Source organism: Chamaea fasciata, unplaced genomic scaffold (genome assembly GCF_029207755.1).
Source record: "Chamaea fasciata isolate MVZ Bird 193981 ecotype frontalis unplaced genomic scaffold, bChaFas1.0.hap1 SCAF_7, whole genome shotgun sequence".
NCBI lineage: Eukaryota > Metazoa > Chordata > Aves > Passeriformes > Sylviidae > Chamaea > Chamaea fasciata.
The window spans coordinates 3,464,656-3,607,952 of NW_027094092.1; the positions used below are offsets into that span (position 1 = coordinate 3,464,656).

The 143,297-nt window shown below is 42.1% G+C and overlaps 4 protein-coding genes across 8 annotated transcripts; 1 reads left to right on the forward strand and 3 right to left on the reverse strand.

Moving 5' to 3' along the window:
* The first annotated feature begins 14,745 nt into the window (after positions 1-14,745).
* CSTF3 (cleavage stimulation factor subunit 3) lies at positions 14,746-62,270 on the forward strand. Its single transcript, XM_066187235.1, has 21 exons — positions 14,746-14,925; positions 23,492-23,593; positions 23,723-23,818; positions 46,441-46,473; positions 46,856-46,953; positions 48,329-48,395; positions 48,492-48,526; positions 48,625-48,751; positions 51,291-51,368; positions 51,567-51,729; positions 52,244-52,353; positions 52,750-52,866; positions 54,013-54,087; positions 55,270-55,413; positions 55,511-55,613; positions 57,096-57,165; positions 58,349-58,544; positions 60,045-60,198; positions 60,578-60,672; positions 60,800-60,860; positions 61,782-62,270. Exons 1-21 carry the CDS (start codon positions 14,896-14,898, stop codon positions 61,982-61,984), a joined length of 2,157 nt encoding a protein of 718 aa, XP_066043332.1. The 5' UTR covers positions 14,746-14,895; the 3' UTR covers positions 61,985-62,270.
* A 233-nt stretch (positions 62,271-62,503) lies between these two features.
* TCP11L1 (t-complex 11 like 1) lies at positions 62,504-77,198 on the reverse strand. 3 transcript variants are annotated; one of them, XM_066187237.1, is made up of 10 exons: positions 77,126-77,198; positions 73,846-74,011; positions 71,538-71,670; positions 70,188-70,308; positions 69,271-69,491; positions 68,092-68,228; positions 67,470-67,663; positions 66,984-67,165; positions 66,171-66,343; positions 62,504-65,943 (listed from the first exon to the last, which is right to left on the reverse strand). In XM_066187237.1, exons 2-10 carry the CDS (start codon positions 73,997-73,999, stop codon positions 65,708-65,710), a joined length of 1,551 nt encoding a protein of 516 aa, XP_066043334.1. In that variant the 5' UTR covers positions 74,000-74,011; positions 77,126-77,198; the 3' UTR covers positions 62,504-65,707. The 3 variants fall into 3 exon arrangements, with proteins under 3 accessions (XP_066043334.1, XP_066043335.1, XP_066043333.1); XM_066187238.1 differs by lacking the exon at positions 77,126-77,198 and adding an exon at positions 76,903-76,971; XM_066187236.1 differs by lacking the exon at positions 77,126-77,198 and adding an exon at positions 76,312-76,682.
* Positions 77,199-79,164: 1,966 nt separating this feature from the next.
* DEPDC7 (DEP domain containing 7) lies at positions 79,165-87,847 on the reverse strand. The gene is made up of 9 exons (XM_066187239.1): positions 87,767-87,847; positions 85,129-85,516; positions 83,446-83,576; positions 82,369-82,558; positions 81,387-81,601; positions 80,147-80,289; positions 79,829-79,954; positions 79,661-79,739; positions 79,165-79,484 (listed from the first exon to the last, which is right to left on the reverse strand). Exons 1-9 carry the CDS (start codon positions 87,837-87,839, stop codon positions 79,270-79,272), a joined length of 1,560 nt encoding a protein of 519 aa, XP_066043336.1. The 5' UTR covers positions 87,840-87,847; the 3' UTR covers positions 79,165-79,269.
* Positions 87,848-99,229: 11,382 nt separating this feature from the next.
* QSER1 (glutamine and serine rich 1) lies at positions 99,230-140,780 on the reverse strand. 3 transcript variants are annotated; one of them, XM_066187240.1, is made up of 13 exons: positions 140,608-140,779; positions 124,200-124,309; positions 122,824-122,988; positions 115,826-119,524; positions 112,710-113,005; positions 111,510-111,626; positions 110,753-110,886; positions 109,261-109,472; positions 107,565-107,702; positions 106,116-106,213; positions 102,214-102,366; positions 101,000-101,095; positions 99,230-100,407 (listed from the first exon to the last, which is right to left on the reverse strand). In XM_066187240.1, exons 1-13 carry the CDS (start codon positions 140,721-140,723, stop codon positions 100,267-100,269), a joined length of 5,475 nt encoding a protein of 1,824 aa, XP_066043337.1. In that variant the 5' UTR covers positions 140,724-140,779; the 3' UTR covers positions 99,230-100,266. The 3 variants fall into 3 exon arrangements, with proteins under 3 accessions (XP_066043337.1, XP_066043340.1, XP_066043338.1); XM_066187243.1 differs by lacking the exons at positions 99,230-100,407; positions 101,000-101,095; positions 102,214-102,366 and adding an exon at positions 102,916-103,589; XM_066187241.1 differs by lacking the exons at positions 99,230-100,407; positions 101,000-101,095; positions 102,214-102,366 and adding an exon at positions 103,607-105,643 and having other exon boundaries at positions 140,608-140,780.
* Positions 140,781-143,297: the final 2,517 nt, after the last annotated feature.

The window sequence follows — 143,297 nt, forward strand, 5'->3', positions numbered from 1 at the left end:
TGTGTTAGCGCAAGGAAACATGTCACACCAAATCTTAACCTAAACTGTGCAACTCTGCATGTTCACTCTGTGCCTCTGGGGCTCTGACTCCTCTTCCCACCCACAGAGGCACGATGCAGTACAGCCAGGGCGGGCACTTCATCGCCGGACTTTCCTTGGGAACGGCAACGAACAGCGGCTATATGAGCTCACCCTCCCCACAAAACCCTTGCAGTGTCCTCTCACCATGGCGAGCTCACCAGAGATTACTGCACACACCATTTTCAGCAGCTGACTCGTGCAACACCCACTCCTGTGGACATGTGTGACCGCTGAGATCCACTGTACACAGTGTCGGTGAGAGCAAAGTGTGGCAGAGCAAGGAAAACTCCAAGTACCGAACATGTCAATTCCTAAGTATCCTGACTATTCTTAGTATTTAGGACTCATATCCCCACCACCACCATCCTTTTCCCTCAAGCTCATTTTCTAATTTCTCTTCACCATTTGTACTCATTTCTATTTCAAGTTGTGTGTGTAGGGTTTTAATTATCTTCTATTTTGGGGCATTAAAAGAGCCTGAATCATCCCACCTTCTGGGAGATTAGTAAATCCAGTGATTACCAACAAAAACGCTGTTGAATGCCTATTATCCATGCTAATTATTCAATTAAAAAATATGCTGGAGCCATCAGCAGGACACTTCCATTTCATGGTTGAATAAAAGAAAAAAACATCTTTCAAAATTGCTCTAAAGCAATTATTTTAAAACCTGCTTTCAGAGCTAATCTTTCCCCGGTACCTCCATGCTGGTACAATAAAACCTGTGCATAGAGATCAGTGGATGTGGCAACCCAGGTGGAAAAAATTCAGGAGATGCAGAGACTTGTCTTGGACAACCCACTAAGACAAGGCCCTAATTTGTACTCTTTTTCCCCCGAGTAGAGTACATTTTGTTTCTGCCTAACCTTTTCAAACACATGGATGCTGCCAACACGTGTCAGTACCCTGACACTCTTCTGGTCTCGGTATTTTAAGCATACCTTTAGGATCATGAAAGTAATTTTCAGCCAAATCAATCTTAGGACCATCAGTAGTTCAGAGTCTTTAGAGTGATTTGTCCTCTTTCTAGCACTTTCTAGCACTTCATCCCCTTTTCTAAAAAAAAGCTTAATCATGATTTTGCTATCACAGTGCCTATATGCCATCTTATCATCTGGCTACGGTCTGAGATGAATGGCCTGACTAAACTGGCAAGGAAACCCAGCAGCAGGTGGAAGAGTAGCCTGGGATGGACCCTTCCCAACAGGTATTTACACCTGTCAAAGCACTCACTAAAATATGCTTCCTTACTGGTCTGTCAAGCCAGTCTTAAATTCAGAGATGTCCTTATACTTCATCACCACGGCAAACTGAGCTACTCCAAAACTCCTCTAAACCCTCCCAACAAAACCCTGAGTGCATTTCAAAGGAGTCTTTAATTTCTGGGATCTGTTTGTGGCACCTGTGGAACAAGAGTTAGGCAACATAGAGCAGCTTGCCAAAACAAGCAATTTTGAAATTAGCTAACCCAACAAGAACCACTACATGAAGATCTCACATTACCTGTCTGAGATCCCCTTATCAGGACGTTTAGCTATTACAAATCAAGATGCCCTAGAATGCAGGATTTGAGCAGAAAACACATCTGCAGATACACCTGTATTAGGGAACAACTTGCAAGGCTTGCTTGCCTTTTACACTTTGACAAAGATTTGTGGGAGGACTTTCAAAGGGCCACCATAGAACAGTTTCTACCCATATTCTGCTTCAGGGGAGGATGGGAATAAATAGGGGGTTTATTCTAAGAGAAGGCATATGCAGGAAGCCTGTGAGTGCCTTGTAATTCCACTAACAGTCTGTGCTCACCCTAGCAGCAAAAGCAGCGTGGATGTTACCGTGCAGAATGGGCTCTGGAGAACAGAGCAGATACGTGGGAGTCAGCTGTGCATGGTGCAAAGGAGCAGGTCAGGGATCACCATGAAAGGCTCCTGTCAGACATATTTGTACACATATTTTTATACATGCGTCTACAAATATACACACCAGCTTTAAAATATGGAACAAGGATGAATAAATACAGCTCAGACTTGCTATTTTCAGGTGCATTAACATCTGCTCTACAGACACAAAAGGCCAAAAAGATTAGACAAATGACTATATGCAATTTGTGACTTAATATGAGAGAACTGTGTCTGCTGCCTGGCTCTGCTGTCTGTTTTTCCATAAGGAGCTAAGTGGACATGTTCCTGCTTCCCTTCTATTTCCAGCCAAATGGAAAAGCTGTGACTCCAGCACAGCACTCCAACCACCACAACCACGCTTGTTTAGAACAACACAGTCGTTTCCTTCACTGGGTCACTCTGCACCTTTGTATGGCTACAATGGACAAAACGCTGGTGGCTCCATGGAGAAAGTTCTCCATGTCAAATGGAGAAATTACTCTTCCCAGTCCAACCTGCAGTGATTCTGCTCAACCTTCAGTACCAGCCTCGACAGAGAAGACGACTGTCATTTGGTAGAGCCACCCACCCATCTGTCTCATGAAGACTGAGGTCAGCTAACAAGCAGCATTTCTCTTCTCTCCTACCTAAAGCCGAACAAAGAAAAGCAACATAAAATCAAGATATTGAAAAATTCTTCAAGTATTCTGTTTAAATTACTATTTCCATCCACACTGGCTTTTCTCAGTTGCTTAACTTCGAAAAAAAACCAAAAGGAGGCCAATGTTAATGCAGAGCCCTGTGTATGTACATGTAGACGCCTGACACGCCCCAGTGACTTGTTTTTATGGGAGTTGCACAGTAGTCCCTGTGTTGCCTCAGTAACAACTCCTACACTGTAACTCCCCTACACTGGGACACTTGAGGAAACCAGGGCACAACTTAATGAGTACCATGGCATGTACTCTGCATCCTACAGCTACTTCAGCAATGTCTGGGAGGAACCTGTTTACTCCTTACCTTCCCATTTTCAAAGAGAATACGGAGTGTGTCACCCATGACACATGCACAAATCCCAGTGCAGTGCAGAATGATGTGACACAGTTACTGGCACAAATTATCCCAGAAAAATGACCAAAACATTGGGTTTGAAGTCTTTTCTTAAATGTCTTCTGCCTTTTTCTTTTTTCAATCCTGTCTGAATACAATTTATTAAATCAAATATTCTCTAAGAAAGAAGAGACAAAAAATTAAACGAAAGGAAACAAAAAATAGTGTTAGCCTTGAGATGGAATAAGGAAGATCCTGGATCCTGTAAGGAAAACATTCCAGCTCAGTACCCACTAGATTAGTGATGTTTTACAGTACCCAAACCCTTTCTGGATTTCGCATGCTGCCTTTGTAGGAGAGCTAGCCTATAGCAAAGGAGAATTGATGAGCTGCGAGCACACCATTGGTAGCACAAGCAGCAATGAAAAAAGCAGGACAGATGCTTTATGAATAGCAGAGCTGGATGTGACAGGATTCTCAAAAGCCGGTAAGGAAATTTAAGATGTGAGCAAATAAACAAGCTAACATGTCTTCTTCTGGGTTTACCTCTTTACTCTTTGCAATTGTAATCTTTCTTATAAAAGCTGTTTACTTTTCCCCTACTCAAACAGCCTAGACCTGCCAGGCCAGTCTGGACTGAACACCCCTCTTTTAAATGCCTTTTTTAATACCTTTTTTTCTTTTATGGTAAGGAAAATGGCAGAGAAGAAAGATGGAGGCCAGAGAGAAAATTCGATGAAGATTTTGTGATTTTTTTTTTCAAAGATAGCCAGTTCCTAAAAGGATTTGAAGGGTCCATAGGTGTCAAGGAAACAATGTGCTCTGGAACTACAGCACCTCTTCACATTTTTATAGTAATTGTCAGGGACAAGACATTATTCTTGCAGTTAGGGAATAAATGCAACAGTCTACAGGATCTGACACAGCTGATGTGCAGAAAACAGCATTGCACTTGGAAACGAGATGGTCACCTCAAAAATACTGTAACCCCATTTTAAGCTGAAGCTTTACAAGTTCCAGCAAGTGATGATTCTTTAGAGTAAGACAGTAAGATCTTTGTGAGCTTTACAACTAACTTCTTTAGGATCAGAATTTAATCCAAAGACAAGGACAATCTAAAGAGAAGAAATAAAGGATCCAAGGTAGCCACATGGAAAGTACAAACTCTTCAGAGGGCATGTTTGGACTTATTCTTCCGTTAGTAATAGTGAAGCTAGGTCTCTTTTTTGTTTACTTTTACAGTATTTTTCAAAATGCACTCCAACATTAAGCATTCATTACTCCTTGGAGACGAACTTGACAGTAAATTTCAGTGCTGATTCAAGGGTGCCTAGGATTTGAAGGAGACAAATCCAAAGGCTTTGGCACACTGAAGATTTTAGCTTTGTATCTTACTTTTTTTTTTATTATTTTATTTACAAAATCATCTGAAGAGAAAGCAAAGGGCTACTACACTTCTCTTACTTTCTCTTCCCCCTGAAGCTCTGGCTATCTGTTTTAGTCTGTGGCGGGTTTCATTCTTGTACATTCTGACACCGCGTTCTAAATATTGTTTCAAACATGATCACGAAATAGGAACATAAATGTTTCTCTGAATTTTGTCATTTTACAAGTGCCTAAAGTATTCACTTGCCTTTTTATTCTCAGCTCACAATGGGAAACTGTATTTATTCAAAATCTTTCTAAAATATGAAACAAATTAATTGAATTGAATCCTATATATTCAGATAATCATTAGGAATAATTTTCTTCCTGAATTCACAAAAATAAAAGATAAAATAGTTTCTCTCAAGATACTTGCTTGGTTTTCATTCCTCTTTCTTATGTTGCTGGATTTTCTCAGTCATGTGTTGTTCTGTGTCCCCGGGATGTTTTACTGAAATAGATGGCAATGCTACCAGAAAGCTCTGTCAGATGGCCCTCAGACAACACACTCTCTCACCCAAAATGTAGCTTTTGGCCCACATTTGGTAACAACTCAGTTTGTGTTCTAGAATCCTATGTCAAGCACACGAGATACGAGAAAAATGTATAAGCAATGCCCTGAGTATACAGAAGCAAGAGCGCTGAAAAAATAGCTCCTAGGGCCAGTCTTAGCTGAAATGTATTTTAATGATATGAAATACTTTAAATTGATATAGAAGAAAAAAAAAATTGGAACTTCCAGATGCAGGACTGAAATTGCCTTTTCACCCAGACACCTTATGTCTGGGGTTTATAAATGCCTTTGTCTATGTTATTATCATTGTGTGCTGGGTGTCCTCCTTTTTAAGACGAGTTAAAGGCAAAACTCAGAACAAATAAAATTCAGCTGGGAAAGAGAAACTGTTTACTCAATTAAATTTTTGCAGGAAGACAGAGGCGTTTTAAAAAGCTGTACAGACACTTTAAATGTATTTAATCTAAGCAGTTAATTCTTTCAGACAGCAGTGGTTCTGTGTGAGTGCTGGTGACAGCTGCTCCTTCTTTTAAGTACAGAAGAGAGGGATAAAGCAGTCATTAACAGTTTTTAATCCACAGTATTCTTCTGAAGCCTTTGAAAATGTGAGCAGATACGGGTTTGCATTTTATCATAGTTTTAAGGGTCATTTCCCATTGTATTTAAAACAGCGGCATTTTTCTTCATTATTGCTTGGCACTAACATTTCTCACAGTGTTCCCCCTTTTCTGGTGCATAGAGCAGTGCTTTTCCTTACAGCCTTGAATTCGTTCAGAAAATAAAAGATATGTCATGATTTAGCGCATAGTTTAGGCGTGGTTCTTTAACGCTGGTGACTAGTACTTTCTGTGAAAAAAAAAACGGGGAAAAAAACAAAAACAAACACACACACACCAAAAAAAAAAAAAAAAAAAAAAAACACAACAAAAAAATCCTCGTGAATTATCAACATGAATTCTCAAAGCAAGCCTGAAAAGAAGAGCGGCAAAAGGAAGGAGTGGGATTCATTACGAAACGCAGCAGATAATTGTAGCAAATGCGTATTATAAAGATGAGTCACACAGCAAAGGCTGAAACAAAAGGCAGTGTGAGGACAGAGACAGGGCTGGAGGAAAGCACATCGAGCTAGATAACACACACAATGCACTCAGCCCTTCAAGTACCGCACGCAACCAGCCAAACCTGCTGCCTTTCAGTTTCTAAACACAACGACATCCCTTGATGAGCAAATAACTCACGGGACGCTGTCGCAGTGCCATCCTTCAGTCTATCACACGCGCACGGTCATCACTTCACCTCTCACACTGCCTTAACATTGTCTCCATTATCTGACCCGAGGAGTAAATTGCCACTCGTTTTTCACCACCACTCGGCCATCCCTCGACAACACCACACCACTGGCGCTGGTTTGCACGCTCCAAGAATTCCTGCCCACACAGGACGGTTATTTCTTGACCGCCCCCTCAAGAAATTAAGGAATAACTTCTTTATTTATCACGGGGATCACGAAATAAAGGAGCCTCGCGAAAAGAATTTCTTCATAGTAGCAAAGTTATGGCGTAGCAATTGCTAATTGTTCCCACTAATTAGAGGCCTGTCGCGCTTTAGACCCGCGGCGTTTCTGCGAGGAGACAGCAACGGGACTTGGAGACGCTGCACAAAAGCATCAGCGGCAACTTTGTCAGACTGCGCTGACACAGCCCGTGGACCGCCCCGGTTCTGTCCTGCCATGGCAGCGATTCTTCCCTGGGCTCTTTCTCGCCCAGGAACGGGAGCGCACCCTGCAGAAAGGGCCTTTGGAAGCCGCAGTGGGGTCCGGAGCTTTCCATGCTGCATACGGCTCTGTGAGAAAGTGCCCTGGTCCTTCCAGCATCCAAACTACAGCCCAGAGGCTTGTTTCTCCCGTTCTGTGAGAACAATTACCGCTTAATTGTTCCAAATCTCCTGGCAGTATGTTTGTAACCGGGAAAGCTGCAGCTCTTGCAATGGGCGCCTGGATTTACAAGGCGATTAGTGTTGACAATGTTCCCAAACCTACTGTCATGTCTGAGCGGATGGCACTTCCAAACTGTGCTGAGATATGCACGCATCCTTCTGTGCTCATGATTTCTAACGAATTACAGGGGGGCGAAAAAAGTAAAAAGAAGAGGAACGTTGTGGGATTCATTCATTTTCGACCAAATTTGCACTGAAAATCTGTTTTTCATAGGATGAATGCATACTTCTGATACACAGCAGCTCTAGTTCTTTGCTCCAAGGAACAAAACCAAGACAAACGACTGCAACGAGAGTGACAACGGAAAGCCTGAACGATGACAAACAAAGACATATCATTTCTGGTCAAGGAACAAACAAATATAATAAAAATCCAAGGCATCTCATTTTTTCATGTTAAATCACTGCAGGATCATTACATTTTGAGTAATTTCGCCAGGAATTGTCCCGAATCTTTGCAAAGATGCTACTCGGAACAAGTACTAACTAATATATAAGCATGACATTCCCTTTTCTGCCTCATTGCCCTCTGTATGCTAAGAAAATGAAATGGCTGTTCCAGAGTAAACACTCGCCCATGTATTATTATTTAAAAACTGTCAAAACAACACAAGGAAAAGAAAAACAAATGCACGAATGTAACATGAAATGAACTGTAATGCAAGATTTAAGTACAATCAATACATAATTAGAGCTGCCTGGAAGACACAATACTTTTCAGACTGTTGACCTGAATGGTGCTTTTTCTTCTACTTAGGCTGAGACATTTCTCTTAAATGAGATTTCAAAGTGCAGTGTTATACTATTTCAGAAACACAACAACAAAGTAAATTCTACTGCAGCATGTGGTGATTAGGCTGAGGTATCATTCCAGGTTCAAATGCAGTATAAGCTTAGCTAATAAAGAGAACATAAAAGCACCTCCTTAGCTTTGTGTCCATATTAATTTACTAAAAAATGGCACACAAGAAAACTTGGAATCACTGGTTTAACTGCAGAAAACCACTCTGTTAACATGAATCCCAGCTTCTTACAGAAAAAGACCCCAGCATTGCAGTTACCATTAAGCACAAGTGTATCTGTCTGCTTGTCTGGTATAATCACCATGGTTCTCAGATGCTTTAGAGATAAATATGAAAACACGGTCCTTAATTCAAAGCGCATGCAATCTGTCAAAGTAAATTTACACAGGGGTAAAAACTCGTAGGGGGCTGGGATTTCACGTGCAGCATGCAGGCCTGGACGAGGCGATATCAGCAGTACAGGAGATTCACACAGAGGTCAGGAACATCAGTCATTTCTACAAAATTAGCCTTGATAACAACACTGGCCTCATTAGAGACAGAAATGTAGCTTAAGGCGGGACACCCAGCACAGTCACCACGGGTTTTGAAGGTGAAATGAAGCAAGGGGTATTTTGTGCATCAAGCTGTACACAGGGAATGCAGGAGGAGGGGGTGGTTGCTATTCCATTATACTGGCATTTCCAGGATTTGTAAATCAAGTTTGCCTAAAATAACGAGCTTGAAACAATCTCAAACTTTGGTTTCTTTCACATTGCATCTAGGTTTCTGGGAGCTTGTGATGCACTTGAATCACACAAACAAGCTTTGTTTCATAATAGAAGGAAACAAACTTAGAGGAAAGAAAGATGGATTGATTCTTATGTAAACCCTTGTTTCCTGGAGCTGAGCTTTCAAGCAAAACATCAAATACTAAAGTTGCATAGCAACCTCCCCACCCCCATTACAGGTGGACCGGGTGGCCAGTTCCACCTTTCCTGTTTCCCCAGGCTGCACAAACACAGCGCTTCCATAGGTAGGATTTATGTCGGCAGCGGGAGCTTCCTAGCTGTGGACACCTTGTGTTTAAGCAAACAAGAGTTCTGCCCAAAACACCCTGAGGTGGAAATCTGTGATGTTCTGTGTCCATGTTCCCCAGTACATTATGAAAATGAACAGCTTGTAATGTCTTATAAACTCACTCTTACACATCATCTTATGATGATTGGATTATTCAGCTAAGTAGAAGGCATTTGAGTGTAAGCAACATTATGCTTTGTCAATTATTTATTGTTTATCACTAGCATTTTTTTGGAAGCACTACAGTATTATATCCACTAATCACAACGAACACTAAATTTTGTATCACTGGCTTTAAGTGCGAAATACCTGCAATCACCACTATGTTTTTTACGAGGCTTTTTCTGTGTATTTGCAACCAGAGTGAGCAAGCATACACTAGAAAACACCTGAGGCATACTGGTATGCAAAAGCATAAAACAAATTACAAGTAAGCATGTTCTGCCCCACCTCATTTTGTTCTCCCTTTTATTTGTCGGATGATCTCTATGCTGCCTACTGGCGAGTTCCCTCTTTGATTTCCAGTTATCCTTTGATGACTCTCTTTTCCTTCCACAGGCTCCTACTTTCTGCCCTTATTAACTGTTACAACCCTTACACCCAGAAATGTGGGTGACTTTTTTTCCTAAAATAAGGTAAAGTTAAAATACTTTAAAAATGATTCATCGTTGCAAGCCGTGACTCAACATCAGGATTCACAGAGAGACGATGTTGTGATGTTCAACAGCAATGTGGCAGGAAGAAAAGTCCCGTAATCCAGCCATAAAACCCCCCGAGCTGGTGCCGTGCCATTTTCCCTGCTGGGCGGCTGCCAGGTACGTGCAGCTCGTCCCCTCGCTCCGCTCCCAGCCGAGCCGCACGGTGTTTGTGTGCCACCTCCCGGGAGAGTCACAGAGCGGGGACACCGAGCGGGCACCGGCCGACAGCGACAAGCCGCGAGAACACGTGCGGCATGCTAGCGGTCATTAGGCGCATTGGAACGACTTCAAAAATACCTAGGTTACAAACAGCCCGAAAATTTGAGGACATGGCAATCAGTGAACTGTGCTGCTATTTATACACGTTACCTCATCTTTCTCCCTCCAGCTGCAAGGCTTCATTTGGACTTCAATCCAGAACTGCGTTTTTCAGCTGGTTTTCTGTTGCTGTTGTTGCTATTGGTTTGGTGTTTCCTTGTTTTGGTATGGGGTTTTTAGTGTGCTGTGTGTTTGTGTGTTGTTCCGGTTTTTATTTTTTTTTAACTTGTTAACTTGAGGTTTTCTAGACTTCCACTCTTCTTCTGCCGACAAATTTTGCCCAGGCAGGGCTGGTGGTTATCAGTCTCTCTGTGATTTTCAGAGCCTTGGACACTGTTGCAGCCTGGCAGTGGACAGGCAGGAATGCCAGAGAAATTGCAGCCAGAGAAATGGCTGCTGGACATGTAGGACTGACTGTGCTCACACTGGGGGACTGATCTCCACACAGAATATACACCCAAGGCATTCAGGACATGTTAGACCCACTGTATGTACACTATAAATGGTACATCCAGAAATATCTGACCACAGATCTCAAGGGAAAAAACCAGTGTAACCCTGCCTCTGAGGATACCCAGTTGTTGGCTTACACAATTCACTGCACTGTGTTCACTGCTTAGTGTTTCATCCTTAAAATACAGCTCTGACCAAAGAGAGAGAGATCCAGCTTCAGATTTCATTTCATGATGGTAAATTTTCCAAAGAATCCACAAGGCAATATAAATAAACATTGATGAATACTAATAATGATCTGAAACAGCAAGAAGTGTTATAGAAAGGCAACAACTACTTGCACTGGGAAAGAATTCTGCATTGAAAACAGAACGAGATTTGGAAAAAGCTTGTTTAGACGACATGAGGATTATTTATATTTTTCTTAGAAAACTGAAGAGCTGCTTACAAAAAATAAATTATGCAATACTGTAATAAATAGCATTAAATTATAGGCAATTCAAGTAAATGAATTGATGTTGAGGAGCCTAGAATTCAATCCAGACTTTTAACATCTTATTACACTATTAAAATACATTCCTGCAACTATGTAGTCTGCTGTAATTATTTTCTACTCATCACCCTAGCTATTCAGTGGCCCATTCACCTTTGTTTTCTGCTTATACTCTAAATTTCTAAGCCCATTTCAATCCCACTACTGCCTTTTCCTCCTCACCACCCAAAGCCCCCCAGGTGCTTCCTTCCCTCTTGACTACAAACCCCAGCAGTAGCAGTGCAGAGGCCAAGAAAACAAACTCAGCAAAGCCTGTTTGGGTTTGGGTTCCTCCCTCATGTTTGACATTGATGCACCTGATTAGTGAGACACAGCTCACTGCATGTCAAATGCGGAGCAACACCAGTTTGGTTGCAGGATGAGTTTCATTCTTAATTACGACCTATGGGAATATAAATGTAGATGGAAACACAGAGTGACTAGGTTAAAAGACACTTTCAAGATCATCGAGTCCAACCCAGCCCTAACACCTCAACTGGACCATGGCACCAAATGCCACATCTGGTCTTTCCTTAAACACATCCAGGGATGGTGACTCCACCACCTCCCCAGGCAGGCCATTCCAGTACTTTATTACTCCTTCTGTAAAAAACCTTTTCCGAATATCCAGCCTATATTTCCCTTGGTGCAGCTTAAGACTGTGTCCTCTCGTTCTCCAGTGCTGCCTGGAGAAAGAGCCCAACCCCCACCTGATACAACCACCTTCCAGGGAGTTGTAGAGAGTGATAACGTCACCTCTGAGTCTCCTTTTCTCCAGGATAAACAACCCCAGCTCCCTCAGCCGTTCCTCACAGGGTTTGTGTTCCAAACATCAGCCTCATTGCCTCCTCTGGATGCGCTCAAGCGTCTCAACATCCTTCCTAAACTGAGGGGCCAGAACTGGACACAGCACTCAAGGTGTGGCCTCAGCAGTGCCAAGTACATGGGAAGATTAACTTCCCTGCTCCTGCTGGTCACACCATTCCTGATCCAGGCCAGGAGCCATTGGCCCTCTTGGCCACCAGGGCACACTGCTGGCTCATGTCCAACCTGCTGTCCATCAGTGCCCCAGATCCCTTTCTGCCTGGCCGCTGTCCAGCCACACTGTCCCCAGCCTGTAGTGCTGCAGGGGGGTTATTGTGACCAAAATGCAGGACTTGGCACTTGGACTTATTGAACTTCATCCTATTGGACTCTGTCCATCCATCCAACCGTTCCAGGTCTCTTTGCAGAGCCATCCTATCTTCCAACAGATCGACACACGCTCCCAGCTTAGTGTCATCTGTAAATTTACTAATGAAAGATTCAATACCCTCATCCATGTCATCAATGAAGATATTGAACAAAACTGGCCCCAGCAGAGACCTCTGAGGAACAGCACTGACTGTCCCCAGCTGAATGCAGCAGCATTCCCCACCACTCTCTGGGCCTGGCCATCCAGCCAGTTCCTAATCCAGCAAAGAGTGCTCCTGTCCAAGCCCCGGGCTGCCAGCTTTTCCAGGAGTGTGCTGTGGGAGACAGTGTCAAAGGCTTTGCTGAAGGCCAAACAGACAACATCCACAGCCTTTCCTGCATCCACCAGGTGGGTCACCTGGTCATAAAAGAAGACCAGGTCGGTCAAACATGACCTACCCCTCCTAAACCCATGCTGGCTGGGTCTGAGACCCTGCCCATGCTGCAGGTGCTGCGTGATGACACTCAGTATAAACTGCTCCATAACCTTTACCGGATACTGAGGTCAGACTGACTGGTCTGTAATTACCAGGATCCTCCTTCCCACCCTTCTTGGGAATGGGCGTCACACTGGCCAGCTTTCAGTCACCTGGAACCTCACCAGTGAGCCTGGGCTGCTGGTAAATGATGGAGACTGGCTTTGCAAGCTCATCTGCCAGCTCCCTCACCACCCCAGGATGGATCCCATCTGGGCACACAGACTGATGAACATCCAAGCAGCTCAGCAGTTCTCTGACTGCCTCCTCTTTTCTAGCTCACACAATCCCCACGGTGTTGTCAATCCAGAAATACAAAAGGGGTGATTATGGATTCTGTAGGAGACCAAGGCACTGCACAAGTCTCAGCTGAGGAAACATCAGGGCCCACCAGGCCCCTGGCCAAGAGCAAGATGAGCTCTCTCAGTTTTCCGGTCCTTGCCTTTACCTTGTGTTTGAAATCCATCTCAGAGGAGGGGTGACAGCCCACAGCCTCCAAGTGTGGTGGCACTGGTGACACGTTGGGGAGGACAATCTTCAGCATCCTCTGCACTCTGGCAGCTGGAGGTTCAGCACCGACGCAGAAATTAACGGGGCAGTTCAAATCTAAGGGCCTTAAACTTTCTCTCCAGCACTGAGCAGACATAATTAACATAATCATATCTGTGATCGAATCCTTTTAAAAATAAGGTGGCAAACAATGTTTTCAGTGGTTATAGTTGCACAAACCCCGTGATTTCATAACTAAAATTAAAAATAAGCTGCTAAAATACCTTGGGAGACAGGTATGTCAGGTCTGTTTGATAACCACTGCCCCACCTCCGTGAAAGCAGCTTCCTTTCAGATTTGCTTTGCTTACGGTTTGCCAAGATCTTGCTCTCCTGTCACAAACCAGCCAAAAAATTGAAGCGCAGCCCTTCCAAAGCAGCACCTTCCGGGCCTGTAATCATGTCCTTGCTGTCCCAGTTACCTCGGGCTGGGAGCCCTGACGCTCACACCAAATGTAAACCTGAAGAACTAGGGGAAAAAAAAAATCAGCTGATACTCTGCAGCCCTGGAATAAGACAAGTATTGTCTAATTAGAGGTTTCACCAGCATTGCTTCAAGCAGTTACTTTGAAGGAATTAGTTCCTGTATAGGAAATGGAAAAAAGTTACAAGAACTAATTGGAAAACTGCGGGGTTTTTGAAAAGAAGTTGTATTTATTTCTCAAGTATTTTCAACAAGATAGGCTCACGTCACAAAGTTCTTGTTCTCCAAGGACAGCATAGCTTATCTGCCATGACACGTTTGTATTTCACTTTTGAAAAACCAAAATTCTGAGATGCGTCACTGTACATTTAGCCAAGCAACTCTTCACTCTCTGCCCCGTTTATTTTTCCCAGGTGAAGCTTCAGAAGGTTGCACGTTGTGTTTTCCTCGTGTCCTCTTTCCACACGTTTCTGTGGTTTAAGACAGTGACTTCTGGATGATGAGGCAGAAAGGAAAGCCCAGTGCCAACACCGAGTTACTTAATGTATTTCTGTGTTACGCAGTTTTAAGAACACTCACGCTGCTGTTGTGAAGGCAGCTAAACCTCCTTGCTGTCTGCCAAGCCTCCTCTAGTTTTGTTTTTTTCTTTTTTCATACAGCACAGTTTCCCTGCAGTAGCTGATTCAAGGCCCTTTTCTCACGAACAGGCTGGTGGGTATTTTGTAAACAAAATTAAATAGCTTTAGGGGGAGCTGCCTCCTGTGCCCTTGAGGTCTTACGCGTCCGCGATCTCAGCGTGTGTTTTGAACTCGGCTCGATTAGCGAGATCTCTTGTGAGGCGGAAAGGACGAGTCCGCGGCTGGCAGCCAGCGCTGGCGCTACCTCAGCAAAGGCAAAGCGCCGGCGAGGAGCCGCTGGAAGTCACCGAACTCCGCCAGTTCCCTCCGTCCCTCTCGCCAGCGCCATGAGCGCGGCTACAGCGGCTCCCGCGGCCACCCTCAGGACCGGGCCGGGCATCGCGGCTTCATCCTGCCCGTATGAGGCGGGAATGGCTCGAGGAAGCCAGCTCTGCCCCCTCAGCGTGGAAAGGGAAGGAAGGGACAGCAAAAAGGGCGGAAAAAGGGGAAAAGACGAGCGGGAAGAAGAGCGGGAAGAGGAAGCGCTTCCAGAGCGCGCCCTCCCGCCCTCAGCGCGCCGCCCCGCCCACTTCCGGCCGCCCCCGCGCGCCTCGATGACGCACTTCCTCCCGCCAGCCCCGCTCCCCCGCCCCCGGGCCGGAGGCGCCGCCGCCATTTTGCCGCTCGCTCGCTGCCGCTCTCCCGGCGCGGCGGCCGCGGCCGGAGCAGCGATTTTAAGGGCCTTTAACCCGCTCGGGGCCCCGCGCCCCAGCCCGCTTTGAACGCGCCATGTCCGGAGAGGGAAGCGCCGGCGACCAGGTGAGCGGGGGCCGGGTGGGCGCAGGCCGCGCCCTGAGGGAGCGGTGCGGCGCGGGCTCGGCGGGGGCGGGCGTGCGGCGGGCCCTGAGCCCGGCCGGGGCTCTCCCCTGCCCTCCCGCCCAGCGGGAGCAGCTCCGTGTGCCCCCTGGGCCAGCGGGGGAAGCGGGAGCGGAGCCGGCCCAGGCGGTGAGGCGCCCGGAGCTCCGGCTCGGGGCGGCGTGGACAATGGAGGCCCCGGCCAGCTCCGTCACGGCCTCGCTCGGTCGCGGCCGCTGAACGCGGCGCGCTCGGGGACAAAACCGCAAGCCGGCCAGGCTGCTTCCAGCGGCGGTTTGCGGCGTTATGTAAAGCGAGCGTTGTCTGAACTGAGGCGTCTCATGGGGAAGGCCTCTCCAACGACGCCAGCTGCCTCCGGAATAAAGCGTCGTTCGAACACACTCAGTCTTTGAGCCAGGAACAATAAACATGTGTTCCTTTGATAAAAGAGTCTTCTTTGCGGAACATTCCTGTGTAACCTGCTCCAGCAGGTGACCTTGCCTTCCCAGGAGGACTAGGGAATCTCCAGAGGTTCCTTCCAAACCTCACAGTTCTAGGGTTCTGTGAAACAGCCGCAGTTTCAGGGGAGTTTGGCTTGGGGTTTCTTTGTATTTTTTTTTTTATAGACTAAAGTGTGTATTTACCCTGTATTTATCCATCTTAATTTCTGGGGAGGTACCACCAGAGTGTTGTATGTCACTTTTTTAAATCTGGTGCTGTTGTGAATGATTTCCAACTTTCTGGCAGAGTTTCTCTTAAATGACTTTTTTTTTTTTTTTTTAGTAAGTGGGATTATATTTGAAATCGGTATTAATTGGAGAGCTGGAGATGAAGGTTCCTGAATCAGGGAAGAATTTTTGATAGTCCCACGTGTCTTAGTGGCCAGTGCAGCCTTTAGAAATACTTAAAATCAAGCTGACTCCTTACTGCTTCTTGAAGTGGCTTTTTCTTTGTAGAATGTCACTTTCTTCCAAAACGGGTGAATTTCTGTGTGTCTGGGCCCGTACCCCTAAAGGGTGACGTGTAAATTTCATCAGGTCACTGTTTTGGTGGGTGGGACAGGTGTAGGAAATGTAAGATAGTTTCTCCCTCATCAGTTTAATTTCCCGAATTTCCCTGTGTGTTCCAAGTGGATCAGGCTGGGGAGTGTACTGGGAATTTGTTTGAGCAGGAGATAGATGGCTGCAAAGAAGTAAGAACGTGCCACAGCAAGGTTTTGTTACTGCTGGTGTGTAGCACATTCCAGATTTCCTCTCCCCGCTCCTAATATGTTTTCAAGAATGCCTTAATGTTTCATAGCTTAATTAATCTGTTTGTTAAAGTAGCACGGGTGTTTCTGTAGCTTGTAAAGTGTTACTGCTTAACTTCAGCCCTGCCCACTTTGGACTTTATTTTCCTTTGCCAGGGAGAATTTGATAAGCAGAAGGTTGAGTTAGTGTGTGTGTGCTGCATAGAAGTGGCCAGTGAAATGATGGTGTGCCATCTCTCAGAGGGGTTTGGCATTCCCAAAGCTGGAAATTGTTTTGTTTCTTCCAAAAATTGTTTTTTGCAGCTTGTGTAAAGCACACAGCCTGACCTGTGGCTTGGCCTTTGGGCCATACCGAGCTTCCCTGGTGTCCATGTTGGATACACTTGGCATTCAAAAAAAAACAGCTCTCAGAGGTTGGGTTAAGTGTTACTTGTTTATTTATACTGCTCCGTTTTCCTGATGAAGGGCTCTGGGTTCTGATTTCCTGCAAGTCTCTGATTTTGTTACGGTCCATTACCTTCCTGCCCTCGGTTTTCTTTACCTTCAATAACAGCTTTTCTCACCTGGCAGACTCGTGTTTCTGCCTCCCGTTGCCACATCCAGCTCCCAGGGTGTTCAGCAGCCCTGCCGGGGAGTTCTCAGCACAGGGGCTCCCACTGGGTGCCTCCAGTGAGCCTGGCTGTGCTCTGGCACGGCTGGGGGGTCCCAAATCCTCCCTGGAGGGAGGAGCAGCACACGGGGCACCCACGCTGCACCTGAAAGGCCTGAACTCAGCATGAAAGCACTCTGCTCTGAGGCTTCTCAGTGTGCCTCGCTGCAGGAAACTGAAGCTGGCCAGAGGTGGGATTGCAGCTGCATTTGCTGTTTCAGGTTTCATCTGCTGCTCCCAGCTCTGAGGTTTTGGGTGCTGTTTTCATTGGCAGTCACAGGGGTCAGCGCAGTTAATTTGCATCTGTGCTGTGCATTCGGTGTAAATGTGAGAGTGTGTGATGGCAGGTGAGAAATCTTGGACAAGGCAGTGCTCTTAGCTTTGACCCACTCTCAGCCGGGGGGTTCTGCATCTTACATCCCACATCCCGGCTTTTGGGAGGCACTGCCAAAAAGCAGCCAGGTGAATAATGAACTGCCATGCTGTCTGCAGCAAGTGCAGAGCTGTGGTGGTGGAAAAAGGAAGGACAGGATGGAATGGTGATTGTAGGAAGAGAGGGAGGGTGAAGGGAATGGAAGGTTTAAGGCGTGGGCTTTAAGAGGCTTTACTGTACCAGGTGCAGTGCAGTTGGAACGTGTCTTTACTGCCTTTAGGGCAAGCTTAGCTCCAGGAATTTTTGGGCTGCTTTACTGTGTTGATCAGGAGCCTGATCTATGTTATGTAGGTTGTCTCCTCATTGTGTTATTGTGGAACAAACTGGAGCAGGAGGATGAAGAAATACTATGCAGCCACAACTCTTGGAGTTTATTTTAAATTCTTGCTCCTTGTTAACTGTGCTGGGCCCGAATTATTCCTGGAAAACCAGTTGAATCATGTGAGGATTTAAAACCTGTCAGAGCCCTGCCTGACTTCCGGCAAGGCCTCCACGATGTGGAGGTAGCATTTCCAGGGTCAGTTTCTGGAATACTAAACGCTTGGCCCTGTCTGTATCATAGAAATAGAAATGCACTTTTGCAGGCTGAAAGGCTGCACTTGCTCCTGTTTGCCAGGAAATTCCCTGACAGGCTCTTGGCAGCCACACGTGTCAGGGTTACAGAGAGCCCAGGCTTGCACCTAGGGATGTCTGGACGTTTTTGTGGTCCTTGATGTACACATCTAGTTTAATTTCACTTGTGGTGGTTGTTTCATGTGCTTGCTAACAAAACCCAAATTCCCCACCTTTCCCCCCCCCCAGTTTATAAATACTTGCCAGGCATCACCTTTGTCTGAAGACCCTATAGCATTTGCTTTGCCCCTGCTTTAGTTGTCTTCTGATCTTTTAGGTTAGAACATGCGTTTCACACTTCCAGTTAGTGTTTCTAAGATACACACCCCAGTCTGTGATGCATTTTTATGTGCCATGAATATGGATCTGGTCTAAGGTGGGAAAAAAAGATGTCTGTATTGTCTCTGTGACTATAGAAAATACCTCAAAAACAGTTTGTTCTGGTTTCTTGATGGTATTTCTGTCCCTTTTGGTTTCTTCCTCTCCTTGTCTTGTGTCTCTTTGATGTGGTACATCATGAAAGTTTCTGCATGCTGAAGACAACTGTAAATGCTGTTGTTAACTTTAGTTTAGTATTTTAAAAATAAATGTCACTGAATGCAGCAAGGAAAGATTTTTCTTGCATGATCTTGTGGGTTTAAGATCACAGGAGGAGCCATTTCAGAGGAATTTCTTTAAGAGTAGACAGAACAAGTAGGAGTATTGGTGAAGGAAAGCTTCTGAATTTGTAACTCAGTGGTTTAATGACAGTTTTTACACAGCTGTAAATAAATTATAATTTCGGTTCATTTCCAGAGTCAGGAAGTTCCAGGTATACCAGTAAGAAGTTCAAGTGAGAAATGTGTCAGTCCAACATTTGGGAAATAGTCCTGTGAGGAAAGAACGATAATCATTACTAATCTAAAACTTTTAATTTATCTGGAGCTTTGAGCCCAGATTATGTTAGGATGGGGCAGTACTTACAAAAGTACCCATTTTTGGTCAAGATGAATGTGCTGGTCTGTGTCTGCTCATAGTGATCCAGTCTTAAGGGACACAATTTTTTCAAGGCTGTTCACAGTTCGAGTGGTTTAGTGTAGAATAGAAGAAGGCATTAAAAACATTTAAGAAAGTGCAAGGATTGATGAGCTGAAACTCCAGTTCCCCCAGGGATGTGTTACTGAGGAAAGGGTTTTAAAACTTGCTCTCTGCACATGCAGCTATAAATAAACTTTAAGGGAAAAAAGCCTTAGACTAAATCAAGCTGTAAATTTAGCAAACCGAACAACTAACAATGCTTGTTAAGTTGTATGTTAATTGAAGTTTTTTTCACTGGATCTGTTACAGGCCAGGCTGTGCCAAAGTGTGCAACAGCCAGACAAAACCACCCAACAGTGGCTTCTTTCTTAATGTCCAGAAACCTCTCTTTGGATATTGAAGCAATTTGACTAAACTAGCCATTAAAACTCCTCTGTCTTTTTGTATACAGCAGCCTACCTGTCTGGTTTGTAGAAGTTCTTATTTCCTAATTAGTGGTAGTTTTTAAAGCATCTTGAGCTGGCCACTTCATGGATATAAGTTGTTTTAAACACATTTCCTTTTCACTGCAGAGGATGCCTTAAACAATTGTATGTATTTAGTCTTGCAAAGATTTTGAAGGTGTTTAGGTATCTTCTTAGACACTTGGGAGTCATGAAGATTCATTCAAGAGGCCTGAGGAAACTGTTGATTTTAGGAATGTGGGATAAACCAAGAATACTCCCTTGGTGGAAACAAGTACTAAAAGTGAACTTTATCTCCTCTGGTTTTGTTCCCTCAGACATTCTTTATGAATTCAAAATTGGATTTTGTGCAGTTGATGTATTTTGCAGGAAGGAGCTCCTAGATTTCTCTTTTTATACTTCCAGTATCTGTGAAACTTCAAATCCATTGCTGTTTGTCAGTGTATAAATAATTAAAGGGTAGTTGTGATCTGGACTAGGTAGTAATAATTTGTAGAAACCCCAAGTGCTGAAATAATTCCATTACCTTCAAAGAGTTGTTTATGAGATAGGATCCTGGTGATGTAGAGGTCTCCTGAACACAGTTAACAGGAGCAGAGGAAAAAAGTGTTTTTACAGTCTATGTGCAATATTTCTTTCTGGTAGTAAAGAGAAGTTAAAAGCCAGTATCTGATCAGGTTCAGTTTGATGGTATTTAAGCTGGCTAGAGTCCTGATGGTTTTGCATCCTTTTTTCTGCATCTGATTCTGAAACCAGGAGGTTGAACCATTAGAAAGTTAATCACCTTTTCTAACAGGATTATTTTTCTGCTGATTGAACTCCCTGAACTGGCTTGTTACAGGATGAGCGTATCTGAAAATGCTTATGTAGGGGCAGGATAATGGCCGTGAACACCCAGGAATTGTATGTTCACAGTTGTGGATATCGGCTGTTGTGCAAGTAGTACAATGAGAAATGCATAAACAAAAGCTACATGCCCTTGAACTGTGCTAACAGCAGCTGTGAGCACAAAACATAAAGTTCACAGAGCTAGGATCACACGTCTTCCTGGTTGTAGTTGAGTTAGGTTAAAAGTCAAGCTCTTGGGTCCATTTTGCTGTGTGCTTGCAGTAGCTGTTAGTCCTCACAGTGCGTGTTTGCTCACACACTCAGCTCTGGCCAAACGGCCCAGAAAATCCCAAGTGCTGGTTCCTCCAGGAGATCAGGAGTGATTATTTGTGAAGATGCAATGAGGCCTTGTTTTTGCTCAGGTAGAAGCTGGACACTGATTTGCCTGCAGTGCAGTGTGTCCTGAGGTGTGGATGGCTTTTACCTGTGCTGGAGGTGGAAAGGGACAGGAGAGGGACTTCTCACTGCCTCTGAGAAAGTGTTTTCTTCTTCTATGTGACCTAAGGCACAGGCAAGTCCAGGCAGTCCACCTTAAAACTGTGACCATTGTAGAATTGTTTTCAGTTCTGTAGGGTGCCTATAATTTGTCTTGAATAACTGAATGGAGAACTTCTATCTGCTGCTGCTAAACAATTATTTGCCAACTTAAAAAATCAGTCCTTTTTATTTTCCAGTAAAATAAGTGTGCTTCTTGCGCACATCGATTCTAGAATTAATTTAGGATTGTTATGGTTGTGCATCTTATCCCCATTTGTTTTTTCCTGAGCTGTTTCTGCCTTTCTGAGTTTGAGTTTGACCCTGTATCTGCATAGGTGAAATCAAATTCCTGCAAGTCTTAACTCAGTGGCCACTGCAGTGAAATGCCTGTTGTTTTGGAGAGTGGCAAAATGGAAAGATGGGAGGAAATACAACTAAACTGCTGCTATAATAGTTGAAAGGCGCCCATTCTACTTTATCTTGTTTAAAAGTCAGTACTTTAGAGTGCTGGACGTTGTGTTTTTGTAGGGTGGGCTTCTTTTATTGCAGCACACATTAATGGTACATCTGCCAGGCATTTCTGTCTAAATGTATCCCGAATAATTTATTTGAGACAAGTAGATTTCACTGGGATGGTTGTAGTGAGAAGCAGTGCTTCCCACTGATGTGGATGTATTTGAGTTAGCACTTTATTGGATAAGCGGCATTCCAGCTTTGGGTCACCTGTAGGGGTAGCTTACAGAATTTGTTTCAAACTTCAGAAATTTCAGCTTCATTTTTTGAATGAACAACGTTCAGCTGTTTCTGGAAGCTGAATTATGTTTATGTATGTCGTTTGGGAAGAAATTAAACCACTGGTTCATGTTATACTGTTTTACATCTTAAGTCTGTATCAGTTGAACTTCAGCCTGGTACTGCAGAATCAAAATTTTGATGGACCTAGGGATGTAAAACTATTCATATGGCTTTATAAATTTATAAAGTTTAGAAGCTTTATGGGTTTATAAATTTACTACTTTAGAGCTGACAGCTTTGAGCTACTTTTATTTTTTTAATCAAATTAATTTAATACTTACCTTCCAAGCTACACTGCTTTGCATTAGTTAGTGTTAAGAGTGGCTTAAAAAGTTAATCAAAGGAATAATGGTTGCTAAACTCCTATAAAGCCCAGCCTAGTGATTTTTTTCTTTTCCCTTTATTGCATATCTGCTACTACATATCCATTTAACATAACATTCTGCAACATTTTGATCCTTTTTCCATTTTATAAGTAGTTTTATTTAAAAATATCATTAAAGGGAGATGCTTTGAATTAAATACCACTGACACAAGAACTGATAAGGCTGAAAAATATTCAGAACTAGTGCAGTTACCACCTTCTCATTCTAAAGAGTGATGACCCCTTTGAGAGAGAGGAGTGTTGGTTCCATCTGTGCTGTTTGTGTTTTTCAGCTTCAGAAGGACGTATTGACCCGTGCAGTGTGCTCTGGGATGGCCCTGCTGGGGCAGGGAGGCTGGACCAGGTGATCCCTTCCAGCCTGCCCTATCCTGGCATTCTGGCACCTACACCCAATATTAAGAATTAAAATCAATTCCTTGAAATAATCTTTTAGCAAGTGACAGGGTTTGTTTTGTTTTTAGATTTTTCTGCATGGTAAATCGGTCCCACTGCACTGTACATTAAAGATTAATATTCTGACAGTAGTTATGTAGTGGAATTGTAAAATTTCACCAGCAAGGTCTTGTAGTAATGATTTAAGGGTTATATTGTTACATCTCACAAAGGCAAGAATTTAGTTGGCTTGCTTTTTGTATCGCTATGATCTACCTAAAAATGGGCCAGGTTTGGAAAGTTAGTAAATAAGTTGCTTCCAGTACAGGTCAGAACAATATTTCAGGCTTAGTAATAAGCTTTGGGTCATTTAGGGTTGTAACAAGCATGTATTTTGAGGGTGTCTGTGTGTGATCTTCACACTGTAATTTTTTATTCTACTTTGCATTGACAGTGTTAGATCTAAAAAACCAAAAAATCCCTGAAAATCATGAAGCAAGTTATTTCCAAAAGTGTTTGAAAGAACACTTAAATCTATACTATACTGGTAACAAGTTTGCATTCAATTCGGTAAACCTTTTAGCCTCAAAAAAAGCTTTTAAAAATGAATGGGAATGTCTGAGTGTTAAAAAAGAGTGATTTTAGTGCCAAAAGTACGGGAAGGCATCTGTAAGATTGAGAGATGAGAAAGTGAACAAAGAAAGTGTGCTTGGATAGTGTGTGTCTGTTTCTGCTAAACCATCATCTCCTTAAACAGGTGATAGCAAATGCCTGCTGTTCTCCATGTGCAGTAACCTGGATTTGTTTGCCTGAGCTCTCTAATAGAAATACTGGGCTGAATTTGCTTTTTGCATCTTAAAAATGCCATGGTGGTAAAAATGTTTCAGGTTCATTGTGCAGTAAATATTCTGGCAAAGTCAAATTTGTTTTCATGTTTTGGAGACATTGAATTGGTTTAGTCTAACATCTTGGTTGATGTCCATAACATGTAGAACTTGTGCTAAGTGTGCGTTGTCTTTGTGGGACAACTTGTGTTTGAGCTGAATTCCAGTTTGGAAACTGCATCTTAAAATCTGAGCTCTGGAATGTTACACTCTTGGAATGTTATCTTTAGCTTGACTGTGCAGGTGGGACAGAACTTTTCAAACACTGCTTGTGATCTCTTATGTCTTCTTTTTAATTTTTCTAGACTGCTGAATATGTCCCAGAAAAAGTGAAGAAAGCTGAAAAGAAACTAGAAGAAAATCCCTATGACCTTGACGCTTGGAGCATTCTCATTCGAGAGGCACAGGTTTAGTGATATAGGATTACATTTCCTTATCTATGGTCCACTCACACTATTTGGTTCTGGAGTAAAATCAGCATATTCATTTACATAAATCATAATATTGTAAATGCTGTTTTGATTTTCAATTTTTAGAATCAGCCTATAGACAAAGCACGGAAGACCTATGAACGCCTTGTTGCCCAGTTCCCCAGTTCTGGCAGATTCTGGAAACTGTACATTGAAGCAGAGGTTAATATTTTTATATTTTTTTTCTTATATAACATTTCATAGGATTTTAAGTTTCTATTTTTATAAGTATGAATAAGATAGGCACATAATATCTAGGGGAAAGGGGATTTTAATTATGCCTTGCCTTTATTTTGTAAAATAGGTACAAAGGAATGATTAAAATGAATTCTAAAGTATTGGGTCTTTTATGAGTTGATGATTGTTGCATTATGGAATTGCAACAACATTAAAACTGTTTCAATGGTATTGGAGTGCTTTAGCCTTTTATTTGCTTGTCGTGTCAATTTATTGCCTCCCGTGTCATTTACTTAGAGGACTTTGTTTTTTATTTACACATACAAACTTATTTGAGTGACTTTCTCTGAATATTTGGTTCTTTTGGTTTTTTTCTTTTTTTGCTTTCTTAGGAAATTGAGTGTTTCTGTGAACAGTGTTTGCAGGGAGGGTGTGGGGGATGGAAGCTAATTTCTGGAATGAAAATGCATTAACCCAGCTCATTAGCTTTTAAAAATCCCAACAAATTGTGATTGTTTCCATAACTGGGTAAGACATCACTAAGTGCATTGGTCAGTTGAACTGTCTTTAATGACATGCCATGAAATTCCCTGTATAATCATGGGGTGGTGGGGGTGTTCATTTTGGTTTGATTCCTTCCTGCAGCTGTTATTTAATACTAGTACACATGGTTTCTGTGGGCGTCTTCCAGCTGCACATTTTCCTTGAGATAGATTTTCTATATGCCAAACTTCAGGGGTGGGGACCTGTATTCTGTAGATGAAAAATGAGCTCTCTTTTTCTTCCATTTGATGTGAAATTTCATTGCATAGTTACCATATCTTACTTTACATTTAATTATGTATCCAGAAATGTCTGGCAGTAAATTTTGAAGGTAAGGAAAATTGGGATCCTGGGAATCTAGCAGAAATTTTTATATTGCAGTTTACAGTAAGATGCTACGGTGCAAAATAATGCCATCTAAATGGAATGCTACCAAATTAAATATATAGAGTTTTCACTGTCTTGTTTCCAGCAGTTTGTAGCAGTGGTTAGGATGTTGGTGGTTATTCACATTTGGGAGTTTGCAAATGGACTAACATACAAATACATGTTTTTCCTTTTTGACCCTGCAGCCAAATCCATTAGCCTCTTGTACCCTGAAATGTTTGCTACAGGTTCTAGTTTTCAGAATCCAATCTAATTTCATAATTGCATTAAATTACCTGATTTCTGTGCTTTTTAAAAACCTTTATCTTTCCCATGCCTGAAATTTCGGGGTTGAGTAAGGCCATCTCAGAAAGCCAGTACTATACTGTACATCCTTCAGCAGAAAGTCCTGTTACCAGTGCAAAGCTTCCTGTCTTAAACCATGTTCAGAGATGAACTGACAGACATCACCTCCCCTAATTTATAATCTCAGAGTATTTAGAAACCTCAACAGTGGCAAAGCTTGTAGCAGTCTAGGGTAGAATTTTGTACCTGTTCCTTCCAGGAGGGCAGATCAGCACCTCAGCAGTTACAGGTACCAGGGAACACAAGGTAGAACTGAGAGGGAAAGAACTGTCATAACCATCACTGGTTCTTGTGTGTCTGCTTAGTAATACACTTTAAATAATAGAGAAATGGAATACACAGTTCTGTTGTTCAAAACAATGGAAAAAGAGGAACTGTAGGTTTCTGGTAGGGGTTACACCTGAAGAGGGTTATATCTGAAAGAAGTGTAAGAGGGTGTAGATTTTCAGAAATCTATCTTTTATTGTAACAACCAGTTTTCTTAAAATCGCAGTTATTACTTCATTTTCTGGTTACAGTAACATATATTACAGCTGATAAAGTGGCCAATTTACAAGCAAAGCAATATGCTTTTCTCTGGTTTTTTTAGGCATATGTGAGCATATATAGCTGTACCTTGAAATAACTTACTTCCAAATTCCTCTCTAAAAAAAAAAAAAAACACGCTCACACAATTGGACACTGTTGTCAGTGTTGGTTTTGGTTGCATATTATTTGTACAGTCCATCTGGGTGAGTTCAAATCAAAATGCTTTATCAAATGTTCTTTTAACACTGTGGTTAAATTAAGACTTCAGTTAATTTTTGGAGGCTATCTGAGTAGAGGAGTTCTGTTCAGGCTTCTTTTATTGCAGCCTTAAAATGTACAAAGAGTATAAGGAAAGTATTTTCCAAAAGCTTTTTGCCTTGACAACTTTAGTCTCCTCGTGCTAGAAAGCTTTTCTTGGGCTGTTCAGAAGTATAGAACTTTCTAGCCATGTCATAGTAAAATAAACCTGTGGTAGATCTCCAGCACTGCGTTCTATTTACTTTTGCTGCCTCGTTATTGAAATCTGAAAATTGCAAAATCTTCAGTCATCTGTTACCTGCATTTCCTCTGATGTCTAAACAAGTATTTTACTCTTTAACTTGAACACATTTCCTCTCTGCATCCCAGAAAGACAGAGGAGGAGGGAAGTGGGGGTTCTTTTCTGGCAGATTTGTCTTTCACTAGAGAATTTTGCCCTCTGAAAGACATAAATCAGAGCTGAATAATGTTACCTAGTTGTGGTGTATTGGAAGATGAGCCAGGTTGAGGATTATGAAAATGGCCTTATGAAAAAGAAATTAGCCCTTTAACAGCTGTACTCTGGAAGTTGTTAGAAGTCTTTAAATTCCCCTTTGTCTGACTTAATGTGTTCTTTAGTCACTTCCAGTCTTCAGTAGAAATTGTTGATAACCTATTGGAACAAAAACTGCATGTGCCACTCCCTTTTGTAATGTGTAAGTTCTAAGTGCAGGCCTTACTGCTGTGATTACATCTTGGTTTTACGACTGTGTTAGTTCAGCTCACTGACTGTTCTGCTTTTTGTGTATGACTGTGTTCCCTAGTGGAATACAGTGGAGAGCAATGCTCAGCACTTAGTGCATCATCCAGCTCACCACAGCTGATACACAGAGCGTGCTGATGTAACCAGATACTTTACATTTGACATTCTGTGTGCCAAGCACTGATTTATATGCTCTGCTCTCTGTGTTGTGACTGGTTAGGTAGTCAGTAGAACGTGGAGATTAATTAGGAAGAGCATGGTTTGACAGTTTGTTAATGGGAATTACACTATTAAAGTTGAAATTGATGAAAAAGTTTGGATTCTTGCGCTGGTTCTTATTTCTCCTGACCTTCAAAGAAGAATTACAGGACTTAGAAATAATATAAGTGGATGAAACAACTCCCTGTTCACAACTGGGTTTGGGTCATACTATTTGAACATCTAAGTAGAGTTTTGGGTTTGATAAGTATTGAAGCAAGTAAAATAGTTGACTTGCTACTCTGCATCTCTTAAAATTCAGGAAGTGGAACAGTAGTGCTACTCTTCCCAGAGTCTTGTTCTCTCTAGTTACTTAAAGTACATTTTTCTCTTGATACCTTTCTCGTAAAAACCTCCTCTCAGAAAACTTGACTCAATTCACATGGCAGTGCCTCTTTCACAGTTGTATTAAGGAGTGTCTAAGTCTTAGCCCCACATGTGCCATAATGTTAAATTCATAGATCACACCTTCTGGACTCTAGCCTGCTCTGCTGATGTGCTGTGTCTCCTTGGGTAAGTTATTTAACCTGTTTGCCATTATGAAACAGATACCTACCTACCTACCTCACAGGGTTGTTGTGAGGCTGCTTTAGTGATTAAAGTGCTTTTGGCACCTGGCTAAAAGGTGCTACAGAAATGTGAAAATAAATCCAGTTTAATACCCTATGATCCCGTAGGCCTAGCTGTCTGTTACTACTTCCTCTGTCACTTTGACTGTTTGAACCATCTTTTAGATGCAGAAAGACCTAATAATGCTTTTCATGCTCATGAAAGCACATTTTCTTTACCAATGCCATAAATGCTTCAGTAGTTTTGGAGCAAGCATTTGGAGTTGTTGGTTTTTTTCTCTGCTAGTTTCCTTTGAGAAATCACCGGGTTGAAAATGCTCTTAGGCATATTTATTAAACTGTATTCACATATTTGCAACATTTTTTTAATGACCTAAGGAATTTTTAGTTCCAGTTACTGGGAATGGAAATTTTCCTCTGTAATTGCCCTGAGTGCTTCAGGCCAGTTCACACCACACCTTTTATCTTCTTTATTGGGCATACAGCATTATATCCTGGTCACTTTGAACCGTTGTTAGTAGGGGTTAAAAGGTTGCCATAATTAAAGACATAAAAATCATGTCCAGAAGACAGTTGTGACAAGTAGCCCAAGTCTAGAAACAATAAATACAAAGCTGGTAACATGCATGTAAAAGGTTTGGCTGTTAATATGTATTTTTTTGTCTTGCGAGTTTTGCAAGTCAGACTCCTGTGTTATTGCTTGTCCTAAAGAAACACAACCAAATACATTTGTTTAGGTAAACTTCTGTTTCATATGGACACTTTGAATTTTAAATGTCTTGGTAACAAACCAGATGCTGTATGAGGATTCAGGGGGTGGGACCACAGCCTAGGGTTGATTGTTTTGCATTTCATCATATGCAATACATCAGTATCTTTAATCCATGTAATTCACACTAGTGTGGATACTAGTCAGAATGTATCATTTAACGTACTTGTATATGAAAAATGTAAATAAAACCGTTTAGAAAAATGATTGTTTTTGTTTAAAATGTCTGTGTTTCTTCAAAGCATTTTCTTCCCCTGTTTTACTTTAGTCTGGTTACGAATTCAGAAAAGAGAATGTTGTACATATCACCAAAATTACTCTGCTTGGGGAAAAATGGGAGCTGACTTCTGTCAGGGTGAAGTTGAAGTGATCAGAAGTCAAAGTAGAATAGACTTCTTGGCTGTGATTCTGTGTAGTGGTACTTCCAACTGAAAATATTGTCTGTATCACCAGCTGATCTTAGTGAATTTCTTAACGGAAGGCATCCCCATGGTAATCCATGCCCCCCCCCCCACTAGCCAGCCACATTTCTCATGGTAAGCTTCTGCTTTGAGAAACTGCTGTACAGGTGCTCTGTACAAATACCCATATTGCACAGTCTTGACTACCTCAGTCTGAGATTTTCAATCTTTTTTGCAACTGTATTATTTATGATCTTTCCTTACTCATGTGTGGACTTGTTCCATTCCTGTTAATAAATGTTGTTCTGTCTGTGTGATTATTGTAGACTTGCACTAGAAAGTGAATGCACCTTCTTTCCTGTCTCTTCTGCTCAAAATGTCAATACAGGTGTGTACATCTTGCATAGTTCCCCTGGTCCTACAAGCTGTGTAATATCAGAAAGTTGCCCACATACCAACATCTGTAGTCTGAGAAGAAGCGCGCGGTACAACGCTAGTGGGTTTCTTCAGAATTCTGCTTTCTGTATTTGATCATTAAAAATACTATGGGGAAGTTTTAGGACATTTTTGAAGTGGAAGCTGTGCCTAATGAAGAGATTACTCTGAACCCTCTTCTCTAGTGTGTTGCTGTTTACACTTGAATAAACACAAACTCCTTCCTGTTCTGTTGTATTCTTTCCATGTGGGGTGACAGAAATATATCCCTGTTAGACATGTTAGCTGTGTACTCTTGTTCACAACACTTCTGAAGTCTCAAATGTAACAAGGACAGTGAAAACGTATTCTCATTGTGTGCTTTCTTTTGTTGAAGTCCTTTGTTGATTCTTCGTTGGTATTTTGAGGGGGGAATCTGTGTGTCAGGTCAGGCACAAGCTTGGGCTTCTTACATTTCAACCTGAAAGAACCAGAAGTAAAAACAGAGGTTTCTTGTGTACCCTGTATTTGCTTATGCATTGGTTCTCCATCTGCTTGGGAGAGGGAAACTACAATTGTAATTTCTGATTCTTTTCTATATCTCTTCTAGCTGCCAGCTGTTTTGAGTTTCCTGATATTCTTTCATTTTGAAAAGCATGATGGTTGAGAGAACACTTTCTGTTAAACCTTCTCTGCTAGTGCTACTACATAAAATAACATGTGACTGTTTGCTGCAGAATGTCTTCACAGACTCTGGGAAGGTTTTGAGTCAGGGCTGGGATGAAATCCAGTGGCTTTTCTTAGCTGGAAGGTCTGTGAAGCAAGCCATTCCCCATGGCATTCCTGTGTTCTGTTAGTACCAGTGGTCTTCATTTACAGGTGTGCATTGGGTTTCCCCCTCGTTTTTCTCATGATTTTTCTCACCAGTGTCTTCAGTGTGATCGGTGCTGGTGCTCCATATCCAGTGACAGTTTTGGACTTCTGCAGTGACATGTTGTGTACCTAGTATCCTTTGACCTTTTTTTGTTTCTTACATAAAACAATTCAAAAGTGAGAAGAAAGAATATGCATTGGTCCATAACTGTATAACATGCACAGGTAGCATTTGCTTTGTGCACATTATATACGTGTAGTTAATTACACTTGAGGAAATCTTACAGTAATTTGAATCTGATCTGTATTAGGGTTTTAGCTGGTTTGCTTATGGCAAATATCCATAGTACAAAAGCACGGGAGCATTCCCAGGGTTCAATGGAACATTGTCAGTGTTCCATTTTGAGGCTAGGCAGATAAGTAGAAAGGTGTTCTTTTTTAATTGGGTTTGCACACAGTTTTCAGTAATGACTTCTCTAGAGTGGAGTCCTGTTACATCTTGAGACAAGACTGTTCATTAGACCTCACTGTGAGCCTGAAGGGTAAACAGCTGGGCTGTCTCTGTTCCCTTAAAAGCAGATTGGACAAGCCCTGTGCCTTAGTCTTACTTTGCACCAGTTGCAGTGAGCACACGCTGCTGCTCTGTTGGCAGGTGCTGTGACCAGTGCTCCTGTAGATTGCTGGGCTCAAGGCTTTCAGAGCTTTAACGTCTCTGAGGTACTCCAAAAGGAGGAGAGTCAGTGTGCTGAGGATGTGTGGTGGTTTTACTCGTGCTTTCACCCTGGCTCTGAGGTTCACCAAAACAGCTTGTACGTATGTTTAAATTACATCGTTTTTATCCTTAATTCAAACTGTTCCTCTAAATCAGCTAGTTTGAAAAGTTTAATATTGTAATGGAAGATCAAGTGTCTTACCTCCAGTTCCTGTAAATGTGTCTGGATGAAACTTAGAGATTCTAATGAAGACAAGATACTCTGTCCAGTTGACTGTGGTTTGCATTAGTGCTTGAAATAGACAGTCAGAAATAACCAGTGTGTGACACTAGAACAAGAAACTACTGTACATTCTTGCTGTAAACAATCCAATACTTCTGTATTGGTTTTTGTGAGAATGAATACATTGTTTAAAATACATTCCAGCTCTTGCATTTGGACTAAAATAATGCCTAGTTGTTCAATTGATAGTATTTTCTACGTCCAGACCGCGACAAAGTCAACTTCCTTCAGCTGTTGTTCACCCTCGAAGTATAGGTTTTCAAGCACAGTTTTTACTGTTTAAACAAAATTAAAATGAACTCTCAATTTGAAATTTATATTTTCAAAAATGGAGTGGCAGATGTGTAGTTGTATATGTGCTGTCCTGCAGATAAAACAGATAACGAAGTTCGCACGTGAGCTAACTCCACTGTGTTCAGTGGAACTGCATTTAAACATCAAACTGTTTAAAACGTTCTCTTAATTTAGGATTTTGATTATTTTAATTTTTGTGGTTAAGTGAAGACTTACTGTAGGTTCTATGCCTGTGGATTCCTGAGGAATCTCTCAGACTGTATATGTGCATCTGTGTTCATCTGTGTATATTTATTTTTAGATAATAAGGTCACACAGCATAAATAATGGGGGTTTTTTTAATTATAGAGTAGAAATAGGAGTGAGTGAGCTTATCAGTGCGAACTGTCTACAGGTAATTTACTCAGGCTACCTAATAGCTTACAGATACTTAGAAAAATAATATATGTAGAATATATTCAGAATTTCAATGAAAAGGATATTATGTGCAGCTTCACTCTGAGCGCAAAAACATGGCTTGGTGCGGTATGTAGAGGAGTGGGAAGATAGAGCTGGATTTCCTCTTGATTTTTGTTGTCTGGAACCCAGTATTAGGCTGCCTTTTCTCCATTCCTACCTACCCATGACAGTACTGTTTTGGTGTTTTTATGGGCAGATGCAGGAGGATACTCACAGTAGGAATTGTCAGCTCTCAGGTATTGCTGGGGGCCCTATCTTTCACCATGGGCTTGCAGTTCATCTTTCAGATGACGAGGAGGTCCCAGGAGGCCTTGGCAAGAAGCTGTCATTGCACAGCCCAGACCTGTTCTTTCAGTGCCATAATTGCACTGACCGTTTCAGATGGGGCAGCAAGGGCACTGGGGGGGGGGGGAGATTCTCTGGTAATGAAGTGGAACTGCTGATTTGAAAATCTCAATCCCATGACAAACTTTTTAACATTGTAATTACTGCAGAAGAAATCTGGTACTCTTGCTATCTCTAAATTATGCTCATGCAGTTGGATAGCTGCTGGTTAGTAAAGGTATTGCATTTGTAAAGTGTGCAACCACATTTAACAGCGTGTGATGGGCACTATGTTGTAGAAACAGTTCTGGAATAATTTCTTTTAAACTTTCCCTGAAATATGGTTTGGTTAGTCTCTATAGGTTACTCTTTCATATTGTATCAGATACTTAGAAGATTGCATTGCTGCATGCAGGAGCTTGAGGTACAAGCAGCCTTGCTATTGATGTTAATGCAGCAGAGGCTAATTATGGTAATCTCATATATGTGGGCTTGCAGCTACTTAAAGGTGTTAAGCATTTCCAGTATACAATTAATACAACCTGAAGATAAGTGACAGTAAATAAGTTTACAAAAAATTGCTTTTGTAACACATCTGCTTTTGGAAGCTTAGCTTGCAGTTTTCCTCCACCAGCTATGTCAGTTGACCCCTTCCCAAGATCTTCCATGGTATTGCCGTAATTAATATTGTTTTAGTTACAAACAGCATGCTTTGGAAGTGTCCCTGCACAACCCGACAGTGCTGACAGGTTCATCCATGAAGAAACACTTCCTTCATCCTGGATCAGAACAACAGGCTCCACACTGAGAGCCTTAGTCTAGCAGGTTTCATTTCACTGGGGGAATTTTGTCATTCTGGTCCTGACTGACTGTGTCTTTGGGAATTTTAAATTCTGCCGAACTGCAGAATTGTGCTGCATACTCGTACTCTATGTAATGACAGGCAATAGTTGGATAAAAAGTGACTAGGAGAAAGTACAGTTCACTTATAATAAAGAATGTAAAGTTGAAATGGACTGGTTGTAAATAGTCAGGGATAAATGTTTAAAAGCACACATAGGAGTCCTGGAAAACCCTACTAGCTATTTAAGGTTTTCTTTGTAAAAATGCACTTTTGTAGTAGTCCCAGATGCGTGACTTGTTGGTCCAAGTAACCCACAGAAGTGCAGTGGGTGCAAGCTAAATGCAGAGCAGGGTCTCCATCCCTACTCCACCCCTAAGAAAGAAATTGCTGCCCTGGTGCCTTACTTGCCCAAGGCTGCTGTCCACCAGTTACCATTCCCTAGGGAAATGGTAGCAATAAATCGAACTCGACTGAAATTCTGCACAGAAGTACTTGAGCAGGATGGGCAAGCACCTCAGAATATTCCGCAGTATTTGCTCTTGATAAAATATCAGTGCTTGTAAGCCTGAGCAGGAAACAGACTGTATGATTTATTGTTAAAGGATAAACTTCTATGTTCTCCCACGTAAGATGTGACTAAACTTAATTCAGGCCTCATTTTTTCTGGGGGGGAGTTCAATTGCAGATTGCTACACAAAAGCACATGCTTTTTTTTGTGTGTACAGGATGGGTATTTAAAGGGAAGCACTGTGGAACTTTAAAATTAGCTGACAAACTTGAATTCAGGGATATTTTTTTGGCACTAAGCAAATGGAGGTAAGTTCTGTGCTAGTAGTCTTAGCTGTTAAAAAAATTACTGTTGCATTATCAGGTATTTACAAAAAAAGAAAGGCACAAAGTTAGATGTAACGTATTTATTTGTCATTTTCCCCAATTTCCAAAATTTTGGTTTACACATAGAAAATTTGTGAATAAGGTCAGCTGTGGGTTTTTAATTTGCCAGTGAGAAAAGTACTGGTGTTTGTAAATAATTAAGTTTGATAATCCTTTTGGTCTTTTGTCTGAGTCGAATGAAGACCCTGCACTGAGGAAGTGTCATTAGACTTTGAGCAGTCTATTATTTCTGCACAAGCTTCACAGTCAAACATTTTTCACTGCTGTTGGAGTGCACCTTTGTGCCTCTAATGCATAGAAATGTTGAGCAACTGCTGAGTTGCTGCAGCTGTTTGAACCCTGTGGTGGTGCCCGTGTTTGCCCACCTGGCTGGCCGAGTTGCTGTAACTGTCCAGAAAATGCTGGTTTTCACATGTGAGCAGAGATTTCTGCAGTCAGGACTGGAAGTCAGTTCTCTTCTCAAGTGCTGGCTGACCCAGTCAATCACAGAGGTTTTGTAGTGATGCTTCACCGTGTTGCTGAGCCTTCAGAGGGGATTTTTTAAGCCTGCTGTGTCACCGTGACGACATGCGCCCAAACCAAGCCGAGCACCTTTGCCAAGCACCGTTCTCTTCCGAAGCTGGGCTAAAGTTTGGACATGGGGAGATCCACACCTTTCCTTGAGAGCCTTGGCTGCCTTGCTGGGAGCTGCGCCTTCTCAGTTTAGAGGGCTTACGTTATGTTTTGGTAGCAGGTCTCTGTTTTGGACTTAGCAAAATATTTTCTGCCAGTGCTGGAGGTTATCAGTGAGGCCGCCTTGTTAGTTACATGTCACTTTTACAGAGTGCTTTGGTATTGTCGTGTGCTTGGTGGTTTAATATCAAACCTGCTCTTAGCATCCTAACTTAAAGCAGCAATATAGAAGAAAAAAGAGCTAACTTAGGGTTTCTGAGATCCATCATGTGCTTCTATGCAAATTAAATTAGCTGGGAGCCTACATACAGTTTTTAACACTATGATTTAACTTTCTTTTTGTAGGCATTTGCAGCATTCTGTAATGCAAGTGCTGTCTGAATAGATTCTGTATTTACATAATAATGCACCTAGCCTAGGAGTCAAAGTCAAGTCCTGACTGTCCGAATCAAGTAATTGCCTGCTGTCCCGTCTATTGAAGAGGCTCTTTTCTGCAGAAAGTTTTAGAACACTGCCATGGGCTTCTGAATGATCAGTTATAGCAGAAAAGACCCAAAATGCTTGGTTAGAGGGGTAGGGGAGAGAAGTGTCAAAGTGAACAGATGTCTACTGTCTCAAAACAGCGGATTCCTATGATGTGTCTCGTTTCACATGGCCAGCACTCGCTGGTGATGGGGTGCAGAAGAAAACACACTTTTCCCTGTGAAAAGCATCAAAGAAATGAGATTATTAGTACCAAACGAGGCTTTGCTGCAAAGAAGCTGTAATTGTTGAGAATGTTCTCTAGCAGGGTGGCAGAACTGCCAGCAGCATTTATTTGTTGTGTACAGGTGTCTGTAAAAGTAGCACATTTCTGGTCAGTAAGCAGGTGTTCTTTCTAGCATATGGGTCAAGGCTGACCTTTCTCTGGCAAGGCTCGGGGTTTACCTGTGCCAGTTTCATGACTCCAAAATCAGAATTTTTGGCTTAAATATGTCACCCTGACTCCTGGTATTTCTTCTCAATATACTGAGAGGGGGATAGGTGGGAGGAAACTGGGAGTCAGTTGTGTTCTATTCTCTGTTGTTTGGGCTACAAGGGCTGTGACTTTCTGTACTGCTTTTTTTCATCTTCCTGCTAAGAGGTGAAATGAGCTGCAAATGCACCTAAGCTGCATGGGAGATGAATGTTAGCACATGACTGTTAACACTGAAATCTGACATCAAGGCAGCTCTTCTCTCTGCTAACCCAACTGCAGTGAATTTCAGATGGGGACAACGTAATGAATTGTCTTTACAACTTTCATCTTAGAACTTAAGCAGCTGACTTAAATGGGTTTTAATCCTATAATTCTGATAGCACAGAGTGTATAGAAAAAAGCCCACAAACAAACAGGAACCAACCTCACATAAAGTGTCAGTCATTTTGAGTTGACCTGTAAAATGAAAAGACCTCAGTGTAGAGCTAACCCCTCTCACTTTTCAGTGGCAATGTCACCTACGTTTCATTTCTAAAGCATGGAAATGCGTGATCTGTGGTTTTATTTTCCAACGTCAGTGCATATCTGTGTAGCCAATTATTCAAGTGTGAAGTCACTTCTTATCTGTGCACTAACATGAACTCATGGATTTAAAAGTAGCTATACAAATATACAGATATTTTTGTCTTGATCCTGTTTTTTGAATAAAGGGACTATTCCTATGGATGGAAGCTGAGCAGGCTTAGCTTCAACCTTTGAGAACATGAAGCTGAAATTTCAGGAAGGAGAAGAGGAACCCACTTTAAAGACTCCTTGTACAGTGTTTAAGGGGAAAAGCAGTATAGCATTTAAATGTTCTAGAAACCTGAGGGGTTTGTAATACAAGCAGTCTCATTAGCTAGGATAGTAATTACACTCATATTCAACAATTCTGGAAAGAGCATCCGGAGCAGTTATGCAGAACCTATCCATAAAAGGTTTTTGGATCAAGTTTTTACTAAAAAGATTTGCATTGTAGATGCGGTTTCAGATTAGGTTGTTGGTGATCAGTCCAGATGTGGTAACTAGATATTGAGGAGACCCTGCAGTAAAATTACTATCCTGAAGGAAACTATTTTACCACTGAATGCTAGTTTTACAGTGAATTCTGTTTTCTCTTCATGGCCAAAGGACAGAAATCTGAGTGTTTCATTCTGTGATTGACTCTTCAGATACAGGCTTTCCTTTTCTAATATTAATTTAATTTTATAGATGAGATTTCTTGGTAACTATGATTAAGAATATGCATTCTCAAAAAAGACACGGGGGAATTTCCTTAATTTCTGATAGACCTGTGGAAGATTTTTGATGAGGGCAGTTGCCTATATTAGAAAAATAATTTCCCTGAACATCAGCTGGAATACTTCATTAATGTAAACCAAAAGCAGCTCAGACCTCATCTGAGGCAGATTATTATCCTAGCTGGGTAAATGATTGACATAATCATGTTTTTTAATGATTTCATAGGAAATCCATGGCAAAGCCAGGAACCACATCCCTCCCTTTAAAAATTCTTTTCATGGCAGTGCAGTTGAAGTGTGCTTGGTTTCGGTTTAATGGGTTACCTTTGGTAGGGTTGATTTTGTAATGCAGTATACAATATACAGCATCTTGTCAGCTGCAAATCGATGTTGGGATGCAGTTACAGAGAGTTACTTGCACCTGAGCATTATTCTGCACTATTAACTTTGAGATTTCTGATTTATGGTTTCCTGTGATGAGACAGCTGGCTTGTGTGGTCAGACATGAGAGCCCTTAGGCACTTTTGGAGGCTAAGAATCAGTCTAATGGGTTTGAGAGCCATTCCCTGAGCCATTTCTGCTACAAATTATTGGAAAATTGCTCTTTATGTTCTAAGAACAGAGGCAAAATATTAAGAACAATTTGTTCTCTGCTAACGGGCCAAGCTGGTCTTGTGCTATTACAAGAGTAAGAAGATTCTGCTGTATGATACAATTACATCTTCTAGTACCATTCTTTACTCTTTGAATAACCTGTATTCCTTTTCCTCAGGAGAATTGACTGGCTTTACTGGGGAGAGCCTTTATGAGACCAGTTCCATGCTAGAAAATGTGACCCACTAATGCATGGCCACTGAATGAATTTGACCACTCAAAAGGGCAGCAGTTCTTTCTGGTCTTAAGATACCTTCATTTGGGGTATCAGCCCTTTTGGTAAGTCACTGTGGAGGCTGCCTTGCAGATGTGGAGCTTTTTCAAATTTTGATGTTCGAGGATCTCTTTAAGAAGCAAGATCTCTCTGAAATTGTAAATTGCTCAGGTGTGCTTTTAACATATGCTTGGTGAATGAACAGAGATTTCTTCCATTAAAATGATTATTATTTGATGGCCATATTTTACTAAAACAAATTCTCTGAAATACTATGATTGACAGTTTGGAAAAAATATGCTTGTCAGACATAGTCTTTTCTGCCCTTTGATGCAAACCCTTTTCTTCTGAAAAGAATGTGTCAAAACCGTAGGTACGTGATGAATATAGTGAGAAATCATGAAACTATAAACCTAATGGGCAACTCGGTGCCCCCTCAAACATCCCATTTTCCCCAGCTGTAACCTCAAATGACATCGTAAACTGCCACTTTCTTAAGGAATTTGAGGATGGCAAAATGAAAGCAGGAATGATTTTTTTTTAAAATAGCTGTACATTACTATAATGGACACTGATTTCTGATAGACATGAAAAAAACACGATGATTTCAAATTAAGAGTCTCAGTAAATTAAATTTTAGGTCAGAGCCTTGTAAGGTGTGAGATCTGTGTAGTGGAACACTTGGCTTTTTTCCCCCCTAGGTGGTGATGCCTCACATACCCTTTATTCCATGCAGTCTGTTGCAGTGGTCTGATCCCTGCCTTGTTTTTAGGTCTGAGTGTTGCAAGGAATTTCCAGCTTGGATGATGGGGTAGAGCCTGTGGCACTGGCAGACTGCAGTGGATCTGTGCTCCTCAGATAATGATCACTGGTGCCTATTATCTTATTAAATCAGCTGAAAAAAGCATTAGAGGAGTGCCTGTGTCCAATTCCATTGGCCCTGCTGAGAGACTGTTCTCTTCTGAAAGGCAGTTGAAGTAGACAAATGATGTAATTGGTCTGATTTTACAAATTAGGGATCTCTAGCCCAATGAGATGGGGCCAAATACCTTGGCTTTAACTTCCCTCTTAATTTAACTTTTTTACTTCAGTGATATGGCCAACAGACAAGACTGCAGATCTTTAATTTGTCTCATTGCATTTTGTCATGTTAGAGATTATTTTGCAATCCATGGGTGCTATATGTGCTTTTGAGTCCTGTAATTTGAGAGTTAAATGATAAAAAAATAATTCTGTGAGGAAAATCACTGCTGCTTTGCATACTTCCTAAGAGCTGCAAAGGATCCCAGTAGATCTGTGACTGTTAGCTATCCAAAAACACATCCTAGAACATCCCACTGCTTCTATAAATTACAGAAGACATTGAGAAAGGAAGGAGAGGCAGAAGTGAGCTAAAGCACTAGGAAAAACCAAAATGCCTAAGCTGGGAAGAAAGCAAGTTTGCAGGATTGTGAACGTGGTGGGGTGGTGTTTTCTGCTGTGGCTTAAAGGGAGTGTGAAATTGAAGAGGAAATTACAAGCCACGAGGCATGTTGACAATTGACTTTTCATTAAAATGAGGGTGAGAATCGGTTATGAAGTAGAATCTGGCTAGAACGTGGATGGTGCTTAGCATTTGTAAATTACTTCATACAGCTAATATTACATTCCATTTCATAATGGGCAAATTGCCTAAATAAAAAAGGCAATGGTTTTCCTGAGTTGGAGAACATATTAAAGAATTGGTAGGAGCAGAGCAAGGAAAAAAAGCTTGTGGTGCTTATGTGAGCTGTATATCTGGGAGCTTCATCAAAGAACAGCCAGTTCAGTCGACTCACAGAACAGAAAACTTAGACATGGAGCAGTTCTCTTCTTCACCCCCAGTTTCTGGGCAATTTTTAAATGTCAGAGCTGTAGGGTGGTAAAGTAACAGAGAAGTGACACTGTCTTTTTGTTTTGAAGAGCATAGAATGTGCTTTTCATCATGACTTAAAAGGGCTGCTTTTGCGGCTTCACTTCACTGCTAATCCGTGAGAGATGTTTGCAATAATGGGGCTCAGTTAGTCAGGAAGAATAGCAGTGCAAGTAATAACTGCTGGGTTTGGTGTTTAAACATAACTGCAAATTGGGGTGGGGGGTGTGTTGGGTTTTTTTTTTTTTTTTTTTTTTTATGAGAGTGTGTTCTGGAAAGAAAGTAAAACTCCAAAGTAAAATGAAAAGAGATAACTTCAGTAGGATGCTGTAGATAGGAAGAAAGAGAGAAGACACATGAGAAATTGCTTCTTTTTTATAATCAGATTAAAAAGAAAAAAGATGTATTTGATGTCCAGAAGAAATGAAGTAGGGAGTGAATCAGTGATTGTAATTCAGAATCATTCTCCAATCAGAAACATCACTGAAGAGTTTTGTCACCGCAGGTTTTTCTTTAAGGCTGCCTATAAATAAATATATATTTCTCGGTACACCCTCTGTCTAGTCTCTTGAGAGTGGTGCCTGAAAACTATGCATTCTTTTCAAAACCCAGCAGGACCAAGAGGCCACCATCTTTTGTAAGGGGGTACAGGCAGATGCTACTCCTGCAGATTTGTCTATTTGTGACAATTAATCAAATTGCACTAAGGTGTAAATGGAAGCACAGTTGCTATTTTTAGTAGCTCTGTCTCTGAATTCTTACCTGTTAGTGAAGTGTTTGTTCTTTACACTAGAGTAGGTATTTAGGAAGTAGATGGGGTAGGTAGTTCTTTTATATTCCAAACTAGATTATTAGTAGCAAAGTTTATTTACTGCAATGCACTAATCTTTCATCACTTCTAGATCTGTGTTTACTGTAAGTAACAGAAAGGTTGTCCATATTCTCAGGCCTTGTATTACTGCACTTTTGGAATGCAGTTTGCTCACACCTAAACATTTTCTATTCAAGTATTTGTGTGGATTGATTATTTTCCTGATGCATCTGAAAATTAAAGGTATTGGGTTTTTCAGTCTGATAGATTAAACAAAAAGACATCTTCCAGTTGCAGGTTTTTTAAATTTGTAATTACTTGTTTACATAGTTTTTCTAATTAAGGAGAACTCTTGACACTGTTTAACTGGGGAATGTTACTCTTTCTGCAGAGGGGCATTTCACAAGTTCTTCTCTTGCACCCTTTTCTGAAGCCTTCTGCTCTGAGCTGCTCCCTCACCACCCTCAGGCTGCTGCAGCTGGGTTCCTTTCTTTCCCAGACTTCCAGATAAATCTAGTTTTATGTTTGCAGTTTCAGAAATAGTCTTTTCAAGCCTTCAGTCTAATTTTTGCAGGTAGTCAGTGAGGGAGATGTTCAGGCAGAGATTCTCCAGGCTGCTGCCTCTGAGGGAAGTTTGGTAGAGTGTGTTAACTTGATATGCTTTCATTGTTTCTGAAGGCTGCTGCAGGTTTTGTTAAAGGCTTGGGGTGATGAGGTTCTAATGACAATTTTCAAGAAGTTAAGAGAGTGAGGAGCAGTCTTGCGTATTACTGCCCATTCATGCCAGTCTCTGCCACGGGCCTGTCTCCATTTCCTGCTGCCACTTACCTCCTTATGAAAATTGCTGCCCTTCATTTCCTAATTATCATTTTTCCTGTAGACATGACCACCTTTTGCTGTTGAAAATGGGAATGTGGCTCAGAATTTTGCTATTAAAAGTCAGCTTTCTCGCTATCTGTTCAGTAGGTGCCTGTTCAGTTATTTTGTAGTGCAGGACATTACCTGGTAATTGGATTTACAGAACTGCAGCTTTGCTTCATTAGCAGGGCCAGTATTCTCAGTTACTGTAGTGTTTTTTATTCTTCAATACTGTTAGCAAATTGAAAGTGTATGTAACTGTGCATACAGTTTATGTGACACCTCAGAGACGGTGGGGATCAGGAAGCTGGTGGAACACTGGGACAGGCGTCCCAGAGAGGTGGTCAATGCTCAAAGCCTGGTGGGGTTTAAGTGTGGTTTGGACAGAGCCCTTCAGAACATACTTGAGCCTTTTGTCAGCCCTGAAGGGTGAGCAGGGTAGGTTCCTTCCAACTGAAATATTCTATTCTTAGGTTTCCTCAGAAGCAGATTGCAAAATAGTGGGGGTTTTCCCCCCTCTGCATTACAGCTGGTTTTTGGCAGTCGTGAGTGAATCCTGTTTTTTCACGTGATATATCTAAGTGGAAACACATGACTTTTAAATTTTGGTGCCATGGTTCTGGAAGCTCTGGAAATAGTCCTTGTAAATAGTAGTTAGAGGCATTTAATTTAGAATAATTTTAAGGAACTTTTCAACTCCCATTTTATGGCAAACTTTGAAAATTAAACATATCACCAGGCGAATGTGAAAAATGACGGTTCTGAATGAAAATATGTAGAATCTCATCTTACTGCCTTTTGAGAAAATGAGTTTTCCCGTGGTCTGTGTACTCTATCTCTTCCTTGCAGACTGTACTAATAGCAAGATAAAAGCTGTATTTTCACAAGGAATATTAAAACTCTGAGTGAAGACAGCAGAAATACCTAATAATTCAAGCCTTATCTGGTCCAAATTGTAGCAAAACAATATATTACAGAAATTGCATCTGCAATCGCATGCTGATGTTTTTAAATAAAGGATTTGGAATATCTGGCGCAAATGAAATACAGGCTTTGTCCAGCATACATAAAATAAGTTTTGCATCCAATTATTTAGATGGTGATAGTTCAGCCTCCTTGGGTTAATGATCACGGGGAGGTGCAGTGCTAGCCCTGCCTTTTCCAGCATTCCAAGTGCTTGAGCAGAGCTCAGGTCGCTGTTTGCAAAGGCCATTGCTGTTCCCTGTTCTGTAGGGAAACGAGTTTGTCACGTGCAGTGCTCACACAATTAGTCACTGTTTGGGAGCCTCAGCAAACAGCACAAGCCTGAATGTGCTGGCGGTAGAACAGAGAACGAGCATCTCCATCCTTTCAGAGATGCCATTCCTTTGAGGGGGTCTGAACAGTTTGAACTGCTGTGGTCCCTAGCCCGTACTTAGGAAACAGAGAAATGTGAATGTGTTTTGTTACACCCACAGTTCCATACTGCTAGAGACTCAAATTGCACCCTGCTGTCCCTGGCAGTGGGGAGTTGATTATTTCACCCTAACAGTCAAGATGTTTTAAAAAAAAAAAAAAAAAAAAGAAAAGCAAATGGTTAACACAAATGGATTCAGTGATGATAAATTTTGTGTGGTCTGATTTTAGTTTTAAAATGTTAATTTTATTTATCTAATACCCAGTCATGTAACTGTCAATAAACACAGGTGTTTCACGATGAGTTCCCTTCAGTTAACAAACAAAAGCAATATTTCCAAATGCATGTGTTTAGACCCTGGGTGTAATTTTGTACTGTGAAACAGATGTTGTGTATCCATTAAAAAAAAAACAAACCCAAACCCAAACATTAAGGATGGTGCATGCCTTTTAGTGTTTGTAACAAAACCAGATTTTAGGAAAATCCTCAAAAAGGTAACACCCATGTAGCTCTGATGTCTCCTTCTCTCCCAGTTTGTCCCTCATCAGCTGCTGCAGTCTCAGGGGTGCAGAGTGTTTCTCTTCAGGTCCAAAAAAGTCTAAAAATCCTTGAAGAGTAGTGCAAGGGCATTTGGGGCGGTAAAGAGAGCAAGGAGATCTACCTCATCAAGGGGAGAGATGGAGGCAGTGAACAAGGGAACATCAGATTTTCTGCTGGAGAAGATATTTTTTTCCCCTGAAAAATAACAGTTGATGGAAAGAAAATTGAGTTGGGATATAGAAATAAACCATGCTAGTCCTTAATTATCACATACTAACTGTGCTTCCTTAGGAGCTTGATGAAATGCTGAAAAGGTTGAAATAAAACAGGGATGCATTTAGGTTTGTGTTGCATGGGGGTTGCCAGATGAACTAGAACTAGTATTAAGTCTCTAGATTAGTAAAATCATTTGCCTTGCATAATCATAAATGATTCATGTGTCTTGTAAAAGTCTGTTTAAAAGGGTGAAAGTGCTGTGTAATTTATGGATTAAGTTTTGCCCTTCAGTGTTTGTGAAGCTCATTATAGGGAATTACATTGTGTATTCTGGGAAGAAATTTGACTCGTATTACGAATTCATCCTCTACAAAGATAATACAGTACTGACTTAAATTTCTTACTGGAGCATCAAATCTGAAGTTACTCTTCCAGCAAAACAGGTGGAATTTCTCCTTGTCACGGGCAGAGGAAGGCAGGTTCAGGTGTTCTTTGCTACAGGAATGTCCAAGCATAGCTGGTCAGACTGGGTGGTCTTTGTGTTGTCTTCAGGGGTGGAGGGGAGACACTCGCTACATGGATTTTACCTTGGAATGAGGGTATCCCTCAGCTCATTGAGTAGGAGGTGGATTTGTGGTGGAGCCACTCCTGTGAGAGTTAGACCTGCCCCTTGAATTAAAGCAGTCAGAATAGGAATCCTGGCAGCCTTAGGAATTGGAGGATAAGCTACTGTAAATATCTTTATAGTTGACTTTATATTTGTCTTTTAAGGACAAAATTACAGTATTAATGTCAGTTCTTTAATGCTCTCCCACATCTCATCACTGCCTGTTGCAGTGTCTGTCGTAGGAAAACCAAGAAATGTGTGATGGTGGGTCCTGGAGGCAGCACCTGCCCTCGCTGGGCTGGACTTTCCCTGAGCCAAGGCTGCCCGGGGATGTTTTCTTGGGGGTGGTGAGCCAAGAAATGCAAACAGATTCCTGCAGGAGAGATGCTTTTCCATTGAGAGACCCAGTAAGCCTTGGCCAATATTGCTTTGCTTTTCTTTCTAAACAACTCCTTCTGCTTGCCAACCTCCTAAGTTCACTATTACCAAGATTTCTGACCTTTTAGATACCAAACCGTTTGCATGGATTTAACAAATAAGGAACGCTGGCTTGTAGTCCAGATGTGGTCAGCAGCTTTTCATAACTATGATAATCACATAGAAAATATTTTGCTTTGAGTCAGAACATATGCAAATAAGGAATATACCTTCTTTTCTTAGCAAAGTAGTTCTCTTTTCAAGGTCTTTGCTTCTGGGAGGTGCAGGCAGTCTAATTGATACGTATTCCTTGTGCTCCAGCCTTTGATGTTGCCTGGTGACAGTGCTGCCAGGAGCTACTAAACTTGCTGACACTGTTTACCTGGCTGCACCTGGGAGGCAAACTCATTTTTTGCCCTGTCTGCTTACAGCTTTTTGTTCTGAGCTCTTAAATTTTTTTTTTCATCTTGTTACTAAATAATTAGAGGGTGATGCCTTTTGTCAGTGGCAAAGCCATGAAGTAGTTATTTGATTTTAATAAAATAATTTATACTATCTCCTATCTCACTCTGTTTAAAAAAGGAAAATTAATCCTGCATATCTTGTTGGATGTTTTTACTTAAGTACAGGGGAAAGAAGGTGCAGGCAGCTATCCTGTGTGCTAAGACATAGAAACCAAGATTCATTTGTTATTTTTCACTCAGCCAAGGATAGCAGGAGATTTCAGGGAGTGGGAGGCATAGACCGAGAACTCTGTCTCTTCAGCGAATCCTTTTCATATTATAAGAGGTGCTGGGGGACCTGAAAAATTACTGTCAAAAAAGGATGAAGTAAAAATGTCTGGGTTTTGGTTTTAGGGGTTTTTTTGTTTTGGGGTGGTTTTTTTTTTTGACCCTTGGCAAGACACAATTAGATTCACCTTCCTGCCATCCTGGATTGTGTGGAATTCTTTCAACGTGGGTAGGATACTGCTCCAGTTCAAGTATGGTACAGACTCAAGAGTCCAGTCTGCCTTGTGTGCCAATAAAGGGGGTTTTTTTCAATATTGTTTCAATTCTCTCATTTTTAGCTGATCTTTTTTGGGAGTGAGAGAAATGGGGATGGCTCTTCTAAGCCTCTCAGGCCCGGGGTGTTGCAGAAGTAGAGACGCTCAGGAAACAAGGAGGCGGGGTGAGCTTATTTTAGATCTCCTGCACTCCATGTCTCCTGATCCATTAAAAACTCTGCTGTGCTTTAGAGTGGGAGCGATCTAAAATGAAATAACGAATCCCTGGTGCAAAGGGTGCTGTTTGCTGCCTACACCGTGCCCCTCGGGGATATGGAGAGGTGCTTGTGTTTCACACCACAATAAAGGCTGGGAATCCTCTAGGTAAACAAAGAGCAGTGGGATTTAAAAGGGGAGTTTGATGCTTCACAAAACTGCAACGCAGCATAACAAATCCTTATTTCATTCAAGGTGCTTTATGTCTGGGCGTCTCTTAAGGGCACTGTTGATTTTCCTTGTGTCATCAGGGTGTGTCTGTAGAGATTGCCTAGCATGCTACCATAGCTGGAGCTAACAAATACACGCAGGATGCCTCCTCGTCAGTCTCGTGCTTTCCTTTGTCCTGTCTGAAAGGCAGCCTGTTAGCTGGGGTCTGAGTTTCAGCCCCTGCCCGTGTGGTGTGTGGGAATGAATGAAACTGCTGCTGACCTGTGTGTGTGCTTTGGGCCCTCCTCCGTGGGAGCACCAGCTGGGGCAGCTGTGGAAAAGCAGATTCTCCGCGGTTGTTATTCCCTTCTTCAGCTTCAGCAGATTGCAGCAAAGTGCACTTTGAGAAATGACTGTTCAAGTGTAATACTTTTATTAGCCTCGTAGTTTTGTAAATACAGTATTTTACCCTTAATTTACTAAGTCTTGGTGTAGAAGCCTAAGTCTGGGTGTCCAAACCAGAAAGCAAATTTGCCTACTGGTGCCTGCATTTTGGAATTGTAGAATTAAAAAGAAAAATAAAAAGCCTGCTAATTTTGCAACAAAGTACATGACTTTTGTGTGTTAAAAATTACATTTTCACAACGTTATGTGGTGTTTCGGTGTAATTTGTTTAGGCAGACAGAGTACAAGTGCTGTAGTACTGTATGAAGAATATATTCCTACTATTCTAAAATAGTTTCTTAAGTTATTTGTTGTTTTTTTTTTTCTCTGCTTCCCTGTAGATTAAAGCAAAAAATTATGACAAAGTGGAAAAGGTGAGTCATATTAATATATGTAATATATCTCTATAGCAAGAATGAGTACCTTGGGATTGGGCTAAATCAGATTGAAAAAAACGCTGTAGCTGTCGTTGAATGGGAAACACAGACAAAAAGTATCACTAAAATTTACTCCTTGTTGCTACCAAGCTCTGATCAGTGAAGTGTGCAGGGGGATTTCTCTGCTTAATTCTCTCCAGTTCCCTTGCGTAGCATGGAGATGCTTTAAACAAAAGAATGACTAGTTTAATTTATTCTTTCTTACAAATTTCAATCATAATTACCAGGGTTATTGAAATTCATTTTGTATAGCTTTAAAAGTAGAAACCTAATTTCTGTATCTGGAATCCTGATCACGTCTTCTTGATGTATTAAACAGTTATTTCAGCGCTGCCTTATGAAGGTTTTACACATTGATTTATGGAAATGTTACCTTTCCTATGTACGGGAAACCAAGGGGAAGCTACCTAGTTACAAGTAAGTTCCCAGAGTTGCTCTGAATTATTCTAGTTTTATGGTGAATCTCTTCTTGATTTTTGACCAGGGGATGGGGAGGAACCTGGGTGACAAATCTGGCTGGGGGTTTTCTCTCGGAGTGTTGGGGGGTTAATATATAATCTGCATTTAGAAAACATTAAAGTCTCTTTAATTGAGCTTGCTGGGTAAAATTGGTTCCTTAGTCGGGATTCCTCTAACAGCATGGATGAGAGCAGTGGAGGAGCTGCTGTATCAATGCCAGTTCACTGCAGATGGGATTGCTGCTTGAGCCAACGTGAAACACATTTCTTCCTCTTTGTCCTTGCCCTCAGTGTCCTGTTTAGAGTCTCCACAAAATTTAGCACTGGTTCCAGCTGAGACCAGCAGCAGTAAAGAGTTCAGGAACTGGAGGAAGTTTTGGAATGTATAAAAAAGTCATAAAATTTAGGGTTTCAGAATTTTGGGATACATTAAGCTTCATCCCTTTTCGATTATTACATTTTGCTTGTTTATTTTCCTGTGGGTTGAGTTTCAAAAAATGCCAGTCACTTCCAGCATCTACAAACTATTTCTTCCCCAGCCCACCATAATTTCTTTGCACTATAATTGGCAAAATGAGTAATGCATTAACAGAGAAAATAGGCAAGGGGTTTTCATTTATTTTTACAAGACTGTTTTGAAACCATTTTAGAAGTGTCAGTTTATTCAGCTTGCCTTTCCTGTGTTTCTCCTGTTAATGTGGTCAAGGAGGTAACAAGGTACTGAAGTGTGTTTGAGTAAAGGAAACTAGGAAAAAAGTTGGGGAGAGAAAAAACAGCTTTCACTGAAACTTAACCAAGGAAATTCTGTAAACATTTTAAATTTGAGGGGTAATACTTTGAATTTGGGGGAAATAAGAAATCATAAGAAATATTCTGGGCAGTTTCCACACAAGGGAGCTACTCCTAATTGTCCCAGCCTTTTGGGGTTCCTGGAGAATTAAAAAAGATTTGGGGAACTCTGAGGGGATAAAATAAGAAACCATGGGTTCATCTATCAGCTAAGAAGATGCAGAGAGCAGTTGGTTTCTTCTCAGCTTCATGTAGTATTTGTGGATTTCCACTGACTTGGGGTCAGCCAGGAACTGTTAAAATGCTGGATTGCCACCAATGAATTTAAATAATTCTCGAATAAAACAAACAACCAAAACTTCAATAGAATCTAAATAGAGAATTTAAAGCTATCTGAACACCCATTTTTGCTTTCAGCTGTTGAATGATATTTCTCATCCCTTGATGTTTGGTTAGAATTTGCTGCCCAAAAGAATACTCTTAAATAAAGATTTTTTTTAAATACTGAGCACTTGCCTTATGGTCTTTGTGGTTCTTCTCCTCAGAGAAAAAATGGCTCAGGCATATGATTTTGCTTTGGATAAGATTGGCATGGAAATCATGTCATACCAGGTATGTTTTCTTAATCAAAACACACTTTATCTCTAATTTTATGACAAGTACAACTAACCGTTGGTTTCACTGTATGTAATATTTTTTCTCACCTAGATCTGGGTGGATTACATCAATTTTTTGAAAGGCGTGTAAGTACCTCAAAATCACTTTTTTTTAATGCAATGCTGATGTTCCTGCCAGTTGTGACCTGTCATAGCTGACGTTGCTCTCTCTCCCCACTGTTTAGAGAAGCAGTAGGATCTTATGCAGAAAACCAGAGGATCACAGCTGTCCGTAGGGTTTACCAGCGTGGTTGTGTGAACCCCATGATAAACATAGAGCAGCTCTGGAGAGATTATAACAAATACGAAGAGGTAACCAACAACGGGATTCTTGGTGACGTTCAGAATGAAATAATTATCATGTAATCAAATATGGTGCCCAAGCTATAGCCACTAAACAAGTATGTGTAAAAGATGACCAGCAGTATAAATACATTCTTTGTGTGCAGTATGTACCAACTCCTGTGGCGAACCTCCACAGGTACCTGAGTGATTTTTTAATTTCTTTCAAAGACTCTTCATGAGATCCATTTATTTGACTGTCCCATTTCCCAGCTGGCCCAGTGGAATTGCTGGTGAGTGAGTGAGCCATCGCTGTCCTCAGTGATGGAGCTGGAGCAGCTCAGCTGGCATTGAGGGCATGTGTCCCCAAGGAGGCACAACCCTCCTTTCACTTAGAGTCAAACGGGGTCAAATGGCATTCAGCTGGGATGGTTTGGACTTCCTCCACGGCATTAAGTTACGTGGTCTCAGTGCTTAAAAATGCCCCTTGCCATCCTTCACCTGCAGCCATTCCAGCAGCCCTCCAGGTGAGCCTGCTCCCACACTGTCTTCAGCCAGCGTGAGCTCAGCTCACTGCCCTTTCAGGCCAATTTGTAGCTGCACCTTTAGAGTGTATTTTTAAACCCATCTGGTGACAGCTGATGACCAAGCAGCCCCGGTCAGCAGCAGTGTGAATGCAAAGCTGTTGCAGATGCCCACTGCCAAGCAGGGATGCTCATACAGCGCTGGTGCTGCTGGTTGTACATATCCGTGGTCACTGAGCAGGAAAGAAGGGCCGATTTCTCTTTCCTTGTTGCTAATTATGCAAGTTGTGAGCTTGGTGCCCTCTCATGTTAATAATGCCATGGTGCTTAGGTGATGGGAGAACCTCTGGGTGGGAGAACTTGGGGTGGGAGTACTCCGGGTGGGAAAACCTCTGGGTGGGAGAACTGCAGGCATCCCCAGCCACGAGCGTGTGCCATGACAGCTCATTGCCCCATAGGTGTTTGTAGACACCCCAGTTGGCCTGCTGTCAGCAGAGAGGATATCCAGGACACACCTTCTCCAGTGTAGGAAAATCCCCAACACAACTTCCCCATAAACCACCCCTTCCCCTCCCACACAGCGAAGCGAAGGCTGTCACCGCTGGTTCCTCCTGCTTTCATTACACATGGGGAGGCTGCCAGGACAATGACTCAGACCTGTCCAGTTTCCAGCTGAGGCAGCTCTGGCTGACACCTGGGCCTCCTGGCAGTCCCTCAGGCTGTTCCAAGCTGCTGGAGGCTGAGAGCTCTGCTCAGATGTGGGGATCTGCCTGTCCTGTTCTGACTGCACTGGCCTCCAGGGAAAGGGCTGCTGCTCATTTCCTGGTGCAGGGAAATGCTCCTCACCAGAAGGGCTCCTTGAGGGGGAGGTGATTCCCTATGTCAGCAGCCCGGCAACACCTCGTGCAGGTCTCAGTGTGGAAAGTTAATGGCCATTTGCTGGATTTCAAGCTTTCCTTGAGCTCATCTGTAGCCACCAGGTAACAACACCAGCCTGTCAGTCACCAGTTTTTAATTAACTAAATGGTCAAAAGCGGTAGAGCTCTTAGAGAGGCGTGTCTCAGTGACAAAGTGACAATCTGGCTCACAAACCCGCATGGCTGCAGAGTTGGGAGCGCATCCCAGGAGAGTCCTGCTGCATCCTCAGCCTGGTCCTGGGTTAACTGGGGCATTGCTGGGTTTGTGTGCCACATAGCCCAGTTTGCTATCCCAGACAGTGCCCTTCCTTCTGTAGTGAAGGCAAAGCATCCTTTGCTTCCCAGCTCGGGTGCCTCTTTGGACTCGGACTGAAAGCTGTGCACGTTTTCTGCAAAGTCTCAGCAACCACACCAGCAAAATCCACCCAGACACAGGCATCAGCCAAAGGGTGGCTGCTTTTCCTGCCTCAGAGCAGTTCTTTGAGGTTTTGTTCTTGACAGGACACCGTGCCCAAGGCCTGGCTGCCCCCTGCCCCTGCTGCTGTTGCTCAGCAGCATGGCAGAGCCCTCTGCACACATGTGCAGTCCTGGAGGGCTGTCACACACTGCTGACACGTCTCAGGCCCCAACTGACAAAGGCATGCCTGTGGCAGGATGTGTGTTGCATAGAACCTCTTCTAAGAGCTGTCAGTTACTTCAGGAACAGAGGAGAAGGCAGAGCTGTGAGCCTGGAGGTCAGTCTCTGGTACTCCTTGTCTAAGAAAATCAAATTGCTCACGTGCTCCATCAGGGAGCTGTCACTGACCATCATTTAGGAGCAAAATTGTAAATCACAAATACATTGTTCCCACTTTCACCCACAGCAGTTCGTTGTATTTTTGAAAGTGTTTAAAAATAAGCTGAGGTGCTTCAGGTCACTTGAATTTTAGTAGTGAGTTTATCCTCTGATATAAGTTCTTGCCCATATATTTTTTAGGTGAAATAAATACTTTGAGATTGGTATTTTAAAATAACTTTGTCCTTGTTCACTTTTGCATCCCCTTACAAGCTCTTTGCTGTATAAAATAAGATTCAGTGCGTCCAAAGTGAAATTGCACATTCCCAATTCCTTTTTTCACCCTTCTCCAGGGCATCAATATTCACTTAGCCAAGAAGATGATCGAGGACAGGAGTAGAGATTACATGAATGCACGACGTGTGGCAAAGGTACAACCTTCTGTGGCTTTTCTTTGTTCTATTTAATTCTAAAAGCCAGCATTAAACTTGATTCTTACTTCAAATAAAAGCGTGTCAGACTAATAATGTCAGTATGCTAAAATATTTCCATTTGTTTTTGAAAGCATAACCTGAAACAAGTGTTCAATGTGTTTAAAACTGTTTTTCAAAGCATTGCTTCTGTTTCAGGAATATGAGACAGTGATGAAGGGCCTGGACCGCAACGCTCCCTCCGTGCCCCCACAAAACACCCCCCAGGAGGCTCAGCAGGTGGACATGTGGAAAAAGTACATCCAGTGGGAAAAGAGCAACCCTCTACGAACAGAAGATCAAACTCTCATAACAAAAAGAGGTAATTGGATGTTGTGCTAGGGCACAGGAGATTGTGTTTCTCGGCTCCAGCGTAAGTAGTGACGTGATTTGGTGTTCAGGAATTGTGCTGGAGTAGAAGATGATTGAGTTTCTTGAATTGTGTGTGGGGTTTTTTTAATTAAAAAAAACCAAACAAACAATCTAGATTGTGCTAAAGCCAAGCTGAAACTAATAAACGGATTTTGGGAAACAGTGCTATAGTTGTGTGCCACTGAACCTCTGGTGAAGGTCAGGAAACAGTAGATTGCAGACTGGTGTTATTGCTGATTTTGAGTGAACTGTGCTTGTTCCTCTGTAGACAAGGCAGGTTTAACTGCTGGTTGTGGTTCATAAAGTTCCTGGTAATACAAAAGAACTGCAGCAGTGATCATTGTATGCTAAGCCACTTGGTGTTGATGTTGTCTGATTTATCTGATGGGTTTTGTGTTCCGTTCTTGGGTTGTACAATGGTGGTACCATTTCCAAGGAGTGTTTCTCGCGTGTTTTGCCCACAGTGATGTTTGCCTATGAGCAGTGTCTCCTGGTGCTGGGCCATCACCCAGACATCTGGTATGAAGCAGCTCAGTACCTCGAGCAGTCCAGCAAGCTGCTGGCTGAGAAAGGGGTAAGCAGCTTGCCACTGGCTTTCTCTTATTTCCTTGCTTTGACATGGTGTACTGTCAGTTTTTCCTCAGAATCAAGGGGGGCAGGGGGGTGTGTGAAAAATAGTTGTGACATGTTCAGAATTTTCAAATGGGGAAATTAAAAATGTCAAGAAATAAAAATGTCTGCATTGTAGGTAAGGATTGTGAAAAATTGTTTCAATCTTGGCCAGTTTTAGGCTCGGGGGATTTTTTGGGCCTGATTTTGTGATTTCTTAAGTACTGGGGAGATGATTGTCTCTGTTGGAGCACTGAATGGAAACTTACTGGGTCTTGTCACACACAGAAAATACTCCGTAAATTGGCCTTTATTGTCACAGATGCTGAACAATTATATTATTATACTTATTTTATAACAGGACATGAACAATGCTAAACTTTTCAGTGACGAGGCTGCTAATATTTATGAAAGAGCGATCAGCACTTTATTAAAGAAGAATATGCTTCTTTATTTTGCATATGCAGATTATGAAGAGGTGAGCAAAAATAGTGATGTACTGACGTCAAAATCCAAATACATTCCCAAATACATCTCTCTTAATAATGTCATTTATTTGAACCATACTGAGCACACAAAATTCCGTAGAATTAATTTACTGATTCTTCTAGCCTTATTCTCATTCAGTGTTTCTGAGATGGAGCTGACAAAATGGAGAGGAAAAGCCCATAGTATGAGCTACAAAAGTCTTGAAAATCTACTGTCTTTCCATTTCCCCATTGACTATATTTCTGAAAGGATCATAAGGGTGAAATGCTTACAAATTTCCATTTCCCAGAGCATAAGCTTCTTCACTTTTAAAGTGGGCATAAAGGGCACCTTTCCTGTCTGATTCTCGGGGAGCTGATGTTTGTTTTGGCACGGCTGTGACACAAGATGGGAGCCACCTTTGCTGCAACTCTAGAGAAATGTCTTTCCTCAGGCCACCATCTCGCTGTGCAGCCTCCACAAGAAGCAGTGTCCCAGTGGTGTTTATTTCCACCAGGAATAAAGGCTGTTTCCCACTGGTCAGATGAGGACTGTGGAGTCCTCTGTGGGGTATAGTTTGCCCACTCATTTTATTGTGAACGAATCTTTGCAGGAATAACTTCAGGACAACAAGGGGGGGAAAAAGCCTTTGCCTTTAAAAGAAAAATCCTTCCTTGGTTTTCAGTGTGGCCGCCTTCCTGTATGCTGTGTCCTGGTTTTTCAAGGTTGCACAATACAGCCTGGAGGGCTGCAGCTGGCAGGGAGAGGACGGACTGTTGGAAATGTGTAGTTTGGAGAGTTAAGAAGGTGGTTTTCCTACCTATCTGCACAGTACTTTTAGACAGAGGTAAAGGATACAGTCTTTTTATGCCAAACCCTTCCAGTGGCAGTTCTGCTGCAGTATTACCACATTAGAAAAAGACTTCAGAGACTCCTGAAAAGCATGTAGGCAACCACTAGTGGGAAATTAATGTGGGAAGTAAAAAATGTCTGCACAAGACAATATGTATCTAAGTAAAGAGTCTGACATACAGAGTGTTCAGCCAAGGGAAAACAGACACAGGAAAATCCTAGTTTTGTCATCAGCTTGAGTTTTGCACTGTGGGAGATGATCTGGAAGGGAGTTACTGAGCAGTCTGTGTTTGCTTTCACTCAGAGCCGGATGAAGTATGAGAAAGTGCACAGCATCTACAACCGGCTCCTGGCCATCGAGGACATCGATCCCACGCTGGTAAGAGCATCCTTAGTGTCTCCCCGTTCCTGTGGATTGTCACCAGTGCATGCACAGAATGGGGAAGCACTTACAGGAGTTCCTTGGGGCACAGGGATGATGGAGCAGGTGGAGTCCTGAGATGGCAGAACTACACTCTTTAATCCATTGAAGTGCGCTGAGTCACATGCACTTTCCTCCTCTGTCTCTTTTACACAGGCTTTTACAACAAGTGATGAAGATAAAAGATATAAAATATTTCAAAACCATCCTGTGGCCATGTAGTTTCAAATAAATCTGTAGTGCACTATGTAGGTATCAGAGTGTTGCTGTGCCTCTGCTGAAGTGACACAGTAAACACTGTCCATGTGCCAGCTGTGGTAATGCTGAACAAGTGGTGTCAGAAGTAACCTGCCCTGAAAAGGTTATTTAACTTATTATAAACATGCAGAACAAAGCATGAGGAGGCAAAAGAGGGTGTGAAGTCTAACACTAAACAAGGGGGTCAGTGTCAGAGGAGATGTATCCATTTATTGACACTTGCCGTTCTTTAGAGACACATCCTAATGCTTCCCAAAGGCGCCTTTTGTGGGAAACGGTGTACCAGTTCCTCCTGCTTGAGGAATGCTGCTATTTGTGATTTAATTCAGAGTGAAGGAAAGTTGAATCCCAAAGAAGTGCAAGTCACAAATTGGCTGCTGAATTAAGTAGCACGTTCATTATTTCCTTGATCAGGTGTAAATACTTGCAGGCAGGATGATTTGCATCTTGGATTGTATAATGTTCAGTAAAATGCTTCATCAGGCCTTTTGGCTCTTCCTTGGCTTTATGGGTGTCTTAACTTTATTGGAAAGTTACCATTTCTACAACAAGCCTTAAGTTCTCTGAAGGCACCAACTTATTTAAATTACATTCATCTCCTTACCTCCCCTTCCTTGAAAAATCTGTGTATTAAGTACTGTCTTTTCAGGGGATCAGTCTTAGGTGTATTCCATTTTTTTATTAAAAAAAATTTATTAGAATGTTTGCCTCGGTATTTAAAGCAGAACAACACAGAGGCACAAGACAGCCTTGTTTCTATTACAATTCATTTGCTGTATTTTGTGAGTCGAGATTATTTCAGACCTAGTTAAAAAAAACTTAATGATATCCTGGTGTTCTTTGTTAGCACTGATCCTATTTAAATATTAATGTGCACCTTAGGTTTATATCCAGTACATGAAATTTGCAAGGCGAGCAGAAGGCATTAAATCCGGAAGGACGATATTTAAGAAAGCGAGAGAGGATGCCCGGACCCGCCACCATGTCTATGTTACTGCAGCTTTAATGGAGTATTATTGTAGTAAGGTAATCACAGGTGCTCACCCTGATCCTAAACAAGTGTCAGGAGGGTGCACAGCTCACTGAAGCTAATAACTTTTCTTTTTCCCCCCAATGTTTGCAGGATAAGTCTGTGGCCTTTAAGATTTTTGAGCTAGGGCTGAAAAAATATGGGGACATTCCAGAATATGTACTGGCATATATCGACTACCTTTCCCACCTTAATGGTAAGCTTTAAGCTTTGAGAGGTCTAATGAAGCATTACTCTGTGAGTTCAGGTCCAGGCCAAGTTCTTGGTATTTAAATTCTTCTTGAAGAGCAGTGAAACCTCTTCATGAAGCTCAGTAGTTAATCTGAAACACAAAACCTGCTGGTTTGTCCACACCGAAGCTCCACAAGTACAGTGACTTTAAATCTTGATTCTGCTGAAGGGAGGAGAGTGAACTTTCCAAATTGTAACTCACTGGCAGTGCAGGAGTTTTACAGCATCTGCTGTGAACAGTGGGAAGTACATGAGGCATCTAAATCATGAGGAAAAAGATCTAAAGGAGTTTACAGTCAGCATGAGAGGAGTGAGGGATTAGCTGGTCCTGACTAGAATGAATTTAAACTCTTTCTTCTCCCCAAATGGATGAGATGAGCAAGATATAAAATCAATCCTGGGCATATCAGTTGTGCTTGGAAGGTGCTGGGGAGCTGCAATGGAAGAGCAGGAGACGGGGCCCGGGGCACAGGGGCTGGGGAGTCCTGGGCAGGAGGTGGAGGTGGTGGTGGAAGGGCTCTGGGTGGGATTCCCTGAGGCAGGGGCTGAATGGCCTTCTTAAAAAGGAAACCCAAGCTGCTGTGTGGATTCTGCAGCACCAGGCACCATTCATCTCCTGTCAGACTGCAGTACCTGGGATTTTCAGGCCCTGGGAGTTTAAAGATTTTGAGGGTTTTTTTCTCCTGTGAGCTGCAAACTGAGAGATTTTATCCAAGTTGAAGTATATTTAATTTTGCACTAAGTTATTGCGGGTCTACATGAATATTAACAATACCTTTCTGTAGGTTGCTGTGAGAAAAAAATTATCTTAAAACTCACTAGTGTATTGCTCTATTTTAATAACCCAGCAGAACTCCTGAAACCCAGGAGAACTGACTTCTGAACTGTAAGTGTAAGAGGTGGTGCCACTCACAGGGCAGGAGTTGACAGTTTTAGGAACAAACCCACCAACCTCTCCATCCCCCCCGCTGGCCCTGTGCAAAGACTGACTGCTTGCTGGGGACCAGGTCTAATAATTCTGGGAGAACTTCTGAGGACTATACAAGCATATTAATATTGCCCTGATTTAAAAGGGAAATAATGAATCGAAAAGCCAGATTTAAATTTCCCAACATGTGCTATTGAGATAATTAAAGAAAATTCCTCCTCCAGAAATCCTGAAGAGATGCCAAGCAATAGCTGTGCTGTTATAAAAGAACCTGTGTTAGGATCAGTTTGTCACTATCAATAGAAACAGACCTCCAAAGAACAAATTCACATTGGAATTCAACATCAGTGAAGTTTCATGTGGGCACTCAGATCTCTTTTTATACTTACTGAAATTCAAATCCATGAAAGTCAGCCTTATGCTTAATTCAGTGTACACATCTCTTTGAATGGACATCTTTTAACTTGCCTTTAATATATTTTACTCAGTGTGATTTTTTTTTTCTTTCTATTTTTGAAGAGGACAACAATACAAGAGTTTTGTTTGAACGTGTTTTAACTTCAGGGAGCCTTCCACCTGAGAAATCTGGGTACGTCTGCAAAAGCAGTTTCACTGCACTGGAAAAGATAAATAACCCCTTTCAACCATAAATATCCCAAAGAAATTAGAAACATGAACAGCAGGACAAAATTAGGTACAGATGTTCCTTTCCCTCTTTGTTCTGTCCGACTGTGACAGATTTGGGAAAGTCCCTATCCCACTTCTAGTGAAATTCATTAATTTATTTACTTTAAAACCTTATTGATGCAGGATTGTTGAGGATAGAGTCCAAAATCCTCCTGTACAGTAAGGACTTAATGGTCTGAGCTGAGAAGGTGAGTCAGGAATTTGTCGAGGAGCGTGCTGAGCATCACCCAGCCGTGAAAATAAAATAAGGAAAGAACCAGAAAGGGCTTGGATTAACCGCTCACTTCCATATTTTCATTGCTACTTTTTAAGTTTCTTTCTCAAAAAAAATGCTCACCAAAGCCTTGCAGTCTGAGGGTTCACTTCACCATTATTATTCTGGTAGACGAAAGCGTCAAAACTAATGAATCAAATACGACACTGCTGTGCACATTCATTCTGCACTTTAGTTCTGATCTTTTGTGAGAAGTACTTTTATGCCCAATTTAAAAGTGAGAAAATACAAGAACTTAAAAGCTGAACCTTCTTCAAAGGTGAACTCCAAAGTTAAAATGAAAGTTGAATCAAGTCCAGAAATACAGTCAGATGTTGCTTAAGTTATATATGAGATTTTTCCATGGAGAAATCAGCAGTAACTATATATATTTTGGGCTGTACAAAATTCTGAAGCACTGCCTGTTGTGTTCTTGCCAGCTAGAATATGCTGGTCTGTGCAGAGGAACTAGATCATAATGCATGGTAAAAAGTCCTTCCCATATCAGCATCAGAGCGAAGCTCTGTGTACAGGGTGAGCAGTGTTTGATAAAAGCTCGCCTCAAATCCTGAAGTCCTTCCTTGGCTTACAGAAATCCTTCCCTTTCTGTAACAAATCCCTTTGCAGTCCACTAGACTGAAAGCTCTTACAGAAATACAGAAGGCACCGGGAGGGTGATGCCTATTTTAGATGCATCTAAAGTAAATAACAGAAATGGCCATGCACTCCCACGCGGCCTCCTCTGGGTCTGTCCTCTTGCATGGTTTTAATTGGCTTGTGCTCAGTAATCCTTCCTCCTTCAGTAACTCTCAGTGTCCCTTTTCTGTTCCAGGGAAATATGGGCTCGGTTTTTAGCCTTTGAAAGTAACATTGGGGATCTCGCCAGCATCCTGAAAGTGGAAAAACGGAGGTTTACAGCGTTCAAGGAAGAATATGAGGGCAAAGAAACAGCTCTGCTGGTGGACAGGTACAAGTTCATGGATTTGTACCCTTGCTCTGCCAGCGAGCTGAAGGCCCTTGGTTATAAGGTAAGTGGGTAAGAACACTTCAGTTCCCTGTTGTTCTTTTCAGTCCTAGGAATCTGGAGCAATTCCTTGCTTAGGACTTGCCTTACAGTCCTCCCCCTTGCTAGAAAAGCAGGTAAAGCAGGCCTCCTCCTCCTTCTCCTCCTCCTGGTCTCCTTGGGCAGCAAAGTGCCAGGGGCCAAGGGCAGAAAGGAGCAAGGGCCACCAGTAACAGCTGCAGCTTTGGGTGTTGCTGGGTACCTCTCATCTCCCCATGGAAAGGTCCGTGTGTTAATTGCCATCACCATGCACCTACAGGCCTCCACTTCACACCTGAGCTCCTTCAAAAACCAGCATTCTTTGGGAAATTTGTAGGATCAGGTCATCTGTATGAAATGTGGCTGGCTGTCCTTCTGCTCTGAGGTGGCAGAGCTCCCCTGACTTTGCTGGGAAACACATCAAGGCCCTCATGCTGCAGTCCCAGTGTTTGCTGTGAATGGCTGAGGAAAGCTATTGACAGGGATCAGTGGCTGCCTCTTTTTTCAGTTGTTTCTTAGGGCTAAAGTGCTTTGGTGCTGCCATGTGGAGTTCAAAGCCTAGGCCAGACCCCTGTATCTGGTGGTCTCCTGTTTTGTTTCTAACCACATGCATTTTTACTATTTCTGTCATTTAACACTTTGGGGAATCATTAGAACAGAACAGGATGTTGGTTTACATTTTTTTTAGGGCTGCCAGAGAAGAAGAAACAGCTGATTGCCATTGGCATGGGCAGGAAGAGAGCCCTCAATCCATGCCTCTAAAACAGTGCCACAGCTTCCTCTTACTGCTTACACAGAAAAATAATTTATGAAAAATACAGATGCCATCAAATTAACAAAGCAGCTGAATTGTTGACCATCACAGAGCTGTAAAATAATCCCATTGGTGGAAATCAGATTCCCATTGAGGCACTGAATACTTTTCTTTGAATGCAGTGGGGGAAAACTTATTTTGAAGTTAGATGTGAGCTTACAAACAAGTACATTTTGCTAAGTGCATGCAGGGCAGCGTGTACCTAAGATGGTGCAGCCCTGGGGCTGATTCATGCTGCTTGGAACACGCCAAAATATAATCCTGTTTGAACTGATGCTTTGCATGCCTACTGACTGCCTTATGCTTTACTTCTTTTCCAGCTAAAATAATCTAGGGAATGAAATGAGGGAGAAATGATAGTTGTGAAGGCCTAGTGGTCTGCACCTGTTCACCTAAATCCTCAACCTAAAAAAGGAGCCACTCGAAAATGACAAACACGGTCCCATTCAGTAACAGAAACAAGCGTTTCCATTCCCAGCTGGGACGCTGCAGGATTAAAATGTTTAATGAAACCATGCAAGTTTTGCCCAGATGGTCTTGTAAGAGGACATCTGAAATGATAATGAAGACAAAGTGAGAATAAGCGACTGGTGCAGAGTGAGGTTTTGTTCTGTAATTGAAGCAAGCAGTGTGATCCTGCCAAGTTCAGCGCTCTCTAATTGGCTTTCACAGGATGTCTCCCGTGCCAAGCTAGCAGCAATAATTCCAGACCCTGTGGTTGCACCTTCCATCGTGCCTGTCCTCAAGGATGAAGTCGACAGGAAACCTGAATATCCCAAACCAGACACTCAGCAGATGATTCCATTTCAGCCAAGGCACTTAGCACGTAAGTCAGGCTTTGGGAAGTGGTTGTGTTTCACCTGTGGCGAGTTAGGAACCAGCCTAATCAGAGGCTTTCCTGCTCCTCAGTCATCTAAGCCTGTACTTAACTCTTAGGCTGTCATTTCACTGGGTTACTAAAGGCATGTGTGTTTTAATTAACGCCAAGGTCACATGGAAGTAAGTACAAGGAGTCTGGAGTCTGGTAAATGGTAATAAGCTGTTACACACACTGCTCACAGAGCAGATCTCTGTGTGAACAATGCGGAATAAGCAGAGCCAAAGGGGACAGGGTACTAATTACTTGGATCAAATAGCAATGCAGTGCAAAAGCAGCTCTGGCCCAGCTGTCTTGCACTGGCTTCACTCAGCTTTCCTCCCCACAGCTCCAGGTTTACATCCTGTCCCGGGCGGGGTATTTCCTGTTCCACCAGCAGCTGTCGTTCTCATGAAGCTCCTGCCACCTCCTATTTGTTTTCAGGTTTGTTTTAAAGAACTGAACATTTCAGAAAGCTGTGGAAGACATTCTGTCGTGACAGAACCACAGTGTGTATCACTCTGCGGAAAATAGCCTTCTAAACTCTTCTTTTTCTTTGGTAACAAATCAGGGTCCCTTTGTTCAAGTGGATGAGCTCATGGAGATATTCAGAAGATGCAAACTGCCAGACAGTAAGTTACTTGTCCTCCCTGGAGGCTGTGCTAGTGCTGCATAAGACTTGGGTTTACATATGGACATTGCTGTCTAAAACCCAGACCTCATTTACAGATTGTAATTAGTGTTTGTTTAAGAGCAGAGGAGATTGGGCTGGAATCTGCATAGAGATGTTTGCACATTACCTGCAAAAAAACTACAAATCACCAGCTGCTCTTTTGATGGTATCAAATTGAAAGAAAGAATGAAGATTTTGAGAATACCCTTTAAAGGCAGCATTTCCAGCAGCATTGCAGCTGTAACATGAAATTACAAATTTGCAGCACGGTGAAGGCATTGGTGGGGATAACTCTCAGTGCACGTTGTTGCAGTGCCTGGGCACAGCTGCTTTCTGAGCTCCTGCAAAGAAAGGGAGTTCTGGAATAAAGAAACAGCACAGATCCTACAGCTGATGAGAATATGCCATTCTTCACCCCCCTTGTTAGTTTAAGAAAAAAAAATTATCATAGAGAAGGAAATGTAGGATTAAATTTCTTGGAGTGAAACTAAAAGATCTATTTAAATTATACAGGGTATTTTTGAGGCTTCCTCTGTTGAGAAGCAGAAACTGACTTGCTCTGCAGCCTTTCTGGGGAATCATGAACTAGTTACCCTGATTCCCAAAAGGCCTTCCTGTTTTACTGGAGCTCACAAGTGACCTCAATTCCTGTGTAAAGGGAGGGCTCAAGCTGGAGCAGCAGCATTTCCTTTATAATTGCTGTTCAGCACAGCTGAGTTTCAGACAGCTGAGGCTTAATCTTTGTAGAGCAGGGCAGGAGAAGTGTCCTGTGTTGCAGAAGTGTCCCCGAGGTGTCTATGGGTGTCCCTGCTAGGGCGCTGATGGCTGCTCAGGGCTCGGGGTGTCACACACTGAGCGGCTTCTGTGTCTCTCTCTGAAGCTGTTGACGAAGCTGTGCGGATAATCACGGGCGGCCTGCCTGAAATAGCTGTGGAAGGCAATGGACCTGTGGAAAACAACACCATTCTCAACAAGGCTGTGAAGAGATCACATGAGGATTCCGATGACGATGAGGAGAAAGGATCTGTAGTTCCCCCTGTACATGACATTTACAGAGCACGACAGCAAAAGAGAATCCGGTGAAACGAGTTTGGAGTTCTGCTGTGACAGACAAAGACTTGCATTGAATCAGTCTCTTAAAAGTCAAGCATTTAAAAGGGACAGCTGCAAACAAAAAACTCCTTGAAAATGGTTTTGTTACTGTGGTGCCTCTTCTCCCATATGGTTCTTGATCTGAAAACAGCCCGAACAACCTTAGAATGTGCTCTGAACAAAACTCGGTTTTCAAAACCAAAAGTGCAAAATGTCAAAACTGTATTTTGTTCTTCGAGGGTGTACACATCTACCACTTGAACTCTTGTGGGTTTTCAACAGTTTTATTTTAAAAACTGGATGGCTTATACTTGTGAAGCATTTTTAATTCACATTTTCTGGAAAACACTTGTTCTCAGTTTGTTCATGTAGTGTCCTGCCTTATTGTCCATTTTTATTTATGGCAGAATGTAAGGAATCTGTTTTGTAGTTGAAAATTAAAAACAAACAAAAAAAACAACAACAACAAAAAAACCCATTCCTTTAAAATAAAAGGATATCCATAACATCATGCCTCATTCTGGTTTTATTCAAACACAAGAAGGTACTTCTTAAATATTATTCAGCCACTTCAAAAGCAATGCTAATTATACCATCACAGGAAATTGATCAGAGCATACATATTAGAATGAGCTTGGTTTCCATTTTCTAGAGGATACAGCACACTTTGGCTTGTAATTCCAGGACTATTTGAAGAAGACAGCATCCGGGAGACTAACTCAGTTCCATGTGGGTAGTCCAGGAGCACTGGCTCACACAGCCTAGTCCTGGATACCTGCACTGCTCTTCCAGGTAAAGTACAAAGCTAAACGTTAACAATCAGCTACATCTATCTTCAAACGAGCTAAAAAACCCACTGTGTGAGCTTTCCAAGCAGGTTCTATGCGTACTTCAGCTTTTAACTTGGAATTGGCTGTTTGGAATTGCACTCTGATAAAATCCTAAGAAGCCCTTGCACTGGAGGACAGTCAGAGCCTGGGGCAAATGACAGACATTCCCAGCCCAGCACAGCTGCCTCAGCCAGGGCAAGGGGTGAAGCACAGGGAGATGGGGCTGGCCTCAGCCATCCTGGAATGCCCTTGCTTTGCCACTCAACTGCATCTCCCTATTTCTTTTAGAGAGGATGTAGACAAACTGTTTGTCAAACACTCTCGGTTGAAAAGAACAACCTGGGAGAATCATTACCATGCTTTGTGGGCATTGTTTTGCACTCCCTTTAGATCTTTCCTGTTGAAAGACCCCCAGCACCTGTGCCAGGAGCGTTTGTTCCTTCTGTGCGGGCCCTGGAGGTCAGAGTGGAGCCACAGGTGAGTACTGCACTCTGTTTCCTACCTCTGGGATTCTTCTGCTACACGAAGGCTTAGGATCAAAGCCCTCCTGTGAGGGGAGGCAGGATTCCCTGTGTGCAAGCAATACAGGCCCTGGTGGCTGCTGCCATGTCAGGAGCAGGCTCTCATGGGCCCTGAACCCTGAAAGCCAGCCCTGGGAGCAGCCTCAATTAGGATTTTATCCAGTGCTAAAGCAGTGCCCTTCACTGTGCCATCAGTCACACACCTTTCAAGGGCTTTTCTAGGTGCCTGTCTCACCGTGACGTTCCTCCCCACACCCTCGAGATCATCCTGTGCCTCAGCAAACTCGGTGTAGTCGGCGTCATTGCCTCCAAAGGCAGCTCCCAGGCTGGACTGGAAGATAAAACAGCAGCTGCAATTTCTAACCTGTGCAGCTCCCGGTTAACAGAACTGGAAACAGCTGTGCCTTGGTTATCTATCTTGTTGCTATCTCCAGCAGTGATGGCTCTGGTAGCTCACTCAGCACAGGCTGAGGGAGTTTTGCAGCTGCAGAGCTTTAAGGCTGGGTTGTGAGGCAGAGGCTGCTCTAATAGCAAAGCTCAGCAAGCTGAGGCAGCAGCCTTGAAGACCTCTGCAGAATCCTTTGCTGATCTAAACAATGAAATAAACCCTACTCAGAACCCTTTTTTTTCTAGCTAAGGAACTTCACTTTTGAGTTATCAAAGAAGGATTCAAAGACAGATATTCGTTTTGCTGGCTGAGTACATTTGGCCAAGAGAAAAATCACTTGTCTGAGCTGATGAACTCTCACAAGGTTTTGCTGGGTTTTTCCCTTGGGGAAGGGGGTTTGCAATGGATGAGAGAAGATTTGGTTTAGAGTTGCATAGGCTAATATAGAAAAAAAGGTATTTCTTCCATCCCCCTCCAAACACAAAGCTGGTGCAACTTAATCTGCACTGACATTCAAAGGAAACTGGAAAGGGAAGCATCAACAGTGGATCATAATCAAGTGCTTCTACAAGTTCTGTTACTTTGGCTGATTCCTAAATTAACCTGCCTGTTGGCAATACAAGGGCCCCTGTATTTATTTCACATACCTTGTTGGTTGCTTTTTTAAAGACAGCACGTTCTGGTTTGGACAACCTGATACTTGGGCCGCTTACTGTGTGTAACTACAAACTTTGCTTTCATCAAACTATCAAATATTGATTACTGTAATACACTGTTGTGCTCAACCAGAGGAAAATTTCACTTACCTCCCAGCTGAGCCTGAGACTGCAATGTAAGATCACTGGGTTCTTCTCCTCTATACAACACGTAGCTCAGTAAATTCAAGACCAACAAATATTCTAAGTTTAAGAACACCTCTACAAAATGAAAAAATTCTACTAAAATATTCCCTGTATATTCAAACTAACATCAAACCATTCACCTCTCACAGTACATTAAAATCACTTATACTCCCCACAGTGCTCTGCACTTCCCAGATATTTTTGAAGATGTGATTGAATATGCAACCATCTCCTGTTGTAGTTTTTAAAAAAACGCAAAATTTTCAACCTAAACTTTCACACACTTTAAATCCACCTTCTGCAACTGACAATTTACTTTAAAATTAGTATTTCACCTAAAAAGGAGTAAACTACTAGCAAAAAAAAAAAAAAAAGGTAAGAAATGCCACTTTTATCAAAACATTTTAGCTCTGCCCTTTCTGAAATCTTTACAAGATATAAATACAGCTGCAATCTATAAGATTGCCACCTCTGGGAGTACTGTACATAGCAGAGGACAGTTACCCAATAACCAGAAAATTTGCTACAAAAATATATTATGTTTTGTAATATCTGCAGGTAAACAGCAAAAAAATGCTATTAAAAATGCAGTAAAATACAGAAAAAACTAGTAAGCCTCCCATACTCACCATAACGTTACAGTAAAGTGCTGCTTGGCTTGGTGTTTTGTCTGGTAAAGTTCTTTAGAATTTTAGCTTTATTAATTCTTTAAAGTAAGATTTTTTTTAAAAAAAACCAAATCACCCGTTCTGGGAAGAACCATTGCTAATCAGCTCTGGAAAAATTAAACTAAGATCACTGTAAATTAAGAGTTAAATGCCCTAAAATGAGCGACTTAAATACAAAGTTTGGTTGTTAAACTTGCCCTACCCTATCATCAGCTCAAAAACCTATAAATTGCAGCCAGAAAATTCCTATGATATGCCCCCCCAGGTTGCATAATTATATTAGAAATGCATCTCTCATCTTTTACCTCAGAACTCTTACAGCATCTCCTGTATTTCCCTCACCAGTCACTACTCATGGGTTAAAAGGAACCAGTATTTACACGGAAAGCTGTTTTCCTAGACAAATATTGGTACAAGTTTTATTTAATAGCTGACAATACTGTATTGGTAGCACACAGACTGGTTTTATGACTCTTCTGACTTCCCTACAATTTGGGATTCCTCCTTAGTCAGTATTTTGCCAAGAACTGCATCATAGTAAGGGCTGAAGACCATTCTGTTGTAGTTGACAAGACGAATGTACTTGGCAGCAATCTCCTCCAGCTCCCTCTGAATAGGGCCTAATCCTCCAGGAATGGCAGGCAACGATTTCTGGTGACTGGATGCAAGATAATTCTCCAGAAACTTTTGAATTCGAGAATCTGGAAAAAAAAAAAATGGGTTTGGTTTGTTTTCAAAAGAGAAGGTGAATTAGAAACAGCGTAACCTCATGTAAAATGCAACAAGCCTGAACATGGTCAGCAAGTTGGAAAGACAAGGTGGAAACAATGTGGAAACAACGTGGCAAAACAATGTGGGAAGAGGAGGCCTGCACAGCCCCCAGCCCCAGTTCCACAGACAGGGAGGGCAGAGCACTCCCCAGCCCTACCTATGAGCTTGCAGATGGAGTTTTCTGGGCTGGCCACTGCCTGGATCTGTCCCTTCAGCACAGCCTCCCTCTCAGCTGAGAATGGGGTAAAGCCATGCTGGCAAAGGCAGCTGTTCACTTCAGCACACACCTTCTCACCCACGGTGGCCAGGGATTCCTTCAGGTTAAAGGAGCTGGAAAACATGAGGTACAGCATAACTGTATTAGTTACTCACCGTTTTCCCACTTTTTAAAAATGAACCATTCAATTAGAGTTGCCTTATTTATCAAATGTAGTGGGAAAAGCACACTGCAGATAAAGCCAATTATGAAGATTAATGCAACGATTAATTTTTCACATGAAAAATAAAGCTGAGATCTAAAGCAAGGAAGAAGGAGAACATTAAAGACTTGAAGCCTGAAAAATCCATATACATAAGAGCTGACTTTCTGTCTGAGGACAGCTCTGACTGAAACAAAACCCGCAGGCATAGAGTAATCACTAAAGCTACAGGCAGCTCACTGTGCCACACTCAGGGTTTTGGGGAGCCTGGCCCAAACTCTGAGCAGAGGCAGCTGCTGGGACTCTCCTGTACCATGAAAAACATGCTCTGAAAAAAGCAGCTTGTACAAATCATGAGAGAGCAGAGCAAGAAAAGACAGCTCTGTGTGAGTAAGCTGCAGAAAAACTGTCAGCCTGGGCTCATAGAAAGCCCTCATCAGCTCCTCTGCATTTCCCGCAGTCCCCAGCCAGGAAGAGGCTGAAGCTGATCCCTTCCCAGGCTGACCCCAGAGCTCCACCTGTCCCTGAGAGCAGCGCTGTGCCATACTCACGGGAGATGCATTCCCGTCAGCAGCACCTTGACAATGGTTTTGATTTTCTCAGTGAATCCAGGCACGTCGACGAGGGCTGGGCCTGCTGCACTGAAGGTGACCAGCAGCACTGTCCCCACCACCAGCAGCTGCTCCAGCTCCAGCTGGAGCTCCAGGAAGCGCGTCTGGTCCATGAGCACCGTCTGCAAGGAGGGAGGGAGCCAGCACAGAACGGAGTCAGTTTGCAGGGCTGGGAAGGGACACTGGGATGCAAAGGCACAGGGAACAGCAGCAGGCCAGCACCAGGAGCACAGTGAAAAGCACTGACTCCTCTTTTCCAGCTAAGCAGGTTTCAGCACTGAAAAGCAGGCACCTGTTAGAGCTGCCAGATCTCCCAGTCAGAGATCAATGGTCTAGTACCTGGACGTGTTGCAAGGCTACAAAGCCGTGTCCTGGGAATAAAGGAGTGGAACAAGCACAGAACCAATTTTTCTGCTAAATACCTACTTCTGGAAAAGGCCTATTCATGTGATCCCACTTCAGGAGCTTCAGATAGGCCTGATTTTGTACAGCAGTGAAGCACGAGGCAGCAGCCCCACCAGCGGCACCATCACTAGAGTGGGGAGGCAACACTTCATGGCCCAGCTTTGCAAGATCATCTGCTGCTTCTTGCAACCACTTTGCGACAAGGTCTAAAGAATCTGGAAGAGCGGGGGGAAAAATCTTGTTAAGGAAATTCCTTTTCGAAGTTAGGTTTTTCCACCAGCAATTTCCAAACAATCCCATTAGTTACTATGACTAATGCCCATGATATCAGGTATGACATGCATTTCATTTATTGCATCAAGCAGAACGTCTAAAACAAAACCACACAGCTACAAGAAATCAGAGGTGAAATGATGCTGGGAAATCATGCCCTATACTGTATTGAAATTAAACTGAATGTGCCAAGGGCAAAATTATTGTTCTGGCAGATGTTTTCTAACCATAGTTTTGGGGCACAAGCTGTCATTTACCATATGAATTCTAGAACTTATAAAAATAACTGAGTTCTTTTCATGATCTACAAGCAAAGACACGCACTTTACTGGGAGGTCAGAGGGGAAGAAAGAAAGGAACAAAGTCATACTTGGCTGTTTCTCAAGAAACTCCTGAAACTTCTTTCTTTCATATTCAGCAGACTGCTGCATTAATTTTGGCCTAATACTACTGACAGCGAAGTTTGCCATATCCATTTTCATTAGGTCTAATACAGAGAAAATTGCTCTAAACAAACAAACAGAAAAAGTTATTCAAGGCTGCAGATGTTTCAGAGGTGCTGTTCACAAGATTTATTACAGATTGTCTAAGGAAAGAGCAAAAACATGCATGGGAAACAGTAACAGCTTAACAACTTCAGAGCATGAGACAGAGAAAGCTGGAGCAAGCATGTACATGCATGCATGTGCCTCTTCCAAGTGGGAAACAAATCTTGCTCTCCTGCGAAAAAGCCTCCATGGAATTAACTTCACTAGCTCCATAGATTTTATCTCCCAGGATGTGCAATATTATATATGAAAAGACATCTGGGTTTCCAAGCTTGCATGCCATGGCTGTTGGCAGCCTGGAAAGCCAACCTCGGTGGGAAGTGAACAATCCAACCCAAGGGGCAAAAAAGAACAAACAAACAAACACAAAAGAAAACCACCTTAATTTCAAAACAACCTAATTCCTGCTGGCAGTATTTCTGCCAAGTCAATCCTGAACTCCTGGAAGCTTTTCAAATTAGAAAACAGCAAGGTTAATGAAGCTTCTCCCAACTATTGAGACCTTGAGCTGTTCCAGTGAGAACACGGTGGCAAAGCAGAAGCCTGGATGCTCCCAGATGTGGAACACACCCTCCCTTTAGAACTGACAGGGAATTAGACAGGGAGTGGGGTAAAGAGAGCTCAAACTGGGAGGAAAGGACAAACTGGTTGGAAACCAGTAATGCATTTCCCCTAAGCTCCTGTGTGCTTTTTTCACCTTCCGCTGTTGACATTCAATTCTGATACAAACTGACCATTCATCTGTTACCTTAAAGCTTATTTGCATTTGACATATAAGCAAATGTCCTTCAGTGACACGCAGGAGGCAGACAAATGGACCAGCTCACCAGATCAGAGATGGTCCTTGTTAAAGACCCCTGGAGTATCTCTCCCCTTCACACCCACAGCTATATCCTTTTCCTCATCACTCTTTTCTTTCTAGGAGTTGCAAGTTCCCACCCCCCTCACCTCTAAAATAATTTAAGGGACTCTGAACATGACTAATAAACACATTTCAGTACCTGAAAAGAGGAACTATTTCATGAATATCTTTCAGTTTCTTAATGTCTTCATCTCGAGCAGGAGCACATAGAGTCCCCATCATTCCAATAACAAATTTGACCAACTTAGAAATGTCAAGGGCCCCATTCTCTGCCTCCTGTTTTATCAAATCCAGGTCAAGAACTTCTGTAATCTGGCTTCTCAGTCTAGTATGGCCAGGCAACAAGAAAGACAGAAGACTCTGAAATGGAAAGTTTTAAACTGTGCATTAGTTCTACACATCAAAGACTGTAAGTATCAAAGCAGTTACTGAACCACTGCTTACAGAATTAAACAATCACAGAATGGTTTGGGTCAGGAGAGACCTTAAAGATCACCAAGTTCCAAACCCCTGCCATGGGCAGGGTCACCTCCCACTAAACCAGTTTCCTTAATGCCCCATCCAACCTGGCCTTGAACACTACCAGGGATTCTTACCCAAACTAAACGACTGAATTCATCTCTTTTCTTTTTTTTTTTTTTTTTTTTTTTTTTTTTTACCAACCACTCACTAATTCCAAATGTTTCACCTCATGCTGTGTGATACTGAAGTAACTAAGTGGAAAGTCCTCTGTGACACATATCATACTTCATACTCATCGTGCTTGGTTTTATCAGCCCAGTGTTGGAGCATCTCACTGATTCCGTAACTAATACCAGTGCCATAACATGAAGGAAGCTTGGAATTATGGAACTGGTATTGCTTATCTGTTAATCACCCTACATGGCTTTGCATTTGGTTTTATACTCAAATTTCTCCTCTAGGATTATACAGCTTGTATATATTCACAATGACAGAGGATTTTTTATGAAAAGCCAAACTCCAACCACTTTTGCTCATTCATATCAGTGCAAATACTCAAATTCAATCATTTCCCTTCATATGACATCATCTTACCTCTTTAATTTCTCCCAATAGTTTAATTGCATGATCATATGTTGGGGGGTCTTCCTTTAGCTGAGCTTCCAGACAATCCCAGAAAGCTTTATGCACAATATCTCTGACTTTCTTCTCTAAGCTGTGAATAAGCATGTTAAAAAGAATGATAGTGGTCTCTGCACCACCTTACAAAGATAACCTGCAGCTCCTGAAGCACAGCATGTAATAATAAGAATAGAATGTAATAATAATAACTATATGATGATTAACAGAGATCTGTCATTTAAAGTTACTCAGAAAGGCAAGAAAAACTGGACACAGATTTGGAATGGCTTATGTCCTAATACAGGCTTACACACGAGCAAAGGTGGCTACAAATTTAAATCCTTCAGAGTATTTATCACATTCTACATCTAGATAACTGAAAGAGAACAAAAATGGAAAAAATTACATCTTATCTTCAAAACACCAGTATTCATGGTCCTTTTAAAGGCTCCACCAAGTAAAATCAATTCCACTTCATAAAATTCATTAGTAAACCTAACAGAAATTAAGTAACTTCCCTGACACAAAATCTTCTGTTTCACTACATAAGTATTGCACCTACTCTGAGGTAAGGGCCCAGATTGGTTTGTATTAAAAAAAAAATAAAATAATTCCACTGCTCCAGTACCATTCCTAATTCAAAATACTGCCAGTTCCTGTTCACACCAGGTGTAACTTCAGCACTGGCCCCAATGGGGACCAAGTTCCTTCCATGAAATATGCACCCCCTTTCCCAAATCAAGCTGTCAGCCACACCTCACTGTGTGTGAGAGAAAGGAACAGAGGATGAAGCTTCCTCTGCTCTCCCTCTCCCCTCTCAGCAGGGCACACAGTTACTGTAGACTCACACAGAGAAGGAAAGGCTTCAAACTTGAAAGGAGCACGGACTAACCTGATAAAACACAGAAACCTCATCCCAAAATATCCCTGAAGAAACAGAGAGGAAAAGCCAAAATAATCAGTTTCATCTTACCCCCACAGGCAGTGAAAGCTTAAGAATTGCTAAAAGCACTACCTACATCTGCAGCCGGACTGGGGTACTGGGGAAGGCCACAGGCTCAGAGTCCTGGGACAAGGAGACACGACAGAAACCACAGCACTCTGGGATTTGCACCACACATGCCCAATTAATCCAAGAGCTTTCACACACACACATATCCGGGGAAGCAGAACTGCACCGTTACCACCTTCTTCTTATATCCTTTCCTGCCTTCTCCCAGGCACTGTTAGACAAGAGCCAGAGCCTTTACCTGATCCCCCAGAGCTGTTCTGCAGTTGCACAAACACAATTTTCTTTAGGTACGTATTTGGTACCAAGCTTACCTGTGTTCTGGCAATTCAGCTGGTTTTATCTGGAAGTCTCCATTCACCACAATTTCATGTGCCAGTGCCATGTTGGTGACTCCCTTTGCTGTCTCCATGAGCTCTTCTACTGACACAGGCCGAGAGGGACTGGCTGCAACATCAATTACACTGTCAGACAGCTCTCAACAAAAGCCTGCAGAAAGAGCCTTTTGGACCCTTTCCACCTTATTGACAGTGCACAGGGTCAAAAGACAGCATCAGCTGAAGATTCTTCTCCTTTTCCCCCTTTCTGCCCCATCTGCTGGATGACACAGGTTTGGAGTAATTTCAAAGAACCAAGGAGTGGATCCCTGTTGATATTCTGGGTTCAGTATGCCAATTGCTTCTATCAAGCACTTTTAAAAACCATCTCCAAACAAAACCCCCCACACAAACCAATACTTCTTCAGGATGGCTTAATAGCATCTTGGCATCTTTCCCCATGCTGTAGGAAGAAATAATTACAAATAGCTGCATTTTCACCATACTACTTCCACAAGTATTGTACAGATTTTGTCATTTCAGTTTTACATTTTTCAAGGAAGTGATTTCATCATTAAAGCAGTCAACAAAAAATCACCATCACTGTTAAGCAGCAGCACATCAGTAGCTAATTATTCTCGATACTTCCAATGCAAATGGCACTCCTTCAAAATCTTCTTTTTTTTTTTTTCCCCCAGAGGCATCAGCCAAACAACAGAGGACAGCAGCAGCAGCAGCACCAGTGCTTAAGAGCTCTTCCCCTGGCAGGGATTTGGGACTGACCAGGATGGGCCAGCAGCCTCAGACTGGGCCCTGGGTTGGTGAAAGGGTTGGTGCCCTGATGCATCCATTCCATTCTGTAGTTCATTCACTTCAGCTACGCTCCAGGCACAGGAGCAACATACTAATTCCAAAGTGAGAGAAACCAAGCAGGGATCTCGGTAGGCTGAGCTCCCTGAGAAATGTTTCAGGCAAACTATTGTGACCACCACATTTGACAATCCACGTTGATTGGACTTAAGTAATTACATGGAAAAGGTCTTCCAAAAGTAAGCGTCCACCGCTTGTCTGCCACGCAGAGCTCCTCTGAGTTCATACAGCTGGGTTCCAATGTGCTCATTTCTCATTAATATCTTGCTCTTTTCATGCAGCCTTCCTAAATCCTTATTTCCTTCTGCTTGGAGCTTAACCTAGCACAGTGACTCTGGGAACACAGCAAGGATTGATATTCTGAGTAGAACCAGCAGACAGCAAAGTTCACAGTACCCTTGTCCGAGTGCCAAATGACTTCACTCCAGCAGTGGGGGCACTGAGAGCTGAGATTCCTTCACTGGCCAAAGACTGCTCCTAAATCACATCACTTCATTCTCATACCTGCTCCCTTACACGAGGGAAGGGCTTGAGACCAAACCACCTCTTTGTGGTACAGTGCAGTGCTAGACTGTGCCGTGCTTTTTACTTCCACGTGTTCAGAGCCTCTCTCCATACAAACATCCCATTTCCTGCCAGGCAATCAGCAAGGCATAAGAACAGAAACTCCCTCAGAACATCTCCTCTGAGTAACACCACACTAAACACAACCCTAAACCTCAAGTCATAACAAACACAATTAAAAAATAAAGGGAATGCAACAAACAAAATGCTACTGCTGAGCCACTCCCTGCAGAAATTTAGAACCCCGAGCACTTCTGCTTCTTTGAATTGAATCTCTGGAGCCAGAAAACTTCCCCTTGGTTTTATCTACAGATTTTCCAGAAATATTGGTTCCCATATTGCATCCAGACCTTCATGTTAAAAGCAGAATGGCAAAGAAAAATATGCCTTAGGAAAAATACGCAGTCCTGCTTGCATGGAAGTAGTATTAGGATTAAATATACAACTTCCCATCTATCTTGTGAGGGGGCTGACAGGATATCCCTTTGTTGATAACAGCCTTTTCTGCCCTGCAGAAGGTCCAGCTGATAAGGCAAACAGCAGAGACAGTTTAGCTGGAACACACTGGGGTGGTGTTTATACATTCCAAGAGCACAAACATACCAGGATATTTAGGATATATGTGGCTCAGAGCAATGTGGTGATTGTGTACAACTGAGAAAATGTACACACTGTGTGTAGAATTAGGAAAATAAAAAGAAAACAGGGAGAAAAGTGTTACAGTTTCAAGGTGTATCATCAAGAGTCACACTGTATTTAATTGCAAGACAGTCAAACTTGCACAGAATGCTACAGAACACTAGGACTGCTTCCAACAACAATTACAGAACTGACCAGTTTTTAATGTATTTCATAAACCAGTTTTGCTTACACTTTGGTGTGTCATCTCTGTGTGACCCTGGAGCACTCTGTCGTATTCTTTTTCGGACAGACTGATCCAAGTTGTCCAAGTTCTCCTCCTGATCATCCTCCAAACCACTCGACTTTTCTTCGCTTGAATTTAGCTTGTCAGGATTCTGAGACATTTTCAGTTGGTTCTTTACAAAAAGAAAAAGTACGAAAAAGGGAATGAATGAGCATTCTCTGACATGGCAGGGTGGGTAAACATCACCAGGAATCCTCTTGATTAAGAAAAAAAAAAAATTTAGAATGAAAGGATTCTTATGAGAAGTTATATGATGTCATCCTCATAATGGCAGGGGACCTGGACTCAGTGACTCACTTCCCATCTTCCACAAAATGGGATGCTTTCAACACAGCTACCATTTGTTTAATCTGCAGTCCTAGTCAGTTCTCAAAAAATCTTAAACTCTTCCCTTGCCATAATGATACAGACGAGAGAAAAAGATATTGTTTACTTTCCTAGCACTGCTTTTAAGGGAATGATGAAAAACACCTACAGAACAATATTTCAAACATGTTTTTAAAAGATTATGAGACAACCTTTCCTTACTACACAGCAATAAATCTTCCTGGCCATAACATATTCCTGAACTCTGGTCTGCCCCAACTGCTCACAGCTTAAAAACTTCCATCTGAGCCATCCAAAATCATTAAGAAGCAGCAAAAGAACTAGAGAGAAATGAATATAAAATTCTATACCCATATTTTCATGACATTCAATAGTCTTGATTTATGCATAAAATATCACAGTTGTTTGGGTTTTTTAATTAAGACAGTAAAGAACAGTTACAGTAATTAAAATCCAGGTTTATTAGACATTACATATTGAAGGATATTTATATCACATTGCAGATACTTGCAGCGTACTCAAAGTCACACTGAAAAAATTACCAGTGGAAAACCAAGTCTCACTGTCCCTTATCTTCACTTATGTCATTCTCAGATTTCCCTATAAAGAATGTAATTTCTCTATCCACCATTGAAAACTATCATGAAGGAAGCTGCTGCTCAGGCTTTAATTTTACAGAAATCTCTTTGAGAGCATATGATGTCTCTAAATTAAATAACTTAGATGTTCTGTGAAGTGGGAGCCAGGAAGAGTCTGCTTTCAGAAAAAAAAAAACAAAGCTCCTGGAAAAACAACAACTTCCTTTTTTCCCCCTAGTATCCCACCATCCCCACTTTCACATTTTGAAATAAACCAAAGAGAGCAAGAGAGACACTCTGCAGAGGCACCTCACAGCTGCTGAGAGAAAATACAGCATCAAAAAACTACACTGAAGAGGAGGCAGCAGAAGCAAGCAACAGTGCAGAAATATAAAATGCAGCACTGAGATTTATTTCCTTCAACAGCTGTAATAACCAACCCTGCTCCACCAGTGCTTAAATTGATTGCACAGTGTGATTCCTCAGGACAGCTGGAAAGCTCAGAGCATGCAAGGAACAGTTTTGCTCCACAGCAATGACTCAGGATCATCATCTTGCTTGATGCATGAGAGACAACAGCATGCAACACTTGCCCACAGCACTGTGTCATTTCTATTTTAGAAGAGAAAACAGCATGAAAATCTTGGGGTAAATGACACAGGAGACCCCCTTGGCACACAGGCATCAGTGCAGGTACTGTCGGACTCACTCCACCTTTGGATGGAGGATGAGGAGCTCTGTTCACAGAGCACAGCAACCATTGCAATATGAAACATAAAACAGGACTGGTTAAAGAGAGAGAGAGAGAAATCTGTTGTTGAATTTGGCTGGGATAAAAGCATTATCATAAAGGCTTCCACATTCATTCCAGACTAGATGGTCGTTCTTCCCATGCGTCCTCTCCCACGAAACATCCTCCTGAAGTCAAAGCTGAACCACAAAGACGACTCGAGCAAGCCCCGCTTAAGTGTTTAAGGAACACACCACCTCCTAGTGCCTTGCCATCTCTCGCCGCACTTTCACCTCACCACCCCGAAAAAAGCAGAGAAATATAACAAACCTCTCTTACAGAGGGGAACCTGAGGTTTGAGTCCGGCTGCTTGAGGACTCACAGAGGATAAATGACAGGGACAAGATCATCGGTCTGATGATTCCTACCCTCAGCTTTGCCCAGCAGGCCACCATTCCTACCACGCAGACTACACCCTAAAGTGTTGCCTTCCATAAAACGGCAGCTCAAGAGCTACAGCCTCAAACCCAGCCAAGTTTCATTTTAATTACCATTTGTTTTAGAAAAACAATCTATTTCAGCTATGGAGGGCAGGTATTAGAACTCCTGGGCCATTCTACCAGATGACTGTTCGGCAGATGAGGGAAACAAGCACACTTGTTGGTTTAGTTGTTTGGTTTGCAATAGTCTGCTCTTTCCTGATGGATTACTGCTATTATTGCCACAGCACATCTAGAACATATCCTCTTTCCACTGGGTAAATAAGCTTGACAATACCTCTTCCAGAAGCATGATCATCACCCCTCCTTTCACAGAAACAATTCTGACTCTTAACAGAGCAAAGTCTACTTCTTGGCACTTTCCCTGCATTTATTTTTTAACGAAAACAGAAACGCGAGAGAAAAACGCAACCAATTAAAATTGAAACAAAACATTTTCCGCAGCTTCTTTCCATTACAGGTCCTCAAACCACATGACGTGCGCACCAGCACGAAATAAACTTCACTGTGCTTCCCTGGAGCACGGGCAAGGACGGGGCGGCGGCCGCTCCTTGCTCCCAGCGCTGTCCCAGCGGGTGATCCAGCACCCGAGAGCTGCCCTGACCTCCGGCCCCAGAGCCAGGCTGCTTTCCTCCAGCGCTGAACTCTCCTCTTCCCTCTGCTCACCCGCCACATCACCGCCTATTTTCCCTGGCAACCCTCTAGCAGGCAAGCCGCGGCCCGGCCCCCGTCCCTCTTCCGAATCCGAAGGGATGCTGTGAAATCCCGCGTGAGGCCCCGCCGGGTCCGTCAGCACCGGGAGCCCACGGGGCACCGTCCCCATCCCCAGCACTCTCCCTTCGCAAGGCCCGGCGGCTCCGGGGCTCACCGGTGAGCTAAGGGGGAGAACGAGCCCGGGGGGCCGTGGGTCGCAGGGCCCAACGGGGAGCGGCGGGGACGCGGCGCTGAGCCCGCCCGGGCCCGGAGCAGCCGCGGCGCCCGCTCGGCGCTGCCGGGCCCTGCCCTGCCCTGCCCTGCCCGCCGCCCCCGGCCCCGCCACCGCCCTCCGCCCTCCGCCCCGGGCCGCCCCCGGCCGGGCCGCCCCGCCTTACCGCCCGCGGAGCCGCCGCCGCGGCCGCCGGCTCGGACGGGCCCGGCCCCTCCTGCGGCCGCGGAGCGGGGCTGGGCCGGCGCCGCAGCCCCAGCGCTGGGCGGGCCGCGGCGGCTCCGGGGCGGAGCGAGGCCCCGCCGGCCCCGAGAACGGCTCCGAGAACGGCTTCGAGAACGGCTCCGAGAACGGCTCCGGGGCGGCCCGACCCAAACAGAGCCCCCGCCGGCCCCGAGAACGGCTCCGAGAACGGCTCCGAGAACGGCTCCGGGGCGGCCCGACCCAAACAGAGCCCCCGCCGGCCGGATAGAGATAGAGGAGAGAGGAGAGATAGATAGATAGATTAGACAAATGGGGATCTGCCCCATCACACAGCGCTGGTTCAGATGAATCCCCCCCCAGCAGCCAAGGGAACGCAGTCCTGGGTTGTCCTTGCCGTCCTTAGACACCTTATACAGGTCACAGCGTGGCCGCCTGCTCCTCCAAAGAGGAATCTGAGGTACTCTGAGAGGAGCTGGATCACCCTCAAAAGAGGAAGGAGCGTGCCGACCTTGCTTTGTGCCCACCTTTGGGTGCCCCGGGCTGCTTGTCCGCAGCAGAGCCAGCCCAGTGACTCACAGGGCAGGCGATCTGTCACTGGCGGCTCTGGCCGCAGCAGGCGATGGCCACAGGCAGCAGTTCATTTCCAAGATAGGAATCTCACCCTCTTAAGCCAGCAGGCAGGAGGGAGAAAGGGAAAATCCTTCTGCTGAAGAGCCAACCAATCCAACGCCACCACTACTTTAGGATTTCCACCCCCACATGTTAAAGTATGAGCTAAGCCAGTTTTTCTGAGGCAGTGCATTTATGATAAAAACCTTCCAGTTAAAACTAAGGACTGTAGCTACTACAAAGGCTTATACTTCCCTGCTAGTTTTCAGGAACTGATTATTTTTAGAAGTCCTTCCTAATTAACTCGAAGCAGCTTTTTACATTTTTGTCTTCCACCCCCAATCAGGACACAGTAAAACACGGTCCTGTTGCACACCAAGTCCTTCAGCTCCATTTCAGAGAAACACTCTGGCCCCCGGCAGCAGACACCAGTAATCACTGGAGCGTTAGTTAGTGAGACACGAGTGTCTGACACAGGATTGTGCTTTTTTAAGACCATGTGACCCTAACAGTTATTATTACTTTGTTTTCATAATTAAATTAGCTTTTGTTCCTAAATAGGACAGAGCTCAACACTAAATGGAACAAGATTTGGTTGTTTTGGCTTTTTTTCAACAGCAGCTGTAGTGAAGTTTTGGTGGTATCATTCCAAAGGTAACTCCACAAGAGTCAAAATTAGATTCCTGATCATGTTATATATATATATATATGATTACAGCTGCCTGTATTGTAAATCTTGGGATTTCCACTGTATACCAGACATGGATAAGAAATGCCACAAGAAAAGCCAAAGGCCCTTCAGTAGCTCCAGCACTTTTCTAATTACAGCTGGTGCCATCAGCAAGAGTTACAGACAGCATAAAACACCGCAGGGATGAAGACAACCAGCCACATCCTGTGCCAACAAAACCCAGACTGACTTAGAAATCCAGACTGACTTTACCACCCCAGGAGAGCCAATTCCTCAATATAGTGCCACTTGAGCTTCAAACAGCAATTTGTCACACGCATAGGGTAGTTAGCTGGCAAGCCTGAAGAAAAGCTGTGCAATATCAAGCAGAACATGTTTTTCAGCTCTCTCCAGCACACAGCAAGTCAAAGATCAATGTTATATGACAGTCACATAATCCAAGGCAAATTAGGGGGGAAAAAAGCTTTCAGCATAAAATTCACTGCTAGGGTAAAAGGTGGCAGAGAGATTTAATTCATGGTGTCTCTCATCTCAGTGATTTTGATACTTGAATAAAGAGAGTCAACAGACTTGGCTTTTGGGGAGGAAAAGGAAGGATCGTTTTGGTCCTATATCAATTAAGAACGAGAAAAGCTAAATTATAAATACAGGTTAAACTCAGGCACTGTTTGCTTTGGTAATAATTGCATAAATTCCATCCATTTCCACAAAATAATTTTATTAGGCAGATACATGAATATAAAAGATTTACAAATATATTAGTGTTTTCACTGCTGGGGTATACAAAGTAATCAATAGTTAAAGTCTCACACACACACATTAGTAACCCTGTCTCCAAAATACTGCATAAAAATACTTGGATTACTACTATGAAACTGTTCTAGCAGCCTCTTTCTCTCTTTGTCAGAGAGCTTTGAATCTTCATCAATAGCTTTCAACAGAGATAATAGCTCATCTTTTGTGGTCTTCTCTGTGTTGGAGCGATACTCTCTTTCATCAAGTTTTTGGCAAAAGGTGTAACCTGAAAGGAAACGTGAGACCTTCAGAGCATTCTCACCATACTCCACCCACCCTCGAGACTCTACGGAGCCATCCTCTTTTAGATCAAATCAGTCATTGGTACAGCAAACTTTTTTGAGTCGCCCAGTTCTGATTTGGGGGCATGACAAGACTACAAAGCTCAGTGTGAAGTGTTACCTGTTATCTTGCTGGGATCCTGGCCTTTCTGCAGAGCCAGCAGTTTATTGCTGACCATTTTGTGCAGTGCCCCTGGGATCTGAAACAATGCAACAGCAGCAGCTTAGAGAAGGCAGTTGTCCATGAGCATCCCAGATAAACAAAACCTGGCCATTTTCTAGCTCTTACCTTTAACACATCTCTCTGGTTGTCCACAAGGAACAAGATCAGGAGGTCAGTTTTCCCTCTGGATAAGTTTTTATTGTTGATAATAGCTTTAGAGAATGTCCTTTTCACAACCATCCTGTTGTCACTCTAAAGATCAAAGGGAAATAAAAAATGACCAGAAGAGGAGAGTTAGTCTCTCCCATTCAGAAGGGCATCACCTTTGTTCTTCCGAGACACTGCTTTTCCTGTAGTCACAAATTTAAACGACAAAGGTGTTTTCTGACCGGTACCTGGGATCTCCGGGTTTCAGAAAAACAACTGTTAAGAATGCAGATTTACCTCCTTCTGTAGCTTGAGCTCAGAATGATGCGCTGCGACAGCCATGAAGTACAGCAGTCTCCTGAACTCCTCCCTGACTTGGCTGTCCAGGAGCTTCAAATAGAGCTGAACAGCTTCTAAAGATTGCTCCATCTTCCCATTCACTGGGGAGAGAGGAAGGTATCTATTGCCATATTCATTTAAATAAATGTTACCACAAAACACCTAAATCAGCCACTGAAGAGATGCCCCTCTCTCTAAACAGAACTGGCCAAACGCAGCAATTCATTCGCGCAAAAACTTCTGCCAGGCTGAGGAGAGCTGCTTGCAGACTCTCTGACAACGTCCCACACCGGCATTCAGCCCGGCATTAAAGCTTCCTCGTAACTAAGTTCAATTACGGTTCAGCCATCTTAAAGGGGGTGTGAAATACTGAAAGAGGAAAATGATTCTGTTAAAAAAAAATATGAATGATTTCTGCTTGTGGTAATAAAGATCATACAAAAACTGAGGAGTATGTCTGAGATAAGTGGGCTAGTTTGGTTAATTAATTGCAAATTGCTTTGTAGAATTTTGCTAAGTTTTAATTTGCCTTACTATGCAGAGTAGCCATTTTAGATTTGTGAATTGTTTAAATGAAGTAGGTTCTACTAATATCCTTTATCATATAGAGAGGAAGAATGGGATATAAATGCAAAGTATTCCAGTTAACATGGAACAAGAAGAATAATCAAAGCAGAGAACTTATGAAAAAATAAGGAGATCTGGGATAAAATGCTGAGAACTAAAACATCAAAAGCTTTCTAAAATGCTGTCCAAACAAAATTTAAGAAACATTTCTGTGTAAAAAAGTAAAAGTTGTCAGTGGGGTACCAAGCATCCACACAGCTTTCAGTTTCAGTCTTACAGCCTAAATATTAACATCTCATTTCCCATGGACACCAGCTAGTACCAAATTATAGCACTCTGGTTTCACACCCATTCCACATAGACCTCAACAACGATTACAGAACTGCCTACAGTGAGAACCAAAATGTCAAAGAACAATGTCAAAGACTAAAAATTAAAAAAAAAAAAATCCAACCATACATAAAACCCTCGAACAAACAAAACCAAAACAAAACAGAGAACCAACAAAAAACCCCACAAAACCACAAACCACTTGTAGATGGCAGCTTTTAATCTTGGCTCCTGAGGTCAACACTCAGTTTCTCAGTACATCTCTCACATAAGCATTGGAACACAGCTCTATTTTACTTACCTAATAGTTCTGCAATTCCTAAATGAATTTCAGATGCATGGCTTAAGAGCGGCTCCTTTTTTTGGCTGTAATATCTACCAATGTTTTCAAACAGCAGCAGTTTCCAGGCATCTGCTTTGTCTGGGTGATCAGGCAGGTTCCTGCTAATATACACCACCATATGATCGGGCAGATACTCCAAGCAATCAATTGCTGCTGAGAGCCACTCGTCTGTCCTGGAAGACAGAAAGGGTTTGGAGCTTTAATTGTGGGTGCCCTTCACAGCTGGCTACAATGCTTTCCACAAAGCAGGTAGGCTGGTTCCTTTATCACAGTGAAAACTGCATGTGTAGGCACTTAAACCCATCAGAAATTCACACACAAGACACTTCACCTGCCACAATCGGGTAGATCACAGTCACAAGCCTCTTTGTTTTGTATTTAATCGAGATGAAAAATTAGTAACCCACAAGTAAACAGTCACAAGCAGTAAAACCCAAAGTCAACCACGTCGTCTACTGTTTGATAAGGACACAATTATCGCTAGATAAACAGAAACATGAACCTTGATCTGATTCGCACTGGTACAAGTTTTTCAGAGAAGGTTTTTAACTCTATGCACAGTTTCAAGCTCAGCATTCTTAGCTCTTTTAATACAGTAGGAGGAACTAAACTAGTTCCTCACAAGTGATGCCGTTAGGAAAAACTTTCATGATGATTATAAAACCTCTATTCTTCCCTCAATGCAGCAAAGAATTTCCCCTCTGAATCCCATGAACTCTTGTCACTGCATTCAAAAGCCATCCCCGTGTTCAGACATTCTCACTAAGCAATTGTTATTTACCAGTTATTCCGGTCAAGTCCAACAGGGAAAACGTGCCTGCTCACATCCTTTCTGCTGGACTGCAACTGCTACATTTCTACCCAAAGACCAACTGTGCTTTACATTCCCCTGAAAGCGGAAAGTTTTTCAGAGCTGTAGAGGACACCAATGGTTACTCACTGCGAGTCACTGAAAGCCTTGAGGATCTCTCTGTCCAGGTAGTTACTTGTGATGACATATCCAGCCGCCTTCCTGGGCTGTGGGAGCTGAGGTCTGATCTCCTGGTGCTCAAGCAGAGACTCCAGGAGAGGGAGGTCGACCAGCTGCAGCAGGCGAGCAATTGTTTGTTCTTGCCACACTTCATTAATAACTGGGAAGGGTGGGTACAAAAAAAAACACACGCTGAGACTCAGCATGTGCAAAAACTGATCACAAGGAAGATAACACCCCTTCCTCCCATCAGGCCTAACCTAACAGATTGATTTTACCAAAATACAGACTTGCAGTAGCAAAGCACGTGGCTCTTATCAGCTTGAAGTGCCTTTTATCACCACAAAAGGCAAGAACTACCCATTTGTTCAGTTAACTACAAGCGTGGGAGAACTGCTTTTCGGATAAGTCTGAAGTGCCTTACACTCTTTGTGCTCTAATTTGCAAACAATCTTGGTTCTAGATAAGGGATGGAAAAAAAAAATGCAACAGTGACACTCTCCTTATCACAGCTTCCTTGAATATTTCCGTATGATGAAACCACAGTTTCTAGGATGCATTAGCACTTTTAACCAAAGGAAAAAACACATTAGACCATAGTTTGGTCTGAAAGACAAGCCATGAATTGTCAAGAATAGCTTCACACAGGACTGAAGGAGTGCTGGATGTGCAGACACACAATTCACTTCTAGCTAACTGCAGACTACTTGCCCTAACTAAAACAAGCACACAAGTAGTGTAGGTAACTGAATATTATGAGTATTTCTAACTCAAATCAAGCTCTATACATTGGGTATTCTTCTCCACAAAAGTCAATGCTGATTTATTTCAACCAAGAGATAATGCCTCTTGTCTGATGAAGTAAAAAAGCAAAAGGCAACCCCGCAACAAATATAAATTGCCTTTTTCATCACCTGGTGTTCAAACCAAAATACTCTGAGCGTCAGGTTGCCTCCCTGTCCAACCTGAGGGGCACAAGTCTTCCCAGTGCTACAGATGTACCTTCCTTCTCCCACAGACAAACGACTGTGACATTATTTGGCTTACCTCGACGGGACAAGCTGTCTGAGATGTTTACTTGAGGGCTGCTTGCAGGCTTTAGACTCAGGTTTTCCCAAAGATCCTCCAAGTTCTCTGGCTTGAATGGAGGAGGGTGGAGCAACGTGCTCTTCTCATATCTGAGATTAAAAACAGTTTTTATATATACCTGTAACCATATAGACGGATAACCAAACATACAATGCAACATACAGATACAGGTAACTGTCCCAAAATCAACAGTTTTCTCCTGTATAGATATTTACATCATCTTCCCCCTCGTGTCCCCTGCCTGACACTTCCTCTGTCTAAGTCACCCAGGAGAATGTACCATACCTTCAAAAATTATTTGCATGTAACAGAATCCCTCCAGCCACAAAAGTACCGTTCCTCCGAGCATTGCTGTATGATTTCAATTCCCACAGCTTCTTTGTTTTAGGGCACTGCAAAACCTTTTTGATGTCCACTATCTTTGACACGGATGTGACAAGCTGCATGTATCAATAGATCTGTTCCTTTCACTAAATGAAGAAATGTAACCCGACAGATCTGTGCCCTGCCCAGAAGAAAAACACCTTCATTCTACACTAATAAAGCAGGAACAATCCTGTTTAATGACTGTTTGTTCAATATATTCTAACTCTTACTTTAACAGCTCTTGTGATGAAAATATTTTTAAATACCACATATAATTAAAGTGGCTTTCATTTCTCATGAGTTCTCCTTTTAAATAAAGACTTGGGACAGTTTGCTTTAGGACAGGACAGGAACAAGTGGGAGAGAGGGGAGAAGCAAGACAAAAGAAATATTTTTCATCACTGTTCCTCTACTTTTATCATCAAGGTTGATGCACTCGAGTTCACATTTGCTACTCACATGAATATGTCAATCCAATAAGGCATTTCCATTTTGGGTCAGCACAATTTACAATTATCAGAAGTCCACTTTGCCAAAACCACCCCATTAAATACATCCACGTAGTTTCTTGTAAGGGTATACATCAGAGTAGGCGAAGAGATGAACACTTAACAAAAACCGTTTAAGGGAAGTTATTTGACAAAGTGGCATCTACATGTTCTGCTTTGTGCGAGTTTAGTTAGTACCAGGGTTTTCTTTGCCAGCTCCTAAAAGGGCAGGGAAACGAAACCTCACCATTGCACCTCCCTCTGGTTCTAGGATGGAGTGCAATAGCAGAACAGCCTGCTACCCTGCCTGGGAACAAGTCATCCATGCATAAAGAAACAGCTAAAAAAAAGAGCTAAGTCGGAAGCACAGTGAAGATGATGAAAGGAGAAAACAAATTTTCCTTAGGAGTTGCATGGATTACTGGTTTATGTGGGAGTTAGATGTGCAGTGACTAAAGATTGCCCTGTTGCATTAGCCTGTTTGATGCACCTGAATTCCAGTTGGTTATATTGATTTAGATTCAGAATGCAAATGCACTTAATTTCTACCCTCTCACCTCCCTCCCCCGCAAGCCAACGTGATAACAGACAGAGAAAACAAGTAACCATGTAGGCTGAGTGATTTACTCTCTTCAAATTGCTCTTTCCTACCTGTCTTCCACCCACAAACATCTATGCAGTGTCTATTTTTACCCTGTAAACGTACAAGTTTTCTTTTCTCTCCCTCAGAACACATAATATTTTCCTCCTGTAAAAAATTTTCTTCTGTTTATCTCCATGTACTAACCTCTGTGGGGTACACTGCAGGTCATCTTTCTCAAGCTCCGGCTGGTTCGAGGTATTTGTGAATCTGTAGAGGCTGCTGCTGCTGTCCTCAAACACGGAGCGTTTGTCTCTCCCGAAGACCCTGGTTGAGACAGCCTCAAACACTTTGCAATCCATCAGCGCTTGGCACACGCGCACCACCTTGGCCCGGGAAATATCTACGTCCCCAAAGTACTTGTTCTGCAGAAGATGGGCAAAGACAACATCCACGGCGTCCGACCCAATGAAACAGTCGTGGTAACACTTCAGGTTCTGGCGGCGCTTTTTCACTTCCACTTGAGTTTGAAGAGCGCTGATAATGCTGCCCCAGACGAACGTCGCTCCAAACGGCTTCTGCGCCAAGCTAAAGCCTGAGAACACAGACAAAGGCTGAATTCATGCTGCAGTCACAGAGAACAGCCCCCTTGCTGGCTTCTAGCTTTCGTGAACCCTGTAAGGATTTAAAAATCTTTGAGACTTCCACTTTGGCTTCGGTTGTGCAGGCATTACCACTTGGTTACTTCCTCAGCAAGTCTGTCTGCTCTGCGCCACTGTCTCCCTCCCTCTCTTTGGTGGTTCCTCTCGCCACACCAGCCGAAAGCTTCGCAACCAGGAGTTCCTGGTTTTTCAGCCTCTCACTTTGTCCTTTTGCGCGTCCCTTGGTCACCGAATGGTTCCCCTTGCAGAGCCACTGCTAAGCACACAAGCCCCACAACCACAAACCAGCTGTTAACACCCCGGTTCCTCCACCAGCACTAACAGAGCGACACAGCTGCGCAGGGAAGAGGGAAGCAGGGATGAAGAGACACATCAGAACCCTGTTTGCCACGGAACTGTGCGAACACAGAAGCTACCTAATAGCAGTACTTAACAGACCACTAACAAGTCCGTGGCTTCTCTCAGGATGCCACCAGACAGCCCTTTGCCACCTCGGCTCCGGCAGAGGCCGCAGCTCTGTGCACCCGACGCCGCTTCCGTGAGCCAATCCGTCTTCCCTCCCCCAGTGAAACCAGTGAACTATTACTCATTCACCAGTCTGATTAGACTGAAATGCCAGCAGTTTGACCTGAGGCGACACTCAGCCTCCACAAGGACTCAAAAACACACAAAGTTTGCAGGTGGCACCTAACTGGGGAGAGCTGCAGCCGCCAGAGAGGCTAGAACCAGAACATGTTTTTCAGTGAGTCAGATGAATAATTTACTAAGAGTGAAAGCAGAGGAAGAAGAGAGAAATCAAAAGCTAAAGGACAAAATATGGAAGGAGGAGCTGGCAGCAATCCTACAGAAAGCCAGCTGGGATCGTGACGGACCTCAAACCAAATGAATTAACAGAACGATGCACTGTTTGAAAAAAACAACAACATGCAACTCCTTCTGGAACATATTACCATGAGCGTTTTCCACAGAGATGCGGGAGGTGTTTTTTTTCTGCTCTGTTTAGTCTGAAGTAGCTTTAGCTAAAGAGTTGTTTTCCAGTTTGGGGCACCAGTTTTCAGCTGATCCTCAGCTACAAGAAAGCCCAGAAATTGGCAAATAAGCAAGGGGAAAAGGAATGGTAGACGGGCAGTGAATACTGGGAAGAGGGAGAGAAAACAAGGAGCACAATACCATTTGAACACACCAACATTTCAGAAAGACAGCAACAGTTATCTTTCTGAAAAGACTTATGCCAGGGGAAAAAAGAACTCAAAAAACCCGAAGAAAAACAAAGAAGCTCTTTAATACACAGCATTGAATCAACCAATGCAGAAATCTCCCAGAACCTCCAGTTTCCAAAGCTTTAAAAGTACAAGACAGACAAGGTACATAATTGCTGATACTTTAACCTGATGACACCTTCAGAAAGGCAAAACAAACACAACGAACACAGAATTCGCTTCCAGCCCTACGTTCCAACAGCCAACCACGCTCTTTGGGAGGAAAGAACCCCCAAACCCGACACCACCAAACATACGGCAACGCTGGTTTCTGTCGCTAGAATAAATACCAGCGCGTACAACCTGCAATGCTTTAACTACTGCTCACGGCTTCATCACACACAGAGCCTTCGGAACTTTTCTGAGGAAAGCGGTATTAAGTGCGGCACTACGGCAAGTTTCCATAAAGTTAAGATGCCCAAGGTAAGGAAAGAAAAAAGGCAAAACCAGTTCTCGGGGAGCGCCCTTACACCGCTGACGCTGCGCTACCGAGGCACCTGCTCTTAACCCGCGCTGGGGACACGGAGCTGCCCAAGCCTCGCCGGCATCCACCGCGCCCGCAGCTCCGCGGGCAGAGCAGGGCAGAGCAGTGCAGGGCAGGGTAGTGCAGGGCAGGGTAGTGCAGGACCCCGCGGACCCCCGGCGCTGCCGCCCGGCCCGAAGCTGCCACTCCCGCCGGCGGAGCGGGCGCGCAGCCGGGACGGGGATCCCGGGCGGAAGCGGCTCCCGGCGCCGGAGCGCGGCCAATTTTTGAACCTGTCGGAGCCGGGAAAAGCGGCCAGCGCAGCTGCCGCCGGCGGGGACCCGCATCCCACAGCGGGAAGAGCCGTCCCGTCCGTCCCGCCGATCCCGGGCTGCGGGCAGCCCGCTCCTCCCGCTCCCATTCCCAGTCCCGCTGCCCCCGGTGCCGATGCCCGGCCGTACCCGGCGGCCTGGCGGCGGGGCTGCAGACCGCGCTGAGGCTCAAAGCCGCCGCCTTCTCCCGCACCGTGGCCATGGCGAACGCCGGCTCCGCGCATCTGCTGCGCCAGGCGCGCCCGCGGCGCTTGGAGCCCGCGGGGGCGGAGCCGCGGCGCCCACGCCCTGGGCGGGGCCGCGCACAAGGGGCAGCGACCGCCCGGGCACTGACCGGGCTGCTGCCGGCACGGCTTCGCTCTCCTCGGCTGCCATGGGATCATCGTCAGGGACAGAAGGGACCCCTAGAGACCGCCCAGTCAAATCCCCCTGCCGAGGTCACCTGGAGCAGCTGGAACAGGAACGCGTTCGGGGGGGTTTGGAATGTGTGTTCCAGTGCGCTGCTGCCTTCAATGGAAAGAAGCTCTTCCTCGTATCGAAGTGGAACTTCTGCTGTTTTAGGTTATGGCCAGTGCTCCTCATCCTGTCACTGGGCACCACCGAAAAGAGTCTTGGCACGTGTCTTTGAGACATTTACATGCATTGATGAGATCCCCTCTCAGTCTTCTCCAGACTAAACAGGCCCAGCTCTGGCAGTCTTTCCTCTTAAGAGGGATGCTCCAGACCCCTCACCACCTTTTTGACCTTCCACTGGACCCTCTCTGGTAGTTCCATGTCTTTTTTTTGTACTGAGGAGCCCAGAACTGGACACATCACTCCAGATAAGACTAGCAGTATCCCTAGGAAAGTGGCTGCTGTGGGAAGGGTGGAAATGCTGCACAGAGCTGGTGCTACTCGAGGTCCTGGGCCTGCTGTTGAGAGCACCACTGCCAGCACCACCTGCATTCCTGGCAGCAGGACATGTGTCCCTGCTGACACAAAATGCTGGACTTCACAGAATCCCAGGTGGGTCAGGCTGGAAGGGCCCACAGTGGGACACCTGGAACAGCCTCCCTGCCCAAGCAGGGCCATGCCAGAGCACATGGCACAGGACTGTGGCCACATGGGTCTGGAATATCTCACTGAGGGAGGCTCCACAGCCTCTCTGGGCAATCTGCTCCAGTGTGTAATCACTGCACAGTGAAGTTCTTCCTCAGGTTTAGGTGGAACTCCCCATGCATCAGTTTCTGCCCATTCTTGTCCCATTGCTTGGCACCACTGAGAAGTGTCTGGCTCCATCCCTTTGGCTTTAGATTTTCATACACGTGGATGAGACCCCCTCTGTTCTCCAGGCTGAACACACCCAGCTGCCTCTGCCTTCCCCTGTAGTAGAGATTCCCCAGTCCCCCAGTCATCCCCATTGCCCTCAGCTGGACCCGCTCCACGATCTTCACGTCTCTCTTAAACAATCCTCTTCATTCTCCCCTTATTTACTCTGTCATTTTAAACCCCAGATGGGTCAGATCTATTTCTGTGGGCTAACCTGAGCACAGGCCTCATACACGGCCATGGCTGAACCCCTGAACACTGTCCTTGGCTGTTCAAGCTGTGGGACACGCAGCTTGAACAGCACAAGTGGTTGAAGTTCTCTTGTGATCTCTTCTGTGAGCTGCTCGCTATGGCAGCTGGCATTTTTCATTGCGATGAAACGAAATAATAAATTCATTTTAGAGTAACAAGTGTTTTTTCTACTACCTGCAGCAAACTGCTCGGAGATCCAGCATAATTTTCTACTAAGAATGGAGTATTTTGATATCCTTACTCAATGGAAGTGTATTAGAACAACATAAAATAATTTTACACAGACTCAGAAGTATGTAATGCACATCAAAGACCAAATAATATAAGTGATTGAAAAAATCACTTTGAGTCATCAGATTATTGAACTTTAGCCTGTTCTATGTCAAATTCTGTGCTAGCAGGTGTAAATGCAGGATGTTTGGTATCTGCTGAAGCTCAGGGCAGCCTTCTTTTAAGCCACACTTACAGGGAGGGCACTGCAAGTTTGTTCATTGTATGCAAATAAACAGACAATGCACTTCATTGGAAGCGGTGAAAAATAACTTCAGGCAACTAGGTACTTGTGGCAGACAGACATTTCTTCATGTTTCATTGCCTAAGCAGTACAATTTTTGATAAAGGGAGTTCTAAAAGTGGAAGTTTTTGTCAAGTTTTTCAGATGAGGAAGTCTGAAGTCTCTGGGCACAGAGAAAAGAATCTATTCAAGCTGTAGCAAAATGCCAGCCTACAAAAATGAAAGTTCATCTTGTTTCCTGGACAATAGGAAGCGACTAACAGAGATTTGTTTGTTGGGGAAAGAAGGGAAGATGTTTTTTTTTTAAAAAAAAGTAGTCCTGATTGACAAGTGCCAGTAAGAACCCAATAAAATAACATAGGTCAGTGGGGATTTCCATGATGCACTGTTTTATTATTCCCTGCTTTTGTAGCAGTTTGCTGCTAGAATTTTTGATGCATTGCCAAAATATAACTGCGAATCAGTAAATACTGGAATTAATTTTAATTTTAAAAAATTATTTATTTTTGCACAGTTTTTGAAATAAAGCGATGCAGTCAATCATCCTGCAGTGGTTCACCTGATCTTGAGAGAATTAAAACCCACAAACATTTTCAAGCAGGAGGTGCACCAGTCAGAACACTGCACCTTACATTGGAGAATGACTTGTCAAACACTGCTTGCAAGGAGCAGAGCAAGCCACAGCCAATGCACTGTGGGCTGCTCATCGAGAAGTTTGTAAGGTTTTTATTCTTGTGTTTTATTACCAGGCCATCAACAGCCTACACCCTGTATTTTTGCCTTTCCCTTCATGTTTTCTGCCAGTGACCACAGCCCTGACACCCCAGTTTTGACAGGGGCAGGTAGCAGATACTGGCTGGTTAGACAGCTGTGGTCAAACAGTATCTGAGAAATGCTATCTTTTGGTATTTCTTAACAGAACATAATTGTAAAATGCCTTCCTAGAGCATAGATAGTTAGACTTTTATGTAATCATTAATATATGCAGAATTATTGACAATATCGTAATTTATTTATATTTTCATGCAGTCACTTTAAACAGTGCAACCTCGTGCAGCCAGGATGGCCTTAGCTGGGGGAATTCCTCAGACCACGGTGGAAAGATCTCAGGATAACAGTACAACTCACTGTCTCTGATTTCCCCTTCCACAGCTTGTTCCCCTAATTAACCTCCATAAAGCTGAACACAGGATTGCACAAGAGAATGCCAATTACAAAGACAAAATTAGCATAATTTATTCAGAAAATCATTTGAGACCAATGTATTTTTAACAAAAGTCCTAGTTTGTACAGTCGTGTCAGATTCTTTGCAACTGTTACAAAGGACTTTTTTAGCAAGGAACAGCAAAATAAAAATCTATTTTCATTTGTTGCCAGGTCATTGAAGAATATTCCTCCCAGCCTACAAAAGCATCAAGAGAGTGGTTATGTTTTGAAGAACTTAAAAACTTCAGTTTTCAGGCATTTCTGAATCTCATGTAAGACCTGTAGGGTTTAATTACAAGAATAAAGCAGAAACAGAGTATTTAAATCCAACATCCACAATTTCAGGCACATCTGCTGATTAACTTCCTTATGTCAATCAAGTGTTTGCTCAAGGATAAAGATGATAAAGGATAAATACCCACGTTCAGGTCTTATCAGATCATGGAGGGAGAGAAGGCAAAATGGAAACTTGCAGCTCACAAAGTGAGGAATGATGCACACCTGCATGCAAAATGCTGTCTAGCTTTTCCCGTAATGAACCTGGCATCTGGGCAGCCAACCAGGATGTGGAAGTAGAGCACCTGTAATTTCCAGACACTCTGGGCACAAATGAAGGAGATATAATTGGATGTAAGACCTCACAAAGTAAAAACATGAGTGTGTGATTAAGTATTTCAAGATCACTCTCAAAAAGACAACAGTTGGAGGCTGCGTTGTCCAAAAGAGATGGAGGCATATTACCATAAAATATGGGGTGCTGCTGTTTTGTCTGCAACAGATCAATGCTTGGTGAAGTGATGGGAAACGTTATGTGTTCTTGAAAATAACATAGGAGAAAGTTTTAATTTTGTAAGTTAAAAAAAAAAAAAAAGGGGAGGACAGCAAAGCTGGAACATAAGCTGTTCTAAACCCCAGAATTGTTCAGTGTTCATTTTTAATGCCAAAATTGAATAATAATTGTCACTATAAATTGACTAGGAAATAAAGAGGGATTTTTGCAGAACAGTACCATCCAATTTCTTAGTTTCAAATGAATTCATATCCTACTTTTTTGAATGGTTAACACAGATCTCTGCATTTCAGATCCCGCTCTTACATCTCAAACACGTCAGAAGGCTCTCTTATATACCAAGCCTTATTAAGATTTCAAATGTCTTCCCATAACAATAAAGCTTTAAAGTGTATATCAACACAGCTTAAATGTATACATACATAATTTTTTTGCCATTATCATCAGGATCTGTTGAACCCGATCTTTATCTCTGTTTCTGAAAAAGCATAGCAATTCATAATTACCATAAAAATTCAGAAAAATATTCCAGTTATTTAGAACAGTTACACTTTTGTTTTTTTCCCTGCAACAATGCCTATATTCACTGCAGTGCTGAAGTTGATGAAAGGAGAACATTATAAAGAGTAACCCTTAAAATGTTGCTCCATTCCATTGACAAATGTCGAGACAAATTAAAGTTCAGCATATGGTTCACTGTGGCACAGAGAACCTCATGGAAAGGAAAATCAACAGCTTCTGTTACAGAAATTGCTACAATTATCATGGCATGATCAAATCTGCTCTGCTTCAGTGCCTGAAGATACAAAGGCCAGCGCAAAAGGTTTTCAGTAGTGAAATGAACCTATGAAAATTGGAAAACTCTCTTCTCTGGTAATCTCAAACTTAAGAATATGTACAGCTCTTCACACAATATCGGATTGCAAAGGTCTGTTTGACAAGGTGGACAGATCTGAAGGCAGATTACAGAGCTGCCACAGGGAATCTCCTTTATTACTGACTAACAGGTTCTGCCATTTGTAGCTCAGAGCACGAGGACTGCTCGGGGCTGAGCTCCACGGGCTGGAGAGGACAGACGCTCTCCCTTAGGATGCAGAGCAGGTTATTCACAAATTCACTCTGCTTAGTCCCATTTCCCATCTACATTTGAATTAAAAAAGAGGACGACCGCAGGTTCTGTGGGATACAGCGAAGCCGCAGCAACCACCGCACCTGCCCCACCATGGAGAGGCTGCTCCAGAGTGCACCTGGCCTGGGCGAGAGCACCATTTACTCCTGAAGGGCAGCTCTGGCATTTTACGGTGAAGTGAAATCCGTAAGGATTCCACCCTGGCATTTCTGAAGAGCCTGGAACAATAAACAAGCTCCCAGGACAGAAACTTCTAGGTGCCGGACTGTTGGAGGCGACAAGGGGCGCATTGTCGGGAGCGCCATCCTTCCATTGCCGGGCTGGAATGGAAGGATGCAGGGAGTGGGAGCAGGGCGGGCAGGGCCGGGAGGAGAGAGCCTGAGCTGTGCTGGTGCACACTGAGCCCCGCTGGAACGTGCTCCAGGAGGAGCCACAGCAGGGCCAGACACATTGCCGACCTTGAGGTAGCTCACGGCAAGGAAGTGCGAACGGAGCAACCTCACCACAAACACAACTTGTGATGTCACAAGCCCTCATCTCTCAGCCTTAATAAAGACAAAAGGATTTTGTCTTAAGTGGATTTTTCAGCTTTTCCCTCGAGTGGAGGTTTCCTGGGACTTCAAGCACGATTACACGCTGTAACCAGAGGCTGACTCCACCGTCCCTCAATGAGTCCTGGCACAGGCGTTCTGGCACCTGGATTAGGACTCCACTCGGAACAGTGAAGGCTCATTGTCCTCTGCACGCCAGAAACCTGCTCAGCCAGAATGAGCCAGTGCCATCGGACACTTTGAGTAATTCATGCGGCAGAAGTCACTCTCTGCCCAGCTGGGAGGTGCCATTTCTCCGCAAGGCAGCAGATACTGACTGAATGTTAACTCCGCTGTTTCGCCACACAAAACCAAACGCCAACCCCTGTTACTGCTGAAAGGGGCTTTAGGGGAGTTCAGAAAGAATCAGGGGAGCAGCTGGCGCCAGTTCGTAGTTGTGGAGAGCCCGGAGGAGCAGTGATGTCCACCTGGACGGTGAGATGGTAACTTCACTGTGGGACAAGTTCCATGTTCCTCACCGCACAGGGAGCACTCACTAGTGGCACCAGCTTAACGGGACGGGAGGAGCTGATGGGTGATGGGGGAGAAAAGTGAGAAGTCTAAATGGATTTTCTGAGCAAAACTGAATTCCTGATTTTGACCATTTGTTTTGATTTTCTTAGAAAACAGCTGCATACCATTTATGCTCTAGGGCAGAGAATCAGGCTTATAGTTTATGTATGTTAGAAACAGGAATCTACAATTCACCTTTTATATTACTGCACAATGTGCTGGGGCCACCTACCTCAATTCTGCCATATTTTGCCAGGCCCATGGTTTAGGATGGGAAAATGTCCCCAGAAGCATCCTGCAGAATTTTATTACCCCACTAAATTCAAAGAGAACTTGTAACAGTTCATGTCAAAAAGAAAGTGACAGACCCTGGCAAAGCATTTCCTGTTACCTGGTTTCTGGGGTTTATTTAAGGCAGCTGGTTCCAGAATTGCAACACTTGGATTCTCACGGAACACATGAGCACCCTCTTCAACTCCTTCAGTGCAAAGTCTGTTAGCTGTGGTCAAACTACCTCTAAACAAAGTTGCTGGATGCTGCACTGAAACAAATAGGTGTTACCTTACTGTTGTTTGTTAGGAAAGCTGTAGGGACAGGAATTTCTGCATTCTGACCAACAACAAAAACCCGGGAGGTTTCAGAAGCCACCAAAGCTGCTTTACTTAGGGAAGAGCTCTAAATCCTCATCCTCCCAGAGCTCTGAACAAAGTTGTCCATTTGACCTAATCACATAATAAAACATTGATGCTCCAGCTTTTATTCAATGATCATATCACTTACCTTCTGTTGCCACAGCAAAAATATCTGGACAGAAATAATGCACATACAAATCACATTAGTAGCCACCGTGGTTGGAGAGGAAAGGATGATGCAAACCTAAACATAATTTTACTTAAAAGGCCTTGCCTCACATGTTCTGGAAGTCTGAGAAGGCTACAATATGTATTCCCAATCATATAGTTTACAATTTCAAATAACACATGTAGCATAAAGAAGGACTTCAATTATTCATAAACTGAACTAAAAACTAAAATGAAGGAGCTTAGCTGCTCCTTCAGTCCTGCTCATGGGCTCTGCTGTTACTGCTGCTTCCCTCTACCCTTTGGGCATTAGGTAGTTAAAAAAAACCCAACAAAACCAACCAAAATTAGGCACCCACAAAGAAAAGAAAATGCCCAGTGGAACTTTTAAAAGCAAAAACCTAAGACACACTCAGGACAAATGAGTACAGGCCTGAAATTTTGTTAGCTGTTTTTCCTGACTCACCATTTATTTTTCTCCTTTATAAACAGCTTGTTCTCTGTATTTAGTGCTGTTTTCTTGTAAAGGATCAAATAAAAAGAATTTTAAGATGGTGTTCTCTACTTCAGTTTCTGGAAATGAAACAAAGATTTGTTAGGCTATCTACGGCAAACGCAAATAGCTAATGCAGAGCAAGTCATTTTGATTGCCAAAGATACTTACCCACAAACTGCTGATAGTAGGAGCTGCCTTCCTTTTTTAAAAAGCTCTGCGCATTCTCACTTTTTATTTAAGAAAAAACAAACAAACAAACAAAAAACAAACAAACAAACCCCTTCAGCAATTAAAAGTTGTATCTGAAACGCAGCACTGACATCTTCAGGATTGCAACAGGACATTCTCTGCCTACCTGTTTCCCAAAGTGTTCTCTGGAGGAAACAACAATCAATTTCATGGGAAAACGACTCATTTTATATTCACCTTGGTTTGGGAAGAAGTTTATACAGAGGGTCATTAAAAAAAAAAAAAATTCCAGCCTCCACAATCTCCTTTTTCTGCAAACAAGTTGCTCAAAGCAGGCCTGCTGAGGCTCTTATGGACCATATCCACAGCATGGGGGTTCAGCCCTCTGTGTGAGGCAAGGACAGTGGTAAGAATATCCAGGGTAATTCATTGTAGCTGAGGGGCAAAAATACCAAAACTCTGTGGAGTACCTCTTCTCCCCCTAAGGTACACAGAGATGATGTTCTAGTCTAGCAAGAAAGAGAACAAATGAAAATACTAAAATTCAGGTAAACCCCACCTGAATCACAGCAGCAGACTCTCTCTTACCCCAACAGTCTGGCTCCTCACTTACTGCAGCAGTTCAAGATCTGCCAGCTGTATTGTAGAAATTAATTCAGAACATTCAGAACCCAGAACTAAAAAATCCAGATCAACCAGACATGCTCAACTCAGGCAACATAATGGAAAAAAAACCAAACCAAACAACCCAAACCCTAGAACTGTATTTCTTCATGTTGCAAGCAGAAAATATAGTCCAAATTGCCAATTTGTTTCCAACAATCTTAACTTTACGACACTTAATATTTTAACAACAAATGACTAAGCATTATAAGGTTTTTGTTTAAAAAGTGTTTTCGCTTTAATGGGTTTAGTTAATAACATCATGAATGGTACAAAACTGTCCTTTTTCACATTTCCATACATCGTATTATGGACCACCTGAAAATCTGGACTAAAATGCATAGTGTCTCTTAATTAGCCCTAGCTTCATTTTTGCCATACGTAGAACAGATATGCAGAAAAACATGCATTTATTACCAATGACATGTTAATATTAGCTTAAATAATAAAATATGGCAGAATGTGCACTGTGAAATGCACAGGTTCATAATAGGGTAAGAGAGACCAAATGTCAAGTGCTGGCAACAAAATAAGAAATGGTTGACGACACACTGACATTTTGTGACCATAGTATTAGCTTTTCTGCTTTAAAATTGTTTTAAATAGTAGTAAATATTTAAATAATATTTAAAATATATTTCCTATGGAAATCATTTACTTGGAAGACAGCCTGTAAGATCTGACTTTTTAAAAAGTAGTATTTCGTTTTGACAATATATGAATATAATACATGCCACAGAACCTCAAAGACCCTAAAGTCCTTAGCTGTTTTCAGAAACAATTTCTCCATCCAATTTTGTCTCTGATTTTTTGCTAGCAAAACTTTGGGAGTAGCATCTCAAAGCAAACCTGCCGTTAAGAGAAATGCTGTATTTTGAGTAAAATCAAACCCAGTGTAAATTGGGATGCCACACTAAAGGAAAGAATAGTGGAATTAAAAGCCAAATAACTGATTATGCAATTTGTTTCATTCCTGTTTTGCTAATTCATAGTCTAAGGAGGGCTTTGTTCCTTCCTAGTGCATCTTCTCTTGCAGTCAAATCAGTGCTCAATTTCCACTGTCATATTAAGGGATGAAGACTTCACTGTTACTCCAAGGGGAAAAAATCTGAGGTGTGGATGCAGACTTCATTATCTAAAATGCAACAAAACAAAGAATTTGTGCAAAAAAAGTAATTTGTACATTGACTTTTTCATTAAGTTTGCTTCAGTATAAAAAAAACCTCTTCAATCCTACTAACAAAGCTTTGCTTTGATTTATGACCCTTCAACACACTCAAGAGTTCCATGTTTTTACTTATTCTAATTTGGTAAATTGAGAATCCAGCCACCAGTTTTGCACCCCAAGACAAAGACGGAAGCTCCATTATATTAATCTTCAATAGCCTGGGGCAGTTACTTTTATTCAAGACAAGTTTTTCCTGTCTTCTACAGGCACAGTGCTTGCTTAACTGGCCTTGGGAACAAAACAGCCAAAAATAAGCCAGGTCACTTTCTATGGCAGTGCAGAGCATCCTGGCCCCCCCACCCCCTTTTTTTTTAATGGTTTTTGCTAAAATTACTTCCTTTTTAAATAGGGACAAGCTACTCCAAAAGCCTCTCATTTTTTTTTCTTTTTTTTTTTTTTTTCAGCTTCTAAGGACAGAAAGCAGCTTTCTAAAGCTCCTTCTAGATTCCAAAATCCAGAGTAAGTACACAGTAGTGGTAACCTAGAAAACACAGAGAACTCTCTCAACTCCCTGCTTTATTAGGAAGGGCTGTGAGAGAGATAAAGTCTGACCAGCTCTTTACTACACCATCAAGGAGCTGATCCCATTGTTCCCTCAGTCTGTATCCGAATGATTTTAAAAAGCAGAGACTAGGAATTACCAAACTGTAATGTGACTACAGAACTCTGCCTGGGCAAGTAACTCCCTCTCACGAATCTACACCCACTGCCAGCCATCCCAGTATGGGAATGCACTGAGTAAACTTGGGAATGCCCACTAGTGATTGAAGAGTGTACCAGGCACGTTTCTACTGTACCTCCAGTGTGCACATTTGCATTAAAATCATTTTATCTGTCTGCTGCCAAGGCTGGTAACTCTGCTGTTTGGTTTCACCCTATAAACTCGGGCTCCTACCAGACCCAGCAGGATGGAAACTGTAGAAATTCCTTACCCCCACAGCTACCCTTCTTTTCACCGTGGGAATTAATTAGCTCCATGATTACTCTAACAATCTGCACATTCTGCCTAACCCCAAACCCACCTCGCTCTCCTTGATAATTGCAGACACAGCAGTAGCACAATGTGTCATTAACACGACAGTGACCTTTCTTTTTAAAGCACAACCAGGAGGAAGAGGCTTTAAAAAAGGCACGGGCACGTACCCATTCCTGTTCGTCGTAGTCTGCACAAAAAATTGTAAAGGAGAATTATTGCTTTTTAAGGATGAAAAGCTTTGGAAATATGGTAAACATCCTACAAGGTCCTAAATCTAATCAGCTAAAATTCTGTACATACTTTAATGTTCAAGCCTCTATTTGCTTACTCAAGATCAAATAATTTCATTTTCACATCTATTCATTAAACTCTTTATAATTCTACGGTCTAATGAATATTTAACAACTAAATAGGATCAAAACATGGGGAAAGGTCACATGGCAATGAACATTATTTCATTTGGCCAATGAATAGTGAACCCTGCTCTCTTGGCTGAAATTAAGGCACTAAGTGGCAGTAAAAGGAGAAAGGAATGAAGGGGGGGGTTTTTTTGACATTATCTGAAAAAAGACCAACACGGCATTTTTTTTTTTTTTTAGGACGCCAGTAGAGTACATCTCCATTCTGAATGACTCAGTAAGGCATTCTATTGGCAAATTTAAAGAAAATGTTCTCCTGATTAGAGCCCATTACATTCATTGTCTGAGTGTGACTAGTGGCACTACTAAGTGTTAACAACCTGGAGGGGGAGAAAAGCTACAAAGATGTCTGAAGACTTGAAAGGCACCGAAAAGAGAACAGCTCTGCAACTGCCAGTTCTACAAACAATTATGTAAGCTGTGTTTAACACTGCATATAGTCTATTTTCAATCAACAATCTTTGTTGACCAAGATAAAGTGTAGTAGCTCTTCATTTAAACTCTCAGTTAATCAAGTGCTAGTTTAGTAAGAAATTTATTTTCACATACCAGAAAATAATTGCAGTGTCTAACACAACTACACCTAAAGCAAAACTAGTCTAGTATGCATTATGCATTATTCTGGTTAACACTGAAGCAAACCTGTATAAACAAAAGGGTTACCTCGAGATACATAGTTTACAATATAAAATCAACATATAAATGAATAGGATTTACTGAAAACAATGGAAAGTGTATTACAAAGATACATGTAACAATTTTAACCACAATATTTCCTCTGTGAAAAATACAACTATTAGTGAGATAAAATGTACAATTGAATTTTTTTTCCAAAAGAAAAAAAACCCCACAGTATAAAGGAAAATATTTTTTTTTTCTTCAAAACAGGGAAAATAGTTAAGGTCATTGTCTTTCATTACAATATAATTTGACACAAAAGCAGTCATAGGATTGCACCAACTCCATGTTCGGTCTCCCAAACATGACAATAGTAAAAGGAGTCCATAAAGCATAATGAAATTTCTGGATTCTAGGATGGCAATATACATATGCAGAAATTGATGTCACTCCGGCTCTGTTCACAAAATGTACAAAACTCTAAATTTGGTGGCCAGACATGTAAAAATTAGTTTGCCCCAACGCTGACTTTTCTCTCACTTAGTCAGGGATGGAAAAATCTGTAGTATTTTAAGTGTTGTTATCTGTTGAGCAATAAAAAAGAAAATAAGTATATGTAGTGCATGCTTTATCACTTGTCAAAAACATTTCTGAAAATAAAACTAAGTTATCCAATAGTTTACAAAATAGAAAATAACTCTTCAGGTTAAAAATGTGGTTAGGTTTATGTTTAGTTCCATCTCCAAAGGACTGATTTCCTTGGCAGCATCACTTTTCCTTAGCACGAGCCAAGGCACAAAGTTCCATAAAGAGAAATAAAAATGGCTACGAACAAGAATGCAGTCTGGCTTTGTAAAAGAAATCAGAGCCTCTCTCTGAGCTTTCTGTTCCATCAGGTTAGTGCCGTAGAAAAATGTGGGATTTGGGATACATTTTTGTTATGAGCATTTCTGCTGGACACGATTCAAAAGTTCACCAAACTTTTCAAAAAGATCCTCCACCCATTTTATGTTTTTCATGCACAGCTGCACAATCTCTTCCTGGCCTAGATCTGCACTCGTCTTCTGAACAGAAGAAATCTATTTAAAAAAGAGAAGGAGGGGGAGTGAGAGATGCACACACACACACATGTTAGGCTGCCAGAATTGGAGAATTTTCATTTTTATAAAAGTCTGCAATTACATATGAACCTTCTCTGCCAGAAAACCTTTAAATTTTTAAAGCAAGGGTAATGCCCCTTAAAATGCATTTTTAACAACTAAGCCAGAGCTTGACTCTTGCATTTCTGCTACCTGAAATATTTCCACCAAGGATTTGCAGAAGAAATATAAAGGTGCGGCATTCTGAGACAAAAAAAACCCCAAACCTTTTAGATCCAAGGAGTTAAATACATTGATAACGTTTGTCCTGCTTATTTTGGATAACCGTGAAGAACACTTCAGGGAATCCCAGAAATCTTGCAAGCCTCACCTCTGAATGTTCTGAGCAGCAGTTCCCTTTAGGGGCAACCCATGTGGTCAGTGTAGCCTTTGTTTGCCATAAAGAATTAATTAAGATAGGAGGCCTCGATCCCTACTCATTTACCAAGAATGAGAGAACAGTCTCTGAGGTTGGACTCCATTTCCTCAATAAATTCCCTAAATGAATGCAAAAAATGAGAACAATACTTACCTCTTCTTTACATGTTAGATATATGTGATATTTGTAATGATGGAGTGAGTGATACAAAGAATACAACTGTATTTTTTCTGGATCTACTGTAAACTCCTGCAAAAAGAACAATTATTTTAGGAAAATTTCACGTTATTTATCAAGAGACATGACAGACATTTTCTTCTGTAAACAATTTTTTTTTCAACAGTTCAGAAAGTGAGTGCTTAATTCAAATCATTATTGTGACATATCTGGCAAACTGTGATTCCCATTATATCGTAATTATCTCCTATCTCCACTTCCCATGTTGTTTTATCAAACATGGGATAAATGTTTGATAAATGTTTGATAAATGTGATAAATGTTTGATAAATTTTTTTTATCAAAACCAGGTGTGAGAATGCTTTCAGTCATCCTGAATGCATTGCAAAAGCCCAAAATGGGTAAGACACCCCCTTCTCAAGAAGTACTCCAAGAAGTACCAAAGTTTAACCATTATTCTACCTGATTGGTGGCTACCATTGCAAACGACACAGACTTTGTGCTCGAGAAGGCTGATTTGTACTTACCTAAAAATTAGATTAATTTGGCAAGAAATATGAGTGTGAGCTATATGTACAGGTCATTTGTCAAGCCACTATTTACTGCAGGGAGATGAGGGTAAGCAAGCCAAATCTAGTTAGAGTGTTCCCCAGGAATTCTATGGAAATACACAATATGTGCTTCTCAAATTTTTTCCGTGTTGTTTTTTAATTTTTTTAAACTTAAGATACACAGCTTCATTCTGCCGTTGAAAATGAGGAACGGAACAAGACAGAACTCAATTTTTAAGAAGTGTTATCTGATCTCAGATTTTACAGTATTAACATTATTTTTATTAAATTTTTGATCTAGAAGCCATTGTATCATTTACTTCGCAGCAAGTGTAAGAAATTGTTATTACTGTGATCTGCAGCAGGACGGTGAAGGCAAATTGTTGCTGCTCCAGCAACAGTCCAGGAAGCTGACAAACTATGTTTCACATATAATAACGATGTGATGTACATCATTAAATGTTGGTTTTTAACGTTCCCTTGTTAAAGAAAAAGCACCTCTCTCAAAGACTTTATGTTTTGATAAACTAACCAAACCAGCATGTTTTATATAAACATGCCGCAGTGTTTTATATAAACATGGTTATCACAGCACAAGTCAGATGGTGGCAGCAACAAACCCTGTGAACACTCACTCACCTGTGCTGATTTAGTGGTTGATTTAGAAGCCCTCAGTGTTTTCTTGTTGTAAGCTTTACCATTCATTTTGATCTTAGACACAGACGTCCCTCCACACTTTGTCTTGGAATCCCGAGTGACCACTGTCAGTTCAGGAAAGTTTTCTAAAGCGTTCTTTAACAGAGCACATAAAGACAAAGGATCATGAAAAACATCAAGAATGGCCACATTGATGATGAATTGGTCGTTTTTCTTTGAAAAGATTAGAGTGCAGCCTATTAGGAAAAAAATTATTCTTCCACAAAGACCTGATAAAGTGTCTTTATCAGACCATACAACCAAATGTGGTTTGGAGTGCATGACCACCTGTTCCTGACTACTGAAATTTTTCAAGACCAGCAGATCCTTTCACTGTATGTCAGATTAACATCTGTGATTCCATCTCTAAAAAGAGAGGGGGGAAAAAAAGCTCACCAGGGCAATTTTTAACTTCTAAATTGCTTTCCATTCCATTTCTACCCAACAATCTCTAAGGCTAAGTTACTCAAAGCTCTCTAAGTATTCCATGTATAGTCAGGCATGCAAGGATTGGATGCCTAAATATCTTCATAGCTTTTGTCCCAGATTTTGCAAATTACAAACTAATTGCATCTCATCAGATCTGTAAGGTAGAAAAGCTTATGCACAGTGAAGTAGAAGCCTGGTTCGAAAAAGTACAAGTTTGAGACATTTCAACACATGAGAGTGAACTGCATTTCTGTCAGCTTTATTTGCATGAGTAAATTTGAATACAATTTTTTTAAACAAATACAGCATTGTGTTAGCAGCTGCTTTGAAACAGTCCTGCTATGCTATATTATCTGGCCCTGAAAAAAATGTTTCACATTAAATGAACATGCATCTTTGTATTACACTCCAGTATGAGGCAGAAAAATACACATATGCAAAAATTAATCAATGCTGCAGCTTAAGAACCTTACTGGGACTATTGGGTTAAAATATGAGGTTGACTCCATTTTTAGATTTTCTTTTAACAAAGAGTACCTGACTACAACAACCTCTCCCGCCTATAATTTATTAGCTCTTTATCTATATCAGCCATTTGTTACTTTATGAAACAAACCTCTCAGTAAACAGCTGTTAAATCTCCTGCACAGTGGTAGCAGTAACCTTAACAAGCCAAACTGTCCATATCTGGTCTTCCTTGCAATACTTTCCAAGCGGAACAACTTAAACAGGTTTCAATTATTCAGTTTTGCTATCCACTATAATAGCCTTCCTCAAAGCTGATTCAGAGTGTCAAGGGGCTCTGGCCACTTCTGGCCTCCTCTGGAGAATTCCTAAGAGCCTGAACAGTTCCACGGCCACACCACTGGCCTACACCAGACGCATGTGAACTGGAATGAAGAAGCAAAATACTAGTGATTTCTCCATCTTTGGGAGCATGAGACACATAATTACTTTCAAATGGAGTTCACACATTTCAGCTGAGATGCTTCACTTACTGAGCTTCAACTAAAGCAACAATATTTTATAATTTTGTTTATAACAACTATTACCCAAAGGATGCAATAAACTGTTAGAACTATAAAAAATGTTACAGGTAATACTTCCAAACACTAACTGCTAACTTCAGTGTCTGCTTTGGTTTGTAATACAGTGCTAACATATTCCATATTAACTCTATCCAGTGGAAAAACAGTATTAAATTCATCCATGCCTATCAATGCAGAGCAGTAAAAACATTCAAACTGAATGATGCCAGCGAATGACAAATGATACTTTTTAACTTACTGCTTTCTTCAGCGCCTCATTCAGCTCTAATATCTGAACTACTTATTTCATTAAAGGTGGAACAGAAACCTCCTGTATCTTAAAGAGCATCGAACACATTTTCCTAACCAACACAAGCACTACTTGTGATGACGAGTAGGCATTTCATTTTTATTCAAGACATTGACCCAAGGAGGGCACAAGTTGGCACTGTCACATCAGAAGAAAAACATAAAAGGTTTTCTATCTTGCAGTTGACATCACAAGCAGATCTCTTCCTCACATCCATTAACTCTATTAAGCTCTTGCAGATGATATGATGGAATACAGTCTGAAATTAACTTTAGAGAGGAGATACATAATCTGCTTCTAAGTGAACACACAGCAAAGCTACTGTATTCACTATGAACTCCAACTTAATCAGCAGCTGGAATTACGTGTTGGTATTACAGAGAATTACAGTAGCTTTTTCCCCTTAAGCTGGGAAAAAAATCAAGCGTGACTGCCTGTCACTTTTTGTGTACCGTGAATGTAACAGAAATTCTACCAATTTGTATCTTCCCTTAACTGGGCTATCTTCTCTGCACAGACAGGTCAAAAAGAGGTATCTATATTAATAACTATTAAGACAAAATTCTTACCCCAACAGAAAAGCAGAAATGGAGGGTTAACACATGCTACCTCTCTGGGGCTCTGTGCATTTGAAATTACACAGCCCTCCCCGGGCCTTTCTACTGTAAGGAGGAAGCCACAAAAAATTCTGTTCAAGGAGGTTCCAATGGTTCAGCTGTTGGGAAAACAGCATAACTAACATTTAAAAAGTTCAAGGATCGTGTGAATTACAGCTCTTTCACCGGTTGATGGTGGTCTCCTCCCTGAAACAAGGCTGCCTTATGTCCCACAAAATTCACCAGAAATGGAACGGGGAAAAAGGTTTCATGATGGAAAAGAGCAGAACTTTCAAGTCTGTTATTACCTCCCTCCTCACCCAGTTCTCAAAAATAAGCTCACAGCAGTACAAAGAACAGCACTAATTCTCCAAGTGACTCTGTACTGTGGGCATAAGGAGACAGGGAAAAGGGGGCAAAGAGCAAGTTTGGTGATGGTGTTTATAGTCAGGCCTGCTTTACTGTTGTTGGCCTCCAAACTGTTACAAGAACAAATAATCAGTCTGATTACAGACGCTGACAAAAGGGTGTCTTATTCCCTTAGCAGCAGGACATGAGGAAATGGCTTCCTGGTATGCTAGGGGATATTTAGAGTGGATGTTACAAAGGATTTCTTCACCAGAAGGGTTGTGAAGTACTTGAACAGGCTGCCCAGGGAAGTGGTGAAGTCACCATCCCTGGAGGTCTCTGAAACATGTGCAGCAGATGTGGCACTTTGGGACAGGGTTTAGTGGTGGATTTAGCAGTGCTGGGTTAACAGTTGGAATTGATCTTTTCTAACCTACATGACTTCATGAGTGAAAATAACCTTCCTGCACTTGCAAGTTCTGCATCGTCGCTTGGAGGGTGGGTGGGAACGGTAGGAAGCACAGTGATTATCCTCCTGTTTACCTTCTCTCTACTGAGATGGCTTCTCTCTTCCCTGTCCACATCCAGACCTGTTTTTTTATTACCACGCCAAAGCTGCTGTAATATGGGCTTGTTATCCACACTTTTCTCAACCTTCCATGCTGAAGATACATGAAAGAGCACACAAATGAGTTGTTCTTGCATCCTCTCTGTCCTGGTTTTAAACTCCCCTGATCACGTTCTTTACTTCAAAGAGGTTCAAACATCTGCTCCACAGCATAGCTATTTCAGGTAAAAGTATATTTTTAGGCAATACAATCGCTTAACCAAAAGCTCTAGAAGGACAGGAAACAGATTTTCTTTCGGCAAACTTGAAAAGCTTAAAGGAAAATATGCTGGAGAACGAACCAAAAAGCATGGGGAGTAAAACTAGAACTTTTACCTTTGCACTATAAGCTTCTCCATCCTAAAATGTTCTCCAAATGCCACATACAAGCACTAAATTTATAGCATCTCTTTCAAATCCATATTCACTTCTGTTACAAATGGGTTTTAAGCTGTGCCTGCATGGTATGAGTTCAGTGATTGACTTAAAACACCACTTTTAAAAGCCTAGAATTTGAAAGAGAATACCTTGAAAGCATGATCCAAGCGCAATTTGGAAAGCAGCCTTTTCCTATTGTCATTCAGCATACCATCAATTTTTCTCATGTGAGGCAAAAGTAACTCATCTAAAAGACACATTAAAAACCCACAGCAGTTGATTATTAAGAGATGCACAATAATGAGATTCATATTCATTCTGTACTTTGACCCATTAATACACAATGTGGAAAGTAAAAAATAAAGCAATTGGCACATAATCTAATTTCAAATGTGAGAGAAAAATCTTTTGTTTTTCTTTTTTGATCAGCCCACTAAGTTGGTGTAGATAGTATGAAGTCGAATTGCTGACTGCAATCCTGCTCCTTCTCTGAGTTTCCTTTGCTGCAAGGAAAAATTAAGATAGAGCAATACAGAGCATAAATATAAGGGATGATTTTACACCAACTCCTAGATAATCCTCTTCTGTGCAATACAGGTGGCAGTTTTATAAAAACAAGTATGTGGTTTTGACATTTTTATTCCATTTTACAAGAAGTGGTCTTGCTGGCATTTATAACAAAAAAAAAATTGAGGAGAGTGCTTACTGATAAAAGTTATCTGATAAACCACCGTGAACTGCACAAAATACAGCTGAACATAGGCATGTGGCCAGGAATGAAAATTTACAGCTCGGTATGGAGCCTTTTGTTTATAAAGTCAACTACTTTGATTTTAGTGGACTACTAACATAATGCTTGGGTCTGAAATCTTGAGGTAAGTGTGCACTGATGCACACTCGAAACAAACCAAGAGAGGCAGGAGAGGAGAGGCTAGAAAAGATTTTTTTTTAAACACAGGCAAATAGAATGTAGCACAAAAACAACAGCTTGCAACTAAATAACACATGAAACGATTTCTCTTTTGGAACCTTTATCTTTCAATGTGAGGGTTTTACTAAATTTTGAGAAATAGGAGTTTTGACTTGTACCCTGGAGTCTACTAGGATAAACCAATCCAAATATTTTGTCTTCAGAGAAAAAGTGTACATTAATATCATTTTCTTAGATCAAGACTTCAAGATTTCAGAGTTTAAAAAGCAGAATTTTTAATAGCAGGAGGAATCATATCTACTTAAAGTTATATGCCTATTTCTTCATAAGGAGGCAAACACTTGAAACTCCGTAATTTTCAATACATGTTTGCTAAGGTTTGAAGTACAATAACTGTAGGAACAAATAGCTTAATTCTGACATTCACAGCAAAATTTTAATGCGGCAAAGAAGATAAAACAATATTTCCAAGTTACTTTGATTATTCAAAGAGATAATGCAAAAAAAAAAAAAAATATATATACACACATACGTGTGGAGATTCTTCAAATGAGGTGATGTAACTTGAATGTTGTTAGGTTTGTGGGGTTTTTTAAAAGAACACTTGCTTTACTGATCAATAACCTTAAAATGTAGTAAGAACACACAAATGTTAAACACACTGTACCATTGCTCTTTTCCAAGGCTTGCATTGTGTCTGGATCCAAGGCAATGCTAACAAGCAACTCCATGTAGCTCTTGAAAGTCTCTTTCATAGCTCTTGTATTCAAAAAGCGTGTAACAAGTGGAGCTGGAGGTACAACCTCTGAAAAGTAAACAGGATAGAATGATTTTTTTTTTTTTCCCTTCAATATCCTAAAAATACTTGCTTTCAAAACTGAAGGTTTCTCTCTTAAAACACAAGTGACCCCTACTGGTACCCCAAGAGATTAAAATGCAGTGCAGTCAATTGCAATAAAATACTTACAAGTCAAAAACAAGGGCAGACACCAAATATGGTACAAATGATTCCATTTTTTTAAACTATCAGTTTTTAGATTATACTTGAAGGAATTGAAACATTTTTCTATTATTGTAGATGAAAGTTCAGAGAAACAGGATAATTAATAACTTCAGTCAAGTGAAGTGCCCTAAGTGCCCTAATTTTCCTGTCAAGGCAAGTACCTCCCAAAATAACAAAATTTGAAGTCATCCAACAGGGAAAAGAATTTTTGAGGTACTTATGTCACTTAGGAGCCTACATACCACTGAAGCCAATCACACCTAATTTTTAAACTCACAAAAAAAAAAAAAAAGAAATCAGTGAAGCAATATAGGCATACTTATGCTTACTCTGAGGAAGCTTTTATTTTTTCATAGACAGCAATTTTAACATGCACACAGAGTAGTCACCAGTAAGCATCCTGCAGCTTTTTATAGGCTCCATGTTTGACACCAGGATTTTGCAGTGATTCAGCCAGCAAGGCTGTTCAACTTCCTCAGGGATGACAGTAATCACCAGGTTACTTGAGGTCTTAAATATGTACAGTGTTACTTGGGCAAGTTTGCTTGAAAAATATTTGAAAGGTGCTGTCCTCACAGAGGCAGTGTGCCAGTACACCAGTGATAGTTTATCTATGTTTAAAAGTCACCAGGATGCTTTAGAAATGCAGCAATAATGAAGTATGAGCAATACACAGATTTGCTTCAAACATACAGGAAATAAACAAAAAAAAAAACCCCTGCAAAATGCACTGTAAATCTGCTACTCCTGTAACCCCTAAAAACACTGTAAACTTCAGAAACGCCTTTTTCTTCTGGAGAATTCCTGCAAACATTGAATCTCAATGTTCTACGAATGTCTTAACAGCAAATCTGCTCAGCAGGCTACATTTGAACAGCTGGCATTCAGACCAGCAATGGAGCAGTCAAAAAGTCAACTGCTTTTTCTCCTTGGGTTCTGAAAAAACAACAGCAGCATCTGAACTCTGCCCACATCTGCATGCAGGCAAACATTGCAGGAATGTTACTTCAGACATGACATTCAGTTGCAAAGGAAAACTAACGAAGAATCTCATTCTTAAGATGTATTCAAAAATCAAATTGGCTTCTCCTCCTACAATTGTACCCGTCACAGACAGCAAGTGGTAAAATAATGTATTTATGAAGATAAACTACATTTGAAATAACTTCAATTGTACACATTTGCTCATACACCAACAGCAACTGAAAAGTTTTAAGAAATTCATTTTGCACACCAGATTTTATATTTTCTTTCTGAGGCTTGTACAGAAAAACGTGCAAGATTAAACAATGTAATTTTATGATACTCTTCTCAGTTAAGTTCAAATGGGCCTAGGTGCCAGCAATGGTATCTCACTCACCATCTTCTTCACTCTGGGCCTCAGGTGAAGAATCAGACTGGGAGGATGAAAATTCTTCTTTCCACTTTTTCCTTTTCTTTGGTGGTGGTTCAGCCTTTACCTTTGGCTGTTTAGCTTTGGGTTTCACAGAAGAGACTTTCGTTGCTGTTGGTTTTGGTGTTGGTGGATCGGGGGGTTTGATGTTGCTATTACTAGGTTTGCAGTGAATAGTCCTGCAATATTATGAAGAGAATGTTTATGAATATAATTACCACCCAAGTTTTGGCAGTAATAAAATAGCTATAATCTTATTTAACCAGAATACACTCCCCACTGATTACATACGCTTATTTCACTGTAACTGAGTATTAGGTCATACATACTTTACATACTACTATATTTTTGAAATAAGACTTGACCAGACAACGCCTTTCTCTTCCCACCTCTCGAAACAAGAAAACAAACAGGAGTGTTTATATCAGAAATACAAAGTTCTGTACTTTAGAACTAATAATGTAATAGAGTTTTGAGAGCGTGGCAGAGAACACAGTCCTGGGCAGTGTTAGAGAAGAGTTTTGTCAAGATGGGAAAGCAGAAACACTGTCAGTATCTTCTGGGACACTGGGAATAATTCTAGACATCTGTCAGAAATGGAGATTTCAAACCAAAATGGATGGAGACAACAGACAGCAGAAGGATGAGAGGAACGGAAAGTCTGCCCCAAATGAGGAAGTTGAAAGACCTCATTTAACGGAGCTCAGTGAAACAGACAGAGGTGGGATCTGACTGATTTCTCCAGACATACAACATGCAGTACAAACAGAAAGAAAAGCCATAAGCAGTGTTGAGAGAACAGTGTAAGCATAACAAGGTAATGACAGTCATGTTTCGTTAAAAGAGGGGGTTGGAAAAACAGGTACTGGAACAGTCTTCCATAGCCCAAGAAAAAAGGAGCATCAGAATCCCAGCTGCTTTTAGTAGAACAGGATTATTCCATAAAAGAGATTATCTGATGGCACTGCTTCCTTTGAGGGCAAACTAGACTTAAAACTCCAGTGTTCTCCTGAATGAAGAGCACTGTCATGAACATCTGTTTATAAATTTACTTTCCAGGACTGTGAAGAAAGCACGGTACTTCCAGTCTACTGGGACAGAATGATCATTAAAGCAATCCAGAAAAAACTACCTAACTAGCAAAGTCCACAGGATACAAGAAAACACTACACAGAAAATTAAAATCATTACACTAGCAGGCTTGTATGGCAAAGGATGACCTAGAAATAGCATGTGGAACCCAAACACCTCCAAAATAACTCATTATGGAACAGAATAGAGTAGGGAAGACAAGGCAGTAATTTACATTGAATTTCTTAAAGCAAACCAGACAGTTCTCAGTTTCCATATTAAAGCACAATTAATATACTTCAAAGTTATAACTCCTGTTTATTTAATTAGATGTGTTCTTAATATGAAAACAATATGGCAAAATGGAAAACATATTGAAATAAAATACCTCGCTGATTGGACAGGCTTGATTCGGGGTTTTTTTGAGCATACTCTGACATATTCCTTTTTGTTTGCATTTTCAACGAACTTCACATATACTCGTTTGTATTTTGTCTTTGCATCCCCAAAGTACCCAAGATACTGAAAGAAAAGGAAAAAAACCACCCTTTTTTCTGTTTCTGTTAAGCAAAATTTGTCAGTTTTAACAAGTAAAAATTTCAATACTAAAGAAAAAAATCAGTTTAAACCACCCCATGTGTAAATTCAACAATAAGCCACCCTTCAGCATTTATAATTTAAGCAAAATTCTCCATCAGATTTCCAGATAATAATTAAAGCTGAAGACAATAAGATAAGGGCATCGAGATACTCTGGGCTCCTTTTTCTCCCTTTATTTTATTCTCCACATATGTTATCCCAAAAACATTATGCGCCTGGCAAAAGGCTGCCTGTTGAAATTGTATCCTCTCTGTATCACTCCTATTGCAGGAAGCAGTTGGTTCACAAGCCTCTTTCCACTGACTTTATTCTGGTCAGGAAAACTTGTTCCTTTACACAGCCAAAACAATACCAAAGACTCCGTACTGCAAAGCAAAAAATCACTCCATGGATGTATTCAGGGAGAGTTTGAGTTGGAGGGGTTTTCTCCCCCTCTAAGATGATTGCTAGGAATGTATGCCGGAATCACATTCTATTTCGTTTCCTAGACTTGCATTAAGGAAAGCAGCTCCCAAGAGGCTTCCCAAGGAATTCTGAAGACTCACACTGTTAGTAGCAGCAAACTCTCTGTGTCCGTCACGCACTTCAGGAACAAACTTTTGCAATAAAGCCTTCTGTACTTTCCAGATAGCTGGAGGCTCTTTTCCTGTCTGCAAAGCAACCTGGAAGAACATAAAATTGTTTGCTAAAAACACTGCTCATTTTTCTTCCAGAAATGTGTTTGTGCATCACGTTTTTTAAGGAAGTTACCCAAGGATAAAATGGAAATGCGTAATTTAAAATTCCAACACTATAGTTATTAAGTCCTGCTTGCATCAAGGCAAGTTTGTAATTACCAGCTTGAATGAGAATTTTCTATACATCCTACAAACAAACTAATAACTCAAACAAACCTTTTGGAAAACGTAGTCAAGCACCGATTACTTTTTCATGACTCTTGAACTAACAAACCTGAAATTCAAAATATCTCCTAACATGCCTTAATCCATTTTGTAACTGACAAGGGAGTATTTCAAACTGATAACACTTGCTTTATGTGACAAAGCAACACTAATTAATTTAAACCTGCAGCTTGAGAGGATAAGCACAGAGACAAGTAATCAAAAATACTAGAAATTTTCCATCAGTAAGAATATTGCTGGCTATGACAGCCGCAAAAGGAAAGGTTAACATGCAGAAGAATTAAAATGCTGAAGCAACAAAACCAAACCCCCCCCAAAAAATCAAAGACAACAAGAAATTCACAAAAACTCATGTGAAGAGTTGTACTGGTTGCTTCTGGAAATTGTTTCTTGTTGAAATACAAAGCAGAACTTCTTATTAAAAAAAAACAGAAGCCGACTCCATTCTGGTTCTTTTGCAAAGTTACACTTAAAAGTCTACTCCTATCTTAAAAAAAAAAAAAAAAACCAAAACAAAAGTAAAAAAAATGTAGTCAACTGCCTTTGAAAAATTTATGCTTTTCAATATTAAAATAGGTAATTCCAAGTTCTAACAGAGGTTACCAGCACACAGATTTACTTTATTATGTATGCAGCATAAAATGGGTCATGTGCATTCAAAACATGATTGTAATCTGCACTAGAAAGACACCTTCAAGGCATTTTGGCAGCAATCAGAGAATACTAGAATAGAAAGAGAAAATTAATCTGCAGCCTTTCCTCTTCTGGTAGTTTCTTGAGGCGAAATTCATGTGCAGGGGTTTTGTGCTGCGTTTCCCCACTCCCAGCAAATATTCAGATTACCTTTAGTGTCTCTATATCTTCAATCTTCACTACAAATTCATCACGTTCTCTGTACATCCCCTCTCCTTCACTGTCCATATTCTCCTCGTCAGTACATCCTTCTATTGCAACAGTCTCCTGTATTTTTGCCAGTTGTTCTGAAGTCACAGCATCCTGTTGAGCTACTTTTGAAGGGTCAGCTGGATTCATTTTCTCCTGCACGTTGCCTACAGGAGCAGTTGTCTGTGGAGATTCCTGCTTTATTACAGCACTGGTGGTGGTGGCAGCAGCAGTAACAACTGTCACTTTTTCAGTTTCTGAAGAAAAAATCCAAATTTTAGTTAAATTATCGAGGATTAGCAATGTAATAGGGAACTAGGTTTTCCTTCTTTTCTGTTACAATTTATATTAAAAGCAACTATTCTAGGAAAAACACCTGTTCTAGGAGTTAAAATAGAAGCAGCATTTGATCACAACTAAATCTTAAACAAAACCAAAATACTGTAGCTAATATACCTCTGTTTGTATTAAACTGCTGCATCTGTTAGCATCTGGAATTAACAAAACTGAATGCTTCAGAAAACAGTTTGATAGTTACAGACATGATCACCAGGTAATACTGTTGTACTTTGTGACAATAAGCAAATACAACAGTAAAGGTTACAACAATGAATCTTACTTGCTGATGAGTCAAGTCTTTTGAAATTGGACTGCAGAAAGAGAGATACACATGAAATATGAAAACATTTTCTGAGTGACTTTTGGACATTAACATTTATATCTTGTGATGATGTAACGGGAAGTTCCAGATTAAAACTTTAGCAATAGCCCAATGATTTTTAATATTAACAGAGGTGAGCAATGAGAACTGATGATACAAAACAAAGAAGGGAAAAGAACATTCCTTTCCTCCTCTATTCCAAAGAGCCAAAAAGAAGTCCCACCTTTCAAAATTATTCTTTCCCACCTGAAAAAAATTAGATTCCTTTTTAGATATTACTTTACAGTCTTCTATGTGTATTAGTTTAAACACTGACTTGCCGATCTAAAAGAAATCAAGTTATAACAACTATAACACAATTACTAGCATCACTGAGGAAACTTAAACCACTTTACAGTTTTGTTACAATCACTGCTAATTGTTGACTTTTTCACTTGAAAAAATATAAAAAAGATAATGTAACATATTTTAACAAAAGCGACTCCAAACAAATGAGTTAAATGTTAAATCGATGTGTCAATACAAAAGCTGTATACCAAGTAAGTGAAGATTCATTAAATCCATACAGTAAAACTGTTAATTTGAAATGTGAAATGTATTCTTCCAGATACATCACGTCACATTATTGCAAATACGTTCTATTTCTTCCGTGAGAGAAGTCTGACAGCTTTAATTAGACACACCATTATTAGTTGCCCAGGTACATTTACATATTTGTCAGAACAGCAGATAAAGGTACATACACTAATTAATACTATCAACAAAAGACTATGTTTTAATATTTGTCTGTCTATACTTATTTGCAAAACCAGACAAAAGGGGGAATTACTAGAAAACCTGCAAAACGCCAGCAAGCAAGATGTCATTATTTAGCGTCTTGTACAAACAATCTCGTGTATCACAAAACAGGAAGGTGAATTCAAGAAACTGGTGACATAAATATTGCATCCTTATGGATAACAAAGAAGATACAGTAATACTGTAAAAGAAATCACAGCAAAGGAAACACTAATGGAAATGCTCACCCACCAAAAAAGCCATTTGAAATATTTCTTTGGCCATTGTACACAGAAATGGCTTATTAAAATTAACAAACTTCAGCAAGAGGCTCACGACATGGTACTGTCCAGATTTCAGCTTTCTGGGAAGAAAAGCATCACTGCTTTCTTCTTTGAAATACATATTCAACTGAAAGACACAGAAGGAACTTCATCCCCTGTAACAGCCTTTTTGAAATGCATGCACTTAACATAATTACATAGAAATAGCCACAGAAAAAAAAAAAAACAGAATAGTAATTAAGATGAAGTATTGTTCAGCACCTCACGTATTCTGCAATATTTTTCCAGTATCTTAGGTGTGATTATTACAATTCAAGTTTAATTTTGCTATGTATTTTTCAGTAAATCATGTCACATCTAGAGAAGAAAAAAAATCTCCCTCTCTCCTTTAATCTAAAAAGAGAAACCGTTACTTCATTCTCTCTTGTTAAGATTCAGCTTACAGGTCATGGGTTTTGAATCCTGAGAAGAGTTAAAGAAAAGTTTCATTTTCTCCCCGTGATTGTTTTGGAAGACAGTGGTATTTCTCTGGTATTAGTACAATTATGTGATTGGCTGGATAGTTTCTAATTGCTTACCAGAGGGGGAAAAAAAAAAATCTTTACTGAAGACACCTGCCTAGGCAAAAACATTCTGTATTGCTGAAAATACTTCAAAACAAAGCAGCAGCATGGACGTAACACAACTGAAACTGAAAAGTGTGTGGAAAACTAATTACTACTGGGATCAGGCACGGCTGCCTGCCCCTCGCCGGCCAAACCAATCCTTCCCAGATTTTGTCCCTTTGTTACCAACACACATGGAGCTCTAACACTCCTGACCAATATGGCACAAACGACTCCTACCTTGGACCAAACCAGTGCAGTTTAGAAGTGCAAAAGTTGTTTCACACACACATCCAGGGCAACTTCATTGCCACAGAAAATGCGTGTTTACCTAGCAAGAACTTATCACCTGTTGATGGCAATTATTAATATATTCTCTTGCTAGAATATTTTAAAAATAGGTTTAGTACCTCTGACATGTTTTGTTGATGTTCCCAGATGAAAATAATATTTAGTATTTTAAGCCAGAATTAAAGAGAACACACACATTATTCCAGCTCCAGGCTAAAATAACTTTTTGGCATTAGTCCTACTTAAGTAGCATGAAGAAGTTTATTTACGTATTTTCTTATGGTGGAAAACACTGTTTTAGTCCATAGTCAATACACCTTTTGAAGAAAACTCCTAAGCGTGGTCAAAACCAAACCAAATCAAAGCCTTTACCTGAAGAGAGATAACATTATTCTTTTTTTCTGCCCCATCAGCTACAAAAATCTCCTTCAACAAATGCACTTGTAGTAACCATTTTACCTGATTTGATCTTTTTGTCAGATGTTTCATCCAGGGCTGACAATGCAGTAGAGATGCTCTTCTGAAGATCATGGTTACCACCCACAGAATCATCTTCATCAGAAGAAAACGAAGGCAACGTTTCTAAATTTTTCTTAAGTTCCTCGTCGGCTTTTTTGGTTGGACTTTCTCCACTGGCCTCAGCAGCCACAGGTGGTGCTGCCGCTGGCGGAGGCTTGGCAGAGGGCTGCAGGCAAGGGGCACGAACTATTTGTGTGACCGGTCTCCTAGTCCTGTTTGGCATTCGTACAGCTGGAGTGGAAAACTGTTGCCTAGGCCCAGACTTTAGAAAGTCTAAAAAAGATGCAATAAATCCTGTTCTGACTTCAGGTTGTTTTTCTTCAACTTCTTTAATTTTTTGCCTCATTCTTTCCTGATGTTGGTAAGTATCATAACAACCTTCAGAAACAGGAGAAGAGTATGTGAAACATGAATCATTTCCTCTTGAATTTTGACGTTTACACTGTCCACTTCTTTTTACCTGCTTCTGAGTTGCACTGTCATCTTCTACAGCATTTTTGTTTTGGCTTTTTCCTTTGCTTTTTTTCTTCTGAAGGTTCCCTTGAGTTAAATCTTGGCATTCTTCTTCAGTTCTATTAACGGCTCCATCTGCACTTTGGGGCACAGACAGCGGCCGCAGCGGAACCTTTGACTGGTTACCTGCTACTGTACCATCATCACCACCCATATTAAAATCATTCTCTGAAGCAGCACTTTCCTCACTTAGGCTCCTGCCACTTGAAACAAACTCTGTGTCCCTTGCATTCAGTGTACCATCAACAGAAGCATCATTATCCTCTTCAGATTCGTGACTGATGCTAGACTGCTTTTTCACTCGAACAGCCTCTTGCTCCTCTTGACCAGGACCAAGGGTGGGAGAGGTCATTCTTATTGGTACACTCTGATCAGAAGTTTCAAGGTGCTGCTGATCTAGGTTCACAGTTTTTGTCTGTATTGTTGACACTGGGGTAAGATTTAGAGTAATTTGGCCTCCATTCAGGGAAATATTATTTCTGCTTACTGGCTTTCCAACTACAGTAGGTGAGGCACTGAAAACAGAAGACACGTGTCTAGAATCCAACGATCGGAACTGCGTTTTAGACTCCTCACTGTTTTCAACAGTTTGGATTTCCTCTTCGTTAGAAGCTGATTTGGCAAAGTCAGATGGTGTCACTCCACAGGCTGCTGCTGTTGCTGCTAAGATGTCATCCACATTGGATAATATATTCCTCTCATCGCTGAGAAGTATAGATTCTGGGAAGCATATTGAACTAAGAGAAACAAATTGATTTTTTGCATCGTGTTGATTTGTCTGAGTAAAATGATCTTTTGCTGTCAAATGCTGCTGTAGTGGTTTTGAAGACTCAGAAATGTCCATTTTCATTACTTCTGAATTCTGACTATGAAGCTGTTGCTGAGAATGACCCCCATTACTTTGAACAATGTGACCATCCATCTGAAGGAATGGATGCGTTACCTGCTGAGGACTCTGTATTCTTTGCACTTGCGGTGATGCCTTTGCTTGTCCTAAACCCGACTGCAGGATTGACTGGTGAAGAATCTGCAAGTCACAGGTTGACTCCAGCAGTACCTGTGCACTGGGCAAACACAGCTGATGACCATGTCTTAAAGCATGAGGCTGAACCTGCGGTGGCGTGCTGATCACTTGGCCCTGCTGCTCTTGAGCTTTACTTTCATGTACCTTATGCATCAGAGAATGCTGTTGGTTTATTTCCTTAGCACTCACAGTTCCCTGTGTTGTTCGCATTAAATTAGCTGTCTTTTTGATATCATGGCTTAGGCTGCTGATATGGCCAATGTGTTGGGAAAGCTGTTCCACAGAACTGACCATTCTTTCATCTTTTTTTGTTCCTTGAAGAGTAAGTCCAACAACTTGATCATCAAGACGAGAGTTGCTCCTGATTACGCTTTGAGAGTATCTGTCATTTGCTTTTGAGACCCTATAGGATGCATCCTGAGCGTTGATCTCGTCCTCCGTTAGGCTTTGAGTGGAAGATTCAAGAGTTGCTTGCTGTTGCAATGCCTGCATGTCCTGCACTGATAACTCCTCCTCCTGTTTTGACGAGGCATACAAGTTAGAGTCAGACTTCCTTTTAACATAGGACTTTGTTTCTGTGGAAGGCCTGTTGCTCTGCAGCGTCTGGGAGTGAGCTGGGGATGCAAAAGGAGACTGGACAGATGGCAAAAACTTTTGAGACTGCGGAGAGGAGGACTCTTGTGACTGAGAGTTCTGAGAAGAATGTAAAGAAATATAGCTTTGATTAGGACTTGAGGCTGGAAGAGTTTGTACCCGAGGAGAGGCGTTAAAGGAAAGAGAAGGTGACGTTAATGTTAAAGACTGCCCTGAAGAATAGCTTTCTGAAGGACTAACAGCTGCTAAAACTTGTGATTGAGATGAAAAATTAACTTGGGACTGGGTAACTGGAGATAAACCCTGAGAGTGACTAGAAGAGTAGCTCTGAGCTTGGCTGACCGAAGAAAGCTCCCTCATTTGCCCAGAGTAGTTCTCATTTGGAACTGAGGTCAATACCTGTTCCTCTGAGGAGTAATTTAGAGTCTGACTGTCAGAAGTAATAGCTTGTGATGGCCCAGAAAAAGTCAATGTTTTATACAGTGAGGGCAGCTTCTCAACCTTGCTGGATGAGAAATCCTGTGAGTGGCTGACAGGTGGCACATTCTGAGCCTGGCACGAAACATAATTTTGGGACTGACTGACTGACAAGAGACTGGGGAGCTGTGCTGTAGAATAGATCTGTGCTTGGCCTGTAATGACAGAACTCTGGTTTTGTGCAGTTTTGGCATAGCTTTGTGTCTGCACAGTGGGAGCTACACTCTGAGGTTTGGGGGTCTTTGTTGACCTCGGAGGCTGCTTCATGGAACAGTTTTTCACTTTTGCAGTGGAAGCAGAAGGAAAACCGGGTGATGGAATTGCAGACGTGTACGACTGAGCAAGTTCCACTGTGACTTGAGAAGTCTTCTGCTGTGGTCCTCCATTGCTCACCTGAGTAACGTCCCCAACTGGACTGCAGGGTAATGCTGAGTGCCTCGATGTATCCTGAAAGTTAACTCCGCTTGTACTTGTTAAATAGCTGTGTAAGGAATGCTGTGAAACAGTCAGTTGAGGCTGGACAGACTGAGTACTTGAAGGCCGCTGGTGGTGTTTAATAACACTACATTCTCGCTGAAGTGCTCTATCCATGGAAGCAGTGGAACCAGTGAAGACAGATGTGCTGTAGGCCTGAGACACCTGCTGAGCTCCTCCAAGGGTCGAAGGCAACAAACTGAACTGAGGCTGCAAAAGGTGGGGTGCAGATTCTTGAGCAGAACGATATGTCGATGACTGGGGGGGTACACTGGTACTCAGAACAGAGCTGCCCAGGCGCTCGAATGTCAGAGCAGTTGGAACAGTGCCTTGCGACGTTTTAATCTGTAACAAAGGATCGTGGCTAGTTAAGAGGCCGTTCGATGTAGCACTGAAAGTAGCATCTTGAAGAGTAAGAGAAGGGGTAGTAGCGAAGTTCCGGCTGCTGAAGGTGTTGGGATGCTGATACGCTGATAAAGCAGAGGTTGGTGGAAATGTTCCAGAGGTTGGCAAAGCTCCAGTAACAAATAGTTCCGTGGCTGTCGAGGAATGCATACCTGGAAAAAACAAAAAGAAAACAAGAAGGAAAAAGGAGCATAAGGGAGCTTTACAAGTTGCAACATTGCATTTTTGCAAGTCATTTAACTGCAAGCTCTTACAGCATTTACAAATGTAATGTTCTTTAGGATCACCACCCTTTAAAAAACCCCAAACATACATAGGGAGGCACTTATCGTGGGTAATTTTCAAAATGGAAGTGCAGGGTGTTTTCAGAATGCCAAACTCTATGCCTGCAGTGAATTGCCAAGGGAAAACCTCATATCCTCAAGATGCAAATTGTTGATAAAAACCTGTACAAGATTAATTCCGCTTTGAAATTGAAGGCTCTTTATTAATTTTTATTTCAGTTTAAAAAGAAGGTCATAATAAACTGATCAAAAGCCCTGGCCACCTTTAATAAACAGTAAAAAGGCAAAATTACACCTTAGCAGTTGTAATACATACACAATTTAAAGAAGCAATCCCATCTCCTGGATTTACCCTCATCAATAATTTTACAGCTCACTTTATGGGAAACATTTCAGAGCATACACTGAAATACCTAATGGTCTATACACTCTGCAATTCATTTTCCTAAAGGAGAGGTTTGACTTTCAGTACAAGCAATAAATATAATTTGTATGCTTTCTGAAGTGAGAGTCCCAGATACCCACAGACAGCAATTATCGGCATGGTGCAGTAGCAACTATCCAACTGAAAAGCGTATTTCTTATTTGCATCCGGCCATTGGTATGTACATCCCGGCTTAAACAAGATTTCTTAACAGAATACACTACTCCAGCTGAAACAGGAGTATGAAATTCCCCTGCAAACTTTGAGGCTTACAGCAGTGATCCATATCATTCAGTGCTTTTCACCGTGTAACTTCCAGACACTGGTGAAGTTTTTGTACTGTTTCCAAAGTCTACCAAGAAAAGCGAAGAAGGCAGGTTTTTTCCCAGAGAGGCTTAAAATTCTTGTAAAGGAATCAGTTTCCACTGGGAAATTTACCAGGGTACGCAAATCAGAAAAAATTAAAATCAGCAGAACGATTTGATCTTTTTCAGGTCTTGCACACTTAAAGCAGTTTTTAGTTTAGCATCGTTTAAGGATAAATAAAAACTCTCAGTAAATAAAGTTAGTTTTGAAACAAATACTTCAGTTAAAAAAAATATTTCATGTTACAATCCAGTAAGTCTTCTTAAGCTGATTGCAACTTAATCATACAATTGCTTTTGAAGTTTCAGGTGAAGCTGAGTAATAAATTCATTGTTTCTTCCTTTCAGTGCAAGACAAACTGATATGAAGAGATGTGATAGTGAAGGAATGCCGAGGTATTTTTCCTTAGTCAACAATAAGGTCTTTCTGAGTGAGAAAGCATAACCAGTGCTTTAATGCATTTCCCCCCCCATCCTAAAAAACTGCCACATCATGTACAACTGGGTTCTCTTTTACTGATCCCTGCTGCTAACACAAAGGAAGGGCCATCCAGAAGCATCAAAGGAAGGGGAGAATTTAAACTCGTTTTAACTGCAGATGTTCATTTCTCATCTAACCTGCATTTTACCTTTCTCTTTCATAAATCAAAACCCTTCCAAATACATCCACAACTTCTTAAACCAGACAAGAGCCAGTCAAAGGAGCGCTACTGTGGCAGAACTGCTGGTCTTTATATTCTAATATTTGTTCAGGAGCAGACAAAATGTATGGCAAAGGTACTAAGTTACAAGCACAGACACACCCTCACTACTCTGAGAAATGAGAACACTCATAACACAACCCACAGATCAAAGGAACACTTGGAAGGACAAATATAACAAATACAATGTTCTTCTTTTTTTTCCCCAAAATCAGCAGTTGCAGGGTTTGGAAAAAATCCAGTGTAAGAAACCCTTCTAAAAAAAGGTCACCTTGCAAAGTGAAGAGCTCTTGCTTTCCCTCCTCAGAAAAGCTTGTAGAAGACAAAGCTCTCAAAAGACATTTGGGAGGATCGAGGGTTACAGAAAAGCAGCAGAAGTATCAAAGGACAACAGAAAGCTCAGAGAACTGGTAATATTGAAAAGCGGGCTTACTGATGAGTTCTTAGCAATGAGTACTGAGAAGTCTCTCAATCACTGGTACCAACATCAAACCCGACCCACAGCATGTCTCCCCATTCTTCACAATTCACTGTTAGGCAGGCTGGCTGCAATGGAGAAAATGCTAGGAGGAAGAGAAAAAAACATTTCTTCCCAGCTGACATTCTGTTGTGAGGATGGGTCATCACAACTCCACCCTAGTCGCTGATTTATATTAAGACTGTTTGCCAGATTACCAGCGTGCATCTTCATCTGTGCTCCCACATATCTGCTTTTGTCAATGGCGAGTTAAAAGCCACAGTCTCTATTCTCAACTTTTTGAGTAGCTCTTCACAGAATGCAGCTGCACGTTACCCTTAGGAGAACGAGTGCAAACTGTCAACAAAAGGGCTGTTCCACTCTTGCTACCTTGTGCCTCCTCCCCAAATCAGAACAGCAATCATACAGCTGCACTGAGACACAGATCAGCCTGCTGATACAGAGGAAAACTATCCCACCAAAGGAAAAAAGCCACTCAAACATTCTCTGCCAGATCAGTGAATAGATCCAATTCACTGCACAGCTGCACAATCACTCCATAAGATTAACCAGAACTTGAAGCTACCCACAGATGCAGTGGCAACACTTATCTTGGTGTGACTGTCTACAGCGAGCTCAAAATCTGCAGTTTCCTGCTCTGCACAGAAGGCTTGACAGATGGGGGAGGTTTGTGGAAGGCAGTCAGTCTGCCAAAAGAGATGGCACGTTTGCTTAGTTGTAAATTTGATCCCTTACTTCTATGTGACATGCACTTCAGACCTTCTATTTGAGAACACCTTGCTCATTACTTCTGTGTACGAAGGGGCCAAAGCTACCCACAGACTTTTAGTACTAATATCACAGAAGAACTGTCATAGGAAACAGAGTCTGAGAGTGAAAGATGTCCTTGAAGGTACAGGTAAATGAAAATGCTTATAGTGATAGTGAGACTAATTCCAAACAAAGCTGGGAAAATAGATTTGACTCGTCAGACAAAATAATACCCTATGCATCTAAATTCCTTCTAAACAACCAGAACTTCTGCTCATATAAATCTTATGATAACATCGTTTCATTGATTCTGATATTTTTAAATACTGAGATGTAAAAGAGGTAGAAAACATGCAGCTTTTTCAATTAGTCAGAATATTTTTATTTCAAATCCTCCCAAACATTCAACGTAACAATGACAAAATTTTACTTCAAGAGAAAATTTTCACCTGTCTGCCAGGAAGGAGCCCTGAATTGTGGTAAAAGGGTAGATCCTGATGAGACTGCCTGAGCAGTACGAGACTCAATAGCAGAGAGAAAATTCATAACTGAAGAAGTTTCCTTAGTGTTACCTCCAGCACTGTGCATACTGGTATCAAATATTCCCGAAAGACCTAGATGATAGTGGAGGGAAATGAGAAAAAACAGGTAATTCAGATGAACTTCTAAGAAGCAAAATCAAATAACAAAGATATATGTTCATAATTCACTAAAAACCCCCACTCTGTGAAACACTAGCAATGTAAAGCATATTGATTTTCCTGCGTTTAATTGCTACGCAGTGTTACAGCTGTAAATTGGAACTTCGGTATACATTTTAAAACCTATTATTAAATGCATGTCAAATATGATGCTTATAACAGTACTTAGGTACACCAGTAAAATGTTTCCCATATCTGAAGATTCACTGTTCTATTTTCACCTGGTTAAACATTCAGAATTCCTCCTGAAACATGTTCAACTTTTCTATATCCAGTTTCTCCCTTTCGGGCAGCTTATGGAAGTTTGGACACATCTATAGGACTGGCACATGAAAAGGGGTTTTGGTTGCATTCCCTTTACGTGTTTCCCATTGCTCAGATCTTTCAACAGCAGGGGGCTCAACGGCAGGCACTGGTGAGATCCAGAGTTGTGAGTAACTGAGATTATGTCAAGACTGCAATTCCCACCCTCCGTCATCCTGATCAAGGACCTGGCCAGACTACAGGCTCCAGTCAGCACATGAGCTCACACACCTTTCTTTGGAAACTGGGTTGCAAAGCGAGCATGCAGAGGTCAAGCCCCATCTTCTGACACAGTGACCGGATATCAGGATCAAAGACAGACACTCCCATGCAGATGTAACACAGCCTAAGCCACTGCTACATTTTAAATGAATTGTAACTCTTCCCCAGCACGGTCTCAGCGTGCGCAAGAAGGACCAGCAGCAGCGCGGTCCACTCAGGTCACTTCTGCTGTTTGCTTTAGTCTGGAGGTGCTGGCAGCATTCCTGCCGCTGGCTCAGAGGCACACGACGTTTGGCCCTTACGCACAGGCCAAATCCTGAAAAGCTGTATTTTAAAGAGCAAGTGCAGCTTTTTCAAAAAACAAGATACCAAGCATAACCTGCCTTTATATTTTCCTTTCTACCTGCGTTTTGGTAAAAGGCAACAACTGTTAACTTTCTGCTACACACTCAGCTTTCCTAACGTCAGTTGCCACCACTTACATGACAAACTCCCTTTGATTATAAAATTCATTAACTTTAATTCGAATTACATAACAGTTGGTTTTTCTTTTTCCTCTGTAGCTATTTAAGCAGTTTTCTCGTGCAATGGACAGTTACCAGCAGGATGTTGCGTAGTTGAGTATCCAGGAAGCTGATGAGAAGCTGTGTATGTCTGTCTGTGAAGGTCTGTTTCTGAATGTGATGAATGTCCTCCTCCATAGCTTAAGCTAAGGAAGAAATTAAACATTATTAACAAAATGCGCAGCTATAGAAACAAAGAGCAATTATGAAATTTCAATCACAAGCCAAAAAGTTACAGAAATACAGGGAAAACAAAAGCCCAAGATCAGACAGATCTAGTTCTGCTAGGCTATCACGAAAAATGTTAAGCAGATAAAAAAAGTACTATCGAAACCTAAAAAGTCAAAGGGTGGGGGAAAAATCTTAAAAAATCAAAGCTGATCACAGAAAAGTTTATAAAGGACTAGGTCAGAAAGACAGAGTTCAACTGTAAGAAACACTCACTGAACACTTTTTGTAATGATTTACTGACATAAAGTCTGCAAAGCAGATAATTGTGGATACATGCCCACTTTAACATTTACATTTTTAATTCCATTAAAACGTACAGGACCTCATTTAATTCAAAGGCTAAAAGGACTAGGAAGCCATGGGAGCAATAGTTTTTAAAAGGATTTTGGTACTTTCAGTACACTTTAATAAAACTGACAGTGAAAGCACTACCAAGTGACAAATCCATCTTCAGACCTCCTAGCATTAAATGCAAGTTAATGATTCACAGCTTTTATTTAACATTTTTAAGTGAGTCACCTAAATTAACATGATGTTGCAATCAGGCTTAATGGAAGCAAACTGAAAACATACATTGTCTGGGTCCATGCAAAACCAATAATGCAGAAAAGAAATAAATGCAATCTAAATATCAAGCAACCTTAGGAACTTGCCAAAAGCCCTAATGATTTCCAGTTTAAAAAGCAGAAAAGAGAGGGGGAAGCAAAACAAAATCCCCAAACTTTCAAGCTTCCCCAGACTTGGCTGTTCATAGCACCTGTCAAATGGAAAAAAATGAAGGCCAGCATGACCAAGTAACCATTTACCTTCTTCTCTTCTTGACTTTTGGATACTAAGTTTATAGGTAGCCGCTACTTACTCCAGTGCACATGTGAGATTGCTTTAATTTCAAAATTCAAGTGTAAACAAAATGCCAAAACAACCCAAACAACGAAACCCACAACCCTCCCTGCTGCCTGCTCTAAGGGAGACTTCCCTTATCTTTCATCCCCAGGGATGAGGGGCAGTCACTCCGCATAAGGAAAAATTGACCTCTGGGTGCCAGGAATCATGACATCATGGGAAACTTTTATAGAAGACACCAAATAATATAAAAACTGGCAACATCACTGGGTTTGCTCCATTTTCATTAAGATGATGAGAGGAGCCAGAGAAATCTCTTAAGAGCATTGTGACCTGCACATATCGTGAACCAGCAAGAGCCTGTCTGTGCAGGACTTTCCTGCCTGAGATGCACTATCAGGGGATGTATTTTCCACTTCAGCAATGCTCTGGAGTCAGCACGCCAGGCTACAGCACTAGCCTAAAGAATGAACCAAAATCCTTTGAAAAAAACAACTTCAGCTACTGCTTTTCTCAGTTGTGTTCATTGTCTAGCACTTTAACACCTTTCACAGCAATAATTGCAATCTAGAGAATTGCCAAACCTAAATTCAGAGTCAGCAGATCCCTGTGCTTATGCTGTAGAGGACAGATCTTTGTGCAGTTCAACACTATGCATCAGCAACTGATTTCTATTATATGCTGACTGAAATCTAATTATTTGTATCACTGCTACGGACAACTGGCACACATGATTGCATGACACTGCAGGTTATTTTTTTATTTACAGCATTAAACATTTTCTATTATTTCCAGACCAAAAAAAAAAAAAAAAAAAAATTGCAACAGGGTTCTGCACATAGAACATTACACAAGTAATAAAGCCAATTGAAATGCAAGTATTTTCACAAGAAAAATTCTGAAGCTAAGGTAGTTCAGGGTTTTTGAACAAACTTGCATAGCTGAGAAAAAAAAAAGCCCGAACATAGAACTTCAGAGACATGAAGCTTTCTTCAGGTCTTTTTAATAAATAAAAAAGCACTACATGAGAAAGTAAGTTTCTAAACTGAAGCATGGCAGCACATGCATTGTTGGCAAGAATTATCTTGGTTCACAAAAATGCTGAGCTGGTGAAAACTTTCCTGCAACAGCAATAGGTTGTATTTAGGTTTTCTTGCAAGTTTACTTAAAGCTTTTACCTACATGGAAGTATGTGCTGCTGACTTCTCTTTCACACACATTTTAAAGGCAAACTCTAAAGTCCTACAGCAGCACGGCTTCCTTTTCCCATTTGGTATTTTCAGGCTGAGAGGCACTCTGGTGGTGTTCCAGGCAACTGGGGCTACACTTGGCAGCAAAAACTTTTTCAGATGAGGTAAGACCCCCAAACCCACTGCAGTGTATCGTGCAATATCACCTCATTCCTCCTCTTTAATTGTAAAACGTCATCAGTAAAAAGTGGAACTTTTTTTTTTTTCCCAGTAAAATGAACTTTAATTAACCACCTGAAAATTTTGGAAATTAAACATTTGTAGTGAGGGAGTTCTTTGTTTGTTTGGGTTTTTATTATTTGTTTGTCTTATTTCAGAATCTACAATAAACACCTTTTTTTGTAAAGGGCAGGTACAGTACACCCCATACCACAAGACAACCAAACACACCAGCCTGCAGACCAGAGGCAGAATGCTCTGGAAGACAAAAGTAACTTGTAAAACAAACGTGGACAAAGACTTTGTGACAAGGAGGGAGCTAGAATTAGCACTGGGATACAAAATAACCTCTAGACTTCACCACTCAGAAACACTGTTAATTTCCAGAACCTCAAAATTCTAGTAATGATGGGCATCTTAGAACACTAAAGTATATGATGGTGCTTCTTTTAATATACAAACTCCCAGCTCATAGCTAATGCAACCGCAACCTCAAAAATGAATCTGTCTTTCAATAAAAAAACATTGCATTTATTTGAACAGTTAATTGTTTATTGTATAATTACTGCTTGCTGGAATGTAGATTCTTATCTCAAAAAGCCTTGCATATATGCCTTCAGTTTACATAAGCTTATCCTAAACAAGCACGGCAATCTGAGAGATTACTGCCTTAGGGTTTCTTTTTATAAAATTTAACTTTTCAACAGATGAATTTACACAGCATGTAATTCACATATCAAAAATACATCCAGCATGGCAAACACCCTTATGGCTACCAAGTTCTGTGTGCTCTTGTTTGGAAGGTTGTTACAATTGTATGAGTTCTTATTTGCGCTGAAATGTCAGATAAGTTACTGAAGAAACATTCACGGTACTTTGTTGTGCACTGTTCCAAAAGCACTCGGCCCTTATCACTGATTATCACAGTGATTTCTCACTTCCACTGTCATAAAGAACTGCACAATGGAGTGATTACTGCTAGGAAATAATATTAATTTGACACAGGAATTTTGAAAATAGTTCCCCCTGAAGTATTTTTCATTGAAAAGACACACTTAATTTTAGAGTAATATTTAAGAGATATCCTCGAAAGAGTTATCATTATTTGTCATTGCTGTAATAATGCAATCGAAAAACGCATATGACAATGGAAGTGAAATGACTCAAGTATAATCTGATTTTTTTCAGGTACCTCAATTGGGCTAATAGAAGATTTTTACTTCTCAAGTAAAACTTCTGGAAGTAAACTGTACAGTCATTGCACTCCATTGTTACCGAAATACCTCAAACTTGATTTACAGCTCCTTTCTGTTAGCCCAGTTTAAGTCTGTCAGGAATCGAACCTTCACACATCTGTTTGCATTGCTATTCTCACGATCATTTATTTTCAAAGCATTCTTCAATCCAATGGTTTCACCCAAACTCAAGTCTCCATCTGCAAAAGGTTATCGAGTCCCATTGCACTCACCACCCTCCTCACTTGCCAAGACAATTATCAGGTTTACGCTTCACACAAGTGAGGGATGTATTTCACAACTTCAAACTCAGATGGAAGCATCATTTTTACACGGAAACAAAATTTAGCTGCAATAAACACTGGAAATACAAGTCAGTATTTTTATTTCTTCTGCTTTCTTCAAATAACCTTGCTCTCCAAGTCATCCATACAGAATAAAACACAGAAATGGAAAACAAGCACTTTACACAAGCGTCTTTGTCCCCTTTCCATGTAATGATACAACTTTTACTAAGTATTAAGTAATCTTTTTAAATCTTTCTACTTTATTTTCTAGGTAAATCTTCATTACAGCTTAGCAATTCTTAAGGTTTTTGATTGATTGATTGATTGATAGATTGATTATTTTGCATTTGGTGTTTTCTGGAGTGAGGGGTGGTGGTGGTTGTTTGAGTTAAGTTTAGTTTAGTAACAGCAATCATTCAAGTACTGGGGAAGCTCACAACGCTTACGTGGAAAGCCAGAACCAGAACTCTTCAGGAGCAAAAGATTCTTCTGGGTGCAATCCCCTGTTCTTAGGCACTTGTAACTCCTGCCTTTGATATAAAGGAAAATTGCTACAGAAACCTGCACGGTAAATCACAGAGCACTTTCAAGGCATTCAAATGGTGCGGGCTGAGTTGAAACTGGACATCTACAGGCCAAGTGGGTGCACAGGAAAGTCCTGGCTCCAGGAGATCCCAGAGATGCTCCCACCACCCTGAGAAGGGAACTGCAGCACCAGGGTCCAGCACAGGCTGACAAGTCTGAGACCAAAACAACCAAGCCCAGACAACAAAAGCCAACAACCCAGCATGCACACAAGGCATCATCAGATTTGAGGCATACCAGGAAATTTGATCTCTGCCCCTTCTGCTTTACTGAAAACAAGAGCTCCTGTGAGAAGATGACTCGGCACAGCCCCTTTCTAATTAAATCACCACAGAAGAGATTAAAAAGAACAGTGATAGGCCCGTACTGGCAAGAAAATACCTTTAAACTCAAACTTCGCATTTTATCTTACTTGGGGTACACGTGGAATAGGGGAAGTACCACTCAAGTTTCCCTGTCTATCCCAGAGCCCAGACACTTGGCAAAGGAGTCTCTCTCCAACCAGTTACTCAGCTGTGCCATAGCAAATTCCACTCAGAGACAGAAAGCAAAGTCATAAAACCGACAAATGCACCTCTAAATATTAAAAATGTCATCCTAAATATAAGATATAGAAACTCACACGCGGCTTACATCTCTTTTTGACCACCGTATTTGATTTCAGATGTGTAAAAATGCAGCTCCTGGTTGTATTAGCTGCTGGCAAGTACATAGTTAGGATTGCTTTAATATTAGATACAACACTTAGTACTTTCCTTAAATACTTATCTTTGCTATTTTGCTATTACTCAAACATCTCGTGGAGAAAGAATGGAAGAGTATTACTCGAAAACATTACTTGAATTTAATACAGATGAAATAGAGGGTGAATGTCCCTTTACTGCCCATTGAAACAGCAAGAGTTCCCCGCTTGCTACAGTCAAATGAGAATGTAATTCAGTATCTAAGGGCTTACCTGGTGCTCAGAATAAAATTAAAATTTAATAGCAATGTCACAGGTAGATTACTTCAACCCAGAAATGGGTTCCATTTTGTATTTTAAAAAAGCCATGACCCCAAGAGGCAGAGGAAGGAGTCGCCCAGGAAGAAAGCTGACACTTAAATGAGTTCAATACCATTAGTAACATCAAGTCACTCCCGCCCAACACACTTCTGGAAGTTTAAAAGCAGAGAAAGTCATCAAAGACAACAGAAAACAGAAACAAATAATGTTTCAGAAATTAATTCAAATGGAAAACAAATGCTTTCTCAGCCCAGAAACGCATTTCAGTGCAAAATATTTTTAAAATGTATACAATTTGTGATTTTTCACTTCTATTTCTCAGCCACAGACATACCGGGGGGAGGGGGAAGACAGTGCAAGCACAAATTTGGGTTGAAGCCTGAAAATGTTGGCAGGTTCAAGAAAAATAGGAAACCAGCCTACTCCCTGCATCTAATTCCCTTGATCCTCTCATTAGATTATACAAGACAAGACAAACCCTAACATTGTACTTGCACGAAGAGAAAGAATATTTAACAATGCAGAACAGTCGCAGTGTCCTTGTGTCCTGGGGTGACTTTGTGATGCTCAATTGTAACCCCAGTCGTCTGTTAAGCCCAGAAATAAGTTTTGTGCCTTTAAACCTAGACCCAAGAGTGAAAGAGGGGAGAAGGAAAAGGGGTGGAATCTTTTTGTGGCTGTATTTAAAAACATAGAGATCGTCTGCACACAGATCTGTTTGCCCCACAGTACAAGAAACGAAAGAAAAAGAATCGCTACTTGAAAAATAAAGTTCACCGCTGAAAAATCAAAAGAAAATCGTTTCTAAAACTAATACCTCAAGGTACACAATGCATTCTTTTAAGAACAGCACACACCTTTAGCATTTGCCTAGCCTGTTCTTTGACTATAGCAAGAAAAGATGTCAATACTTTAAGAATTATTAACATTATTCTTCAAGATCGATGATTTTCGGAAAGATGGAAAATACAGAATCAAGGTTCCAGTACTGAGGTCAGTCAGTAAACCACAGAGTAGCATTTTACTGACAAGCTCCACTGCTGTTGGTTATGGCACATTCTCCCTTTTAATGCAATTACACACTACATACCCAGTGCAGACTAAATCCCATCCTAACACACCAAAGGCAATCGCCCTCCACTCTTTCATTTAAAATGAAGCTATAATGTTAATTTCCCCCTTCAATTCAAAGGCAGAGCCACCGAGAGCATGGCTGAGACCGCCACAATGTGGGCCAAGGACTGCCTGGAGGTACTTGCGAGAAGAAACACTCATCACTTCCTCGCTTTCTAGGAGCAGAGATAAGGAGCTTCTAAGAAAGAGATTTTGAGGTAGAAAATTACACGCAGGGAGCTGCCTCAATAAGCAAAAGTTCATGCTGTTCCTGTGATTCTTCACCTGAATATATATCACATCTTAAGGGAATAAAGAGATTTTACGACACAAAAGGTCTGTCTCCCTTTTATACCCATGTTAATGTATCTGAACTCCTTATGCTTGATCCTTTCAAAAATGAAACACAGGAAAGCCAAAGTAGTCTTACTGGGACTTCAATACCTCAGTGCAAGTGCTGGCTTGTCTGATTAAGTAACCTGTGGAGTTCTTAACAACAAAGACAGTATAAATCTGTTTTCAAAAAAATCAGTTAAATTCTCTCTTGAAAATATGTGTGTGAAAACTAATATCCAGATAAAAACGAGCTATTTATAAATTTCAACTTCATTTACTACTAAGGGACTGAACAAACCACTTTATGTCATTTTTTAATGCATGCAACCTAAATGATCTTTCTTTGTGAGGTTATTTATGGCTGAAATGCAGTACATTTAACAAAATAATTTAAAAAAAAAAAAATCAGAACTGGTAAATTTGGAACCGCTTCTCTTGGCTTTGACAAAAAAAACCTTTTAGCTTAACCAAAACGACTTTCTAACAGAAATTCTGCAGCTTACAAAAAAAGAAACTGAAATTAAACTACTTTGCTATGTCAGTCTAGAGCTCCTGATGCATGTTTTAAGATTTCAGGGGCTGGAAAGGAGCTTTCATTGCTTTACAGCTCTGAATACTTAAGACTAACTTTGATGTCCTTATTAACACAGTATCATTTAAACAGTCGCTGTAACACATTCCTCTCAATTTGCATTATAATGCAGTGTCAGAAATCATTTTAAGACATTTGTTTGCCAAGCAGTGTTTTGGGGATTCATCTATCCTTCCTGACAGCTTCTACTCTATCAGTGCCTGCAGAAACAGGAGTATCATCGTGGTCTGTGTAGCTTCCACCACCGTAAGATCTGCAATCTTATTTTATTGACTTCTGAGACACTGGATTATTTTGTCACTACGTTTATTTATCTTCTTATCTTCCCTCTATGAAAGAACTTTTGCTTTACCCAGCATCAAGAGAATAGCTGTGATTTTTTTAAATTATAAATACTTCTCTCCTAGAGTTTTACTTACAATTTCAAAAGATTTTTGTAACAGACAGTAATGGAAATCAACACTTTTTCTCCGATATGTGATACCATTCTGTTATCAAAAGTGTACTTGGGGCATATTCAAAACTTTTCTCAAGATTATTCCAGTAGTAATGGTTGAACACACAGCATAATCGTCTATTACAGCTGAGATACACACAAAAAAGATTCCATTACTTTTAATAACAAAATTTTATTTCAAAATATAAAAATCAGCAGAGCGTTATCTCAAGATGTGGCTTAGCCACATCAGAGCCTTAATAAAATTACAATTCATTTTACCTATTGAAATGCTTTTCAACCTTCATCCTCCCACAGTTATTACAGCATCGTATTTTGTGGCAAGCTTGAGTCTTAGCTTTAGGGTACTACAGGAATACTTGATATCCCGTTCCTTAATAAGCCCTTTATTTTCCATTTCCGTGGAAAGGATGGTGCTGAAGTTGAGATTTTCATCCCAGAAAGAGGTAAGAAATGCAAATACATGTGTGCTGTACACTGCCAGAGCCATCTTGTGCTGTCAGTGGGCTCCTTCCATTACCAAACCTTGAAGCACCTTCCAGTTCCATAACCCAGGAAATACCTCGTGGTTCAGTCCAGGGAAGCACAGGCACAAATAATAACCCACTCGGATTTACAGCCCTCACCACTGAGTCTCCAACGCTCAGGACTGAAATAAGGCAGTTTCCCAAGGTTTTGTGAAGTTAAAATGCACCCCTGTGAAGAGCAGTGGCCTCATGGCCCAAAGCCACCGGCATGAAATAGGGGCATCTACTCAGTGACCACATCTGAGATCACACATCCTGCCACCCTACAGACAAAAATTTAGGGCCATCAAATGGGCTCTAAGCCTCCCAGCATGTCCACATGTCCAGCACAGTGTTTTTCACATCCCACAACACACTACAAGGGCCAAGCAGCTCATGTGAGCTCCTTTAGATTGAGAACAAGAGGTACCCCTATGACTAACACCACTTCCATCCCAATTTAGGAGGTGTGCCCAGGAAAGATCTAACATATTAACAACACACTTCATCATAAAACACAGCAGCAAAGAGTCCTTTACATTAAAGGAAGCATCACAGGGTATTATTAACCAAGTTTATAAGGGAAATTAGCACAGCTCTGGAATTTAGCTCTTCTTCACAAGTGCTCTCCTCATCCTAAAACAGGTTTAAATTTACATTTTTAACCTCGTAAACGGAACCCTGGCTATGCTTTCACTTGTCACAAGTCACTAAGTAGCTGAAAATACCAGATGAACCCAGTTGTTTGTGAATGCTTCAAGCAGAAAATGTGCATTGTTCAAAACTGTAGAAATACAGTTACAGCTACATGGCATTTACTTTGAGATAGGAAAAACTACACTATATTAAACAAATTCTTCGAACATGCCCCAGGTATTGATTTGAGCTTTCATGATGATCATGCAAATGTCTAAACAAAACATTAACCAAGATCAAACCAGCATACACACACTAAAAATATAACCTTTAATTGATGAAAAGACTCATATTGTCTTAAAAACAATAACAAAAGGGACTTTTTTAAAGGGGAAAAGATGAAAATCCCATCTCTTTCCAGTGGTGCTGACTATCAGCAAACTCCAGCTCACCAACGCCAGGTTAACACATGGTTGTGTTCAGAGTAAGGAGGAGTTGGCTTTCTACAATCACTCTTTGCACAGCGAATGAACAAATGCTCAGATTCAAGGAAAACTTATTAGAAATCCTGTTCTTGGCAGACTCGGCAGAACATAATGAAATCGGACGAACATTGGGATTGAAGGATTATTCACTGTCTAGCACTGGAATTTTTGACACGAAGACGAGAGAAAGTAAACAGGATGTGGTGTGAAACACCAAAGCTGCCATATTTCTGAGAGGGATTTCCTGGTCAGGAAAAAGGGCAGCGTGGAAGGTGCAGCACAGGCTGGCACACTCAGCGTGGCCCATGCCACGCAGGCCTGTGACCCTTTGGCACGTTCTGGACGACCTAAAGCTCTCAGAACAACTTGCCAGACATCTGGAAATGCTAGATGAAAGCCTGGAGCCCTCCACCTCTTCTCACACAACACCGCCAGTTGAAAAAGGAGGGATATCTCCAACAAAATCGAGATGTATGACTGCCCCAAGTATAACTCCTCAAGTTTATTAAGGAATAAATGCTCCTTAGGATCCTGCTGTGTAAACACCATGACTCTAAGATAAGGATGCCTAAGGGTGCCTTCTTCCTGCTGAACATAATTGGTTGCACTTTTCCAAGTCCTAAGCAAGCAACACAGCTAGGCATGTTGAAGGAAGATGAAAAACAAGAAAAGCAATACGGGGAAGCAAAAGCTTGTCTAAACATATGTAGGTTCTTGCTGAATTGTTTTGGAATAAGAAACTTCCAAGTATGCAGAAATCCAGGAATAAGAGCTCCTTGCCCCCCCTTTGTAGTCCATCAGCAGAGAGGTCCTGAGGAGGCTCTAACAAATCCAAGTGTCCACTTAGCCCCAGGTCTGTCCAGGGCAGTGAAACAAAAGAAGCCATGACAGAATAGCAAGCAGAAATAAAGTCAAAATCTATGAAATCTGCCCAGTGAGACAAGTAAATCTAGTACTTAATACCCATGCACTCTGTCCTCTCTGAAAGCATTTCTCTTTGCTTAAAAATTCAAAGAATTCTCTTTTCTCTGCCACTTGCATGGTACAGCAAGAAATGTTGCGCTGGAAAGGCTGAATTCTGCATGCCACTCGAAGTTATTTTTGTCACAGTTAAGGCTGCGAAGGAAAGTCTGAAGCGAGACGATTAATCTACTGCCTTTTAACTGCTTTTTGTTTTGGTTCATCTTTTCCTTGTTTGTTTAATGTACGGCATAGGCACTCACCATGCAAAGTAACTGCTTGACATGCAAATTTGTGAAAGCTTTGACAAAATACAACAGACAAAGATAGCCATGCAAAATACACACACTCTCTAAGAGCCTTAGTATTGTTTAGAATTAATATAGTTCAGGCATAGGTGCTGTTTTCCTGACAGGCACAAAGATTTCTCTAAAAACAGCCTCCTTCCTATTGACAGCATTACGCCAGAATCAGCAGCAACTCCAAGAAAAAAAAATAAAAGGTGGGCAAAAGTACAGAAGAAACAAGGTGAAAAGGTTGTTCTCTGTTGGTATAAGGTAAACACACCTATGTTTAAAGTTAACAGAATGAAAGGCAAAATACACACACGAGGCTGAAACACTTTTTGCATAGGTGGCGGAATACAACCCCCCTTTCTTGCAGAACAATGAATTCTGTACCCTGTGTTGAAGATGCTGGCTCCATGGGAAAGGGCTCACATCTGAAATATCATTGTAGGTGATCTCAAGAGAGATCTGGCATCCAGCTAATGCAGACACTTACCAAGTGCTCCCGGCAGGGAAGCAGGCAGCACAATTTGTGTGGGATGTTCATCGAAGACCGGGACACGGCAAGACTGAGCCCATCTAAACCCCGTCCAGAACCACTGGGAAGAATCCCTGCCAAGGCCACACAGCTCACTCCTGACAGCACTGCTCCCTGCCCGTCCCCAGGTGCCACCTCTGGGTTCCAGTCTGACAGCACAGCTACCCAGCTCAAGCCATTCACTGTTTCGGCCAGGAGAGTTTTCTCATGGATTAACAAACGACACCAGCTCCCTGTGCAGTTGCACAAACAGCACAGGCAAGACAAGGGAAGGGAGCCCCTTTCAGCAGCGGCGAGCCTGAGCAGCCAGTTCAGCCTTCTCAGGTAACTGCACCCTCAGACTAAGTTTCAGCTCATTCCTTCTCCTAAAAACATAGTTTTTATCACCATTTCTCACTGCAGCAGAATGACACACACTCCTTGAAATCTTTCATGTCAAGCTGGCATTAAATCTTACACAGGTAAAGCAGCACATAAATCCAAACAAGCCTGGCTGGCTCGTTTTGAAACTTTAGCCAAGATTTTGCAAGATGACCACACATCAGCACCAGGGAAAAGCCATGGGACACAAAGCAAGAATGCATACAGCCTCTGTTCAGTCAATCTTTGACCTTCCCACAGCTGTGATTTCGGTGAGTGCTGAATGCAGGTGAAAAAAAAAAAAAAAAGAAAGAAAAAAAGAAAAAGAAAGGAAGGCCAATAAAAGCCAGCAAGTTCCTGTAAGGTATCTGCACTATGCCATGGACTACCTGTCTTTATTTTGTCTGCATAAATGTTTCAGATATAAAATACGACAGAAAATTTGGTAAGATTTTAAAAGCGATCTATCTTTCTATAGGTTGGTAAAATTTATTTATTCCTTCTGTGCCTTTTAATTCAAAAATTCTAAGTATATTCCCAGATTACGAGCTTTCCTTTCAACACTTGAAATACTACGCCATAGGGAACTTTTTGTAGAATGTGTTTAACAACAAACATTGGTTTCACCTCTCAGAACAATTTCATTTGATGAAAGAAAATGTTCTCTGCTTTTCTAAAACACTCTGCACTTAGAGTTCTTATAGCTATGCAAAAATCCATTAGAATTTAAAATTGAGCCTTAACTAAAACACAATTATCATACAGCTGTTACAATAAGCATTAGTTTGACAGCTATGCAAAAATGAGTTAAAATACCCATCATAACCATTTATCATAAAAGTCTCCCATTTATGTAACTTTCCAAATGAACTATCACAGTAACTAACTCTTTGTCTTAGATTAGCTGTTATAGGCCACACTAACATGCCAGTGCTATCTGTTGTAAAGAACCATATTGAACTAAATTCTATAAAACCCCATACGCTTGGGTAGGGCAGAGATGGATACAAACCACCAGGCATAAAGGAACATCAGAGACCATGGCAATCACCATAAAATTTAAATCAACAACAAAATAATTCTGACTGACTTATAATTACATGCAGCAGATTTGAGTCTTAGAGCTGTGGCAAAAACAGAACAGGAACAGTGAGATCTTTCCACAAGTAAAAATCCTTCTCTATATGAAACCCTAGGAGTACCCCCAAACTAGAGAAACTCAGCCAGAAACCTCATCCATTATCACCTGTGTCCATGTCTCTTTCCAGGCAATTACAGAAGTCTCTCACACTATAACACATCACCTGTTTTCTGAATACTCAGTAATTCCTGAGCGAGTAAGCATGACATACCTTACCTGCTATCCAAAACCCTTTGACAAAAAGGGGGCTTAAGCACAGAGGTAGGATTTTTCTGACGCCTACTGTAAAAGGCCAAAAGCAGCGGTGCACTCCTAGAGCCACCAGAAATTCCTTCAAGATGCTGACAGGCCGTGCAAGGGGTCTGGGGTCAGGGATGTGGAGGACAGGAGCACTCCCTCAGCCCCTGCTCCAGGGCTGCTGTGGCTGCACTGTCCCAATGTGCCTCTCAGCAGAGGTGGCTCCTGCTAAGTTAACTCAGTGATCCCAGCGATTTCCATCAGCTCCCATCCCCAGTTCACCATCTTCTATTCCATGGGAACACTTAAGTCACAGCAGGCCTGGTAGCAATGTCCTTATAACACTTCACCACACACTTCCTTTCAGTTGATAAGAATAGTGCCATTGCACAGACAAAACAGTGCCTGCAAGAAATAGGGAGCAGGATAAAAACCAGATGGCTGAAGTGAAGCGCAGGAAGACAGGAGCAACGCTTGTAGGGAGGAGAAATCATTTTGATGAGCTGAGACTGTGAATACATGGCTCTCCACACAAAGGGAACATAGTCTGCCACGACCCAGCCTGCAACAGCATAAATACGAAATTTGAATGAAATATTGTTATCTCTATCACCTACAGGCTGAATTCTTTTCCAGCAAGTACCAGATGAACATGACACACATTTTTTAATTTAACGTCAGGCCAATGCAACTTCAGCTGTTAAGATGATTACCTGTCAACCACAATCAAAAACACCATTTTGAAAAATGTGACGTGATCTGTAACAGGAGTCAAGGGCATGGACAGCATATTCCTTTACAGTACATCCATACCTTCATAATCTCCTTCCAGGCTGGTGCAAGCCTTGGCAGTGACAGGAATGACTCTTCCATCCCAATTCCTCAGCAACTCCATGCGTACAAAGACAAATGCTATCAGCAATAGAGGAAACCACAAGCACCTAAAGCCCAGACTCTACTTATCACTTCGTCCAACATGGTTCAAATCTTTAAATCTGGCCAAAACCAGAGCACATTAACTCTAATTAAAACCCAAAGACGCCAGTTAAGGAGAATTTCAAGCACGAAATATGATTCATAGTATTTTCCCTGTTCTTGGTACAGTTAAAAAAAAAAGTTGAAGTGTTTCAGCCAACATATTTTAAGTGCATCATTTGTCACCATGTATAGAGGCCGGCGATGAAATTTCAAAGAACTAAAACAAGGTCTTCTTCACATTGTTTCCTGAAGCATGGCATAAATATTGCCACGTCATACATGGATGCAGTAATACTAATTTGATTGGTATAGGCAGCAGGCATTGATCTAATGAGCTTCTGCATTGCACTTGTCTTGGGACTTTTCTCCATGCCATATCTTCTAAAGAATTCCCAAAAGGTACGTTTAAGACTGCATTAGTATAGCACCTATTAAAAAATGAAAGCTCTGTTGTAAAACCAGGAGATTCTTTTAAATATTTTTTTTTTTTAAATCATCAAGCAGTTGTATTTCTTGTAAAACCCAAGAGATCCACTTCTGCTTCTGCACTACCTATTCTTAAACGACCTGGGAAATCCAAACCACCCTTATGGAATAGCTGGCATGACCCTCAGGAGATGATGTGAACTGGCAAAAGCAATAGAGAAAGGTCACTGACTTCCACTGAAATCAACATAGCGACACGACCAAAAACAGTTCAATGATTAGGACGAAAAATTGGAAAGAATGATACGGAGACCTTACTTTGCCATGCAGGCAACTTGTCAGAGAAATTGGCTAAAGAGATTCATGGGGCAAGGGTTTGGCCAAAAAGCTACCTGTCCCTGCAATTCTCTGTGAAACAGGGAATATACAGCCTCACATCCCAGGGAGGTCTTGCGTTCTTCTCACTTAACATTGCCTTTATCGCCAATTGTCTCAAATGCAATGTGCACAATTCAAGAAGGGTGACAATAACTCGGAAGAAATCTAAAACAAATCTGAGAGAATAACTAAAGTAGCAAAAAAAAAATCTCTGGTAATAATCTTCAAAAGATTATGTTATTTTTATTAGGAAAATTAAGTAAAGCAAGGAATTAATTCAAATTCATATGAATTCATACTCAACATATAATGGGATTTTCAGTGTTGATGAGGCTATAAACAAGACTCAGTGGCCAGAAACTAAAGGCAGCCCTCTTCATATCAGAAATAAAATATAAATCAAACAATCACTTGTATACTTTACTGAGAACGGTGTTGAATTTTGCCTTATTGGAAATTTTTAACTACGCTTTCTAAAACGTAAGCTCTATTTTCAAATAGAGATTGGAAAAAAAAAAATTCTATGGCCTGCATTATGAAGAGGTCAGGCTAGATGATTGCAACAGTCCTTCTGACTTGATAATCTATTAATCTTATCAGACATGTCTGACCACTTTCAGAACCAAGTGCAAAGTCATCTATTAGCGCACCTATTTTGACGGGATATTTTTAGCCCGAGACTCTCTTTTACCTTTAAACGCCGTCGAGATGGGAACTGCAGATAAATCAAGCTAGAGACATAAAAGGCAGGCGATAACGAAAATCTCATCGCCTAGAGAATACTCGTTGTAGTTGGCAGAGTTACACAATCAAAAAGCAACCCGAAGCCAATAAGATTTTATTTTCCCCGCACTTCCCGAAACTTTGCAGAACTCTCCGTGGGACTGCATCGCTCTAGACGAGTTTTGGCTGAGAGGAGGCTCCGCACGCCCCGGAGCAGCGCTTTAGAGGAAAGAGGTTCGCCAGGCTCAGCGGAGCGCACAACAGCGGAGAAATGGAAGGGCGCGGGGGATGCTGGCGCGGCGCGGCCCGGTGCCCCGGCGGGCAGCATTGTTCGGGCGGGCAGCGCCGGTGCCCGCGGCCCCGCTTCCCTCCGGGAGCCGGCCGGGGACGCGTGAACTCTTGAACCCGCGCCGCAGCCCGACGCGAGCCTCCGGGGCGGGGAGACCGCCCGCCCCGCCGCCGCCGCCACCGCCGCCGAGGGCCGCCGGGGACAGCGGGGAGCCCGCGCCGCCGCCCCCCGCCCGCCGGGACGCGGCCTCCCCCGCCCCGCCCGGCCCGGCCTCCCCGGGGCCGCCGGGCCCCGCTCGCCCCCCGCCCTGCCCTGCCCCGCCGCCGGGGCCCCCTCGGCCGCCCTCGGCCAGGCCCCGGCGCGGCCCCCGGCCTTTCCTGCCGCAGCCCCCTCGGCGGACCCTCCTCACCTGGGCTTGAGGCTGCCGGCGCCCCGCTCGTAGGCCCAGGAGGCGGCGGGCGGCGCGGTGCCCGGGGCCAGGGGCTCGGCGAAGCCGGGGGTCGTGGGGTAGTTCCTGTCCATCATCGGGGCCGCGGCCGCGGGGGCTCCGCGGGGGCCCTGCGCGCTAGAGGGCGGCGGGGACCGAGCGGGGCGGGGGGGGAGCGGCGCCTCATCCGGGGCGGGCAGCGCCGCGGCCCCGAGCGGCCCCCTGCGCTCCGCTCCCGCTCAGCGGCGGGCGGCGGGCGGAGCTGCGGGCGGCGGCGGGGGCTGCGCGGCCGCCGGACCCATGTCGGGCTGCGCGTTCCCAGGATGCTCCTCCCCCGCCAGCGCACTGGGGCTCACGGGCTCCGCGGCCGGGGGGCAGGGAGGCCGCGGCCGAGGGGCTGCCGGGGCCGCCGGCAACAGCGCCGGCGGGGGGGAGCGGGAGCAGGAGGAGGAGGAAGAGGAGGAGGAGGAGGTCTGTGACTCGCGGACGGGCGGCCGCGGCCCGAGGGGGAAGCACGGCGGCGGGAGCGGAGCGTGGCGGGGGGCGGTAGCCGCCACCGGGGCGGGGTGGGGGGGCTGAAGGCGGGGACGGGCGGGGTGGCGGTGTCGGGTATGGGGGAGGCCGGTTCCTCGGCGAAGTGAAGCGCTGGCGCTTTGTTGGAGGAACCGGGGCGGGGCCATGTTGTTCCCGCGGAGGGGAAGCGCCGCCAGCCGCGGGCTCCGGGGCGGCCGCCGCCGCCAAGATGGAGCCCGACAGCCGCCCCATTGTAGGGCGCTGTGCAGGGCGGCCCTCCCGCCCTGTCACCGTCACCGAGCGGTGACGCCGCTCCCCGCGCCCGCCCGCCCGCCTGCCCCCGCGGCGGGGCTCGCCGAGCCGCCTCCCGCCACCTCGTCTATTATGTGTTTGTATGTCAGAGCTTCCCGAAAGACTCGGGCATTCCCCGTCAATAAGTCACTGCAGGCCTGGAGCCCGAATGGAATCGTATAATGGGATCGCAGAATGCTTTGGATTGGAAGGGGCCTTAAAGATCATCCAGTGCGCTCCGCGCTGCCATGGGCAGGGACACCTTCCACTAGGTCAGGTTGCTCAAGGCCTCGTCCAACCCGGCCTTGAGCACTTCCAGGGATGGAGCAGCCACAGCTTCTCTGGGCAATGTGTTCCAGTGCCTCGCCCTCCTCACACTAAATAATCTCATTTTAATATCTAATCTGAACCTACTTCCAGTTTAAAGCCGTTACCCCTTGTCCTATCACATGCCCTTGTAAAAAGTCTCTCTCCAGCTTTCTTGTATACGCCAAAAGTCAGCTAGCAAGAGAACAGAGGGAATATCTATTTATTTTTATTTAATCTAAATTTAAATGGGAAAACTTCGGCGAGGTTCTAGAGGCCTACTTTAGCGAGGACTGGCTGAAGCAGTTTATTTTTGTTGAGAGCAGTCTAAGCCACTCGGTTTGTAGACAGTCAATTCCCTGTATCTTTTACTGAATGCTTGTTAAAGAACAAGGGAATCGGGCACCATCTGCACAGAACAGGGGAGGAGCGAAGGAGGCTTCAGCATGGTGCTGGTGATGATGGGTGAATTATGGTGTCTTGCTTTCCCCACAGATTGAAGATAGGCAGGCCGAGATGAGCAGGAGGAATGTGCCTCAGAGGTAAAGATGAGGAATACGCTCTTGAAAAGAGGGTGACTGCACCTGAAGGCATTGCTCAGAAGAGGAAGGTGTATGCTAATGAGCGAGTAAGTCTTTTGAAGATTGAGTTTGTAGCACTTCAGGCAATACTGAACCACAGAGTGAAATGAATTCTGTAGTGAAATGCATTTAGAAACTTGGCTGCAGCCAATCAGATTAGATGTTAAAAAAACAAAAAAAGTTACAAAAAGCCTCAACATTGGAATGAAGAGATGGAGTGATCAGTATTGAATGAGAAAGCAGAAAGGTATGAGACAGCAGGAGGAAAAGCTGAGGTTCTCCTTTTCTCATGCCTAGTTTCAAGAAGCATTAGGAAGAAATGCAGCTGTGGATGGGGAGGGAAAGAACGGTAAGTGTGAAAGTCATCAGCCCTGAGGAGAGAAGTCACCCAGAGGCCAGGGCTGAGGGTGGAGGGAGAAGCAGCAGCTCACCAAAGCCAGAAACCAGCCGAGTGAGTTTTCCTTGTCTTTGCATAAGTTAGCACCTGTATTGCTTGCAGCTGGAGGAGGGCATGTGGGGGGTGGGAGACCTTCTTTCCCTGGGGAACAGGAGGGTTGCTGTTTTACATATGAACGAGGCCTGATGACAGAAAATGACTCCAGTTATATGCTAATACTGAAGCGTTTGCGCTGCTGACACTATTGAAAGGGCCATTTCCAGTGGGCAAAGACCCACAGTTTTTTATTTCCCTGCAGGATCTCCACTGGTCTCCATTTTATTATTACACTTAGAGCACATTGTTTCCCTCGAGTGGGCCTGAGAGGAGGGTGATACATAGAACTGATGTGAAATGGCTTTTTCCATCTAGGTGCAGTCTTTGGTTTTCTAGAGTGAATGTGTTGCCGTGGAGCTTCTTGTCCCAGATTTGGAACGATGTAGTAATAAATTGTAAAAAAGCTAGTGTCTTGTTTGTTTTTTTTTTTCCTCAAAGTATGACAACATGAACTGTAAAGAGTACCATGATGTTATTTATTTCCATTA

Coding starts and splice junctions, on each gene's coding strand:
- CSTF3 (XM_066187235.1), top strand. CDS start 14,896: ATGTCCGGAGAGGGAAGCGCCGGCGACCAG. Junction 57,166..58,348: donor CTTCCACCTGAGAAATCTGG/GTACGTCTGCAA, acceptor TTTCTGTTCCAG/GGAAATATGGGCTCGGTTTT. Junction 60,861..61,781: donor AAGATGCAAACTGCCAGACA/GTAAGTTACTTG, acceptor CTCTCTCTGAAG/CTGTTGACGAAGCTGTGCGG.
- TCP11L1 (XM_066187236.1), bottom strand. CDS start 76,404: ATGCAGGGAAAGTGCCAAGAAGTAGACTTTGCTCTGTTAAGAGTCAGA. Junction 74,012..76,311: donor TGATCATGCTTCTGGAAGAG/GTATTGTCAAGC, acceptor CTTTTTGTAAAG/AACCAACTGAAAATGTCTCA. Junction 65,944..66,170: donor CTCCATCTGCAAGCTCATAG/GTAGGGCTGGGG, acceptor TTTTTTTTCCAG/ATTCTCGAATTCAAAAGTTT.
- DEPDC7 (XM_066187239.1), bottom strand. CDS start 87,839: ATGGCCACGGTGCGGGAGAAGGCGGCGGCTTTGAGCCTCAGCGCGGTC. Junction 85,517..87,766: donor CCCCGCCGCCAGGCCGCCGG/GTACGGCCGGGC, acceptor CTGTGTTCTCAG/GCTTTAGCTTGGCGCAGAAG. Junction 81,602..82,368: donor AAGGCTTTCAGTGACTCGCA/GTGAGTAACCAT, acceptor TCTGTCTTCCAG/GACAGACGAGTGGCTCTCAG.
- QSER1 (XM_066187240.1), bottom strand. CDS start 140,723: ATGATGGACAGGAACTACCCCACGACCCCCGGCTTCGCCGAGCCCCTG. Junction 119,525..122,823: donor GGCTCCTTCCTGGCAGACAG/GTGAAAATTTTC, acceptor TGTTTTTTCCAG/GTATGCATTCCTCGACAGCC. Junction 111,627..112,709: donor AAGATATAGAGACACTAAAG/GTAATCTGAATA, acceptor ATGTTCTTCCAG/GTTGCTTTGCAGACAGGAAA.